Source organism: Chrysemys picta, chromosome 2, assembly GCF_011386835.1.
Source record: "Chrysemys picta bellii isolate R12L10 chromosome 2, ASM1138683v2, whole genome shotgun sequence".
Lineage (NCBI taxonomy): Eukaryota > Metazoa > Chordata > Testudines > Emydidae > Chrysemys > Chrysemys picta.
Genome location: NC_088792.1, coordinates 3,254,894 through 3,382,571, shown reverse-complemented (window position 1 = coordinate 3,382,571; position 127,678 = coordinate 3,254,894). Strand labels below are relative to the sequence as shown.

General features: G+C 50.6%; 6 protein-coding genes and 1 long non-coding RNA gene across 33 annotated transcripts in view; 1 reads left to right on the top strand and 6 right to left on the bottom strand.

The window, feature by feature from the left end:
• Positions 1 to 6,601: 6,601 nt before the first annotated feature.
• On the bottom strand, positions 6,602 to 48,050 carry LOC135981879 (zinc finger protein 398-like). 4 transcript variants are annotated; one of them, XM_065586627.1, is made up of 9 exons: positions 47,929 to 48,050; positions 21,342 to 21,465; positions 17,556 to 17,957; positions 15,519 to 15,645; positions 12,727 to 12,840; positions 11,295 to 11,408; positions 10,635 to 10,748; positions 9,951 to 10,064; positions 6,602 to 9,453 (listed from the first exon to the last, which is right to left on the bottom strand). In XM_065586627.1, exons 2-9 carry the CDS (start codon positions 21,363 to 21,365, stop codon positions 8,894 to 8,896), a joined length of 1,569 nt encoding a protein of 522 aa, XP_065442699.1. In that variant the 5' UTR covers positions 21,366 to 21,465; positions 47,929 to 48,050; the 3' UTR covers positions 6,602 to 8,893. The 4 variants fall into 4 exon arrangements, with proteins under 4 accessions (XP_065442699.1, XP_065442701.1, XP_065442700.1 ...); XM_065586629.1 differs by lacking the exons at positions 21,342 to 21,465; positions 47,929 to 48,050 and adding an exon at positions 23,714 to 23,853; XM_065586628.1 differs by lacking the exons at positions 21,342 to 21,465; positions 47,929 to 48,050 and adding an exon at positions 18,900 to 20,146.
• Positions 23,588 to 98,200, bottom strand: LOC101939363 (zinc finger protein 777-like). Of its 9 annotated transcripts, none has more exons than XM_065586539.1 (9): positions 97,792 to 98,200; positions 47,725 to 47,928; positions 41,443 to 41,844; positions 38,683 to 38,809; positions 37,579 to 37,692; positions 37,276 to 37,389; positions 36,877 to 36,990; positions 25,962 to 26,075; positions 23,588 to 25,001 (listed from the first exon to the last, which is right to left on the bottom strand). In XM_065586539.1, exons 2-9 carry the CDS (start codon positions 47,746 to 47,748, stop codon positions 23,890 to 23,892), a joined length of 2,121 nt encoding a protein of 706 aa, XP_065442611.1. In that variant the 5' UTR covers positions 47,749 to 47,928; positions 97,792 to 98,200; the 3' UTR covers positions 23,588 to 23,889. The 9 variants fall into 9 exon arrangements, with proteins under 9 accessions (XP_065442611.1, XP_065442612.1, XP_065442610.1 ...); XM_065586540.1 differs by lacking the exon at positions 97,792 to 98,200 and adding an exon at positions 82,328 to 82,721 and having other exon boundaries at positions 47,725 to 47,923; XM_065586538.1 differs by lacking the exons at positions 47,725 to 47,928; positions 97,792 to 98,200 and adding an exon at positions 48,307 to 48,486.
• Positions 56,251 to 83,427, bottom strand: ZNF777 (zinc finger protein 777). 9 transcript variants are annotated; one of them, XR_010599052.1, is made up of 10 exons: positions 83,027 to 83,427; positions 79,302 to 79,694; positions 74,415 to 74,541; positions 72,389 to 72,505; positions 70,802 to 71,056; positions 66,214 to 67,464; positions 63,650 to 64,147; positions 61,529 to 61,623; positions 60,412 to 60,534; positions 56,251 to 57,832 (listed from the first exon to the last, which is right to left on the bottom strand). XR_010599052.1 is itself a non-coding variant. In XM_065586526.1 (6 exons), the coding sequence occupies exons 1-6, from the start codon at positions 83,387 to 83,389 to the stop codon at positions 66,365 to 66,367; spliced, it is 2,355 nt and encodes a 784-aa protein (XP_065442598.1). In that variant the 5' UTR covers positions 83,390 to 83,427; the 3' UTR covers positions 66,104 to 66,364. The 9 variants fall into 9 exon arrangements, 3 of the variants coding, with proteins under 3 accessions (XP_065442598.1, XP_065442600.1, XP_065442601.1); XR_010599053.1 differs by having other exon boundaries at positions 61,529 to 61,606; XR_010599055.1 differs by having other exon boundaries at positions 61,529 to 61,603.
• On the top strand, positions 85,129 to 89,562 carry LOC135981900 (uncharacterized). Its single transcript, XR_010599076.1, has 2 exons — positions 85,129 to 87,634; positions 87,923 to 89,562. It is a non-coding gene; the product is annotated as an uncharacterized LOC135981900 (long non-coding RNA).
• On the bottom strand, positions 88,128 to 97,801 carry LOC135981877 (zinc finger protein 777-like). Of its 3 annotated transcripts, none has more exons than XM_065586610.1 (6): positions 97,663 to 97,801; positions 96,251 to 96,640; positions 95,208 to 95,334; positions 94,157 to 94,270; positions 93,028 to 93,138; positions 88,128 to 92,530 (listed from the first exon to the last, which is right to left on the bottom strand). In XM_065586610.1, exons 1-6 carry the CDS (start codon positions 97,684 to 97,686, stop codon positions 91,578 to 91,580), a joined length of 1,719 nt encoding a protein of 572 aa, XP_065442682.1. In that variant the 5' UTR covers positions 97,687 to 97,801; the 3' UTR covers positions 88,128 to 91,577. The 3 variants fall into 3 exon arrangements, with proteins under 3 accessions (XP_065442682.1, XP_065442683.1, XP_065442684.1); XM_065586611.1 differs by having other exon boundaries at positions 88,128 to 92,527; XM_065586612.1 differs by having other exon boundaries at positions 95,208 to 95,289.
• An 11,216-nt stretch (positions 98,201 to 109,416) lies between the features above and the next one.
• The window catches only part of LOC101932790 (zinc finger protein 777-like), a 38,270-nt gene continuing 20,008 nt past the window's right edge, over positions 109,417 to 127,678 (bottom strand). Inside the window, exons 1-5 of one of the 5 annotated variants that reach the window (XM_065586553.1) lie at positions 122,443 to 123,298; positions 120,473 to 120,871; positions 118,770 to 118,896; positions 117,943 to 118,056; positions 109,417 to 116,665 (exon numbers count right to left, since the gene is read on the bottom strand). In XM_065586553.1, the coding sequence (XP_065442625.1) occupies positions 115,773 to 116,665; positions 117,943 to 118,056; positions 118,770 to 118,896; positions 120,473 to 120,871; positions 122,443 to 122,466 (1,557 nt within the window). In that variant the 5' untranslated portion in view covers positions 122,467 to 123,298 and the 3' untranslated portion in view covers positions 109,417 to 115,772. Of the gene's footprint in view, positions 116,666 to 117,942; positions 118,057 to 118,769; positions 118,897 to 120,472; positions 120,872 to 122,009; positions 122,292 to 122,442; positions 123,299 to 127,678 lie in introns of those variants that run through there. The other 4 variants (XM_065586556.1, XM_065586558.1, XM_065586557.1 and 1 more) reach the window with 4 other exon arrangements.
• Positions 123,451 to 127,678, bottom strand: part of LOC101933067 (zinc finger protein 398-like) — a 13,590-nt gene continuing 9,362 nt past the window's right edge. For both annotated transcript variants that reach the window (XM_065586613.1, XM_065586614.1), the window contains exon 6: positions 123,451 to 125,781. In XM_065586613.1, the coding sequence (XP_065442685.1) occupies positions 124,871 to 125,781 (911 nt within the window). In that variant the 3' untranslated portion in view covers positions 123,451 to 124,870. The remainder of the gene's footprint in view (positions 125,782 to 127,678) is intronic.

The window sequence follows — 127,678 nt, the reverse complement described above, 5'->3', positions numbered from 1 at the left end:
CACCTGTCTATCCGGGGAAGTGCCGAGCTCACTTGTGGACACTAAAACAAGGCCTAGTTTGCCCAGCTGCCTGCAAGAGCCTAGATTGTGATGCTGCGTAGCTATGCAGTGACAACACAAAACACACTGCTATGGGCTAGTGTGACGTTATTGATATAATCTGGGACCATATAGATCATTGTTGCAACCAAGGTCCTGTAGTGGCACGCAAATCTTGTATAAAGGGGGTCAAATGGGGTGTCTAAGACAAGGTTATGGTTTACTGGTTATGATTATGCTGTCTATATGTGTGTATCACTTTTGTAGTTGAAGTTATGAATATTGGCTCTATACTGTCTGTATTTCAAACTTATGCTATGCTGCTGGGTGACATCCCAGACAAACTGGTGTTAGCTCTGCCTAGCCTGCTTGATGGCCCATTAAGGACCATCAGCTATACAATGGACCCATTGAGAGAAGGCAGATACGCCTTGTAACTCAGCAAAGTATGCAGGGACTGGCCCATGTGACTCCAGACTCCATGTTGCTGTAATTTTCCACAGTAAGAACAAAGAGGTGTTCTTACACCTGGAAAAGACTATATAAGGCTGATGCCTCATCTCCATCTGGTCTTCAATCCTGCTTCATACCTCTGGAGGAACTTTGCTACAAGCTGAAGCTCTGAACAAAGGACTGAGGACCCATCCCAGCGGGGGATGTATTCCAGAGACTTGATTTGAACCTGCAGTTTATTCCATCGCTGCTGCAAGCCTGAACCAAGAACTTTGCCATTACTGTATGTAATTGATCCCATTTAACCAATTCTAACTCTCATCTCTATCTTTTTCCTTTTATGAATAAACCTTTAGATTTTAGATTCTAAAGGATTGGCAACAGCGTGATTTGTGGGTAAGATCTGATTTGTATATTGACCTGGGTCTGGGGCTTGGTCCTTTGGGATCAGGAGAACCTTTTTCTTTTACTGGGGTATTGGTTTTCATAACCATTTGTCCCCATAACGAGTGGTACTGGTGGTAATACTGGGAAACTGGAGTGTCTAAGGAGATTGCTTGTGAGACTTGCGGTTAGCCAGTGGGGTGAGACTGAAGTCCTCTTAGTCTGGCTGGTTTGGTTTGCCTTAGAGGTGGAAAAAACCCCAGCCTTGGGCTGTAACTGCCCTATTTGAGCAATTTGTCCTGAGTTGGCACTCTCAGTTGGGTTCCGCCAGAACCGCATTGTCACAGTGGCGTAGTCGTGCTTGGATCCACAGAACCAGGTCAATTAAGCTTTGGATCAGAACCCCACGCTATCCAAATTTGAATTTTGGGATTGAGAGTTTGGTTGGTTAAAGAGCAGTTGCAATGGGTGAGCAAAGAGCATATGAGGGACTTGACAAAAAAGCCCTGAAAGATTTGTGTTCAGAAAAGGGGATAAGCTTTAGAAAGAAAGCTACAAATCAAGAACTGAGAGAGCTGTTAATGGCCAGTGATCAGAAGGCAGAAGCAATTGAAAAGCAAAAGGCAGCAAGTAAACTTCAACTTGAACATGAACAAAGACTGGCAGAAATTCGATTGCAGGAACTAGAAGCTGAGGCAAAAGTGCAAAGATTTCAGCTCCAAGTCAGAAAAGCAAGGGAAGAAAAGCAGAAATTGTATCCTCTTGAAAGTCCGGTTTATAACAATGTTGGTATGTTGTATAACTCTGAGCAGTTGTCTGGGTGTAACCAAATGTACCCCAATTCTGCCACCTTTTATGTAAATGCTTTTACTGTGTGTTCAGTAAAGGGTGACTCCATAACTGGTACCAATGCTCTGTATGGGAGTGGTAATGAAAGATTCACAGAGAATGTAAAAGTCAATGGTAAAAGCTGTGTAGGGCAAATGATGGCTTCTAACATCACTCTTGTTAAAGCAGATCTTGTCAAAGAGGAAGATTATTTACCAAATCAGAGTGTGAATGTTGTAGTCCTCTATGAGTTTACTGTCCGTGTGCCTTTAGCCAGAATCCACCTTGAATGGAATGGTGCTAAGCATGAGGTTATAGCTGGGGTAAGGAAGTTATTGCCTAAGGATCTTTTGATTGGGGAAAATGTTAAAGCTTTGTTCAGTCCAGGTGGTCAGTCACAGGACAGGAATGATCTTAAACCTGTGTCTATTGTGGGCAATGATTTGCCTGGGGAGGGTTGCTCCAAAGGTTTGTCTGAGAAGAGCTATTTGTCGGTAAATGAAGTTTCTGAATGTCGGTCTAGTGTCTCAGAAGTGAATCTGGAGTTGAATCAAGAGCAGCAAAATCTTATTGGGCAGGAAAATGTTTCTCTGGAGCAGACTAAAGAGGATGGTCAGGTGGAAGCCCTAACTGAGGAAGGAAAGGGTGGATTTTTGATGGGTGATGCTTTGGTGGCTAGTACAGCTTGTAAAAGTGAATCTGAAAAGGGTAACTGTGATTTGCTGGCAGTGGCTCAGTGTAGTAAAAAGAGCAGTTTATCTGCTGGGAGTGGCAAGGTGCCTGGTAAGGAAGCTGCCCCACTCTCCCAGTCTTTGTCTGTAATCAGCCCTGTGGGCTGGGACAAAGGAGAGGAAGGCAGGAAAAGTTTGGAGGAGCCAAGGCGGCCTTGTGAGCTGATGGCTTTGTCTAGTCAGCAGTTTGGGAAGGCAGGGAGAGGGGAAGATGAATGTCCCTATACCTTACCTGTTTCCTGTGTGGAGAATAGTGACAGTGAAGGAAATGTGCCTGTGTCTGCCAGGGGTATTGACTTGCCTATGGAGGAAGCTACCTCAGTCTCCAAGCAGTTGTCTGTGAACAGCCCTGTGTGCTGGGACAAGGGAAATGAAATCCCGAGCTATGTGTCTGGTAAAAAAGGTGTCTCCAGCTCTTCTTTGTCTGTGGAGCAGACAGAAGGTGCCTTTCAGCCTGTGATGGTTGAGAATAGTGCAGTTGTCTCAAAGTTGGTTCTGAATTCAACTAAAGCCCAGGAAGGGAATGGTCCTAAGTCTGTGTCTGCTGGGGAGAATGACACTGTAACTAAGTTGCATACAGTTAGTGTCTTAGCAAAATCCCAGAGACCAGACAATTCTGGTGCTTGTATTTTGCCTATTGCTAGTGTGTGGTTGGTAAAGGGTGTAGCAACACTGTCTAATCAGGGTAATACCCTAGCCGGGGCACACGGAGAGCATGCAGGTGATTTGGTTGTGTTACCTACTGATGGTGTGGAAACTTGTAGCAAGAAGGAAAGGATTCCTGAACTTGTGTGTGGCAAAGGGAAGGGAAATGTTTCTAACCTTTCATCTAGGAAGTCTATGGGTTTGCCTGAAAGGGGATTGTGTAGAAATCTGCCTGATGGGCCAAAGGAGATCCTGGATGTAAGTAAGACCCAGAAAAAGTCTGTTGTTGCTCAGGAAAGTGTTCCTTTAGAGCAAGCCCTAGGTGAAGAGGGTAAGGGCAGAATTTCTGTGAGGGGTGATTTGCTGCTTAAAAAAGCTCCTGGGGAAAGGAATCCTCATGGTAATTTGTGCAAGCAGTTCCCTGCGAATGAAGGGTGTGAGAGTAATTTAATCAAGGAAGTTTCAGTTCCTAACAGCCAGAAATTGTCTGTTGTGAATGGATCCACTGACTTTCCTTTCGAAAGATCCAGTGTGGGTAGCTTTGAGAAGGTCTCAGATGGAGTAAAAGCTGTTAAGAAAGTTGAGCAGCCCTATAACCGAGTGGCTGTGTGTGGCCAGCTTGTTGGGAAGATAATGGTGTTGGAACAGGAATGTCTCCATTCTAATTCTTTAAGTGAGCAGTCTGTGCTTCAGGGTCTGAGGACAGATTTGGTTACTGGTGTTTCAAAGCAGAACAGTTTTATGGCTAAATGCTTGAGGATGCAGGGGAGAGCAAGCAAACTCTCACCCTCAGACTCTTTGGATTTGTGTGGTATCTCTTTAAGACAGAGTCCAGCCTTGGAAATGATAACAGTTAAGGATATGAAAACTGGTGGACTGGCTTCTGTCTGTGGTAATGCAAATTACTTGTCTGGCTGGGAGGGGAAGGACTTGCTAATAGCTGTTAGCACAGAGAGCCCACCCCATCAGCCAGTAAATTCTGTTAAGCAAGAAAAATCAGGGTGTGATCCTGCAGGACAAGGAGGAAAGAGAAAACTGAATTTTGCAAAGGAAAGCCACAGGTTAACCCTAAAATGCCCAAACTCTAATGGTATTGAGCCAAAGGTGTGGCATGACAACCATGATTGTAGATGGACACTTGCAATGGATTTGTTGTTAATGCTAATGGTAATTTTGTAACTGATGTGTTGCTATTACCAAGAACTGTAAGAATGTACAATGTTCCTAATGTGTTGGAAAATCCCTTGAACATGTTAAAAGGAATACATGAGAACACACTTTATGTTAAAAGGCCTTGCTATACTAATGTTTCACAGTTGATGCCTGTAAACAGTATTGGAACTTTTCACAGGAGAAAAGACATTCCAGACCTAATGTACTGTATGAGAAGGGAAACTAAGGCACACTACCATATTGCCTTCATGGCTAAATGCCAAGATTCCTGTACTATGAACATCATTAATATCTGCATTTATTTGATGTTAATGGGGTTCCAAACATTTGCCCGAGCTTGTATGGATAAAGTAGCTGTTTTCTTTAGCTCTTGGCAAGGTCACATGAGACATACAGGAACCATGCTGCAAGAGCAGATCCAATCCACTATTGTTCTAACCAAGTTTCCCTTGTTTGTAAAGAGGTTCAATCATGTTGTTGAACACAATTTTGATAAACCATTTCGGTTGTTCTTTAGCCAGCTAAGCCATAGTGAGATAAACCCAAGGATGGGGAGCTCTTGGGATGCAGTCAGTGATGTTTGTGTCATCCCTTCCTGCATCAATTTTGCGTTGGGGGTGTGACGTTATTGATATAATCTGGGACCATATAGATCATTGTTGCAACCAAGGTCCTGTAGTGGCACGCAAATCTTGTATAAAGGGGGTCAAAGGGGGTGTCTAAGACAAGGTTATGGTTTACTGGTTATGATTATGCTGTCTATATGTGTGTATCACTTTTGTAGTTGAAGTTATGAATATTGGCTCTGTACTGTCTGTATTTCAAACTTATGCTATGCTGCTGGGTGACATCCCAGACAAACTGGTGTTAGCTCTGCCTAGCCTGCTTGATGGCCCATTAAGGACCATCAGCTATACAATGGACCCATTGAGAGAAGGCAGATACGCCTTGTAACTCAGCAAAGTTATGCAGGGACTGGCCCATGTGACTCCAGACTCCATGTTGCTGTAATTTTCCACAGTAAGAACAAAGAGGTGTTCTTACACCTGGAAAAGACTATATAAGGCTGATGCCTCATCTCCATCTGGTCTTCAATCCTGCTTCTTACCTCTGGAGGAACTTTGCTACAAGCTGAAGCTTTGAACAAAGGACTGAGGACCCATCCCAGCGGGGGATGTTCCAGGGACTTGATTTGAACCTGCAGTTTATTCCATCGCTGCTGCAAGCCTGAACCAAGAACTTTGCCATTACTGTATGTAATTGATTCCATTTAACCAATTCTAACTCTCATCTCTATCTTTTTCCTTTTATGAATAAACCTTTAGATTTTAGATTCTAAAGGATTGGCAACAGCATGATTTGTGGGTAAGGTCTGATTTGTATATTGACCTGGGTCTGGGGCTTGGTCCTTTGGGATCAGGAGAACCTTTTTCTTTTACTGGGGTATTGGTTTTCATAACCATTTGTCCCCATAACGAGTGGCACTGGTGGTAATACTGGGAAACTGGAGTGTCTAAGGAGATTGCTTGTGAGACTTGCGGTTAGCCAGTGGGATGAGACTGAAGTCCTCTTAGTCTGGCTGGTTTGGTTTGCCTTAGAGGTGGAAAAACCCCGGCCTTGGGCTGTAACTGCCCTGTTTGAGCAATTTGTCCTGAGTTGGCGCTCAGTTGGGTTCCGCCAGAACCGCATTGTCACAGCTAGACCTAGTGCTGAGCCGCACTGTGCCCTAGCAGGCTAAAGGTGGTGGCTGTTTCCTGCCCTCTGAAACGCATCTAAAAAAGGCTGGGCTGAGATCCAGCTCCCCACTCCGGAGCGTGTTACTGCACTCGAACAGGAGCAAGTAACCGCAGCAGGGCAGAAAAATAGCTTCTCCTTGAAAGTGCTCCCCTCCTTGGCCGCCTGGTCGCCCAGCACAGGCTCATGCCAATCAAGCTGACCCACAGGCTACCATGATCACCTCCTCTTGGACAGACCATCACAGACTCTGCCCTTTGCTCCTACATTCCCGCTTTTCCTCCTGGGTGCTGCACCCAGGCCCGCGGATGCTTTGGGTGGGCACGGCCCCTTCTCTTGGTTAGGGTTCGAGTTACAAGGCCTCAACCCACCCCACCTCCAGTTTTGTGGGTGCAAAGTGGATCCAGTTCCCACTCCTGTCCTGGCACTAATAGGGGCTATCGGTACCTGTCTGTTTCAGATGGCCACATAATTTGGGGGGTTCCACCTGCATATGGCAGGGCTGGAGTTTGTCTGAATATCTGTAGCAAACTGTACACTCCCCCCTCTGTTATTTAGAGACCAAAACACTCTTCTCCCCTCTGCCGCAGGACAGAAAGGAGCCAAGGCCCATGGAATGAGCTGGTACAATTTTATTTACAGACTTTAGAAAACCCCCATTTCTACCAAGCTGCTCTTGACATGTTTCTGGAGCAGACAGGTTTACAGCAGCTCATTGACCCTGGAGATCATGGGAAGGGGATTCTCTTCCCCTGGCCCCTCCTGAAAAGGAAACCCTGTGTATTGTGGGTGTTGGTGTCAGTTCCCACAGCCTCTCCATTGAAACTAAAGACAAACCTCAGCAGCCCAGCTCTGTGATGCAGAATAAATACTGTACCGCACTGTGTGAGCCCAGGCGGAAAAGGAGAAGCCCACCCAGGGCTGGTAACAGGCTGAGCTGGGGAGGTCAGAGAAGACAGGCACCCAAAAGCAGCATTTTGAAAGTCATTTAACCCCCCCCCTCCAGCTTATTTTGACATTTCACTGTGTATGTTTCCACTTCCCGTAAGCAGGAACGTGGACTAGAACCAGCGGCATCAAAGATTTCTCTCACTCCAACCCTAACTGTCTAGAAACGAGTTAAGCTCCAAGGCTCCGGCTGGGATTTTTTGAAGTCACCTAAGGGACCTCGGTGTCCAGCTCCCATTGACTCGGAATGGAATTTAGGCACCTAATTCCCAAAGGCGGTTCTGAAAATCCCAACCTAGCTGTCCTCGCTGGAGAACCGGCCAGGACTGCAACTCTGGGCCTGTGTCCCCACGGCCTGGCACCCTCTGCTCTCAGTGACACTGGCCCCGAGGGGGAGGCTGCAGCCGGCGGATACAGAAGCGTTCTGCACCCACTTTGCACGGGGAAAAGACTGCACAGGGTGCAGGACAGCGGAGAACTACACCCTCTGAGTTCTCCCAGCGCCGAGAGTTACATTCCTGGGCTGTTTCGATATTTCTACCATCAAACCAGAACAGTCCTGTTCTGCTTTGGAACAGAGGAGCCCAGGTTTGATTCCCTGCTGCAGGCCCAGGGGCCCGTCCCTGAGGAGGAGCAGGTCCTGCTGTGACTCTCGGCAGCTAACCGGGAGATGCTCATAGCGGGAGCTTTTCCCCACACTCGGTGCACGCCACGCGGTTGCTCTCCACGGTCTGTGATCTCGTGTCTCAATGACATCGGAGCAGCCAATTGGCTGGGAGCAGGGAGGACTGGTCACAAAGGACAGAGCTTTATACCTGTGACCTGGCCCCAGGTCAGTACCGGCCAAGCGTCGTTATCATCAGACGTGGTTGGAGCCCATTGGTCAGACCGTCCAGTTACCAACAGGCAGAGCGTGCGACCCAGACCCCCACTGGAGTCTCTGGGGTTAGGAGCGGCCCAGCCACCCCAGAACGGAAGAGCCTGGTGGGGACACTGGCATGGTCACTACACATGCCGGGCCTGCTCTGGGGACGGACACTGTCACTGTCCAGCCCTGCTTAACCTGGCATCTTCCACACGCGCCAAACCCCCAGCCCGGGGGATAGGCAGAGGTGTGGAGGGCTCACGGCGCTCAGGCAAAGTGGGGAGAGCTGGAGCACCAGGCACTTTGGCCGAGGCCCCTGTACAGGTTTGGGTGGCCAGGGTGGCACGGGAGACAGGTGCACAAGGCGAGAGCTCCCCCGTGCCCGGGGATCTCAGCTGGCCCTACCTGGCTGCTTTCTGCCCCCTTCATGCTGCCCGAACACAGGGGTGCGCAAAGGGACCCAAATGCACCAGCCCAGCTGGCTTGTGGGGTGTGACTGAGGCTGTTCCCACAGTGAGCGACGCCTCCTGCCCGGATTCTCAGTGTCGTTTATCCTTCCCCGTGCTTAGGAGCGGCAGCTGCTCCTCCCAGCAGGTGCTGGCCCCGGTAGTGCTCCAACCCGACACATTCCCCACCACGGAGCTGGGGGAAGCCCTGTCCCCACACTCTGCACCAATGGTTTCTCTGCAGGGCTCGGGTGGGCAGCAAACCCCTCCCCAGGGACTCTATTCCTGGAAGGTCTCTGCCTCGCCTGGCCCAGGGCCGGCTGGCACCCGGGAGGGATGGAACACGTGTCACGTGGGTACAGTAGGGGGCTGGCTCGCCAAGCCCAGCTCGGACCGGTGCAGCCTGAGAGGCCCTGGCTCCCCGCTGCCAGCCCCGCGGTGCCCTCGGCAGGAGACGAGTCCTCTGGTGCTCTGCCAGGCTGTCCTGGCGGGCAAAGCCCCCACACTGAGTGCCCTTGGAGGGACCCACTGGTTCATGGCCAGGTGGCACCGGCGGGGCAGCCCCCCATGGCGTGCGCCCACTGGTGCTGCGTTTACTCCTCGGGGACAAAGCCCTGGCCGCAGGCAGCTCGCAGGTACTTGTGCTCTCAGAGGTGGGTCTTCTGGTGAGCCAGGAGCGTGTCCCGCTGGCTGAAGGCCTTGCCGCAGGCGGGGCAGGAGAAGGGCTGCTCGGCCATGTGGGGCTCGGGGGGGAAGAGCAGGGGCCGCTTCTTGCGGAAGCGCTTCCGGCACTCGGCGCAGGTGAAGGGCAGCTTACCCGGGGGCATGTGCTGGTGCTGGAGGCAACACTGAATCCGGCCGACGCTCTTGCCGCATTCCCTGCACTTGGCGGGCTTCTCCGCCAACAGGCTCTTCTTGGGGCTTAGCAGCGACTGCTTCTGCCCCAAGCACTTCCCACGCTCGGGACAGGGGCCGGGCCGCTCGCCCCCCACGGCTCTCTGCTGGCCCCCGGCCGCTCGGAGCTCCCCAATGCCCCTCTTGCCCTGAGCCAACCGTCCCAGGATGCTTCTCTGCCGAGCTGCAGGGCCCTCGCCGGGGCTCTGGACCACGGTCCCTTTGGACGTTGCACAAACCGCCCTGGGGGGGCCTGGGCCCTCGCCCCCCTCCTCGGCACGATGCTCCTCTGCAAGTTGGAGCGGGATCTCACCTGCCGGGGCAGAAGAAAGCAGCCGTTATTCATGTCACCTGCCGGGAGGGAGGGAGTTCTGCGATTCAGGGGCTCCTGCTTTGGAGTCAAGGCCCATGAAGTTGGCCGTGGGGAGCGAGCTGGGACGCTCATCGAGGTGCTGGTTTACCAGCCGGGCTCTGCAAATCCTTTGTTCCCCTAGAGGAGAGCGGAGGGGAAGTTTTCCCCATCTCACTGTCTGAGGTGCTGGGGTCAGACCTGGGCCTTGATATCACCAGCGATGAGGCTGCTTTGAGCTCCTCTGGGCTTGCAGAGCAGCCTAACGTGGCCTGCTGGGAATTCCCCAGGGGAAGAAACGCTGGAAGGGCCAGGCCTACGCCACCCCCCCTCCCCCGGCAGAGGGGCCGTGCTGGGGGGGATGGGAGGGGCCCGTTTGCAGTCGCAATGCGCTGGAAGTTGGCTCTGACCAGCTCCTCTAGCCACTCACTGGTTCCGAGCTGTTGCTCTCCAGTACTCACCTGCGCTGGGCTCTCCAGGGAGCCCCCTTTCCTCCAAAGCCGGCTGAGTCCTAGCACACGCCTCCGGCTCCGGTTTAACCCAGGGGGAACGGGCAGGCGCAGGAGCAGGAGATTCTGTTCCCAGGGAAGAGCAGGTGGGAATTAGCAGACGGTTTCTAACGTCCTGGAAGGGGGGAAGGGGCTCCCGACAGAGGTGGAGGCAAGAGAAAGGGGTTTGAAGGTGGAGCTTGATAAGTTTATGAACGGGGTTCCATGCTGGGGTGGCCTGCGATAGCGGGGACTGGACTCCGGGTCCCAGAGTCCCTTCCACTCCTGGGGGATTACGTTCCAGTTTGGGTTCTACTCCCACTTCCCCCCGAGTTGGGGGTTTAAAGCCGGCAGTGGCTCTTGCTGGAGGAGAGAAGACACCTCTTTCTAACGGATACAAAGGGGCTGGTCAGGCTCGAGAGGAAGCAGAAAACGAGGGGCTAAGACCAGTGGTCAGACTATCCAAAGAGGGACAGGAGGAGGGGCTCTGGGGGGTGGCAGGGCCAGGAGGGGGAGCGACCGGCTGGCTTGCGGCCTGTAAACTAACACCACGTTAGAGAAGTTGAGACCAGATGAGCAGAAATGGTAAAATGGTCCGGCTGGATTCCCCGCTCGTCCCCTCACGCCCTGTGCCCAGAGCTCTCGGCTGCTACTCACCAGGGCTGGGGCCTGCAGGGGTTCTGCCCTCTCCACAGACCGGCCGATCCTGCCCACACGGCTCTTCCTCTCGTTTAACCCAGGACACGGCCTCGGGGGGGACAATCGGAAACTCTGTTCAGGGCAAAGAGGATTACACCACGTTCCCCGCTCTCGGCCGGAGCCGAACACCGAGTTCAGGCCCCACCACCTTCACTGTGGACCCCTCCTCCGCCCTAAGACAAGTTCGGCGGCTCCAAAGGGGGGGGGGGGAATTTGCTGAACAGCCAGAACACTAAGGGACACCCCCGCCCTGCTGGGCTTCATGAACGCAGAGCACGTGCACTAACGGCCAGACGGGCCAGGCTCCCACGCAGCAGGCAAGGGAGCGAGACAACATCCTCTCTGCACGCAGGGCAGGTCCTGTCCCAGCTCCTGAGCAGAGGGGCTGCTCCCTGCCAGCCCCCCCGGGGCACTGCCAGCCCCACACGGGGCGAGGCGACTGCAGGGCGTTGCTGTTGAAAGGCCGGGGGACAAGCCGGTAGGAGTCGGGTACAGCAATGCAGACGTGGGTGCCAGGCTGCCCAGAGGGTAAGAAAACTGCTGCCGGTCCCTGGAGACGGCTGGGCGCAGACGATTACTGCAGTCGCCAGCTCCGAGATGGCGAAATCCATTACTCACCCGAGCAGGGGCTTCCACTGATTTCGTTTTCCCCAGAGTCCCCTCGGGCCCCACAGCCCCGATCCTCCTCTTGGTTAATCCACAATGAAATGTCTGGTGCAGAGACGGGGGATTCTGTTCACAGGAAAGAGAAGGGCTCAGATTTTCAGAAGGGCCTAGGGGAGTTGGGCACCCAGTTCCCATGGACTGTCAGTGGGAGGTGGGGGCCGAAGTCGCTAGGCTGCTTAGCCAATCCCAGCCAAAGGCTATTAAGGGTACGTCGACTTTCGAGCTGGACGTGTAGCGGTGGGAGGGGCTGGCTGCCCCAGGTACGTCTGTAATGGCTCAGATGATATCGTACATGGGGCAGCTTGTCCCTCCCGCCGTGCGCCCCCACGGCTACACTTCTCGTTAGCTGCTCGTTAGATCAGAACTCCCGCGGGTACAGCTCCTTGGCTGGCACTTCCCCCTTCCAGCCTGAACGCAGACACACCCTGCCTGGTTCTCCTCCCCGCTGAGAGCTGGGCCCAGGAGCGTCACACCCATCTCCGCCCAGCACCGTGTTTCAGAGGGGGCCCGCTCGGAACAGACGCTAGCGCGGCTCTGGGGGGAGGGGAAATGGAGTGCTGCAGATGGGTTTGATTCCAGAACGGTCAGGAAGGGGGAGGGGAGTTGAGGTGGGATGGGATGGGGGGAGAGCTGCAGATGGCACTTGCCGGGGACAAGGACAGAAATCCACGTCTGGGGAGGAGCTGCACGTTCTGAGAGCTTGCTAGAACTTCAGCTTCCCTTTGCGCTAGTGGTTCCCCGGGGGCTGGGCGAGCCTGTCCAGTCTCAGAGCCCGTTCAGCACACGGGACGTTCTGCAGCACGCAGGCTGCCAGGGTTAAACTGTGTAACTGCCCCTGGGTTGTTCCAGGCTTTGGGATCTCAATGGAGCTTTTCCCACTTGCTCCTTCCAGAGAGGTCTTCTCTCTCATCCCTGCCCTGCCAAACCTGGGGGGCAGCCAGGGGAAATCCCGTGTCACAGGGTGTCTGCTCACCGTTGGTCAAACCAAACTAGGGGGAGGGGGGAGGAAGTGGTTTCAAGATCCTGATCCGGATTTGTGGCTTCATCCCATCACTGCTCTTACCCGCTGGCCGGGATTAGATTAAAAAAGCAAAGAACAGGAATAAAACACACACAGGACGCTCAACCCCCTGGTGCAATCTCAGGGATTCGGGGGAAGCAACGTCCATTTCGCCCGAATTCCCCCAAACGTTCTCCTGTCCCTGGCACAAGTGTCAGAAAAGTGCCCACTGAAACAGAGGGAATGAAAGAGCGCGTGAAGCTTTCATTGGATAGAGCCATTTAACTTCACACCTTGTGCCAGGCAGTCACACCTCCAGCACCGGGAATGCCCCGGCAGCAAGTGAGAGACCTCAGGGCTCATTTCGGAGCGGTTTCAATGTACCTGGGCCGGGGTCTGCAGGGATCTCGCTCTCCTCTGAACGACCCCGATCTCCGACACACGGCTCCTCCCCTCGTTCAATCCGGGACAGGAGGTCAGGTTTGGAGATGGCGTAGTCTGCAGATGGAGAGAGACGCTCCAGTGTTTGAGTCACACAGTAGGATGCTCATTACAGATCATGATCAGTGGTTTTAAATACCCAACCCCCGACTGCTGGGGGTGACAGGCGATGTGAAGAGACGCTGCACAGTTACAGGGATACCTGCCCCGGGGGGGCGTGTTCCTCTGATGGGTGGGGCTCTCTGATTCTTCCCAAGGGAAGGGGCTGCCATGGGCACAGGAAGTATTAATCCACGTGCCTATTTATTAAGCACCAAGAAGCCGAGCAGGGAGCCACCCACAGAGGGGCAGAAGGGTTCATTTGGACACTATTTATACTACAATAGAGCCTGGGGGCGCTGGGGCTGTTCTCGGACACACAACGCACGGTTATGTCCTGAAACTCCAGGTGTAGGATCTTAGCCAAGGAAAACTTGGGGCGAACTGGGCAGTGCATTTGGGGTATCGAATGTGCGGTCCATGGTCAACCCTCGGGATTATTCTTTTCCTTCCTCCTAATTACATGATGTGTATTAGGGATGGAAATATTGGTTAAAAAAGTGAACCGATTAAATAATTACAATTATTTTGTTTAATTGGTTAACCAAGGTAGCGGGCCTGGGGCCAATCCGGCCAGGGCCAGGGAGCCCACCAGCCGGCTAGGTGCATCCCGGCCTGCACCAGTCTGCCCGATGCAGGGCCGCCAGGGTTACTGGATAACCTTTTACATCCATCCCTAATATGTATCAGGCTTTCCCCGCTGCTTTTCGGCTCTCCAGCTCTCTGTCCGCTAGGAAACGGTACGACTTGCGATTCCGCACTGGTGGTGCTGACTGTGGCCGCGTGGCCTCCCCTTGTGGAAGGGTGGGACCTCCTGGGGGTCTGGCACACTGAACGGGTCCTTCCAGGGGCCAGTTAAAGGCCGACGCATAGCACAGATCCTGTGAGTCTGACACCATTTGCATCTGTCTCAATGCAGCTGGCCTCTCAGAACCCGCTGGGGCAAAGGCGAGTGGCACTGTAATGGGGTGGCACCCTCGGCTCGGGAATACCCACTGGTTGAGTGCGCGTACGGCTGCAGTTTTTCCTCAATTTCCTCAGCTCACGGTGTCCCCCGTCGGCTGCTGCGCTTGTCAGATGGGTCTTCAGGACTCAGCCCAGATGCAAACGGACCCTTTCTAGGGTATTAGTCCAAGATGTCCTGCAGCCCTCCCCAGCTTCAGTCCTTTAACAGTCCACCCGGGCCCATCACAGGACCCCTCCGTTGACAATGCCTCTTTAGCTCTCCTCAGTCTGACCAAGAGGGCTGGGCTCAGTACCCTAGCCTGGCAGCTGATGCATGAAGGTTCCTGTTCTGGGATGGAGCAGCACCCCTAGGCCTTCCTCCCTGGAGACTCTTCACCTGACCTTTGGTCCTCTGACCCTGGCTCTCCAGCTGGGTCAGTCTCAGTTCAGCTCCGTTCTGGGGGGGCGGGGGGTGGGAATAACAGGCCCATGTACAGTTCCTTCCCTGGGCCTGTCTACACTCCCTTCTCTCAGGGCACAGCCACTTCCCCCAATGGCTGTTGGGGGACGGGGGAGATCTGGACCTGCCCTCTACTCCAGGTCCTAGCCCAGGGACCCTCTCAGTATCAGCCACATCCCTTTAACTACCTGCGTTTCCCTGGGCCACCTCTCCGTAGCCCGTCTTAATTGAGTTGTGGTAGCCAGCCAACAGCGATTCCCTCACTTCCCTGGTCCCTGCCAGCAACTGCCTGCCTTAGCCCTTACAGCCCCTCCAGCCAGCCAGGAGCACCTCTTGTTCCCCCAGTCCCTGCAAGCAGACTTCCCTGAGCTCAGTCCTGCCTGCAGTGAACTGTCCATGGTCCTGCTGCTCTTCCAGCCAGCGAGGAACCCAGGCTTCCCTCTTCCAGCTCCAGGCAGCAATTGACTGCTCCTCCTCTACTGCTCCCTTTTATATGGCCCTTCTGGCCCCTGATTGGCTGCTCCAACAGTCCCTCTGGTTGGCTGCTTCCCTTGCAGCCACTCTAGGCTGCAGGGGGCCTCCGGATCTAGTCCACCCTGTTACAGGTACCCCCACACACCAGCACTGAATTTGATCCACTATCTAGAGTTGGAACTGGATGGTCCGTGCAATTAGTGATAGGACATGGAATCTCTGGCAGCTGGCTGGGAAGTACCTGCGTAATGCGACTTGGGGTCTCCAGGCAGCCCAACTGCAGAAACCATCTTCTCAGTTAGAACTAGTAACTGGCCGTTCTAGCTGACAGGCCAAGGAGTGAGTGGGAATGAAGCTCCTAGATGAAATGGCGAGAACTCCAGTGCTACCAGCTACACCATGTCACTATGTTCACTTGGGACTGCAAAGGTTTCCATTAGCTCAAACACAACTTCTGTCTTCAGTCAGGAGATCTGACATTAACGCAACAGAGCTAGAGTTGGATGTGTAGAATATGCACAACTCAATACACCCACTATCTGGGCCATCAGTAGAAAGCACTGGAGGTGGAGCAATAAGGAATGTGTATTTTAATCTCTTTTTAAAATGCACCATCAGTCAAAGACATGCACGACAAGGATTTTACCTACTGATCAACCAGGAATCAAAAGAATTGGAGAATAAACTTGAGCTGGAGCCAACTCTACCTTCAGCAATTTCACAGCTTCTCGTAAGCGAGCGAAGAAAAAAGAATTACCCAGGGAGATCAGGGCCTCATAATTCCCCTTCATCATGTTCTTGTAAAGCTCCTTCTGCCATTCCTCTAAGCTCCCCCACTCCGGCTCGTTGAAATAGACGGAGACGTCATCGAACGTCACCGGCACCTGGAATCACAAGCGTTGCACACTCAGTACCTCCTGGGTCAACCCGACCTGTCGTGTGAATCAGGAGAGATGGGGAGGATCAATGTCGTCTGGCTATTATTGGAAAAATGATTAGAAATCAGACATCATAGCTAGACCTGCATGAGACTATGCTGCCCCCACCCCCGCACAGCTGGAAAGGAAAATCTGAATTTGGTCAGGTGGAGGGTAGAGCAGAGACTGCGTCCCCCTCTCCATCAATGCACGATGCGGCTCACCCCCAGGATCAGTGCTGGAGCTTCCAGCCCGCCCTCCAGGTACCAGGCAGCAGAGCTCAAATGCTGTTAGGGACTCCATGTCTGCAGCTGCACCCAGATCCCCCTTTCACAGGGGTGGCCCTTCCCGGGTCCTCAGCAGGTTTCAGGAACTGGGAAGATGCAATTGCGGAAGCAGTACTCTGAGTACTGATCCAAAGGGGACCATCTGGCCCCAGCGATTAACTGAGCTAGGAGGTCCCTGTGGAGCGACTCTTTGTTCAGGTTTTGCCTACAGAATTTGTTCTCAGAAGCTGCAAATACTGAGCAACATTCAAATTTAACCAAGGTCCCCGTTACACCATATGTGAGTGTCCCACACCTGATGTATGTAGCCTCAGAATAGGCCTGTGAGGCAGGGCAGTGCTGTTATGCCCATTGTACAGATGGGGAACTGAGGCACACACAGGCTAAGTGACTTGTCCCAGGACACGTAAGAAGCCTGGGACTGAGCGCAGGTCTCCTGAGTTCCAGCTCAGTGCCTTATCCCCTAGGCCGGCCTTCCTCCCCTGCAGAAATTTGAACACTGTACTCGGATATGAAGCCTGAGCGCTGATAGCTGTGCGCTGACGCCATGGAGTAACAGCGGGGAGGGAATGGGCCCAGTGCAGCCATGGTGTTCCTAACCAGTGGGATTTTAGGCACCATCACAAGGTTGGCATCACTCCCTTCGTCCAAACCATTTTAGGCCGGTGAATAAGGAACAGCCAACGCAGCGTCAGAGCAGCACGTCACAACACAATTCGCCTGTGCGCTATTGTAGCACGTTTCTGTAACATGGTTAGAACATACTCTGGTCCTTCCAGAAGAGATACGAGCAAACGCGCTCCAGCGTGCAGCCCTGACTGGGGAAATCTTGCTGCGGAGATGGAATGGCAACGGGAAAAGAAATCTTTCAATAGACTGACGAGAGAAAGAGGCCACGATTTTCAAAAGTGGAGGTCAAAGCATGGCCTGGTCTACACCTAAAACTTAGGTCGATCTAATTTCGTTGTTCAGGGGAAATTAATCCCAAAATCTCCACCTAAGACAAGAGGGGTTGCGAACCTGTGGGAGGAGGGGCACCTGCGAGCGTGTAACACACAGAAATGATGACACTGGGGAGAGAGAAAACCAGCAAGTAGCAGCCTGGGGGTCGGGAACATGGGTTGGTGTTGGACCCTAGAAACGCCTAGAGCGATTTTGGCTCTGGTGCTGGCTACAGAGGCTTGGGGCTATAAGCTAAGACGACACTCTTTTAGCCTTTGGTTCCTCTCCTGTGTTGGGAGAAGCTGGACTTTTACCTTCCTTGTAAATAAGCAGAATTCCATCAAAGAAAATACCATCAATACTGAATTCCAGCGGGAACACCCCCAGGGCCCGGCACTTTGACTGGCCGCGCAGGTCACAAAGGGCAATAGTTAGGCAATGAATAAATCCCCCGATTTTCCAGAGCGCCGAGCACCCGGCAACACCCGCGGACTCCAATGGGAGCGGCTGGCGCGCAGCACTTGGAGAATCGGGCCACTTATTCGTTGCCTAAATACGAAGGTAGGAACCCAGGTTTAGGCACCGACTCTGGAAAATCTCCGCACGTGATTCAGTTCTGCCCCTCGGCGCCAGCTGGGATATCGTTACCTGGGGGACCTCCCCCCTAGCGCCTGGGGGGAGTCTCAGGATCCAGAAGTTCCTGTTCTTCAGCAGGTTCTCCATGTTCTCCAGCCTCCTCTGCAGCCGTCCGTACCCCTGGATCAGAGTTCCCAGCGCGGCCCATTTACTCTCCAGCTGGCTTTCAAATTGCATCACTGTTTTCTCACAATCGACTAATTTCTTCTCTGCTGTCCCCACTCTCCTCTCCAGAGTCAGCAACCGCGTGGCATGGGAATCCACCGTCCTGTCCACAGCTTGGATTGCAGCTACTGCGGGCCACATGGAAAGCTTTGCTGGTTGCAGCTGGCTCTCTCTCTCAGAAGTCTGTGTGGGGTCGGAGCGGGATTGGAAAGGCATCGGGCGCTTTGACTCCGGGTCCCACTCTGGAGCCTGTTTGCAAGGACAGGAACGTAAGTGGAGCTGGGGGACTCGTTATTCCACAAACAAAACTCCACTTAAAAGGGACTGAGGCTGAGCAAGTGCGAGAAGCCCCAGAGAACCAGCCCTGAAAAGCCAGGAAAGGCCAGGGAGAGATGGCCAGAGCGGCACTTCCCAACCCCTTTGCTTCAGGGCCCATTGGTAAAAGTTGATGGCCTGGCGCAGCCCAGTAAATAGGCCCGGGGGGGGGGGGGGTGTTGAGAACTGCCTCAGGAAGGGGGCTCAGAGCCTGTGGGTGGGTGTGCAGAGCCCACCCCACACTCACCCTGCAGCAGCAGCTCCTGTCCTGCTCAGCTCCCTGCTCCAGGTGTCCTGACCTCCGGGGTCGCAGCGCCACTCAGGTTTGGCCCTGCCCCACTACAGGGGGCCAACTGGTCCAAATCTGTGGGAGTGGCCTTGTGACCTGGCTGGGCCAAACCCGAGCGGCACTGTGACCCCGAAGATCACAGTGCCCAGAGTGGGGAGTCGAGCCCAACCTGCGTCACGAGACTGGAGCTGCAGGAGCCACCGCATGGCCCTTTGAAACGTTCTGACCCTCCAACTTTGGGAAACCCTGGACTAGAGCATTGTCCGCTAACGCTCCTGCTCTGGCTGGTTTGGGGGGCTGTGCGCTAGGTCACATCTCCCTGCCGGTCTCCGCTGTAGAGGACTTTCCGCCCCAAGCTCTGCTTCCACTCACCAGTGCTGACGGGGATCTGGGTCCCCTGGAGATGCAGATATAGTAACACTATGAATCGGGTGTAAAGCCGTGACAGTTCCTGCTGCGTCTCCTGACTGAAACGGGCACTGTCAAGGTTTTTATACTAAATATTCCACCGGAGATCTTCCTGCTGCTGCCTGAAACCCATCCCCACCCACACAGGGCCGTGCAGCCAAGATGGAGGTAACGCTTACACTCTGAAGGCCGCATCCTGGGAAGAGCCGAGCACCTCCGGAAAGGTGAAGCTTTGTCAGTACTTCTCAGGAGATGTGCAGCACCTTGTCGCAGGATCAGGTCTTGCCGTAAGATACAGCATAATGAAAGGTGGCAACGAGTATTTGGAATTGTGTGTGTCTTGTGGTAAGAGACCCAGACATGGCCCAGACACCTCTGTGCCCGGTGCTGTTCAAACACAATATGATCAAACTGTTCTGTGTTTGCAGGGCACCTGGCACAGAGGGGTCCTGGGCCCTGACGGGGGCTCTTAGCCATTACCACAATACACACAAATAATGTTTTCAATTGATGTTATCTGCTTTGTCTTCCCTTCCTTCCCTGCCTGCCCCTCCCTGCTCACTCCCACTTCAAATACTTGTTACTCTGTGGGACGAGGGAGGGGTTGCTATAGGACTGGGGCCCTAAGAAGTAGAACAGGGGTTCTCAAACTGGGGGTTACGACCCCTCAGGGGGTCACGAGGTTATTATGCGGGGGGGAGGGGTCACCAGCTGTCAGCCTCCACCCCAAACCCTGCTTTGCCTCCAGCATTTATAATGGTATTAAATATATAAAAAGTGTTTTTAATTTATAAGGGGGGTGGGGGTCGCACTCAGAGGCTTGCTCTGTGAAAGGGGTCACCAGTACAAAAGTTTGAGAACCACTGAAGTAGAGTATACACCTTGCTCCCTAGCTCAGGGATGAGCAGTTTCACACCCCATCCATTGCTCTCGGCCCTGCTGCCATTAAATACACCCCATTGCTGACAGGCTCCGGCAGCCTGGACTGACTTCCCAGGCCTCCGTGTGTGGGGGCCCTGAATGGAGAGACCTTGCCCCGCTTCCCAGAGGTTCCTGACACTGGGCCCCACACACTGAGGCGCAGGAAGTCAGCGAAAGCCTCTGGCAATGCTGGGCCAGGGAACAGGGCGCTTCTCTCCAGCTCCAACTGACAATCAGACCCCAAACCGCCAGGCTGGAGGGGCTGGAGAGACAGTTTCCAAGCCCTGCCCCGGACAGCAGGACCCAGCCCCCAGGGAACTCAGAACTACGCGCCTCAAAGCACGAGAGGGCACCAAAGCCAGGACCAGTTTAACTCCTCTCCCCGTTCACACACCCTGGAGCTAGAGACCATGCTGATAAAATTTGCAGATGACACCAGGCTAGGAGAGGTTGCAAGCACCTTGGAGGGCAGATTTAAAACTCAAACTGACCATGACAAATCAGAGAATAGTATCAGAGGGGTAGCCGTGTTAGTCTGGATCTGTGAAAAGCAACAGAGAGCCCTGTGGCACCTTTAAGACTAACAGATGTATTGGGAGCATAAGCTTTGGTGGGTGAACGTCCACTTCGTCAGACGCATGGGTCTGAATTCAACAAGCTGAAATTCAATAGAGACAAGTGCAAAGCACTCCACTTAGGAAAGAAAAATCAAATGCACAGCTACAAATTGAGGACGGACTGGCTGGGGGGCCGGGCTGCTGAAAAAGCTCTGGGGGTTCCAGTTGACCACAAACTGAAGAGGAGGTAACAGAGGGTCCTGTGGCACAAACTGAAGAGGAGGTAACAGAGGGTCCTGTGGCACAAACTGAAGAGGAGGTGTCAGTGTGATGCAGCTGCAAAAAGGGCTCATCTGATTCCGGGGTGTGATAACAGGCGTGTTGTAAGTAAAACTGCTCGACACTGGGGAGCCCCAGCCAGGGGGAGCTCCCAGTTCAATTCTGGGCGCCAGGACTAAGGAAAGAGGTGGACACATTGGAAAGAGTCCAGAGGAAAGCGACAAAACCGATAAAAAAGTGTAGCCAACCTGGCCTGGGAAGAAGGGCTGCAAACACTGGGCACGTTTAGTGTCAAGAAGAGCGCGGAGGGGAGCCCGGCTCCGGCTCCCAGCGCTCCCGCTTAGGGTTGTTCGAGGAGCAGTTGTTCCCCCCTAGGGTGACCAGATGTCCCGATTTTATAGGGACAGTCCTGATTTTGGGGTTTTTTCTTATATAGGCTCCTATTACCCCCCACTCCCTGTCCTGATTTTTCACATTTGCTGTCTGGTCGCCCTATTCCCCCCCGTGGAGGCGGACAGGAGAGAACGGGCTCAGGGGCTCGTTGAGAGCCGCTTTGCACCCGGGGCTCTGGGCCAGGCCCCCGAGGGGGCTGTCGAGTCCCCCTCCCTGGAAACGTTTCAAAACGAGCTGGACAAAGTCCGGCCAGGGCTGGGCCAGGGTCACTGGGCCCGGCCTCCGCGCAGGGCGCTGCACCGACCCCCCATCGCCCCCGTATGTCTGTGACTCCATGAAAACCGGCGGGGATCACACTGCCCCCCGCCCGGCCGGGCAGCCCCGCGCTCCCCGCGGCCCGGCTCCCGGGGCCCAGGCCGGGCGGGGAGAAGCTCCCGGGGCCCGAGGCTCCCCCGCCCGCCGGGCCCTTACCTGGGCAGCGGCCCGCTCGGCCATGGCCCCCCCGGGCGGGGCTTCTCCAGCGGGCCCGGCCCGGCCCGGCCGAGCTCCGCTCCCGCTCCGGGCTGGGCAGAGTCCCGGCGCCGCCTCGCCTCGCCTCGCCACGGGCCGGCCCCGCTGCCGGGCGGAGCAGAGCGAGCGCCGCCGGGAGGGAGGGAGCCGCGGCCTGGCTGCCGGGGCCCGGGAGCGGCGGGGGGGAGCCGCGGCCTGGCTGCCGGGGAGTCGGGTTTCCGCGCGGCCCAGGACGCGGCTTCCAGGCTCTGCCCCCGGCCTGAGCTGGGCCCGCCCCGGCCGCGCGTGCCCGGAGCCCCGATCCAGCAGCCGGGGGCGCTGCGGCAGCACCCAGGGCCGGGCCGGGTTTTCTTCCCCTTGAGAAACAGGAGGGAAGCCGGGCTCTGCATTGGCCTGGTTTGCTTTTAACCGCCACCGCCCTCCCCCGGGTTCCTGTTCCCCTGAACCCCGGGCCGCTCCCCGCACTGGGGCCAGCGGGACCAGCTGCCCGGTTTTATAGGGACAGTCCCACTGTTTGGGTCTTATATAGGCTCCTATTACCCCCCACCCCGTCCCCATTGTTCACATGTGCTGGGTGGTCACCCTAAGCGGGCCTGAGGCCAGATCTGCCAGGCAATGCCCTGGGGCCCGGGCTGCAGCTGGGAGCCGGCTAGAAACCCAACTCCCACCCCGCCATCAGCCACTTGCCCCGGATCCGAACCATTGCTCCAGGAGGGGAAAATCTCCCCCTCCATTGCCAGGCCCCTGAGCCATGGGGCTGGCCTGGAAAAGCAGCTTCTGGGAAGAGCCTGGCCCAATGCGAGGAGCGGAAGCTGGCCCTGCCCGTGAGAGGAAAGGCACAGAGAGGAGAACACCTCAGGAAGGATAAGGCTCTTTGGCCCCAACATGGCAGTAAAATAAAGGAAACGAATATCTGAATGTTCCTGCCCCACCTGCTAAATGCTAACCCCAGTGCAGGCCTGTGTGGGGAGGGCCGTCCCTAAGCCCCGTCCGTCACAGCCCTGCCCTAGGGCCCAATAATCATTCCCACCAGCCCCACTCCCCAAGCGGCATGAGACTCAGGGCCCCCAGCTTCTGCAGAGACACAAATTCCCACTTGGTGAGGCTGGCAGCCTTGGCCGGTCACAGCCACGGCAGGACACACACAGGCTGGGATGCTGCACAAGGAAGCCAGCTCCCGGCTCTACCTCAGTTAACAAGGAGCCAGAGGAAGGGCTGAGAGGGCTTCACATCACCAACAGGCTATTTTCCAGCCTTCCCTAGCCCCTCCCAGCATTCGTTTGACAGTCCCCCACCTGTGACACTCCTGCTCTCACACGGATTTTATCCATCAACATGCGGCACACAAACATGCCTCCTTTTGGGCTGGGACTGTTACCAGCTCAGTAAAATGGCACCTGGTCAGTACTGGATGGAAGACCAGACCTCCAAGGAAAGGCAGGAGGCTGCAGGCATGACAGCAATAGCGTGTGTAGTTTTACTTGGGGGGCTGTATTCTGTTCTATACAGGTTCTCGCCCCACACTCCTCCCCAGAGCATTGGAGCACCTCCCGGCCGTGCATTAAACACTGTGACTAAGAGCTGGGCCATTTGTTCTCTCCCCAGGGGGAGCAGTGTTTGCAGGAGCGTCCAGGCTGGATACACACCCAGCTCTGTGGTTATCTCAGAGAAGGCAAGGTCTAAAAACTGCCCCAAGCACATCTACATGGCCCCGCAGGTCAGACGACCGGGGTAGATGCTGCAGTGTGCCCCACAAACGTTGCACTGCACCCGCCCTGTGTAGACCCTGCAAGTGCAAACTAAGAAGGTCTTTAGTTCACATGACCAGAGGTGGACTACATTAATGTGAACTAGGTCACTTTCCGTCCGCACTCGTAGGATAATCACAGTGCGGCACTACAGTTTACACCCCTGTAGTCCAAACTGCAGGGCCGTGTAGACGAGCCTTTAGAGCAGAGGCTGGTGAGGTTTGTGATAGGCCTCAGCTCTGATGGGAGTTTATTCCATAGTCTGGGACTTTGTCTTTAGTTTATGTAATGATGGTGAGGCAAGATGGCCACCGTGCTCCACGCCAGAGATGGCAGCATTTACATAGAGTATTAAATGTCTACTATCCATGCACTATAAAACATCGAGGGAGCCTTAAAAATCACTCTGAAATCACTAAGTGAACACCAAATACAGGGAATTCCTTTGTCCTAACAATATCAAGTGTTTCAAAAGGAATGCTTTATAAACGTTACAGCACACTAGCGAACATTTCACTGCCGGTTCAGGGTCCAATACCGCTAGCCCTGGCCTACAGTTCACTGAAGGCAAGGTGAACGCAGTACCTGCAGGATCAGGCTTTCATTTCTTCTTCATTGGTTCCTTTTTCTGTGTTCGCAACGCTTTCATTGTAAAGAGATACCAGCCTGTAAGTCTCCCCCCACTGCCAACCCGTTCTCCACGGACTAGCCTGCTGGTTATACTCGGGCGCTCAGCGGATCCTGTTCTCCCAGGTGACATGTCAGAGTCCGCTGATGTCTAAAGTGTTCGGAGCACTCGGGGGCTCTCTCAAGTGGACCCGCCAATGCTCACGGAGGTGCTGCTTCCGTGTGAAGTTTTTGACGCACTCCGTGCACTGGTAGGGGCGCTCCCCAGTGTGAACACGCTGGTGCCCCAGGAGATGGTGCTTCTGTGAGAAGCGTTTGGGGCACTGGGTGCAGTGATACGGCTTCTCGCCCGTGTGGATCTGCTGGTGCTTCAGGAGATGGTGCGTGCGGCTGAAGCTCTTGCCACACTCCTTGCAGTGGTAGGGCCGCTCCCCGGTGTGGATCCTGTAGTGGTTGGTGAGCTTGGATTTATCCGTGAAGCTCTTCTCGCATGCTGGGCATTTATAGGGTCTCTCCCCCGTGTGGCTCATCTGGTGTCGGATGAGGTGGGAAGAGCGACTGAAGCATTTCTCACAGTATGGACAGATAAGGGGCCCGTGGCACTTCTCGGCGTGGGTTCTCTGGTGTATGAGGAGGTTGATGTGCAGCTGAAAGCTTTTCCTGCACTCTGTGCACACGTACAGCCGCTCTCCTGCCTGCAGGAGATGAGGATTGCTTAGGCTGGAGTTCAGACTGAAGCTGCTATCGCACTCCGTGCTTGGACAGCATCTGCCTCTTGCCGGGTCAGACTGGAGACTGAGCATCTGTGGCACGCTTTGCTGATGGTCTGGCAAGCTGCCGGCTCCCTCGCCTGCCTGGACTCTCTGGTGCAGCAGGTACTGCTGCTTGTGACTGAGGCCCTTGGCACATTTCGGATAGTCATAGGGTCCTGCTCTGGTGTGACTCCTCTGGTGAATGATAAGGCTTTTCTTTAGCCTAAAGCCTTTCCCGCACTCGGCACACTTATTAGGCCTGTCTTTGGCAGACTTTCTCTGGTGAATGGCGACTGGCTTGTTGTTGCTGAAACATCTTTCAAGCTGAGCTGGTCCTCTCCTTCCGGGGTGGTTCTTCAGTTGTGATACTGCACCGCACCAACCCTCCTCAGGACCCTGCCCAACGTCCTCCTGGGACGTTCCTGTTAACGTTCCAAGTGCTTCCAGGATGGCAGGGCGTTCCTCTTGCTCAGTTTTGATCAGGATCCCATAATCTAATGGATAGGAGAGAGAGAGCTCTTATTTCAGCCTTGTTATTCATGGCTATTATTTGTTAGCTGCCTTCCCTGCGTGCACCAAAGTTTTCAAAACTGGGGGCCTAAGCTCACAGCCCCTAAATCCAGTTACACCTCTACCGAAAAGAGGCCCGATTTTCAGAGCCATGGAGCACACGCAGGCCCAGCTCCTGGTGCTCTGCTCATGGGAAAGCCCAGCCAGAGAAGAGGTTGCAGCAGCCAAAGCAGGAGGTGATCAAGGTGGGGAGAAAGGTTACAGCTGCAGGGGGAGCGAAGGAGGGAGGGATTTCTGAGGTGATGTAGAGACAAAAGGAGGAGAGAAGCTGGAATTCTCAGAAGACAATGGGGAAGGGAACAAGGGGAGCACCTCTTGGCTTCCAAACTTCCCTCCCTACTGCCCTCATTTCGGAGCCATCTGCGCCCCTAGCCGTGGCCGCCTCTCCTTCCCACAGCCAGGCCTCTCTCTTGCTTTGGAGGAGGGGTGGCGGGAGGTCCGTCATTTGCTTGTGCTGCCTCATCTACCTGTAACACTTTTCTCTCCCTCTTCTTTTTCTTCTAACCTCACCTGAGGATGTCAGCCTATTACCTTGGGTCTACAGTCAGCTGTAACCCCAATTCCCCGCCCCACACACACACACGTTACTGGACTCGATGCAGGAGTCGCTGGGTGGGATTCAATGGCCTGTGTTATGAGGAGGTCAAACTGGTCCCTTCTGGCTTTAAACTCTGCAGACTACAGCCTCCTTCCATCCTGTCCTCTGGGCACCGCGTCTGCAAGAGGACTCGCTTGCCTATCTGCCCCTCCAATACATGAGCCTGCCCCCCGTGCCCCCATGCTCCCACAATTTCCTGGGCTGTAAATTCTCTGCTTGGGCAAGAGTCTGCCCCCACTCTGTAGGGCGCTGCCTTTCCATTCACTCACTGGCAAGCAGAACTCACCTGGCCCGGGGTCCGTAGGCATTTCTCGCTCCTCCAAGGCTCCTGGATTCCTGACGCTTGGCTTTTCCTCTTGTACAATCCAGGATAAAATGTCAGGTTGGGAAATTGCATAATCTATGGAAAGAGACATTGGGGGCTGTTATGTTTTATTGACACTGACGGAGCCGACGTCTCAAACCAAATGTTTTTGGCCAAAGGAGAATAAAACAGCTGGGAGAAGATGGATTTGTCCCATGCAAGCCTGTCAGGGGTCCCAGGACACCAGGGGACTGGACGGCTCATATACAAAACAAGCATTAAGGCCTTGTCTCCGCTACAAATTCCTAGCCAGAACAGCTGAGGCCTCCCAGCGTAGAGGCAGCTTATCCCAACAGAAGGAGTTTTTCCTGTCAGTACGGTAACATCACCTCCCCAAATGACATTACTGTGCCGATCACCTACACTGGAGTCTTTGCCAGCACAGCTGTGTCAGCTGCCGGGGGGGGCAGCGGGGGAGCGGGGAATCACATCCATGACCAACCCAGCTATACGTACCGACAAAGCTTTGTAAGGCAGACCTTCCCTAGGCAGCTTCCCTGTTTACAAACCTCCTGAGAGCCCAGGGAGCTGTTTCGAGAACGGGTCGGCTCCAGGAAGAAATCAAGGCTCGCTGCTTTAAGAAAGTCCACGTGCCCCGGATGCCGGGCTCCAGAGTCAATGTGCCACCTTCTTCATCCCACCCCTCTATGCAATGGCAGCTGGGGGCCATAGGAAGATGGGCAGCATGGCAGGACCAATAGAGACACTTGGAGGGAATGGGAGATTTAGCATCTGACAGTTTCCTGTCAAACGGGAGGATGTCAGGAACCCAGGAGAGGCCCCAGACAGCACTACGAAAGAGAGGGCAGCATCCCAGTTCCCCCAGGCACTGTCACTGCAGCCGTCAGGGCCAGGCAGCTCCCTGAACTGGAACACAGCCATTTCAGCTTGTTCCCCGCCAGGTGGGCACCCAGGAGCCGCTGACTGCAGGGTTGGCAGCAGCATCTGAGCCAGCCCTGTTACAACGCTTAGTCGTCTTCAGATGAAAGACATTTCTGGTTTGTCATTTCCTGATACAGAGAAGGGGTGGGGCCTGCACCTGACACCACGGACAACCAGCCACCGGCTGAAGGAAATCATTTTCAGATGGGTTTCTAGGGTATTTAATAATGTTGAAAGAACAGTTCTTCTGACCCACATCCTACTGTTGCTCCTGTCTCCCCTCTTTTCCCATCTGCATCCATCTGTCTGAGAACACACGGAAGGAAGAGAAATTGGCCCTTTTTAAACTGGCGTCTAAACAGGAAGCCTGGAATCACCCTATGGGAACTGGCCACTAATCCCATTTTACCTGGTGTCTGCCTCGGCCAAGAGGCTTTGAATCTAGTCAGCTGGGCAATACTGTGATATTTCTTCCCGGCTCCTGGCTCAGATCCGTTCTGAGGCATGAAGCTCAAGAGTGCCCAGAACATTTAACATCTAGATTTCTTAGCTTCTAAACTTTGTAGAGTAACAGGACTTAGGGAAGTGAAGCATGTCTCACCTGGTATCAAACAGCAGTCCACCTTTAATATCTAAGGCAGTATTAGGGAATGGAGACTTTACATCCAATGTAATCTACTGACTTTTTTAATGCTTAGAAGGCTTAAACAGAAATCATTTTAATTAAAAAACTCCTAATCAAAAGTTAGTCACTGTCCATCTGCTTTCTTCTACCCACCCATTTCTAAGGTCCCTAGTGTCTGCCTGTATCTGCAAAATATTTAGGAGTAGAAAGACACAGAAAGTAGACACCATATCAATCAACCAATTCACTTCTCTCTCACACTAATGCTCTGAAATACGTTTTATAACCAGGGCCGGCTTTAGGCCAATTCCACCAATTCCCCCGAATCGGGCCCCGCGCCTAAGAGGGCCCCGCGCCCAGTGGCAGAGCCGCTGGTGTGGGGGCAAGTGGCCGAGAATCCCTTCCCTGGCTAGAGGCTCCTTTTTAATTTTTACTCACCCGGCAGCGCTCCGGATCTTCAGCGGCACTTCGGCGGCGGGTCCTTCACTCGCTCCGGGTCTTCGGCAGCACTTCAGCGGCAGGTCCTTCAGTGCCACCGAAGACCCGGAGCGAGTGAAGGACCCACCGCCGAAGACTAGGAGCGCCGCCCGGTGAGTACAAGCCCCACGTGTTTGTTTACGTGGGGTTTTTTTTTTTAGTCATCCCTGCTGGGGCCCCGTCAAAACTGTTCGAATCGGGCCCCGCACTTCCTAAAGCCGGCCCTGTTTATAACAATGAAGAATTAAAAGATCAACACTAGACAATACACTAGAAAGAACAATTCTGCACTGGCCTCGATGGGTAGGCTAATAAAGGCTCAACAGAGTAGAGATAAAGACGTTCTAGGACTTTACTGCTGTGCCTGTTATCTTTTTGTAGGAGATACCGTAACAGCCTAGAAGTCACCTGTGGCGATTACCATGTGTGTAAACGAAATGATAATTTGTGCAGGCTACAGAAATAATCTCAAACTAGAGAGACGATTACTGCAGGAGGGCATGTTCCGGTTACGGGGAAATCAAACATCTGAACTGATGGGGCTGCAGTTTCTGAGCGGTAACCAAGAGTCTCTGCATCCTTTGTCTTACCCAGTTAATTTTGCATCTTTATCTTGGAAGGTCTGTGAATTCCTTGCCATCAAGTCATGGGCCATGCTGGAGTCAGTAATGAAGTGTGCATGCTCTAGGCTTATTTTACTGCCAGGAGGATGTTTGCTTGGACTGCCTGCTCAGCACTAGATCCCTAGTTATTGAGTGGCTCCTTGTTTATACGCCAAGTTTAGAAGGTTATCTCTGCTGTCTGGCATTTGCATGGGCACTGTCCTGGCTATGCGCACACACACTCAAATTCCACTGCTGTATTTTTTTAAATCAAGTCTTCCTGGTGTGAGGTGGAGATTCACTCACCTCTGACCCCTTCTCCATTGAGAGAATGAAGCATCACAAGAATGACCCCTGGCTTTAGGTTTTGCTCTTAGCAGCAGAATTCCATCTTTTAGAGGAGGCACAGGGGGGCCTCCCATTTGAGAAAAAAGTCCAAAGACACATCATATATTCCGTAGGAGCTCAGTGGGGATGCACTGTGCAGCTCCTCCTTAGCCCGCACCCCAGGGCCACGCAGAGCTGCTTTCACAGCTAGGACTTTGTCCAGAACTCACAAGATGGACATCACAGAAAAGAAACATTCAGAACTTCGCAGCTTCAGTCGTTTGTTCAAGCTTAATTTTATTATTATTAATAATCAAGCATCTACTGCCGTCAATTTACCCGGCACTTAGAGACAGAGACAGGTTCCCTGCCCAGGAGGGCTCACAGTCTAAACAGCACAAGTTTAAAAGGGAAATAAGGGGGTTAAGTGAAGTAATTAAAAAAACAGACACCGAAGAACGGGCTAGTATACGCGTACTGGACAAAATCAGGAGTGTTCCTCCACCTACCACAGGCCCTATGTTGCTAAATGCGAAGAGAGATTCTCCTTTTGCACATGTGGCAGGGCCCTGTGTTTCTGGAAGATCTGCGCTCTAGCCCTGCTGTGCTCGGGTGGGTCAGGATGGCCATGGTGTGCAGCAATTTGGCACAGGTGAAGCCTGAGGTGCTCCTGGATTAGTACACTTGGAAAAATGAATACACACACAGAGACCAACAAGAGACCTGATCACAACCCTCAGAGCCACTGGGAAATCAAAGAACTCACCAATGCTGGGAAAAATAAACTTCTCAACTAAAAATCCAACACAGTATATTAAATACGAACTCCCAGCTGTACAAGGACTAAAACAGTCATGAACTGGTTTTAAAAAAAACTCTACTCAGGTTCATTGGGTTTAAACCCAGCTTGGCTTGGGAGTGCGGATGGGCCCAAATCGGGTTAGGTAGGGAGTGGGGAAAAGGCCCTGTAAATTATGCTCCCATAATGGTTACTGTCCAAATTCAGCGCCCTTCTGGAGTTTGCCTTTATTTAAATGACCGAACAAGACCTTACGGCAGGATTGTACTGAAACAAAGACCTTAGCCCAGCCCTCAAAGTCAATCACCAGCCAATCTCTCTCCTGCGAAACTGTATTAAGGCTTCTCCCTGCAGGTCCCCCTTTAGCTCTCTCTTCCTTAAAGGCCCACAGCCTTTGATGTTCCCAAATGGAGCTAATGAGACCCACCCGGGTCTGACTGCCAGACTGAGTCAGTGGAACAGCTCTGCCCCTCCATGAGGGGCCACAGTCCTAACAACCAGACACCAGTTACAGGCCCAAACTGGAACCCAGGAGAGGACAATATAGTTTCTAACCCTGGATTAATATGATGTGACCAACTAAAACAGGTTTCAAACCACTTCAGGTAGCAGTTTTCGCCCCAGTGTAGCTGAGATCTAAACATTTAGACAATGTACCAAATAAATAAGTGTTACCAAGCTGTGTGAGTTTAACAGTCCCGGAGTATGGCAAGCCCTGATTCCCAAAAATGAGAGTAAAAGAACTGAGAGGAGAATAAGAGAAGCAGATACACCATGAGCTGCACAGAAAGGAAACAAACAAAATACTGTGCAGACAGGAAAAATACTGACCAGATAATAAATAAACAGAAATATTATGATACAGCTACCAGGAAAAAGAGGGCAATCAAGACAGTAATTCACTGCAATATGAAATTCAGCAAGCGTTTGAGTGTAGTGAAAGTACTGTCTCCGGCTAACAATTTGTTTTTCTATTCAATTGCATTGTTTGTGTCTTAAACAGAGGTATAAAAGGAAACCTTGCGAATGCGCTCTCGCCTGCAGATGTACTCATGTGCGATGAGTCTTGGACCAAATTCTGATCACAACTACTGCAGCATAAGTCTGGAATTACTCCAGAGTCTTCAGTGGGTTCCCCCAGATTTACAGTGTCATTTAGAAAGAATTTGGCCCAACTGACAGCACAGAGAAGTCAGTTTCAGTGCTAGAGAAGGAGTTGGATGGATAGTTCTAGGGAACTTGGCAGCTGCAGAGCAAACTTCCTCGGTCTGCCCTGTTCATATGCCTCATCACTGCCCTACCCCTAGCAACCAACTCCCATTCCCTGGCATCTGCCCAGAGACGGTCAGCAAGGGTATCACTCAGTGCCCCGTGTGCGTGTGTATACTTTTAGTAACCTGTAGACCGTTTGGGGCATGTACAACATGTGACTAACTTATGGAACTGACTGCTGCAGGATATCATCGAGGGGAGTAGCTTGCATATTGCCAATTCCAGACAAATAGCAGACATTCCCGAGAAACATATTTAGTTATCACTTCAATTAAGTGATTCAAGTCACTTGTTTTAAAACGTGGAGCATTTCACATTAAAAGTGAGCTACGAGATACCGCAACACACCACCACTCCAGCAAGAAGTCTGTGTGGCCCCTACCCTACAGTGTGCATCCTTTGGCGATAAATTGTCTGCACCAATGAGCACACGGCGACAGTACAGGGCCAAAGCACTGAGTGGGCCCTGGGTGAGCTAGAAGAAGATGTTGTCTAGCAAAGCGTCTCTCATGTTCTGCACGTTTAGACGGTTCCTCTCGCGGGTGTGGATTTTTTGGTGTTGCAGCAGATGCTGCTTTTGCGTAAAGCTTTTTGTGCACTCAGTGCATTGGTAGGGTCTCTCCCCCGTGTGGATCCTCTGGTGTCGAATCAGATCCGAGGGGTGACTGAAGTTCTTCCCGCAGTACGTGCACATTAACGACCCTCCACTCCTTCCCGTGTGCATTCTCTGATGCGTGATGAGGCTTTTCTTCTGAGAGAAGCACTCCTGGCACTTATTACACTTATAGGGTCTCTCTCGCACGTGGCTTTTCTGGTGCTGCCTGTAAGGTGATTTGACGTTGAAGCTTTTCGTGCATTTAGTGGCACTGTACGGCTTGTCCGCTGTCTGGATTCTGGGGTGGGATTTCAGGTGGTGATTCTGTTTGAAGCTTTCCTCACACTCCACAGAGCTGTAAGTGGCCCCTCCAGGGTGGATTCTCTGGTGCATCGTCAAGTGCTGCTTGTACACAAAGCTTTTCTCACACGCTGCAGGTTCGTAGCATCCCAGCTTCGTGTGACTTCTCTGGTGCATCGTGAGGCTCTTCTTCAGCCGAAAGCCTTTCCCACACTCAGCACACACGTGAGGTCTCTCACCTGGGCAGCTTCGCCGGTAAAAAGTCACAGCATTGCTTTCCCTGAAGCTTTCTTCCCCGGGCACTGACTCTACCGGCCTGTCCTTGACATGGTACCTTGGCTGCATTATTGAGCTGTCTGGACTATCCAAAGGCCTTCCCTCCCTGGGAATCCGGAACACAGTTTCTTCAGACAGTCCAGAGAACGTCCTTCGCAGCTGCAAGTGTTTGAGATGTTCCCCATGCTCCAGCACCTCAGTTTGGAACATGATTCCATTATCTGCTGGGATAAAACAAAAATAAAATACAGAAAATTTTATTTTGTCTGCTTGGGAATAAAGGAAACCTGTTAATCATTCCCCCGTCATTACAAACGCCCGTTACGGTCGGTTCTCCCAAGCAAACGAGCTAGAACAGTCCTGTGCAATAGTTTGTGTTTGCAGGAGGACAGGGTGAAAAGACAGATTCCAGCAGCGCTGAGCATCCGGCTCCCCTTGGAGACAATGAGCTCAACAGCAGTTTGTTTTCCTGTTTCAGACCTGGGAACACCAGACTGTTCCCAAGGCCACTGGAGAATCGGGGCGAAGCAGCTACATGTCCCCTCACAATCTAAGCTTTCATGTCTAAAGAGACAATGCATTTTACTGGCTGGAATTCCCCCCCAGTGCAGAAGACTCGCCCAACGCCCTTAAAGCCTTCACACAGCACTCTCGGCAGCTCCGCATCAGCTGTGCTTAGTATACAAATCAAACAGTGCATCCTCTGGCTACCAGCTCTGCAAACTCAGCCTGGGATCTGAGAGGCAAGCCGGGTTCTTCCTTATAGCACATCACCCCGAATCCCAAAGATTCTGCAGGCCGGCTCAGGTCTTTAGGGACGCCTTTACAACCTCCCTCGCCTTCAGTGGGCGTGCACAGGCGTAACGGACTATCCCTGTCACTGGAACCTAACGAACAATTCTGTTGATGATGCACGAGGAATCCAGCTCACTCCCTTTTAGGCTTTGAGTTGTAACCTGAACTTATTTTAGTCTCTCATGCCAGCAGACGTGAATGAGTAAACCTAAGAGCCGGCTGAGTACGACGGGGTCATGTTCACACACAGCTACAGAGTAGGTCTGGGCTTTAAGAGATGCTGGGAGCCCTGGGGAGCCCTTCTGCACCGGGTGAATTTCACCCTTTGGGAAGTGGTGTCAAGGGTTTTGCTGGCCACACTGGATATAGATTTAAACCAGTTTTTTAAAATATCCTCCTAACATTGTCCCGGCTGTTGCTGAACTCCTCACTCTGGCCTGCAGCCCAGGGTCACCGTTCCCTGGCTCCTATATATGGCAGAGGACTCTGTCTGTGGTGCCTTTTCACGGCAACGCAGACCACAGTTCTGCCAAAAGCTCTTCCTACGACCTTGGGGCCAGAGAATCCAACCTCTCTTCCTCCGCCTCGGGGACAGCGGCTGTCGCCCGCATCAACCGAGTTACAGTAGCATCTAAACAAGAGACTTTATACAAACGGGAGAGAAGTAGAAACAGAGAACAGCACTTAAACTTCACCTCGTCTAGCGGCGACTGTGGCTAGCCGCACTAGAGCAGGCTCGGAGACTTCGATAGTAAAGGGGGGAAATCGGTAGCTGTGGCTTTCCATGATAAAGCTCTCTCATAGCCTTGTCAGTCAGCACTGCTCATCCTTACAGCCACTGTCTGTCCAGCGGGCTCTCAAAACCATGCCCCTTGCCTCTGTTCTCTCCCTCAGGTTCGGTGCTCCCTGGAGGAGGCCCTCCGTCCATCCTCACAACCCCCGGCAGGGAGCCAGTCACACGCTCTTTAGAAGCCTCGGTTTGGGTTATTGTAGGTGTTGAGACCTCAGGAACATGAGACGTTCTCCACGTCACCACCACCGTCCCACAGCCATCGCCACATTACAGCATCTTTCACTAAGCTTCCTTTGCTCAAACTGTCTACGCTGCTGCTTCCTTCCCTATACAAATGGGTCAGCATCTTTCAGTCTTCAAAGGGAGTGGGCTCATTTCCAATGGCTCTTTGGATCCTGGGCACGCACCTTCCCCTTTGCTCCCTTGGGAGTATCTGCGCAGATGTCCTTCTCAGAAGAAGAAACATGAGCAGGCTAATCGTTTCCCATGCCTGGGCAGGACGACCACGGTCTGTGCACAAGGATCCCGTCACAATGGGTCAGACCACACAGAAGGTTTCATCGTCAGGACATTTGCCACAGTTCTCCAGTCACCTCTCATCTCCAAGCTGGCTTCACAATCTTCCCAGAACCCTGACAGGCTAATCCTCCAGGGAGACCAGGCCACGCCATCTGGCCATTCCAATCTGAGCATTTCATTCCGACGGGCTTGGCTATGAACCTGTGATACGGACCACAACCCAGCCAAAGGGCAGTGCACGAAGAGCAGTGCACGAAGAGCATCGATAAACAACAGCTATCGAGTCAGGGGGAGGAGTCCGACAGGGCAAAGCAGGGATCAGGCTTATTTTAGGTCTTTACTAATGACTGGGAGGAGGAGTAAATAGCGTATTAATGGGATTGACACAGGTTACTAAACTGGGCAGGTTACAACATCAAGAGGAACGACCAGGAGAAGATAACAAGGTGGGTAAGAGAACAAAAGGAAATTCAACCTGGAAAACACAATTAGCACATTGAGGGGGAAACAACCTGGGAAAACACGTACTCAGAAAGTGGGAGGAACCTCAAAAACAGGAAGTGACCCATGGGGTGGGAACAGACTGTTCATTAGTTAAGAGCTTTTACGACAACGTTGGTGACAAAAAGAGCCAATGCAGTTCGGGGCAGCACAGAGACATCTCCCCACTGGGCAGAGGGCATCGTCCCTCTCTATACCGCTGTTGTGAGACTGTACTAGGGTTGCCAACTTTCTAATCAACAAAACCGAACACCCCTGACCTGCCCCTTCTCCGAGGTCCTGCCCCTTCCCTACCCCTTTTAAGAGGCCCTGCCCACCACTCACTCCATTCCCCCTCCCACCGTCGCTCGTTCTCCCTCACCCTCATTCACTTTCACTGGGCTGAGGGTTGGGGTGCAGGATGGGGTGAGGCCAGAAATGAGTGGTTCAGGGTGCAGGAGGGGGATCTGGGCTGGGTCAGTGGGTTGGGGTGCAGGAGGGGGTCAATAAAAGATATTACCTCACCCGCCTTGTCTCTCTAATACCCTGGGACCAACATGACTACAACACCACTGCATTCAGGGTTACTTCCTTAGTGTCTCTCCACACAGCTACTAGAAAAACTGGTGCAGGAGGGGGTGTGGGGTGCACGCTCCGGGAGGGGGCTCAGGGCTGGGGCAGGGGTGTGGGTTCTGAAAGGGAGTCAGGGTGCAGGAGGGGGATCGGGGCCTGGGCTCCAGCTGGGCGGTGCTTACCTCAGGCAGCTCCCAGTCTGCAGCGCAGCAGGGCTAAGGCAGGCTCCCGGCCTGCCCTGGCTCTGCTCAGTTCCCGGAAGCGACCAGCATGTCCGGCCCCCTAGGTGGAGGAACCAGGGGGACTCTGCACACCTCCCGCGCCCGCAAGCACTGTCCCCACAGCTCCCATTGGCCGTGGTTCACGGCCAATGAGAGCTGTGCTGCTGGGGGCGGGGACAGCGCACAGAGCTTCCCTGATTGCCCCCTCCGCCTAAGGGCCGCAGGGACATGGCGGCCGCTTCCGGGAGCTGTGCGGAGCCAGGCACAGGGGGCCTGCCTTAGCCCTGCTGCGCTGCCAACTGGACTTTTAACGGCCCGATCAGCGGTGCTGCCTGGAGCTGCCAGGAACCCTTTTCAACCGGGTGTTCCGGTCGAAAACCGGACGCCTGACAACCCTAGACTGTACCTGGAATCCAGCTTTCATTTCTAAATGCATCGGTGCCAGCATTAGTGAGCAGGGGGGAGGAATTATGGGAAGAGTAACCAAAGCTATCCGGTCTGTCGGGGCTGATTTATGAGCAAAGACCGAAAGCTTTAATGGCCCAGTCCTCAGGCCTGGCCTCTGGAGTTCGGAGCCTTCTGGAGCTGTCCAGAGCACCTGAGCCCCAACCACACCTTTGTGATTCCCCAACCCCTCCTCAGGGCTGGAGTCAGCAACTCCGCTCCATCTGGGTGCCTGGGGATGATAGCAGGGAGCCAGTGAGCATGGGCAGGGCTTATGAGACCCCATGCAGGGGGCAGGCTCCTCACTGGTGGCCCGACAGACTGAATGGGCCATACTCCTGGTTGGCAGCCCCAGGACGGAACCGTCAGCTAGGAGCTGACCATGGGGCCCGGCATCCCCACAAAGTGATCAGGGAGCTGTCCCTCCCAGCCAAGGTACTCGCCTTGTCTTATTTCATCTTCGGGACCCTCCCTGGTCGTCTTCTGTCTCCCCCACAAGGTGGTCACTGCCATAGCATCAGGAGGGAGAGAGGGAGACCAGGAGCCATGTGTCTGTTTTATTTTGGGGGTGGGTTACTCCATTGCTTAAGCTGCCACATGTTTCTGGTACTTTCCCTCCGTTAGGGGGAAATTCTGTACTCAACTCTGGCCTTAAGCCCTTCCTTCCCACTCCCCTTGTCCTCAGACTGGCTCTGGACCCTTGTCCCCCTCACGAGCCTGCAAGAACACTCCCAGCTCCACCCCGCTTCCTCCCCCTCCACATATACCTCCCCCCACCCCGGGAAGTCCCTGTATGGTGCCAGCTCTCCGCTCTACCTCCAACTGCATAGCATTTTGGGAGACCGCTGATAACTCACCAGTGCTGGGCTCTGAGAATATTTCCACTTCCTCAGAGGGCCCCTGCTCCTCGACACACAGCTCCTCCTCTCGCTTTACCCGGGACACACAGCTTGGCTCGGAAAACGCGCACTCTATTCATGGAAAGAGAAAACAGGCGGCAAGTTGACTCTCTTCTGTGAATCCCTTTTGCCCCCATCGCAGCATCCTTCTGTCCTCCCCTTGCAACCGCCAGCAGGTTCACTTCAAGCTGGATGGCTTTTACACAGGACTTCTCTTCCCGTGTCTTCTGCTCCCTTTGCCCCTTTTCATAAGAGCTTTCCCCAGCTCTCTAAAGCAGGGGCCTCTCTCCTACCTCACTCCACGCATTCTGTGACAAGATAGCTACAAAGACACTGCTGTTTCAGCACAGCACTCACCGACTGGGGGTTCAGCCGGGATCTCTCTTTCCTCCGAGTTCTCCTGTCCCTTGATGCACGGCTCTTCCTCGCCTTCACTCTGGCAGGTCGCGTCCGGTGTATACACCAGTGATTCTGTGCATGGGAAAGAGAAATCCCATTATGTTGTTCTAACATCTCTACACTGTAGCTGCTAACGAGTCACTCAGCCAGAGCTGAAAAACTGCATCTATAGCAGTTCACAAACACCTTTGTTTCCTGCTTAGATACGATGGAGAGGACGCCACGGAAAGCACTAAAATAAGGAAAAGATGACGAGTTTACCTGTGCTGGGCTCTGCAGGGATTTCGCTCTCCTCTACGTCTCCCTCCTCCCCCTCGCAGGGCGCTTCCCCTCGTTCAATCCGCGCCAGAAGGTCAGGTTTGGAGAGTGCATAGTCTATTGATGGAAAAACACATCAGCGTTCCCTGGCTCCATGCTGCATTGAGCAGTACGAGATTTTAGGCACCCCGTCACTGCTCGAAGTGGTGCGTAATGGGAACGAAGCTCCTAGAGAAACAAATGCCTGGTGAGGGAGGAGCAGGGCTGCCTGCTGGAGGTTCAGGGCTCTCCATGCAGAGAGAGAGCGTTATCTTTCAGGCACTAAGTATTAAGCTACTTCCCTAGTTATTAACCTGCCGTCAGGCCAGAGACCCATCCAGGCCAGAGCCTGTCTAGGGGGTAAGCGATGGTTATTTTGTGTCCACAGTTCCTGAGACCAGAATGAGAACCTGCTTGGTTTATTAGTCTCCTACATTAGACCTAAAGGGTGGATTACAAGCACCAGATCCCACCACAAGCTGATTGTCCATCGATCCCTCCCCTTTGTTGAGTTTTTCCCCATCTGGCCCCTTGTCTCTCCTGCCCACTGCCTTTAATCCAACCTGTTCCCATCAAAGCTTGTGAGGTTTCCAGCAGCCCAGGTGTCTCCAACACACAGTTCAGCCACAGGCCATCAAGTCAATGCCTCCATAATCCACGGTGCTTGTGTACTACACCAACAGCACATGCGGTCATGCCTCCCTCTAACTACAATGTTGCCTCTGTGCATTTCCCACCGAACAATTCTCTGCCCCTGGTGTTCTTCCTCTGTTACCCTGTTCAGTAGGAGATTTTCATCAGCACCACACATGGAACATAGCAGGTTTCTGGATGCGTACTTCCAAGTAATGCAACCATTATCCACAACCAGAAGGCTCTGGAGATGGAGGGACCAGGTCATCCCTGCATACCTTTCATTCTAAACTGGCATCAATAACAGTGAAAAATGTGTTGACCCATCACAAAGATTCTATGTCAAGTGCAAATCCATTAGCCCAGTGCTGGAGCTGGCCCATGAATATCTGAGATTGCAGAACATCTACTAAACGAGTGAGAACCAATATTTACCCAGCGAGATCAGAGACTCATAGTTCCCCTTCATCACGTTCTTGTAAAGCTCTTTCTGCCATTCGTCTAAGTTCTGCCATTCTTGCTCAGAGAAGTAAACAGAGTCGTTTTCAAATGCCACCGGGACCTGTAATCACAGAGGTTACAGATTCATTCAGCACCTTGTATGGCACCCCAGTGCCATAAAGTCAACTGCCTCTTTCATCTTCTGTAGCCTTTAAGAGTCGGGGGTGGGGACGACGACACACAAGAACATTTCTCATTATTATAATTTATTTTTACAGCTTCCATAAGAGTTCCAGGTACTGTACAGAAACCCACAATGCTTCCCCTCCGAATGCCCAGAATTCAGACACAAACATGAGGAGAGGAACAAAAGGGAGAGGAATGACCACACTCTCTAGAAGAACATCATTTGTGTTACTTACTGGGAAGCCCACTGTGAATGCCAAAGCACTGGTACCCTCATTCCCACAGAGCAGTATCTTAGAGCGTGTCTACATGGGGAAGAATTTCAGAAGAGCTAGTGCAGAACAGCTATTCCACACTAAGAGTGCCTTTGTGTAGTGTAGGTTAATCCATTTTGGAAGTGGATTAACCTAAACAGAAGAAGGCAGTCTTAGTGCCGAGTAAGAGCGTCCACATGGGGGTACTCTGCTTTTTAGACACACCATATGGCCGAATATTGTCGTCGGAGACGCCTGATACCAAGTAGAAGTAAGACTGTGGCGAGCGCCTTCCACTTCCGTCATGCACAAACGGGCAGAGAGCTGAACGTAGTTCTCAATGGTCCGCGAATAAAGCACGATTCACACCCGGTCCTTCTAGGTGTCACGTTGGAGAGAACTCTCACATTTTGTGACCATCTGACAAAGACAGCAAGTAAGGTCAAAACACACAACAACCTGCTCAGAAAACTGGCCGGGACGCCATGGGGCACCAAGGCCCAACTGTTACACACTTCAGCCTTGGCACTCTGTGACTCAGCAGTGGAGTGCTGCACTCCAGCCTGGGCTCGCTCATCTCACACAAAGGTGATCGACGTACAACGTAATTCTGCCATGCGTATTATTTCAAGCACGCTTAAATCTACTCCTCTACCATGGTTACTGGATCTCTGCAATATTGCTCCACCCAATGTTCGCAGAGAGGAAAGGGTAGCAAAGCTCATGATGAAACTACGTGATATGCCACATCTACCATTAATTAAAGCCTTGTTTAATCCACCACATGGTCGTCTGCCCTCACGGCGCCCTTTGTGGATAAGTTTACCAGGTGAGGGATTTATGGTAGAGGATGTGTGGCGAGCTTCATGATCCGCAGAGAAAGTGACAAATAATTATCTTGTCTCAGACCCCACTCAACATCAATCCGGGCTTGATTTACTCTGAAGGCAATGGAGCCTTCTGAACCGGTTTCACACTGGACATGAAATTTGTGCTGCAGCGGAATTTCGGTGGCATTTTAGAGACAGTCCATTAGGTTGGTGTGGGCAGCCACAAACCATGACACACATTGTTGAGGACAGCAAAATGACTCAACTTCCTGGCGGTTTTCATGCCTTGAACATCATTGATAAGAACGCTGTAGCTTGGCTTGACCAGATTGCATGCGCCAAATAAATACACACCACAACTATTTTGCAGTAACTTCCCCATGCCGACAAGCCCTTACTTCAAGAGTAGTTCCAGTGACTTCCGTGGGACTAGTGGTGGATGAAGATACTGCTCAGAGCGAGTAACGGTTTGTGCATCTGCTCCTTTGTGATCAGATACAATACAACGTTCATTTAGCTGATGGATTTCATTTTATTTATGACACTTCACAGCAGTCAAGATTTTGTAAAGAGTAATGAAAAGGCAATAATCCGAGTTACCCCTGCAGAGCCCTGTTCAATATCTGATGAGAAGGGGAGAGAGGCTGACACCTATGAGTGAAGTATCAGAGGGGTAGCCGTGTTAGTCTAGATCTGTAAAAAGCAACAGAGGGTCCTGTGGCACCTTTAAGACCAACAGATGTATTGGAGCATAAGCTTTCATGGGTGAATACCCACTTCGTCAGACGCATGTGTCCGACGAAGTGGGCATTCACCCATGAAAGCTTATGCTCCAATACATCTGTTAGTCTTAAAGGTGCCACAGGACTCTCTGTTGCTACCTACGAGTGAGTTAAAATAAACAGCACAAACCTCAATAACAATTTATAAATTGAATAAAGCTTCCAAATTCCTTGAAGCAAACTATTTGGCCTATAGACTGCACAGATGGTTCAGGCCATACTTGCAGAGCTCTAACCAACTTACCTCAAATGTATTTGGTTTGTAGAATTTACAAATTCCACTGGCTACTGCTGTAGAGTTTATAAACGTGGCAAGATCAAAAAGCTTATAAAGTCCACAGACACAACATGGTGCTTTCAGATTCACTCAAGTTTCTACCATTATATAACATATTGCACTAGATCTCACAGAGGAAAACGAACAGATATGGAGTTTCTACACCAAGTTGTGTGAGAAGTCAACTTTACAAAAATAAAGACTCTTTGAAGAGTGAAACCCTTTGAAAATGTTCCTCTCTCAAAAATAATGGGCCCATTTAACACGAGACTTTCCCAGAAAATCCCTCCGCTGCCAACAGGCCACGTATACAAAATTTCAGGCATAAAGGCGTTTGGGAATGTTAGAGTCAGGGCGGTAATCATCAGAGATATAATGAAAACTGTTTTACTACAGTTCTTGAATATTATTAGCTACATCATTACCTTGGGGATTTCCCCCTTAGTGCCTGGGGGGAGTCTCAGGATCCAGAAGTTCCTGTTCTTCAGCAGGTTCTCCATGTTCTCCAGCCTCCTCTGCAGCAGCCCATACTCCTGGATCAGAGTTCCCAGCGCCGCCCACTTACTCTCCATTTGGTTCCCAAAATCCACTACCGTTTTCTCACAGTCAAAATATTTCTTTTCTGTTGTCACTGTTCTACGCTCCAGGTTCAGTAACCGCGTGGCATGAGAATCAACCTTCTTCTCCACTGCTTGAATTGCAGCTAGAACAGTCCACAGCGAAATCTCTGCAGAGTTTGGCTTTGTCTCTTTAGCAGAAGGTTGTTGAGGAACAGTAGAGGGCTGGAAAGGTGTCCATTGCTGGGACTCCATGTCCCACTCCTGATCCTATTCACAAGAAGAGAAACTGAGATCAAGTTGGGGTCCCATCACCATCTGTCACACCCAGCTACAAAGAGAAAGTGCAAGAACTGCTCACCACAGGCTACTCAGCACTCTCTATGTCTGGATGTTTATTTTTATAGGGTCACACTCCAGTTGTGACCATAAAAAGCATGTTAACACTATTATACAACTGATTTGCTAGTTTTATAACTGACGGTTTAGACTGCATCGGGCTGACGCTTGATAGCTGCATTGCACAGACAATGACCATGTTTTACTAATATTTGAACCTGATCCTCATTTTCAGTAATGTCCCGTTACACCATTAGAGAAGCATAAAGGGGCCTTAGGTGTTAACGAGGATCAGGTTTTTTTAATCAGCTTTGCACAATTTTCACTTCCAAGATGGCTCTTAAGCAGTTTCAGGCACTTTTTTTCCCCTCCTTTGCCTTGGTAATTGCTTCTTTTCCTAACCCAGTATTTTTCCTGTGCTGGTGACTTGTGCTTTCTATTTCAAGCTATTCCGTTGATGTTGGTTTGTAATGCACCTGACGCACACATCCAGCAACTCTTTCTCTGGCAAGAGTCAATAACATGCAACTGCAAAATGTTACCACTGATGCTGTCGCATAACTCAGGCCTAACGTCACACCAGTGAAAGGGAGAGTTATTTGTGTGTGTATTCACATTGCAAAAAGAAACCCCTGGTATTAAACTCTGACATTTCCACCGCGTCTTTCATCAGAAGAATCAGACCTCAAAGCACTTTTCGGGCTATTCAACCACTGTAGTAATTTGGAGACAAAATGCAGAGCAAGCACTGCAGTTGGCAGATAAATTCTGCTCTCAGTTACACCAGGATGAATGTAGAGTAACTCCACAGAAGTCAATGGAGTTACTCTGGATTGGCACCAGGATAAATGAGAGAAAAAATTATCCTCCTGTTTGTAGGACCATGCTCGGTGTTAGTGACAACACTGAGCACTGGAACTTAGCTCCTTTTCCAGGCAGGCCACGTCTACACCACACAATTAAATCCACCTAAGTTCGGGCTTGTCTCCACTACCGGGAGATCAACGCTCAGAGATGGATTTAGCGGGCCTAGTGAAGACCTGCTAAATCGATGGCAGAGCGCTCTCCGGTCGACTCTGGTACTCCAGCTCTCTGAGAAGAGTAAGGGAAGTTGACCGGAGAACGTCTCCCGTCGACACAGCGCAGTGAAGACATCGGGGTAAGTCGACTCCAGCTACGTTATTCACATAGCAGCTGGAGTAGCGTAACTTAGGTCGACTGACCCCCTTAGTGAAGACAAGCCCTTAGGTGGACTTACAGCAACCACAGTAATCACTGCCATTTTTCACGTCCACGCTACCCTCCTTCTGTCAGTGGTGCATGTCCTCACCAGGAGAACTTGCACTGACTTAAGAGGGGCAGTCTAGGGGGCTGAGAGCCCAGATGCCACCCAGGCTCTCAGCTCCCAGCAGAGGGGGCTCCATGCGGAGTGGGGAGATGAGAACCCAGGCGGCAGCCAGGCTCCAGCTGGGAGCTCTGTGTGTAGTGGGATCAGAGAGCCCGGGTTACAGCTGGCTCCAGTTGGAAGCTCTGTGGGGAGCCCACAGCCCAGTCTCTCAGCGCAGGGCAGTGAGGCTCCAGCTGTCAGCACTTCTGGGGCTCACAGCTGGAAAAAACACTTCCCCCTCCCCTCCACCCCCAAGCTCAATTTCGAAACAGGGACTCTACCAGCAGTGAAACTGCCATTCTTGTCAATTTCACAACTCCAGCGGTCAGCCACCCTGACAGCCAACAGGCGATGCAAGTAAGGCAGTGTCTATACAGACATTGTGTCACCCAAACTAGGCCGACCTAAGCCTTATGCCTCTCGTTCAGGTGGATTTACTAGGTCGGAGTAATAGGTGAGTTACAGTCGCGGGAGGAACACTATAGCATGTACGTTACATAGTTAGGTTGACGTAAGCTGACCTAACCTTGTAGTGTGGCTATGCCCTAACATCACATACCCCCAAATTAATTTTAATAGGTGTCCTAACAAATGGGAGAAATCTATAGCCATACTAGAAAATTACTGTTCTACTCAATTTCTTTTGGTAAGAAAACAAAACTAAAGTAAATTCAGCCTGCTTTTCACAAACATTTGTACGGTATATAGGCATAGCACAGTATTAGCTATGAGCATGTGTTTAATTCTGTGTCTATTGCCCCATAATTCTTTCCCTTGAAAGGAATGTTCACTCATTAAAAAAAAAATTGAGCTTAAGTACATCAGAAGCAGGAAGCCTGCTAAACAATCAGTGGGGCCACACTAGACGATTGAAGAGGAGCACTCAAGGAAAACAAGGCCATTACAGAGAGGTTAAATGAATTCTTTGCATCAGTCTTCACTGCAGAGGATGTGAGGGAGATTCCCACACCTGAACCACTCTTTTTAGGACCAGATGGTATTCATCTGAGAGTTTTGAAGGACATCAAATATGAAATTTCAGAATTATTAACTGTGATATGTAACCTATTGCTTAAATCATCTTCTGTAGCAGATGACTGGAGGATAGCTAATGTGATGCCAATTTTAAAAAAAGGCTCCAGAGGCGATCCCGGCAATTACAGACCAGTAAGCCTAACTTCAGTACCAGGCAGACTGGTTGAAACTATAGCATGAATTGTTGGGGAAGAGTCAAAACAGCTTTTGTAAAAGAAAATCATGCCTCACCAATCTATCAGAATTCTTTGAGTGGGTCAACAGACATGTGGACAAGGGTGATCTACTGGATATAGTGTACTTGGAATTTCAAAAAGCCTTTGACGAGGTCCCTCACCAAAAACTCTTATGCAAAATAGGCAGTCATGGGATTAGAGGGAAGGTCCTCTCATGGATCAGTAACTGGTTAAAAGACAGGAAACAAAGGGTAGAAATACATGGTCAGTTTTCAAAGTGAAGAAATATAAATAGCAGGGTCCAAGGATCTGTACTGGGACCAGTGCTGTTCAACATATTCATTAATGATCTGGCAAAAGGGGTAAACAGTGAGTGGCAAAGTTTGCAGATAATACAAAATTACTCAAGAGAGTTAAGTCCAAAACTGACTGTGAAGAGTTACAAAAGGACCTCACAAAACTGAGTGACTGGGCAACAAAATGGCAAATGAAATTCAAGGTTGATAAATGCAAAGTAATGTACATTGGAAAACATAATCCCAGCTATACATACAAAATGATGGGGTCTAAAATTAGCTGAAATCACTCAAGAAAGAGATCTTGGAGCATTGTGGATAGTTCTCGAAAACATCTGCTCAACATGCAGTGTCAGTCAAAAAAGCGAACAGAATGTTAGGAACCATCAGGAAAGGGATAGATAATAAAACAGAAAATAGCATAATGCCATTATATACATCGATTACACCCACATCTTGAATACAGGGTGCAGTTCTGGTTACCCCATCTCAGAAAAGATGCATTAGAATAGGAAAAGGTATAATGAAGGGAAACAAAAATGACTAGGGGTCTGGAACAGCTTCCATATGAGGAGAGATTAAAAATACTGGGGCTGTTCAGTTTAGAAACAAGACAACTAAGGGGGGATATGATCGAGGTCTATAAAATCATGACTGGTGTGAAGTACATAAGGAAGTGTTATTTACCCCTTCACGTAACACAAAAAACAGACGCCATCCAATTGAATTAACAGGCAGCAGCTTTAAAACAAACAAAAGGAAGCAACAGAGAGTCCTGTGGCACCTTTAAGACTAACAGATGTATTGGAGCATAAGCTTTCGTGGGTGAGTACCCACTTCGTCAGACGCAGTGGATATTCACCCATGAAAGCTTATGCTCCAATACGTCTGTTAGTCTTAAAGGTGCCACAGGACTCTCTGTTGCTTTTTACAGATCCAGACTAGCACGGCTACCTCTCTAATACTAAACAAAAGGAAGTATTTCTTCACACAACGCACAGTCAACCAGTGGAACTCGTTGCCAGGGAATGTTGTGAAGGCCAAAAGTAGAACTGGATTCAAAAAAGAATTAGATAAGTTCATGGAAAATAGGTCCATCAATAGCTATTAGTGAAGATGGTCAGGGAGACAATCCCATGCTCTAAGTGTCCCTACATCTCTGATTGCCGGAAGCTGGGACTAGACAACAGCGGATGGATCACTAGAAGATTACCTGGTCTGTTCTTTCCCTCTGAAGCATCTGGCATCGGTGCCACTGTTGGAAGACAAGCTACTGGGCTAGATTGGTTCATTGGTCTGACCCACTATGACAACGAGAAGTCCGATTTATTTGGGCATAAGCTTTCGTGGGTAAAAAACCCACTTCTTCAGATTGGGTTCTTCAGTTGCATCTGAAGAAGGGGGTTTTTTATCCACAAAAGCTTATGCCCAAATAAATCTGTTAGTCTTTAAGGTGCCACCGGACTCCTGGTTGTTTTCGTGGATACAGACTAACACGGCTACCCCTCTGATACTTGACCCACTACGGCCATTCTTATGTAATAGGTTTCTGTTGAATTTGTGGAACAACATGGAATTATTTTGGGGGTCAAAACGGCACTTGTAAATTCTCACAAATGTTCAGCAAATGTTGCTTGTCTTATACTTCAAAGGAACCAAGAATAAATTTGGGGCCAAATCATGAGCTTCAAGGGGAGCAGCAGGTGCTCAGCAACTCTTAGTACTTGTCCCCTTGCTGGAGATGTGGTTTTACTTTTAAAAACAACCCTGGTGCATTTTCAACTCAATTCTCTTTGCCTGACAAACACAAACCCCTTCCTTCCACATGTGACTGCTCCCACTGACAATGGGATGCAGTGGAAGGATCTCTCATGTGAGTAAGAGATTCACAATCTAGCACGTGTTGAGTTTAATACGATTAACAAAAAGCGTGGTTTAGACAGAGAATCAAAATGTAATCACAGTACTAAATACAATTGACATGACATTAGTTTGTACCTGTCCCCCAGAGGGCTATGCAACCATCTTTGGTACACATGGAAACAACTCTTTAAAATTCTATATAACACCAACAAATGTCGTTCTTAGTATGAGTGGCTTTATCGCATTCACAGAAAACAACAGTCAATATTCCTCTGTGGAATAGTCTCCCAGGAAAAGGGGTGGGAGCACTGTTGCTTGGGAGACTTAAGCCAAGACTGCACAAAGGCCTGGGTATGGGAATGGACAAGATGATTGTCTTGTTCTTTCCCATTTCTCAGTTCCATGATCCAGATTTGTCTGGTGGTTTATTTTTCCTCTACGATTTCCAACCACTTTTGCCAGACTTCTGCTTTTTTCTTTTAAATTGACATTTAATTTCCCAAAAGCAGCTACAGAGGCTTAACGGAAACCAATGGCTGACTCGCTCCTGGCACCGAACACCCAACCGATAATAGGTCAAGGCCCCAATTCTGCATCCGCATGCCCCTGTGTGATGCGCCGCGTGACTCCAATGGGACTCTGTGTCTCAGACCCACGCACGCCCACTTTAGTGGGGCTCTGCACAGGCACCTACAGAGGATCAGGGCCTAGAACAAAAACCATTTCAAATGAACCCCAAGGGGGGACTTTGAGATATGAAAAAACCCCACAGGGAAAACTGTGAAACACGACGATTAAAAGGCCTGCCACAACTCCAGTGCCGATAATAACGTGGGTCCTGACGGAGAGTGATGGGGCAGGGATGAGGACGGTGAAAGCTGAAACAGGGCCGGGCTATGGGGCTGCTGTGGGGAAGGCCCCGGCCCCACACTCCGGCAGGAGGTTTTTATACTTGCTGGGCTGGGCCGGTCCGTGGCACCCCCCGGTACCAATGAAAATCATCCCCCCGCCCGCCCCGGGGCTCAGCCAGGGGGTTCCCGGCCCCGGCCCTTACCTGGGCAGCGGCCCGCTCGGCCATGGCCCTTTGTCCCGGCCCGGAGCTCGCCCCTCACCGCGGCCCGAGGAGCGCTGCTGGCCGGGCTGGGGGCACCGGGCGAGGGAACGAGCCGGGCGGCGGGATCTGGACCGGAACCCGAACCCGAGCTCCGCTCCCGCTCCGGGCTGGGCAGAGTCCCGGCGCCGCCTCGCCTCGCCTCGCCTCGCCTCGCCACGGGCCGGCCCCGCTGCCGGGCGGAGCAGAGCGAGCGCCGCCGGGAGGGAGCCGCGGCCTGGCTGCCGGGGCCCGGGAGCGGCGGGGCGGAGCGGGGCGGCAGCGGCCCCTGCCGGCGGGGGGATCGCAGAACCGGGGGAGGGTCTCCCAGCCTCGCTCCCCTGGGCGCTGCGGCCCCGTGATCCCCCCACTCCGCTCAGCGGGACCCCCCCCCGGCCGCCCGCCCCCCCAGCCGGGCCCAGCGGCTGCCCCCGTGGCTGGGCGGGCTCCTGCCCCTACGCCTCATCCCCCACCCCAGACAGGCCCCCCAGCCCTCCCCAGCAGGCCTTAGCCCCTGCCCCCTGCTCTGCAGGGAAACCCACCCACCTCCACCCCCTTTTGGGAAGGGGGGCAACAGGACTGGGCTTTCTGCTGGTGGCAGAGGAGGGGGCTGCGCAGCTGGGATCCTCCTGTCCCTGCTCTCCCCCTTTCCGGGGGGCTTCCCAGTGAATTAATCCCCCCACCCCGATTGTGTGCCACTGCCAGGCTCATCTCAGAGACGCCGGGGGCAACTGCTGGCCACAGCAGAATTGCAGGGAGCTTCCCCTCATAAGCAAAAGCATCGCATCATAGAAATGTGGGGCTGGAAGGCACCCCAAGCAGTCATCAAGTCCAGCCCCCCGCGCTGTGGCAGGACCAAGTAACCTAGACCAGGGATTCTCAAACTTCATTGCCCTGCAACCCCCTTCTGACAACAATTACTACATGGCCCCTAGAAAGCTTTTCCTGAATACCTGCCCTAAATCTCCCTTGCTGAAGATTAAGCCCATTATGTCTTGTCCTACCTTCAATGGACAGAGAGAACAATTGATCCCCATCCTCTTATCTAACAGCCCTTAACATAGACTGTTCCCAGGTCTGCCCTCAGTCTTCTTTTCTCAAGACTAAACATGCCCTTTCCACATAGGTCAGGTTTTCTAAACCTTTTATCATTTTTGTTGCTCTCCTCTGGAATCTTTCCAATTTGTCCACCTCTTTCCTAAATTGTAGCACCCAGAATTGGACACAGTACTCCAGCTGGGGCCTCCTGTGCCGAGCAGAGCAGGACAATTACCTCCCGTGTCTGATATATGACACTCTTGTTAATACACCCCAGAATCATATTAGCCTTTTTTGCAGCTGCATCACATTGACGAGCCGTATTCAGTTTGTGATCCACCATAACCCCCAGGACTTTTTCAGCAGCACGACCGCCCAGCCAGTTATTCCCCATTCTGTGGTTGTGCATTTTATTTCTTCTTCCTAAGTGTAGAACTTTACACTTGTCTTTATTGAATTTCATCTTGTTGAATTCAGACCAGTTCTCCAATTTGTCAAGGCCATTTTGAATTTTAAACCTGTCCTCCAAGGAGCTTGCATCCTTTCCCAGCTCAGTGTCATCTCAGATTTTATAAGCATACTCTCCACTCTCTTATCCAAGTAATGAAAATATTGAATAGTACTGGACCCAGGCTTGAGTCCTGTGGGACCCCACTAGATAACCCTCCCACTATGACAGAAAACCATTAGTAACTACTCTTTGAGTACAGTATTTCAACCAGTTGTGCACCCCCCTTATAGTCATGTCATCATTCTAGACCACATTTCCCTAGTTTGCTTATGAGAATGTCATGTGGGACTGTGTCAAAAGCCTTCCTGAAATCAAGGTATATCACATCCACTGCTTCTCCCCATCCACTAGATCAGTAACCCTGTCAAAGAAGGAAATTAAGTTGGTTTGGCATGATTTATTCATGCCAGTGGTTAAACACTGGAACAAATTGCCTAGGGAGGTTGTGGAATCTCCGTCTCTGGAGATATTTAAGAGTAGGTTAGATAAATGTCTATCAGGGATGGTCTAGACAGTATTTGGTCCTGCCATGCTGGCAGGGACTGGACTCGATGACCTCTCGAGGTCCCTTCCAGTCCTATAATCTATGAATCTATGAAAGCCATGCTAACTATTCCTTATAACCCTATTGTCCTCTGGATGCTTCTAAATTCATTGTTTAACCATTTGCTCAAGTATCTTTCCAGGTACTGAAGTTCGGCTGACTGGTCTATAATTCCCTGGGTCCTCCTTGTTCCCCTTTGCAAAGAGAGATACTATGTCTGCCCTTCTCCAGTTCTTTGGATCTTTTCCCATCCTCCAGTTCTCACAGATAATTGCTAACAGTTCCAAGATTGCTTCAGCTACTTCCTGAAGTACCCTAGGGTGACTTTCATCAGGCCCTGCTGATTTGAATACATCTAACTTACCTAATATCTTTAACCTTTCTTTCCCTATTTTGGCTTGTATTCCTTCCTCCTAGTTGTTAATATTAATTGTGTTTACTGAGGGACAATCTCCACTCATTGATATATTTTGCTTTCCACAACCAAATCCCTGTACAACTTTTCATGAGTGATGTACCTGAGTATTCAGCTTCTGATATCTAAACTGTACTGCTGAATCTATTCACAGAAATTGGGTTATTGCTGATTGTGTACTCTATGTATCATGTCCTTTAAAAACAAACTTCGTACTTGTGGATGATCTAAGCTCTATACCCAGCTGTACAGACACTCTTTTCCCAACCTATGTATTATATACTTTAACATTAGCTTTAAATTGTTTAAATCTGGTCATCATTAATCGTTTTAGTGAAGACTGAAGCACAGTAGGCATTAAGCGCCTCAGCTTTCTTGCATCTGAAGAAGTGAGGTTCTTACCCACGAAAGCTTATGCTCCCAGTACTTCTGTTAGTCTCAAAGGTGCCACAGGACCCTCTGTTGCTTTCCTCAGCTTTCTTGATTTCATCAGTTATTTATTAGCTCTCCTTTCCCACTAAGTAGAGGACCTACACTTTCCTTCCTCTTTCTCTTGCTCCTAATGTATTCAAAGAACCATTTTTCATTGCCTTTTATGTCCCTTGCCAGGTGTAACTCAGTTTGTGCCTTAGCTTTTCTGATTTTGTCCCTACAGACTTGTGCTGTTTTGTACTCTTCCTTATCAATTTAACCATGTTTCCACGTGGTGTAGGATTCTTTTTTGATTTTTAGGTCCTTAAAGAGCTCCTTACTTTTACTATTCTTCCTGTCTTCCCTTTGCATCAGAATAGTTTGCAGTTGTGCCTTTAATATTGTCTCCTTGAGGATCTGCCTGCTCTCCTGAACTCCTCTTTCCCTTTGATTTTCTTCCCCGGATAACTTACCCACCAGTTCTCGGAGTTTGTTGAAGTCTGTTTTTTTGATGCATATAAATAGCAACCCCGTACCATAGCTCTGCTGCCATTGGTTGCCACACTTGTTGGAAGGGCACCCTCCACTCCATAGTTTGTTATTCGGAGTCAGGGCCGGCTCCAGGCACCAGCCTACCAAACATGTGCTTGGGGCGGCACCTGGAGGGGGTCGGTGCTCAGGCCCGAGAGCGGGGCCGCGACTGGGCTCGCCACCTTCCCCCCCCCCCTCCCCGGCGCTCCGGCTGGCCAGGGAGAGCGGACCCACGGCCGGGCTCGCCGCCCTCCTCCCAGCACTTCGGCCGGCCGGGTAGAGTGGGCCCACGGCCGGGCTCACCGCCCTCTTCCCAGCGCTCCAGCCGGTCGGGGAGAGCGGGTCCGCGGCCGGGCTCGCCGCTCTCCCCCCGGCGCTCCTGCCACCGGGGAGAGCGGCCTGCGGCTGGGCTCTCCGCTCTCCTCCCGGCCCTCCGGCCGGCTGGGGAGAGCTGGGCCGCGGCCAGGCTCAGTGCCCTCCCCTGCCACGCTCCCCAGCGGGGGGCGGCAAAAAAGCCAGAGCCGGCCCTGTTCGGAGTCACTGCATCACATCTAAAATTAGACTGTAAACTCTTCAGGGCAGGAGCCTTCTCTACATTCCTTCTGTGAAGTGTCTAGTACATTTTTGGGCTGTTTAAATAACAACAAAGCTGTACTGTACAGAGTAATTTGCAGAAGGGGAGGAAAAACTGAGGCACAAATAATTAAGTGACTTGGCTACAGTAACTCTCCAAGCCAGTAGCTGAGGCAGGAGTAGAACTCAGGTCCCTGGAATCCCACTGAGACCCTGCCTTCATAGAATCATAGAATTGAATCCGAGAATATCAGGGTTGGAAGGGACCTCAGGAGGTTTTCATAGATTCATAGATTCTAGGACTGGAAGGGACCTCGAGAGGTCATTGAGTCCAGTCCCCTGCCCGCATGGCAGGACCAAATACTGTCTAGACCATCCCTGATAGACATTTATCTAACCTACTCTTAAATATCTCCAGAGATGGAGATTCCACAACCTCCCTAGGCAATTTATTCCAGTGTTTAACCACCCTGGCAGTTAGGAACTTTTTCCTAATGTCCAACCTAGACCTCCCTTGCTGCAGTTTAAACCCATTGCTTCTGGTTCTATCCTTAGAGGCTAAGGTGAACAAGTTTTCTCCCTCCTCCTTATGACACCCTTTTAAATACCTGAAAACTGCTATCATGTCCCCTCTCAGTCTTCTCTTTTCCAAACTAAACAAACCCAATTCTTTCAGCCTTCCTTCATAGGTCATGTTCTCAAGACCTTTAATCATTCTTGTTGCTCTTCTCTGGACCCTTTCCAATTTCTCCACATCTTTTTTAAAATGCGGTGCCCAGAACTGGACACAATACTCCAGCTGAGGCCTAACCAGAGCAGAGTAGAGTGGAAGAATGACTTCTCGTGTCTTGCTCACAATACACCTGTTAATGCATCCCAGAATCATGTTTGCTTTTTTTGCAACAGCATCACACTGTTGACTCATATTTAGCTTGTGGTCCACTATAACCCCTAGATCCCTTTCTGACGTACTCCTTCCTAGACAGTCTCTTCCCATTCTGTATGTGTGAAACTGATTTTTTCTTCCTAAGTGGAGCACTTTGCATTTGTCTTTGTTAAACTTCATCCTGTTTACCTCAGACCATTTCTCCAATTTGTCCAGATCATTTTGAATTATGACCCTGTCCTCCAAAGCAGTTGCAATCCCTCCCAGTTTGGTATCATCCGCAAACTTAATAAGCATACTTTCTATGCCAATATCTAAGTCGTTGATGAAGATATTGAACAGAGCCGGTCCCAAAACAGACCCCTGCGGTACCCCACTCATTATGCCTTTCCAGCAGGATTGGGAACCATTAATAACAACTCTCTGAGTACGGTTATTCAGCCAGTTATGCACCCACCTTATAGTAGCCCCATCTAAATTGTATTTGCCTAGTTTATCGATAAGAATATCATGCGTGACCGTATCAAATGCCTTACTAAAGTCTAGGTATACCACATCCACAGCTTCACCCTTATCCACAAGGCTCGTTATCCTATCAAAGAAAGCTATCAGATTGGTTTGACATGATTTGTTCTTCACAAATCCATGCTGGCTGTTCCCTATCACCTTACCACCTTCCAAGTGTTTGCAGATGATTTCCTTAATTACTTGCTCCATTATCTTCCCTGGCACAGAAGTTAAACTAACTGGTCTGTAGTTTCCTGGGTTGTTTTTATTTCCCTTTTTATAGATGGGCACTATATTTGCCCTCTTCCAGTCTTCTGGAATCTCTCCCGTCTCCCATGATTTTCCAAAGATAATAGCTAGAGGCTCAGATACCTCCTCTATTAGCTCCTTGAGTATTCTAGGATGCATTTCATCAGGCCCTGGTGACTTGCAGGCATCTAACTTTTCTAAGTGATTTTTAAATTGTTCTTTTTTTATTTTATCTGCTAAACTTACCCCCTTCCCATTAGCATTCACTATGTTAGGCATTCCTTCAGACTTCTCGGTGAAGACCGAAACAAAGAAGTCATTAAGCATCTCTGCCATTTCCAAGTTTCCTGATACTGTTTCTCCCTCTTCACTAAGCAGGGGGCCTACCCTGTCTTTGGTCTTCCTCTTGCTTCTAATGTATTGATAAAAAGTTTTCTTGTTTCCCTTTATTCCTGTAGCTAGTTTGAGCTAGGTCATCTAGTCCAACCCCCTGTTCAAAGCAGGACCAATCCCCAACTAAATCATCCCAGCCAGGGCTTTGTCAAGCCTGACCTTAAAAACCTCTAAGGAAGGAGATTTCACCACCTCCCTAGGTAACCCATTCCAGTGCTTCACCACCCTCCTAGTGAAAACGTTTTTCCTGATATCCAACCTAAACCTCCCCCACTGCAACTTGAGACCATTGCTCCTTGTTCTGTCATCTGCCACCACTGAGAACAGTCTAGATCCATCCTCTTTGGAACCCCCCTTCAGGTAGTTGAAAGCAGCTATCAAATCCCCCCTCATTCTTCTCCTCTGCAGACTAAGTAATTCTCGTTCCCTCAGCCTCTCCTCATAAGTTATGTGCTCCAGCCTCCTAATCATTTTTGTTGCCCTCCGCTGGACTCTTTCCAATTTTTCCACATCCTTCTTGTAGTGTGGGGCCCAAAACTAGACACAGTATTCCAGATGAGGCCTCACCAATGCGGAATAGAAGGGAATGGTCACATCCCTCGATCTGTTGGCAATGCTCCTACTTATACAGCCCAAAATGCCATTAGCCTTCTTGGCAACAAGGGCACACTGTTGACTCATATCCAGCTTCTCGTCCACTGTAAGCCCTAGGTCCTTTTCTGCAGAATTGCTGCCTAGCCACTCGGTCCCTAGTCTGTAGCAGTGCATGGGATTCTTCCGTCCTAAGTGCAGGACTCTGCACTTGTCCTTGTTGAACCTCATCAGATTTCTTTTGGCCCAATCCTCTAATTTGTCTAGGTCGATCTGTATCCTATCCCTACCCTCCAGCATATCTACCTCTCCTCCGAGTTTAGTGTCATCAGCAAACTTGCTGATGGTGCAATCCATGCCATCCTCCAGATCATTAATGAAGATATTAAACAAAACTGGCCCCAGAACCGACCCTTGGGGCACTCCGCTTGATACCAGCTGCCAACTAGACATGGAGCCATTGATCACTACCTGTTGAGCCCAACGATCTAGCCAGCTTTCTATCCACCTTATAGTTCATTCATCCAGCCCATACTTCTTTAACTTGCCAGCAAGAATACTGTGGGAGACTGTATCAGAAGCTTCCCTCTTGTTAGTTGGAGGGTTGGACAGCTGCTCCTCAGCCACAAGATCCCTTGTATTATAGGTTTGGGCAAGACATTTGTTTAAAGGTTCACCTTTCTAAGTGCTCTAAAATCAGCATGCTTAGTCAGATTGCTTTGAAATTTGGCGTAACTCAGGAGGGTGCATTCTACAAGCGATGCGCCTATTAAGAGGCCTATAGCCCCATCTTTGTAAACTGCCTGTAGAGAAGTTTTTATTTGGTTGGGGTTTTTTGTATGCTGGGCACTGGATGTGTAGGCAAAACTTTCAAAACAAGCTAACCCTATTTTTTAAAGGTCGGATAGTATATCTTTTAAACATAATGAACTTCTTCCTCTTTGGTTAAGACAAAACCAAAATGTCTTATTTAGGAGTGGTGGGGTAGGAGGAGGAGAGGGAAAAGTAATTGTTTTTCAGCTAGCTCTGTAAAGTATTGCTCCAGAAGTAAAGATATTGATGCATTCTGATTACATTACAGGGCTTTGTATCAGTGAAAAAAAAATGTTTGGGCTTGAAGTTTTGCACCAGTGCAACTGCACAGTGTAGCCAATAGCTTTGTTCACCCATTGTTCCTTTAGGTTTCACGTTGAGTCACTCTGCTCTTCGTTTAGGGTCCAGTGTGTGTCTTGGGGTACTGATGAACAAAAGTTCTTTTTGCTTTTCAGGTAATTCTATCAAATATCACTCAGGCTGCAAAGACAAGGAATGGGTTATTATGGTCCAGGGGGGGTTATTCAGCAGAAATTACCAGTCTTGCCGTTTTGCCCCAGGATGTATACTCATGACTCCTGATGCCTTTGTAAATATTTATTTACTATTTCTGGCCCCCTGTGAAAAGTGATTAGAAAAACTGGAAAAAGCAAAAGGGATAATATGATGTGTCATGAGGCTGGGGAGAATTTTTGTATGACATGTGGTTCCCCCAGGCTAAAGCATGGCAGCTACAAAGAACAGGTATAAAACTGTTTAACAAAATAAAGTTTTTAAACATTTACCAAAATGTTCCTACAACACTCCTAAGAATCCAGCCCAGCTCTCATCCTCCAGCTCTGTTTTTGTGTGTTATCTTTAAAAGTCTAAGTGTTCAATGATTTTTAATTTCTTTTTTGTATTTTGCTAAATGTGTCTAATAAGTAAATAGTTACTGCTAAAGTATTTAAGATAAAAATAAAATGTTCTTAACATTCAGTCTATCTACTGCCTCTGAAATACCAAATATAGGTTTCCCTAATATTCCATTGCTGTTTTTATTTTATTTATTAAATCCATGTTAATAATTTTAATTAAATGTACATTCCATACCTTAAATTCTGAAAGAGTTTCTGGGTTACCATAACAAAAAGGTAATAGTTCGTGGAAAAAAAGAGGTGAAAAGTGTTACAAACTCTTTTTACATTAAACATTTACAGTGTTACTTTATACATTAAGTAGTTTAAATTGGACTTGCATTTTGTCTGATACAGGGATGTATTAACCAATTTTACGGCAGTAGAGTTCCTTGAAGTTAGAAAACCCACACATAACCTATCAAATAATACTGAAAAACAAGTGTGTGTGTGCACGCGCGCGCACGTGAGAGAGAGAGAGAGTTATCTATAAAATAAAACTAATTTGAATTTATGCTTCAGGTAGTTTATAAAATAATATGCAGTTTGGTTTGAATGTATGTTTAATTGCTCAGGGACGGAAGAGGGAGGGGTGGCTGGTGGTGCTGTGTGTATTTATATATATACACACATGTGTTTGTGAATGCAGGGAGGGGACAGTATCATCATCATTGGTAAAAAGTGTAATAAACTTTTACATAAAATAGTTTAAACTAGGTCTGCATTTTGCCTACCTGGCGTGTATTAAACAATTTTACACCACCAGATTTCTTTTAAGTTAGGCTGTGTGTGTATTTTTTATAAAATAATGCAGATAAATAAGTGTGAAGATGTGTTAGAGTGGGTCTTACCTATAATAAAATACTATAAAACTAGTTTGAATATATGCTTACAGTCATTTATCTATAAAATAGTATACAGGTTGGCTTAAATGTATACTTAATTGTTTTTGAAGTATGGCAGAGGAGGGGCATCAGTGGTACTGTGTGTGTGTGTGTGTTTGCATGTTGTATGTTTTGCTAAAAAAGAATAAGAAGTTTATGGGCCTTTCAAAAACTTTACTAAAAATTAAGAATCCTCTAATACAGTCTAAACCAATAGGTGCTAATTCCTAATAAATATAAAAGGTTATTAAAAAATACATTACTTTGAGTAAATGGAATAAGGGAAATTGGAATAAAGTTTAGCCATGTAATTCCATTGTGGTCTCTCTAGCAATTTTTAAAGACATTTGCTAAAGGAAATGTGTAAATAAGAGGAAATTTTATTCCTGGTCCACAATTAAAAAACAAATATGGCTAATTGCTAAGTTTACATAGGTGTTGTACAAAGTTGAATACATGTATATGCATACTTATTTTGCTTGGGATTAATTGCATATTAATATGATACAGAGAATAATTCCATAGAAGGCCATGAGACTAGAATAAACCTACAGACTGGCTCAGGAAAATGTGATGCAATTTAATTTTCGATGAGATGTGATTCTGCAAAAGGTCCCATAGTTCAAGAATACCTTCTGATAGGCTGAGCCTATGAGATGTGTTTTGTCCCAAGGTCCCAGAACAGGGGTTTCTGCCATTTGTCTCATGCCAATCTGGAGAGGCGAGAGGAGGTGGGGGAAGTTTTTCTCTTCTCTCGGCCTTTTTCCTTGTTGTGTTATTTTAAAACTGTCTTGGTCATCTCTGAAGGGAGGCTGGAGAACAACTATATCCTGTACAATATAATTAATTCTCTAGTTATACCAGATATGTGTGTATATTTCTATATAAATAGATAACGACAAAGAGAAAATATAACTATACACACACAAGTTATATTTTCTCGGTCATTAATACTTTGCAACCCTTGTGCAGTTGTTTAATGAACTTTATTTGGAACTGTACTAAGAGCATATGAAATCTTTTCCTTTAAAAATGCATGATTATATGTCAGTATTAATACTTCTTTATTCCTCTGACCTTAAGGCTTTGTTTAGAAATGCACTAAATGCATATCAAGATTTTTTTTTCTAAAAATGAGAAAAATGCATGTATATGTATTAAGGTCTCCTTTCTCGGTCATTAAGCCTTTACAAGATTGTTTAATGATTTTCTTTGGAAATGTACTAACTGCATATAAAATATTTTCCTCTCAAAATGCATTATATATATATGTAGTAAGTAACACTTCTGCTTTATTCTTTTCTAGTAACCTTTTCTACAATTATTTAATAGATTTAGAAAAATACTAATTCCAGAAAAAAATATTTTTCTCTAAGAATGCATCTTAACACTTCTCCTTTATTCTTCTGTCATTAAGACTTTGTACAGCTGTTTACTGTTTATTTAGAATTGTACTAACTGCATAAAAACCATATTTTCCTCTAGAAATGCACAATTTTATATAACACTCCTTTATTCCTCTATCATTAAGGCTTTGTACAATTATTTAATGAGTATTTAGAAACATACTTAATGCATAAAAATATTTGTCTGTATACATTTGGTGTATATATGTATGTATTATACATATATATGTATGTACTATCACTTCTTTATTACCATCTTTAAGACTAGGTACAATTATTTAATTACCTTATTTAAAAATGCACTAAATGCATAAAAAAAATTGCATGTGATTGTACATGTATAGATGTATTAACACTTCTCCTTTCTCTGTCAGAAAGTCATTAAATAATTGTGCGATAGCTTCATTTAGCAAAGTACGAACTCCATACATTTTTTCTAAAAATGAATGTTAACACTTCTTCTTTAGTCTTCTGTCATTCAAGCTTTGCACGCTTGTTTACCAGACTTTATTTATAAATGTACTAACTGCATAAGCAGCATGTTTTCCTCTTAAAATTAGGAAAAGACATAACATCTATGTTTTATTCATTTATTTTTAATGCTTCCAGTAAGGATAAATTAAATAAATGAGATGCATTTACATCCAGGTAAACAAAGCTAACTAATTGGGGGAAGAGACAGCCTGGCTACACCTCAGCCAGGAAGAGAAACTTTATCTGAGCTATAAAGATGGGTGGGTGGGTCTAAACCTCAGATAATGAGCAATTGAATCAACTGATTGAATGCAATAGTCTTGTGTCATGGAAGGTCTTTCATGAATGCCTGTAACACATTGGTGATTTATATTGTGAAATGTATTAACATTATAGGAGGACTTATGAATACTCATTTCTTTTATGTTTTAAAGTGTGTGGTCCAACAAAGGCAGGAATAGTTCCTGTGCAGACAGCAGGGGGAGGGCAGCTATTTACCTGTCTCTTGTGTAAATTAAGCATGGTAGAATCAAAACAACGGAAGCCCTATTTACATACACGGGGATGGGAAGCTCAGAGGAAGGGAAGGACAGCAGGAGCTCAGCGCCTGGTGGACAGGTCAAGCTGAGTACCCAGGAGGGCTTCCTGCCTTCTGAAGCAAGATCATTGAACTTTGGGAGATACAAGCAAGGACAGATGATAAGCCATTTCAGGCATCCATCACTAGACAGACACAAGAGGCCAGAACTCTTGCAAGCTTAGAAAGACAGGTCCTTCAACCAGGGGGAGTTGAAGTCTCTGAAACTGAATTTAGATGAGAAACCTGCTTAGGCAAAGATCTTTCACCTAGGAAGACAAAGGAAACCAGCCCCTTGTGCTTTTCTGAAAAGTCCTGAGAGAAAGTCAGCCCTGGCTGGGAAGAAGAATGACTGGTGAGAGAATATCTTGAACAAAGCCTGTATCTTGCTAAATTATGTGTTAGACTTTTAGATGCGTTTTCACTTTTGCTTATAACCCTTCCTAATTTTTTTCCTTTTACTTAGCATCGCTTAACCTATGTCCTATTATTAATCTATTTGTTTTATTTTACTATAAACCAATTGAGTGCTGTGTTTGAAGGGAAGGGTATATTCACTGCACTTAAGCTAATAAGCTGTGGTGTGTTTTTGTGTCTTTAGAGGGACAAATGAACCGTATTATTTCTCAGAACAGTCCAGGACATTGGAGAGCTCATGGTTTTGGGAAAATTTGGAACTGAGAGCATCTCAGGGTGCAAGTAGTAACCCAGGCTGATGGAAGTCAGAATGAGGCTGTACTACACTGCTGGGATCAGAGCTGCTTAACCAGGACTGTCTACCACACAGACATTCAGGGTGTGCCCTGCATGCTGGTAGGCGGTTGGGAGCGGCACAGGTTGGGAGCAACAGCAGCAAACCATTGTGAGGCGCCCAAAGTTATAGGGCAGGCGGTGACGCAACCTCTCACTGGTCTGGATTTGCATCCCACACTGACTGGATCATGACACTAACCTTTCCTTCTTAAATGAGCTGTGTTACCAACAAGGGTGACTCTGAAATCTAATTGCTGCTCAGATACCTCCTCTTCTGTTGCCATGGTTAAGTTACTTAACCAGCCTGCCTGAGTGTCCCAATCTGTAAAACGAAACAGTTCAGGGAATGCTGTGAGGATTAACATGAACAAAAGGGTTTGAAATTAAAAAGTGTAAACGAGGAGCGTCATAGATCCTGCTATCACAGAGGAGCCAATGCAACGTTACCAAATTCTTTCTTCAGAGTCTGATAAAGTCTTTACTTATCTCCTAGTCAGATCTGGTTTATAATACTGCACTTCCCTGTTCCATGATCTTCCAAAATCCCTCCACTCTGATCTGTGGGAGGTCCTGAATTCTGGAGCTAGCCTGTTCTATTAGCTGGGATTGTGAAACATGACCGTGGGCCAGAGTTTTATAGATTTATCTCTAAATCAAAGTAGTCAGAGGTCTAGCCACCAACAGATCAGATAACGCCATGTGTAATTACTCATATTTGCACCTCAATTCATTGCAGGCAGAACAGTGCAAACACGATTTTCAGGCACAATATTGTTCCCATTAGAATGAAGGCTAGGTTGTGACATGGCTGATATTAGATACCGTATCAGTCTAATCCTTTGTCATGTTCAATGGCTTCCTGCTACAATCTCTGACATTAATTCAAGATTGTCCTCCTCATTGCAGAGCTCTCAGAACACTCATTCCACCACCTCTGCAACTGTACAGCCACCCACACTGTCCTCTACTCATTATGCACCTCCAGCCTGTGCGCCCCCTCCCCATGGTTGTACTGAATGTGATGGTACAGACACTATGGTACCTTATCTCCATGGAACTCTTTGCCTCTCTAAGACCCTGACTCATTTCCTGTTCTCTATTCCCTTTAGATTAAGATCTGCTCTGAACCCTATCACCTTTTCCAAAATCTCTGTCGCTATCTTTCCATCCTCTCCTCTCAGTAACTAATTTGCAAGGGAACTTCTGAGAGCTTTGCTTTTTTCCTTTCCAGCCCTTTACCTTTCTCTCAACGCCCTCTCCATACAAAGTTTCCCTTTCTTCCCCAACCTCTCACTGCAGTATTTTGTGTAACTCACCTGTACAGGGATCTCTCACTCCTCAAAGTCCCCCTGATCATCGACGCATGGCTCCCCAGTCTTGTTCACTGTAGGCTACTAGGAAATAGTAGAATCTGTTTATGGAACAATATACAATTCATTGAAATACTAGCTGGAAGGAATTATAAATGATTATTGAGCAATCTGCTTGTGAAACTGGAGGGGAAGGGTGATCCAAAGCAAAGAAGCTACTAAGGAATCTACAGAAACGTAAAATGTCTGATAGGAGGTCGGTCCTGCTCCCAACAGCACATTCAGAACAATGCTGGTTTCAGAGATCTCTAAGCCTTGACCCTCCAGAACCCTCAGCAACTAGAGGAAAAAAAGCTAGAACTGGGTACAACCCAGGAACGTCACCGATCACCAAGCTTCTAATAAGGGAGTGGAATGTTCTCTTCACCCAAAGGGATGGAAGATTCATAGTTCTCCATCATGTTCTTGTAAAGCTCCTAAATTATCCCACTTCTCCCAGGAGGAATAGAGCAAGATTTCATCAAATGTCACCAGGACCTGAAATCATGAGTATTCAAATGCCACACTTTCTTATTTCTGCAGTTTGCAATGAAGTTCACTCAGAGGCCGCAGGGGGTTGTAAATGCATTGGATGCCATGACTTCACAACCCATCCCAGAACCTGTTTCCGTGAACAGAAAATTAGAGGAATGCAAGGTCATCTTCTCGTTTGGCAGAGTCAACTACAAGAGACACAGCTCAAGAGCTCTCACTTGCCACTAGCCCCTCCGTGCTTCCTGAACTTGGATCTTTGTTCTTACGGGGTCACATTCCAGTTGAGATACTTTATGGTTTACTGAGGTGTTCATTATGAAGCTGATTGAGGAGGGAGTTAAATCTCTTGACAGCTTAAATTGCATGGGGCTGAAACTTGACATGCACATCACACACCAAAGCAGGGCTGTTTCATACCCCGCCCCCCAAATTCTTTACATCAGCTTTCAGATATTATCTGGGACTGCTCTGGAGACAGACAAGTCTCTGATCCTTTTGGACCTTGTGTTTGTAAGACAGACTCTGGCCCCCAACCTGCAATCAGATCCACATGGGTCTGGGGGGAGGGATAGCTCAGTGGTTTGAGCATTGGCCTGCTAAACCCAGGGTTGTGAGTTCAATCCTTGAGGGGGCCACTTAGGGATCTGGGGCAAAATCAGTACTTGGTCCTGCTAGTGAAGGCAGGGGGCTGGACTCGATGACCTTTCAAGGTCCCTTCCAGATCTAGGAGATGGGATATCTCCATTTATTAAAAAAAAAAATAATAATTATTAAGATGTATCACAGCAGCACCAAGAGGCCCCAACTGAGACAGGACTCCATTGACCAAGGCATTATACAGACACATGCTAGGCACACAAACCAGTGCCCCTGCACCCACACTGATCTGATTGGAAGATCAGAGGCTCATTTAAGAAAAAAAAAACTATTTAAGATGCTTGGTGTCTTGTCTGCACTGGTGATTTGTTATTTGGTTCAGTATGTTCGGTTTACATTGGTTTGCAAAGCAGCTTCTGCACAAGCCTACAAACTCCTTCACCCAAGCACCTATAACTTGCGAATAAACCAATTCCACTGAAAAATACTCATCTCAGAGGGACCCACAGCCCATGTGTCAGGACAATAAGAGAAACATTCTTAAATCTTTAACATTTAGGAAGGAACTTTAATTTAAAAACATACTGAGAAAATAGAGCCAAATTCTTCTAACGGCTGCATTCACTGCCTGTACGAAAATGAGAGCAGAACTTGATGCTATGGGTTTAATTTAAACTTAAATACAGAGAGTGAAACAATGACAGCCCCTAAAGTTTGGGTTGGCTGGTCTGATTCAAAGGATTACCAGTCTGGAAAAAGGAAACCTCCTTCCAAGCGTGACATTAAAAATAATACGTATGCAGTCTGGAACGTACATCACAATTGTCTTTCCCCAACTGAGAGTGGAGTTGTGTTGCATGTGCAGCCAATGCTCACAGGCCAGGGCTGGACAACACACAAGTCTGAGTTTGCTACAGTCTTTGAGCCAATAGACCTGGGTCTCTCAGCTGAGGCAATACAGCTTTATGCTTTCAGATCCTAGATTAAATCGCTCACCTGATCAGGAGCCCACGTTCAGCCACGATCCACCTTCCCAAGCCCAGATGCAGATGGAACTCAGTGGGGCAGGAGGACTCCAGATCTCACCCCCTCATCTCTGCACAGGGGTGGACATTAGTGTTTCCCCAACTCTCCCTCTCCCATGCTGGCCTGGGCAGTCCCAGTTTCTCCTCACTAGGTGATGGGCACAGCAGCTATGCTGACGAGACAGAGTGCAGCCTGGGAACCAGCCTGTAGCCATTTAAAGCAAAACCCAGAGAAGATTCTTCCTCAGCTCTGGGCATGAGCAGCACCACCTGCACAGGGGAAGAGCTCACAGAACAGGCCAGTCTCCAAATAGTATGGACACCCAGCAGTGAGTCCATCGTTCAAATGCTGAGACAGTCCCTGACCACCGTATCCCTGACTGGGTTTATATTGGTTCCCAATATCTTTGTAGCGTAGCATATCTTGTTACTTTTTAAATTCTCTTGATCCAGAATGCTTGTATTTTATCTGGAAGAAGAGAATTCCAAGCATTAGAGCCATGCAATTAAAACAGCCAGAGGAAATATGTGGTATTATAATTTGGGGGAGGGAGGTACAACTGCAATTTGCAATGAAATGCTCTATGGCGAAATCAGGTTGTAAGGGCCCACTAAGCAAGGGTAGTCCACTGATTAGGGCTGTTGCTTAGCACGTATAGGACCTGAGTTCAATTCCTTACAGAGTGAGAGAGGATAAACACATTACAGGTTGTAAAGTACTTAGATACAATGATAATTGGGGCCACATAAGTGCTTAAGAGAGAGTCAGTGCATAGCTAGCTAATACATTACACTTTATATAAATAGAACATACATTGATACCTCTAATGAGATGCTTGTTTTTAGGTAGCACACAATTTAGTCTGAAAAACATGTTAACAGCTTAAAAAAAAACGCCATGGTTTATTGGAGATATTGTCCAAACGGGTGCAATTTATCTATGGTCAGGCCAGAATAAGGCACTGGCACCACTAAAATCCTACTTAACTCACCCAATTGCTAGCCATCTGCACAGGGGAGAATTTCATCCAATAGGAGAGGATTCTACATTGGCACCCAGGAGTGGACTGTACGGCCTAATATGACTTTTCAGCTCAAATTTCTCTAGATTTAATCTGTGACAAAAGCCAATAAAATTAAATTTGATGCCACTAATCATGTGAACTGCAAGAATCATGAAATGACAGCCCTGGAATAATCACAGAGCTGTAAGTATTTCAGAAAAAGGCACTGGGAGGAATGAGTAATCCAGTAGCACAAAGCTGGATTATTTATAGCCCAGTATGAAGATCTATTGGTCCCTCACTCTCCACTGACTCCAGTGTGACAATAAAATGAAATTCAACACCTGAATATTCACCATTCGGTGGATCCCTGGGAAACACCTACTGACCTGGACACAACCGGATCTAGCAAGGGATGTTTCCTAAACCCAACCAAAGGCTTTATTCCTATTTCCACCCTGTCCCTGGGCTGCAGGAGATTCAGAGCCCTCTCTTCTACCCCAACACACACACAGAAGAGCACCGGAGACACAGCCACCTCACCCTGTGCTGCTGTTCATTTTTCCCATTCACAGCAGGACACACTAGACAGGGACACTGCACAGGGAAACCAGCACCTGGCTTCACATCAGTCTGAACACTGTGGTGAAACTAGGGCTGGGAGGACTCCTCCAAGGATCCACACACTCATCAAGGTTCTCCCAGCCCTTACTGAATGAACATGCACTGAGCCAATGCCCCAGGGCAGTGCTCTTTCAGATGAAATAGAACACCAAAGCCCTGACCATAAAGCCCATTAGAGAGTTAGCATATATCTGCAAACTTTCCAACGCGGAGATGGAGCAGCTGAGAACAGCTGGCCAAGGGATGCAGTGGAAACTTTACCACTTGGGTCATTTGAAATTAGAATGACCGACACACTTGGGAACATCATGTGTTGGCAGGGAGACATACTGGATAACTGAGTAGATCCTTTTCATTGCAAGAGCAGGGGCGTTTACATCAGTCAGCTAGACAAATTTCCACTTTACACTGTCTACCTTCCCAGAACGATAAAGAGATGGTTGGCTGGCTGGCTTCCAGGTGGCATGACTATTTTAATGTGACTGGGATTCCACTGTATTGTATAATTAATGATTGTGTTAGGGCAAGCCATCCTTTATCATTTTACATCTAATAATCCATACAAAATCTTTTGTAGTTTCTGTGTGGATATACTAACAATCTCGACCGGGATTGGAGCACATACTATTGCTGTGCACGGTTAAAGAGATGCCATGTTCCACCCGGGGGCAGCTGCATCTCAGCAGCATGTGACATGATCCCTGTAGAAGGCATGTAAACCACTTTGGGATTTTCCAGATTAAAAAGGTACGATGTACAGTGTAAAATTATATATTTAAAAAAACGGAAATCTTAAATTTGCTTATCAAATAAAAGTTACTTCACATTTATTATCAAAAGGAATAGATTTAAAAAGCAGTTAGTCCTACTTCAGCAAAATATCCTGTACATTATGATGAATATTTACCCTAAATTAGCTTTTTCTGTTCTTTTAAATTTTGCTGCATGTTATTTGTTTTACATCAAATTATCAGTCCCTACACACTGTCGCACCACTGCTTCCTTCCACAAAGACTCCTGACTCAAATGCCCAGGTGGGGTGCAGCTCCCATTGGCTCCTACTCCCCCGTGTGCGTCCTCAAGTGGTACTTAAGGGACTGTTTATAGCGGAAGCACTTAGTGCACTCTGTGCAGGGGTAGGGCCTCTCGCCGGTGTGAGCCCGCTGGTGTTCCAGCAGGTGGTGCTTCTGAGTGAAGTTCTTGCCGCACTCAGTGCAGTGGTAGGGTCGCTCCCCAGTGTGGATGCGCTGATGCTCCAGCAGGTGGTGCTTGCGGATAAAGCCTTTGCCGCATTCGGTGCAGGCATGCGGCCGCTCCCGCGTGTGGATGCGGTAGTGGTTGGTAAGCTTGGACTTCTCACTGAAGGTTTTCTCGCACTGGGTGCATTTATAGGGCCGCTCCCCCGTGTGAGTCCTCTGGTGCCTGAGGAGATGGGAGGGGCGACTAAAGTTTTTCCCGCACTGAGGGCATATGAAGGACATCTCGCTCTTCCCCGTGTGGATCCTCTGGTGCATGATCAGGCTGATCTGAAGCCGGAAGCTCTTCCTGCACTCGCTGCACGTGTACGGCCGCTCCCCCACGTGCGTGATCTGATGTTTGCTGAGGCTCGACTTGTGGCTGAAGCTGCTCTCACACTCTGTGCATTTATAGGGTTTCCCTGCCGCTGGCGTTCTCTGCTCTGGCTTGAGGCTGTGCTGGTCTCTGAAGTTCTCCACACGCCGGGCTGGGCCGACGCCCCGGCGCGTGTGGCTGCGCTGGTGCAGGATAAACTGCTGCTTGATCCTGAAGCTTAAGTCGCACTCATTACATTCGTAGGGCCCCTCTTTGAGATGGTTCCTCTGGTGGATTATAAAGTTGATCTTCAGCATGAAGCTTTTCCCACACTCAGGGCAGATATAAGGTCTTTCCCTGGTGCGGTTTCTCTGGTGGACGATGACCGTCTTCGTTTCACTGGAGTCTCTTTCACAGGGAGCAGATTGCCCTGGCCTGTTTCCGATTAGGTTTCTCTGTTGCATTTTGGAACTGCACTGAGCCTCACAGGTTGTCCCCGGCTCATGATTCTGGAAAATCTGCTGCTCTGCCCTGCCCGAGAACATGGCATATGGCTCCAGGGTGTCAGGATCATCCTCCTCCTCGGTTTTGATCACAATCCCATCATCTGGGAGAATTTAAAAGAGAACGAAGACATCATTAATTTCATCTGCTTAGGATAAAGGAAGCCTCTTAGGATTAAGACATTCTTGATACACAATGGAAATTGCCTGAAGAGTTTTTCTGAGCAAAGTGACATAAGAACAGCCATACTGGGTCAGACCAAAGGTCTATCTAGGCCAGTAGCCTGTCTTCCAACAGTGACCAGTGCCAGGTGCCCCAGAGGGAATGAACAGAACAGATAATCATCAAGTGATCCATTCCCTGTCGCTCATTCCCAGCTTCTGGCAAACAGAGGCTAGGGACACCATCCCTGCCCATCCTGGCTAATAGCCATTGATGGACCTATTCTCCACGAACTTACCTAGTTCTTTTTTGAACCCTGTTATAATCTTGGCCTTCACAACATCCTCTGGCAAGGAATTCCTGCCAGAGTTCCTGGAGAAACCCTCTGGATTTGCTACTTAGAGAGGCGGTCAAAAGATGTTGCTTGCCTGTCTCAATGTTTGGGAATTCTAGGACATTACCAAGGACACTGGCAAATCAGCTCTGGAAGAACATCACAGATTCCACTGTTTTAGAGCTGCTCAGCAATTTGCTGCCATTTTCTTAGATTTTGTTTTGAGGGTATCAGGCTTTTAGCTGTCCCAGTTGCACAGAGCTATTAGGGGACAACTGACACTGCTACCAGGTTAATGCAGCTTGGCAGGAATCTGTGCAAGGACTTCGGCTCCATCATCACTCTTGGGAACTTTACTCCCAAGGCTAGAAGCCTTGCGTTAATCTGTCCTTGCTCTTCCACGTGTCAGTGATGTGCTGCCAGGGGCTCCCAGGAGCCCTTTTTAAAAATTCTGCTTTCAAATTGAGAGACAGTGTGGGGCAATTTGCCTGTCTCAGGTACAGTCACTTCCCTCTTTGGATCTGGATACACCAGACCCTGCCAGAGAGGACTTAGCCTGGGGCTTTCATTGTAAATATTCTTCTGAAGCACAATTTTTTTTGCATTTGAAATGGATTAGATTTCACTGAACCGCAAGGATTTAAAAAACATCCCCTGGGGATGGACCTGTGCAGATCTCCCTATAAAATCCCATTTCAATGGGCTTTAGATCAACGCCAAATGAACACTGAGCTAAATTGTCTGTATACTCAGGATATTTTTTCAGGAAACCTCTCCAGCAAGTGTGGCTTAATTTAAGCATGGCTCCTCAGCAACGCTGCCTCCCCACTTGGGTATGAGAAGGCATATTTGTTTAAATAGGAAAACAAATTAATCTATTCAGCAGTCCCCTCACCCACTTTTCCCTGAAACAAATGTGGCTTGGCATACACTTCAGGGACACAATTCTGTGGTATCCCCTTGTTAATAAAATATTGGCTGAATATAGATCATTCTCAGCAAGATCAGACACTGTGCAGCCCCCAACCTGAGAAGAGCGCTTGTTTGCCAGCCTTAAGTCCTGCAGCAGGAGTCTGGTTCGGTCTTACCATTTGTATCTACACAAAGCTATTATTAGCGTTTACACGTGAGAGAGTCAGGGTTTGTAAGTGAGAGACAGCTCAGGCCCTATAGGACAGCACTACACCACCACCACCACAGCAGCAAATTATCATCACGTATCAAGGATCACCTAGGATGGAGCTAAACATATCTATGAAATAAGCTAACTAAAAGTCTTGTCAAAAATTGTTCCAATTCATTGTGTGTGGGTAGGGGATAGGTGAGAAAACAGAGGAATGCACATATAACCCAGATAAATAGTTGGCTGCCAGCTACTGAGAGAAACAAGAAAAAGTTTCTTAAAAAACAAAACAAAACAAAAAAAAGGTGTGTGTGTGTGTGTGGGGGGGGTGTTTACTGATCTTCACAAAAGCCAAAGAGATCTTGGCAACACAAAATACCATAAAGCAGCACATAATACTTAGTTACAAGGTGGGGGGGACTTTCATCCGAGTTTCACTTTGGATGGTAAAGTCCTGGATGGGATAGAGCACTCCAGTAATGTTAATTTGGCTAAAACAATTTGATCCATTTTAGGTTTGTTTTAGGATTCTCCCTCTGCATTCCCCAATTGTAGGAAAAGGATGCGTTAGGCAAAACGGGATGAAATCACTATGACCACAAAGAACTAGGACAAGGCTGGCTTCTCCTTTTTGCCCACTTTAGCAAGACAGACTTAGCAGAATGAAAAATATTTGCACTAATCACAGGACCCAGTTAACCATCACTCTGGGTCTCCCTGGAAAACTTGGCATGGTGATCTGGCCCCTCTGGGTTAAGTATGAGGTAGACTCTACTTTCCACTGGCCATGGTATTTGATTAGTTCCCAGTCACGCTACATGGCACAGAATGTCCAAGGTGTACATATAGGCCCGGTAGATAGTCTGGGTGTCTGCTCTCCCCTAGCCGGTTCCACCAATAACTTCATACCCAATTCCTTGCCTTGTAGGAATAAGCCCTTTGACAGGTTACAAGACTGAACTCTAGTTCCTAGGTAACCGTCATCCTAACACACTTCCAATTTGACCTTAATCCTATTTTAGCTCGTAGTATTTACACAGCAGTTTTCTTCTACCCAGAGGGGGTTGCTTTCGACAGCTGACTAGGGTGTGGTAAATCCTCAGGGAAAGCATTGTTTGGGGATATCCGAGCTTGTTTATCTCTGAAGCCCTTAGTTCTTCAGTGTTTTGATCCGGTTTCTGAGCAGACTAGCTGGTGATGGAGAAGGGGATATGGTTGGCTAATGCTTTCCTCCATTCCATGTAGTGAGTGTCTGCAGTGTGGGCTCACTGGCATTTTACAAGATGTTGCACTGTAATAGAGTTCCTCTCATACTCAATGCATTGGCAAGGTGTCTCACTCTCGAGTCTCTGATGTCTAATAGGACATGTAGAGTGGTCGAAGCCTTCACCCCACCAGGAACATGCTAGTGACCTGTTACAGACTAATGAATGAAGTCTCTGCTGTGCAGTAGGACTGGTCTTCAGAGACATGTTTCTGACATTTACTAGATGTGTCTGGTGTGTCTTTCTCTGGAGTCCCTTGACTTGATGTGTGACTTCTGCTGCTCTCATGGTCACTACTTCCACAAGTGTTCCTCCTGCATGGGTTTCTGGTGGGATTTAAGACTGTTCTTTTGCTTAAAAGTTTCCCCCAACCCAGGCAGAATCTGGGCTTCCCTCCCGTATGGATTCTCTGCTGCACTGTATATCACTGCTGTACCCTGGAGCTTCTCCTCACTCTGTACAATTCATACCTGCTTTTGCTCAGCTCCTCTGATGTAATACATGGCTTCTCCTTGGCCTAAAGCTTTTCTCACATTCAGCACATACAGCCACTCACCTGTGCAGTTACCCTGCTGAACAATGACTCTTCTGATTTCGCTGAAATCTGTTTTATAGTCGGTGGACTCATCCAGACAGTTCCCTGAGGGTTTTCTCGGAGGCGTTACTGAGCCATACGGACTACCATGGGTTACTTCCTGGTCTGGATTCTGGAAACTTCCTTCTGATCGTTCCAACATTCTGTCCAGCTCCAGGTTTTCAGGGGAGTCCTCAGGATTAATCTCCTCTGTTTTGATCACAACCCTTATACCTGCTGAAATAAAGAGAGAACCCAGATACGATTCATTCCACTGAGTGGGGATAGAAGACCCCATTAGCACTAATCCTTTTCTGATTCACAGAGCATCCCCATCACGGAAAGAACTGAGGCACTGCGGACACCACAATTTTAGGGCTGATTTGCCATTTTTGCGTTTTCCTGCAGAAGGTGATTTGCCCTGACCTCAAACCACTACTGCCAAAGTCTTTAGTAGTGCCTCAGTCACCTCAAACATTCCCGGGGTTAATGAACTTCCTAAATCCCAACACTGCAATCTTCAGGGGGTCCAGAATGCGATAGCCAGTATAATCTCTTTCTTCAAGACCATCTCACCCCAACCCTCCATCACCTTTCTGTGCAGCTCCGTATCCAGCCTCTTGCCCACGCAGTGAGCTCATTCCACCTTAGCTCTCTGATCCTCCAGCTGCTCATTCTGGTTGCCCTAATCCTCACCTCTCCAAACGGGACAAGGTGAGGAGACAGTGAACAGGGTGTTCACCCCATCTTAGCTTCTCCTCAGCCTGGAAAGGTGCACTCAGGGAGGCGTGCTAGGAAGGATGGGTTAATGGACAGGGCCCTGGACTGGGACTCAGGATACTTGGGTTCAATGTCTGTCTCAGCCAGACTGCCTGTGTTAACCTGGACAAGTCACTTAATCTACCCTGTGCCTCAGTTTCCTGAGCTATAAAACACTTTACCTCAAAGGGATAGTCTGAAGATAAATCCATCAGTGACTGTGAGGTGCTTAGATACTACAGTGAGGAGGGGTAGATAGATAGAAAGAAGGGCTATAAGAGCGGCTGCTTGGGAGGCAGGGGAGAAGGGGGGCCTTTGGAAAGGTTGGGCTGAACCACCAGCAGGGGAGAGGGTCCCTGTCCATTTCCCTGCTTATATTACCTGATTCTCCTTCCTTGTTATAAGCACCATGAGAAGATAACTTGCTGACTGCAGCTGTATTGTCTTCCCTGTTGAGTCATTCCACCACTTACAGCTCTGTTCCCATGACTCTCCACAGTCTGGAGAGTCACTATTTTGCAGGCTGACCTATATCTAGATGCTGAGTAATTACCTGTCCACACCTTGCTCCCTTGAGTCTAAGATTGTCTCTAACCCCAACTGTGCTTTCCCTCTCCCCTTACTGTCTCTGTCCTTCCCTCACTGTAGAAACCCAGCAAAGAATACTCCTGCCCTTGTTCTCTCTCTCTACTCCATCTCTGGTAGAACTCTGCATTCTGCCCAGAATCAGTGCCCCCAGATGTGCAACGCACCGTATCATTATTCTACAATGAATACATTTACCCTGTATTGCGTTAATCTGCTACTCACCTGCACTGGGGTCAGTAAGGATTTCTCTCTCCTCATCTGAGTCCTGCTGCCCTCTGACCCGTGACTCTACTCCTTGTTCGACATGTGACAAAACACCAGGTTTGGAAATTGCAGAGTCTATTCAGTGGGAAAGAGATTATTGTGCCATAAGCTTTATTTACCAACATTTCCTCTCACCTTTCCTCAGTGGGTACAGTGAATGGACACAAGAATGTTTTAATGCAGACTCGGCAAAAGGGAAATGAATCTCATGAGCATCTGGTTGGATTCCCTAGATGAAAATCAGGAATTTCCAGGCCTAATGGAATTTGAGACCCCTCATGTACAAAAAAAGAATTAACGGGGCACCCTCAACTTCAAAACAAACAAAAAAATCACACTGAGAATGTTTCAGCTTCCTGGGTGAAATCCTGGTCCCCCTGAAGTCAACAGTAAAACTCCCATTGACTTCAACAGAGCTCGCAACACACTATTGCTACAACTAACACTGAAGACAAATGTAACTGTCAGAGTAGGCAAAAGTTATTCCTCTGTTTTTTCCAATTTGTTCAGTGTGCAGTTGACAGCACTGCCTGCACAGGTAATTCTACTATTTCTCCTGTGTGTGGGGTTTTTTTTTTTTTTTTTGGGTGGGGGGTGGGGTGGGGCAGTATGTCTACACTGGATTCCCAGCTCAAGGAGACATAGCACACCAAAAATAGAAGTGTAGCCACGGTAGCATAAGCAGCAGGAGGGGTTAACCACCTGAGAAACTACCTAGAGTTTCAGATGGGTTTGTACTCGGGGCGAACAGTCCCTCCCTCTGCTTGTGCCATCGCACCTACACTGCTATTTTTAGCACACCAGCTAGATCAGAGCTAGCACAGGTATCTCTGCTTGAGCTGGAAATTACACACCCACCCTCATGCACAGGGGACTTCAAATAGCAACAGGAGAGTTTATTTTAAAATGCAATGAAGTCACAAAAATCAGCAGGAGGACACAGGAACCAACATAAGACCTGAAATTACATTTCACTCAGAGTCTGAAAGCACCTAGACAGTGTCCCTTTAGGGCACTTGTTCTCGATCATAATGATTTGAAAAGTATCTGCGTACAGGAACCATTCCTTGCCACTTTCCATAAGAGTCACTTCTCCCCCACCCCCAGATTCCAGAAGCGATGACCAACCACCACCCTTTAGCGAAGGAGATTTTAGGGGGACGTTTCAGAGGAGTTCAGCATTGGCCCAACTCCACTCCCACTGAAGTGAGTGGTAAAACTCCCATTGACTTAAATGGGAGCAGCACTAGGTCAATGCTGAAAGTCAGCCTTTCATTGTGTGTCTATACGGCATGTCTACAGCAACTTTTATATCCAAAGCACCATTTTAAAGTGAACTCCGCATTCCTTAAAGGCCCCACTGGATTAAGAGTTTTGGAGACCTGTGTCCTGTGTTTATCCAGCAAATAGGTGCAGCATAAGCAGGCTTTTCCCACGCTGCCCTGCCAGCATGTCTCTGCCCCGATGTGAGGATCGCCTAACAGTGTTTATAAGTAAGACTAAGATTTTGTTATGGATATTTTTAGTAAAAGTCACGGGCAATAAAGAAAAAGTCACGGAAGACCGTGACCTGTCCGTGACTTTTACTAAAAATATCCATGACAAACTGGGAACCTCAGCTGCAGGGTCCCCACACTGTCGGGAAACGGCTAGGCAGCTGTGGGGACCCGCTCAGAGCTCCGGGGGGCAGGGCCACTTGGAGCTCTGCCCCCCCCCCACCAGGGGCTAAAGTCACAGAGGTCGCTGTGACTTCCACGATCTCCGTGAAAAAAAAAACATAGCCTTATTTATAAGGGATGAACACACACATGTCCAGTCACTACCCAAAGCTAGAAAGCAATGGAAGGAGGAATATTTGTAAGTCTACTTTTAAAAGGGAGCTGACCTTCAATCATAAAGGCACTGGGGACACTATGTGCTGACCCACCAGCCTGTAAAATCTCTGAAGTCCGTTTATAACAAACAGGTGAAAACTGATCTTTACCTAAGGAGATCAAAGATTCATAATTGCCCTTCATTACATTCTTGTACAGTTCCTTCTGCCATTCGTCTAGTTTCTCCCACTCCTTGTCATTGAAATAGACTGAGACGTCATCAAATGTCACGGGCACCTGGAATCACAAATGTTACACACTTAGCACCTTCTGCAACACATATATCTTGGCATCTGATTCCTTAACTTCAGTGAAAGGGGAATAAACCTCTCTCCACCCCACTCAGATGTCAAAGCTAATTGAGTGAGGTGAAGAATCCACAACACAAATCTATTCCCATGTGTATCTGGAAACAATTCTCAGATTCCTATTTCCACAACATAATGGATCTCAATTGAAACCCTGGCTCTGAACACTGCCGCCTTCAAATCCAGATCAGAATTTATCCAAACCCCACAGATCCAATTCTGATCTCACATCAATATAAACTGGGACCAAGGCCACTGAAATTATTCAAGTTATAATTTATTATTGTTAATACAAGTTATTATTGTGTCAAATTATTAAATGAGATCGGAATCAGGCATCATGGTTGATCCTCATTTCTGTGAAGGAGCTGACCTCAAACCCCATGTTCAATTGCTCCAGAACTCAGGGGAAATTCTGTTCCAGATCTGAGGTTCACAGCTTTGGACGGTCACTAGTTATAATACAAATCTGATTCAGAAATGTTTACAGTTTTCAGATACACACAGAGGCAGCTCTTTTCTGAAAAGCTGGGCAAATATTTCATAATCATTCATTCATACGGTGAATTCCACCTGATGCAAATCAAACAGATTGCAGTTTTCAAGGTTATTTGCCAACTAATTATTTCTGCAGATAATTTCAAGCTATAGCTAATTTGCAAGGACTTTGTTATGAATATTTGAAAGGAGCAGTTTGGATGGGACACACAGCCTTTGTTTCAGTTCCGATTGGATGTCTAGTGGGGCAGCTGCCCCACTCCCTGAGATTATGGGCTGCAGCAGGCCACTGGGCCTGCACAGATGCATAGCCAATCAGAGAAGGGCTTACTGGGAGCCAATCAGGGCCCAGGTTGCAGACAGCCAATCAGGGCCTGGCTCAGCCCTATAAAAGACTGCACAGGGAGCCAGCAGTCAGTCTGTCCAAGGCCTTCGAGAGGGGAAGATCTATCTCCAAGCTGGGAGACTAGCACCGTGGACAACCCAGTGCTGGCCAGGCTCAGGGAGCAGAGGGGAGCTCTAGCCTGAGGCCTGCCAGGCTGCAGGCCCTGAGTGGAAGGGCCTAGCGGGTGCAAGGGGCCGTAGGGGAAGCGGCCCAGGGAAGCGGACAGACGAGGGGAGAGTAGGAGGACAGCGAGGCTGCCGCCAGAGGGTCCCTGGGTCGGGACCCAGAGTAGAGGGCGGGCCTGGGTCCCCCCCTACCCCCATGCAGTACATCTAGCCATTGGCCGTAGGGAGCGGCCAGTACAGACCACGCCAGATCCCTGACGGGAGGGATTAGACTTTGGGGGTGTGTGGTTGACTATGGTGGCTGGACAAGGAGACTGCTGATTGACACCCCCCCCCCCCCCCGGAAGGGGGTGTGGAAAGACAGATGGGCACTGCCGGAGGGCAGTGGTCCCAAAGAGGACGGCGCGAGTTGGTGAGCGACGAGGGCTCAGACACGCCAACCGAGACGATGGGCGGGACACCACCAGGAGGGGCGCTCCACTGGACTGAGCTAATTCCCGGAACAACCAGTAGGAGGTGCTGCGGTGGTGAGTCCCAAACCCGGTTACAGATGACTATGACACAGAATGAAGTTTCCAGTCAAGTATTCACACTTATAAATTTGATAGTCTCTATGAATATGCAGCAATGGTTTTTTGTTTTTTTAAATACCATTTTCATGACATTTCCACCAGTAAACATGCTTGCTAAAATATTTGTGAAGTGCAAAAGCTGTCAATGCAAATATGAATGAACACTAAAGGAACTTTTAGTTTTTCTTTGGTTGCATTGTTCACCTAGTCCCAATTTTAAGTACATCAAGCCTGTCTCCTGAGTCCCAGCTATGCCCTTTCGCTTGGCACCAGAGAAAACCTATCTGTTGCTTCCTGCCACCCTTCCCTAGCCTCAGACACCCTTTACCTGTTCTTTTCTGCTGCTTGGTTGCCTCACTAATAGCAGCTTGTAATATCAGGGAATCAGTCTGGCTACTGGGGGCATGGATCAGCGTTCACGTCACACTCCCCGGCAGTACCAGGCCTTGGCCGTGGAAGCTAATGATCCAGCCAGAGGACCAAATACAATGATGAATCCTGGTCATGTGCCACCTGAGACATGTTGTGCATACATTAAGAAGAAGTCTGGCTACTGGAAGAAGACTGCCAGCCATGAACCATTAACCCCAAATCCTAATGAACTGGATCTGAGAAATCCCTACTTTAAAAAATCCCTACAGGAAAAAAATTTAGTACATCAGAAGCAGGAAGCTGGCTAAACAATCAGTGGGAAATCAAGGTGCTAACGGAGCAGTCAAAGATAAGGCCATTGCAGACAAATTAAATGAATTCTTTGTATCTGTTTTCAGTGCACAGGATGTGAGAGAGATTCCCATACCTGAGCCATTCTTTTTAAATGACAAATCTGAGGAAGCTTAGGGAACAAATTGATAAATTAAAGAGTAATAAGTCATCAGGACTCGATGGTACTCACCCAAGAGTTCTGAAGGAATTCAAATATGAAATTGCAGAACTATTAACTGTGGTATGTAACCTATCACGTAAATCAGCTTCTGTACCAGATGACTGGACAATAGCTAAGGTGACACCAATTTTCAAAAAAAGGCTCCAGAGGTGATCCCGGCACTTACAGGCCAGCAAACCTAACTTCAGTACCAGGCAAATTGATTGATAATTCTGTTCTGTACTATAGTTTCAAACATAGATGAACACATTTTGTTGGGGAAGAGTCTGGGTTGGGGAAATCATGCCTCACCAATCTATTAGAATTCTTTGAGGGAGTCAAGCAAACATGTGCACAAGAGTGATCCAGTATACTCAGTGGATACAGTATACTCAGACTTTCAGAAAGTCTTTGACAAGGTCCCTCAACAAAGACTCTTAAGCAAAGAAAGCAGTCATGGGATAAGTGGGAAGGTCCTCTCATGGATCAGTAACTGGTTAAAAGACAGGAAACAAAGGGTAGGAATAAATGGTCAGTTTTCAGAATGGAAAGCGGTCAATAGTGGTGTCCCCCAGGGGTCTGTACTGGGACCAGTACTGATCTACGTATTCATAAATGATCTGGGAAAAGGTGAACAGTGAGGTAGCACAATTGGCAGATGATACAAAATTACTCAAGATTGCAGTTTGCTTTGGACTTAACTAAGAGTTACAAGGGATCTCTCAAAACTGAGTGACTGGGCAACAAAATGGCAGATGAAATTCAATGTTGATAAATGCAAAGTAATGCACATTAGAAAACATAATCCCAACTATACATACAAAATGATGGGGGGTGTAGATTAGCTGTGACCGCTCATGAATATATCCTGGAGTCAGTGGATAGTTCTCTGAAAACATCCACTCAATGTGCAGCAGCAGTCAAAAAAGCGAACAGAATGTTGGGAATCATTCGGAAAGGGATAGATAAGACAAAAACAATGAGGAGTCCGGTGGCACCTTAAAGACTAACAGATATATTTGGGCATAAGTTTTTGTGGGTAAAAAAACCCACTTCTTCAGATGCATTATCTGAAGAAGTGGGTTTTTTACCCACGAAAGATTATGCCCAAATATATCTGTTAGTCTTTAAGGTGCCACCGGACTCCTTGTTGTTTTTGTGGATACAGACTAACACGGCTACTCCCCTGATAGATAAGACAGAAAATATCATAATGCATCTATATAAATCCAAGGTGTGTACACATCTTGAATACTGCATGCAGTTCTGGTCACCCCATCTCAAAAAAAATATATTGGAATTGGAAAAGGCACAGAAAAGGGCAAAAAAAAATGATCTGGGTATAGCACAGCTTCCATATGAGGGGAGATTAAAAAGACTGGGACTTTTCACCTTGGAAAACAGACGACTAATAGGGGATATAATAGAGGTCCATAAAAACTTGACCAGTGTGGAAAAAGTGAGTAAGGAAGTGTTGTTTACTCCTTCCCATAACACAAGAACTAGGGGTCATTCAATGAAATTAATAGGCAGCAGGTTTTAAACAAACTAAAGGAAGTACTTCTTCACACAACGCACAGTCAACCTGTGGAACTCTTTGCCAGGGGATGTTGTGAAGGTCAAGACTAGAACAAGGTTAAAAAAAATAGATAAGTTCATGGAGGACAGGTCCATCAATGGCTATTAGCCAGGATGGGTAGGGATGCAACACCATGCTCTGAGTGTCCCTAGCCTCTGTTTGCCAGAAGCTGGGAGTGGATGACAAGGGATGGATCACTTGATGATTGCCTGTTCTGTTCATTCCCTCTGAAGTTCCTGGCATTGGCCACTGTCAGAAGACAGGATACTGGGCTAGATGGACCACTGGTCTGACCCAGTATGGCTGTTCTTATGTTAATATCGTTTTTATTCACAACAGGGACATTCTCCTCTGATCCACTTCCCACAAACAGCTCCCAAGAGGGAAAAGAGGCAAGAAGCTATTAAGGGGCAGTTTTATTTCTGAATTTCTTTGAGCTCCTAGTTTAATTAACTCTCACCAGGGCTCACTTCTTCCCAGCTCCCCCTCCAACCCCTGACTCCAGCCATAGTATATGTGCTACTGTTCTCTAGTCTGCAGTAGGCACTTGTAAAATGTGCCTCTAATTCTGCACCCAAACTGCAGGCTTGAGCTTGCATGCAAAGCTCTTGAGACTGGTTTGAACATTTAGTCTTCCCTGCCAGCACCAGCTGGGATATTGTTACCTTGGGGACTTCTCCATTAGTGCCTGGGGGGAGTCTCAGGATCCAGAAGTTCCTGTTCTTCAGCAGGTTCTCCATGTTCTCCAGCCTCCTTTGCAGCAGCCCGTACTCCTGGATCAGAGTTCCTAGTGCAGCACATTTACTCTCCAACTGGTTGCCAAGCTCCACTGCTGTTTTCTCACAGTCTATTAATTTCTTCTCAGCCATCCCAGTTCTCCCCTCCAGATCCAACAACCGTGTGGCATGAGAATCCACCTTCCTCTCTACGGCTTGAATTGCTGCCACAACAGTCAGGGAAATCTCTGCAGTCTGAGTTTCTCTTTCAAACGTTCGTTCAGGGACAATGGGAGGCGGTAAAGGAGATGGGCACTGTGTCACTGCATCCAGTTCTGGACCCTGTTTGCAAAGACAGACATTAGATATGGAGTTGTGGGTCACATGGTCAGCTAGAGAGAGAAACAAGGCTAGAGTCTCCCGCTCTTAGTAATACCTGGTATTGGATCTTAAGTCTTATGGGGACATTCCCATGGGTTTCAAAAAGCAGTCAGTGCATATGTCCAGCTACTGCTCATATCTAGGGGACCCACAGACTTCAGTTAATGGGAGAGTTATTTTTCAATCTTTTAATTGATTTAGAAAAGGGGAAATTAACATCACTCTTATATATCTGTAGTCCCTTTTCCCTATGTGTGCCAGACTCTTAAGTAGTATTTAGATTGTTGAGAGTCACAGTATGGATTTGAAGCCATTAAGAAGCTCACTCCTATACCATCCATAGGTTACATTCTCACTGGAATACACAAAATAAGGGAGAGACACCTTGTCAGTTCTCAGGAGGAAAACCTGGAAGGGAGACCCTGGCTGCTGCTGGAAATGGTTTTGGCGATTTGGTTCGGCACTGATGTCTAAGCAAAGATTCATCAGAAATTCAAGAGGCACTGTGCTACTGAGGTGCCATCTTTCAAGGTATGTCTACACTGCACTCTCCCTATGGCAGTGTACAGAGTACCTGTAATACATGCCCCCAGCACAGGTAAAAACAGCAGTGCAGACGGTGAGGCACCGCTTAGACAAGTAAAGACATGGCTGGATCTTCGGGTTTGTACCCTACACAGCTCTCTACAAGCCCAAGCTGTGCCTCCCTTGTATATACTGCTAGCAGTGTAGTGTCCCACTGTCTCCCTGCTGCTGGAGCATTTCACCACCGCAAGGAAAGGCTCTGGCAGGGGAGAAGACAGTGGGGAAAGGCTACAGCAGATCTCTGCAGCCAGGAAAGGCTCTGGCAGCAGGGAACTGCCGGAGTCTTTCCCCACCACCGTGAAAGACTCCAGCAGCGGGGAAAGGCTCTGGCAGGGAACAGGCAGCAGGAAAGGTTCCAGGAACTCCTCACAGCAGAAGCCTTTCCCCGTTGCCTCCCCATGCTAAAGCCTTTCATTGCTGGGTGTAGCTACATTCTGCAGGGTGGTTGCAGCCTACCTATCACTGCAGCGTGCAGCTACACATACCCTACAAGCCGTGGCCAGTGGTGTGCAATGTAGACATACCTTCAGATGAGAGAGAAAAAGTGAGAACCTGACTCTTTGTGGTAATTTAACATTCCTTAATACTTTTCACAAGAGTCATGGTATTAACAAGAGAATACTGGACTTTCCTCCTTGGTAGATTTCGCCCACAGAATTAGTTTAATAGGCATTTTTGATATCCTGTCCTTGACTTTGTGTACATGTTTTGCACACATTGGTAAAGAAGGCACATTCCACCTAGAGGTCTCTCTGTTTAGGGATCCCAGTAGATATGTATACCTTTTATGAAAAGCTTTTGAACTCTGGGGGACTAAAGTAGCTATACAAAGAATAATAAACTCCAAGTAATTAAATTAGAGAAACAAAGCCACCATTACTAACACCACAGAGCCCTTAAGGTCTGTTATGATGTGAAATATAAGTCACAGAAATGGGGTTGTGGAGTTATGGGTCAAGTCAACAGACACTTTAGGATTTCACCCCTGCAGTCCAGGCTATGAGAGAAACAAAAGATACAAGCTCAACACCTGAAGTGTGGTGAAATAAAAGAGAATGTATTATTAACCATCATCATTAAGCAGAAACATTAGAGAGAGGGACTCTCCAATAGTCACAAGGTCCCATAAAGCTCATTTCTGCCACCTCTGGAAGGCGGCTGCGATGCTACTCTGTGTGTGCGCAACACAATACCCTGAGTTATGGTTCAACAACAAATGGGTATGAAGTGCTCTCCTCGAGCTCCGCAGCAGAAGCCCGATCCCGCTATCCTAGCCAGGCTGGAGCGTTGGCTGCTGCCAGGGCGGGCCCGGCTGGGAGGTCGGGCCCTGCAGCTGGGGGAACAGCAAAGCCCCGGTCCCTGCTCCCCAAACCAGCAGCAAATGGCCCCGCACAAGCGGAGCTGTCCCCAATGTCTGAGAAACACCAGCCAGACCATTCTTGCTCCCGCCTCCGCCCCAGGAGTCAGGACCCTCCTCCCCATTCAGCTTCCAGCCTGGGCCGGGCCCTGCGCCAGGAGCGAGCGGGCAGCACCGCGCTCCCCGGGTCCAGGCCAGGGAGAAGCTCGCGAGGGCCCACTGTCCAGGCTCCTCCGCCAGGCGGTTTCCTGCCCCGCTCGGGAAGCCCCCGCTGGGCCCTTACCTGGGCAGCGGCCCGCTCGGCCATGGCCCTTTGTTCCCGGCCCAGGCGCAGCCGGAGCTCGGCCGGGCGGGAGGATCTGGAGCTCGCCCCTCACCGCGGCCCAGGGGCGGACATGAGCGTTTCCCCGCGCGCCCGCCCGGGGCAGCGCCCCGGGCCCGAGGAGCTCCGCTGGCGGCGGGAAGGGCCGGGCAGGCACCGGGCGAGGCTGCTCCGCAGGGACCCGGGGAAGTCACGCCGAGACTCGCCCGCCGGCCCGCTCGGGGAACGAGCCGCGCGGCTGGATCCCAACGGGGCCAGGCCCGGCCCGGCCGAGCCCGAGCTCCGCTCCCGCTCCGGGCTGGGCAGAGTCCCGGCGCCGCCTCGCCTCGCCACGGGCCGGCCCCGCTGCCGGGCGGAGCAGAGCGAGCGCCGCCGGGAGGGAGCCGCGGACTCGCTGGCAGGGGCCGGGAGCTGCGTGCGGGGAGGAGCCGGCTTGCCGGGGAGCGGGGCCGGCAGCGGCCCCTGGCGGCGGGTGGGGCGCAGGGCACCGGCCGGGCTGGAGCGGGGCCCCCGCGGGGCAGGTGGCTGCAGAGCCGCGATGGTGCCTGCGCCGCCACCTCCCCTTCCCCTGCAGCCGGGCCGGGGGTTACTGCGAGCGCCGGCTCCCGGAGTCACGGGATCCCAGGCGGAGCTCAGCCTCCAGTAACAGCGCTGCTTCGGCTACGGGGCCGTGACAGCCGCGGGGCCCCTAGGCAGCTGCCCATCAAGCGGGGCCTCCCCGGCTCTCTGGGTCCCAGGGCTGGGCTCTGCGCTACTCACTAGCGGTGCCGCCACCTGGCCGCCTTGGGGAGTCGGGAACCCGGGGCTCACTCCAGGACCAGTCTCCACCCCCCTCCATCCCCTCTCCTGACCCCTCGGGGGCCGGAGCAGCGATCCCGGGCAGGGGGCCTAGGAAGGGACGGGGCGGGCGGGTTTGCAGCAGTGACACCAGCCGACCCCCGGGTACCACAGCGGGGGGTTCCTGCGTTCACCGGCCCAGCGGGCTCCGCACTCGCGGGCTCTGTCACGTGGGGGGGGGGACCCACGTACCTGGCTGAGGCAGCGCAGGCCTGAGGCGGCGGGGAGGGGCCGATCTCCGGGGCGCTCGGCTCTCTGCGGCAGCAGGGGCCTGACTCCCCCGGAGTAGCTCAGCAAACCCCTGTCAGGGCAAAATAGACACGGGGGGGTCCCTCTACTCCCCCCCAGGCAGGGGAGAGGTACGGGGGGGTCACCCACGCTTCTCCGGCGGGCAGAGCGGGAGGCAGTCAGGGCATCGCCTGTGCCCCCCCCCCGGCACACAGCGGGAAGGGCACCCCCCCCTTCGGCAGACGGGAGGGGAAGGCGGTGGGGGGGATCGCCCACGCTCCCCTCGGGCGGGGGGAGGCAATTGCGGGATGGGGGGGCTGCCTGCATCCCGCTCCAGCAAGGCAGGCTGGGGCGGTCACCTGTCTTCTCCAGCCTGGCGGGGAGGCAGTCAGGGGGGAACCGCCCATGCCCATCTCAGGCGGGGAGAGTCTGGGGACGGCCCGTGCTCCCCTCAGGCGGGGGAGAGACAGTGGGGGGGGGGTGATCCCCCTCAGGCGGGGGAGAGACAGTGTGGGGGGGGTGAGCGATCCCCTCAGGCGGGGGAGAGACAGTGTGTGGGGGGGTGAGCGATCCCCTCAGGCGGGGGAGAGACAGTGTGGGGGGGGTGAGCGCACCCCTCAGCAGGGGAGAGACAGTGGGGGGGGTGAGTGATCCCCTCAGGCGGGGGAGAGACAGTGGGGGGTGAGCGCACCCCTCAGGCAGGGGAGAGACAGTGGGGGGGGTGAGCGCACCCCTCAGGCGGGGGGAGGCACGGTGGGGGGTGAGTGATCCCCTCAGGCGGGGGAGAGACAGTGGGGGGGGTGAGCGCACCCCTCAGGCGGGGGGAGGCACGGTGGGGGGTGAGTGATCCCCTCAGGCGGGGGAGAGACAGTGGGGGGGGGTGAGTGATCCCCTCAGGCGGGGGAGAGACAGTGGGGGGGGTGAGTGATCCCCTCAGGCGGGGGAGACACACAGTGGGGGGGGTGAGTGATCCCCTCAGGCGGGGGAGAGACAGTGGGGGGTGGTGAGTGATCCCGTCAGGCAGGGAAGAGACAGTGTGTGGGGGTGAGCGCTCCCCTCAGGCGGGGAAGAGACACAGTGGGGGGGGGGAGCGCTCCCCTCAGGCGGCGGGAGAGACAGTGGGGGGGGGGAGCGCTCCCCTCAGGCGGGGAAGAGACACAGTGGGGGGGGGGGGTGAGCGCTCCCCTCAGGCGGGGAAGAGACACAGTGGGGGGGGGTGAGCGCACCCCTCAGGCGGGGGAGACACACAGTGGGGGGGTGAGTGATCCCGTCAGGCAGGGAAGAGACTGTGTGTGGGGGTGAGCGCACCCCTCAGGCAGGGGAGAGACAGTGGGGGGGGGGTGAGCGCACCCCTCAGGCGGGGGGAGGCACGGGGGGGTGAGTGATCCCCTCAGGCGGGGGAGAGACAGTGGGGGGGGGTGAGCGCACCCCTCAGGCGGGGGAGAGACACAGTGAGGGGGTGAGTGATCCCCTCAGGCGGGGGAGAGACAGTGTGGGGGGAGGGTGAGCGCACCCCTCAGGCGGGGGAGAGACAGTGGGGGGGGGTGAGCGCACCCCTCAGGCGGGGGAGAGACAGTGGGGGGGTGAGTGATCCCCTCAGGCGGGGAAGAGACACAGTGGGGGGGGTGAGTGATCCCCTCAGGCGGGGGAGAGACACAGTGGGGGGGGTGAGCGCACCCCTCAGGCGGGGGGAGGCACGGGGGGGGTGAGTGATCCCCTCAGGCGGGGGAGAGACACAGTGGGGGGGGGTGAGCGATCCCCTCAGGCGGCGGGAGAGAGTGTGGGGGGGGTGAGTGATCCCCTCAGGCGGGGGAGAGACACAGTGGGGGGGTGAGTGATCCCCTCAGGCGGCGGGAGAGACAGTGTGGGGGGGGTGAGCGCACCCCTCAGGCGGGGGAGAAAGTGGGGGGTAAGCGCACCCCTCAGGCGGGGGGAATCACGGGGGGGGGTGAGTGATCCCCTCAGGCGGGGGAGAGACAGTGGGAGTGGGCGTGGCCCCTGCTTCCCTCAGGCGGGAGGGGGGAATTGGCCGCCCCTGCATTCCCCTCATGTGGGGGCAGGGGGCACGCGCTCCCCTCTGGCAGAGCTGACCTCCCCGCCTCCCCACTCCGATTGGCTTAGGCAGCCCTCCATCCTCCAGCGTTCACCCAATCACAAGGCTCCAACTCCCTGGGCCAGGTGAGCACCCTGCAGCCTTCCCCCATCTCCTCTCATCTGCCCGGCAACAAGCCTGGCTCCCTTCTTCCTCACACCCCTTACCCCAGGTTAGGCTGGTAACCCTGAGGGCTGCAACAAAAACCTTGGACACGGGTGCACGCCTGCAGTAAGATCCGCCGCCCCTATCCTCGCTTCTAGGTAACGCTGCAGCCAGGTTAGCTGGGCCGGCGTTGGAAGCCCCTTGCTCCCAGGGCCGGCAGGGCTGCATAGATCGGCCCTAACCCCGTCACCCTGGACTCTCATTCGCTTGTCTGAGAACGAGGATCCCCAGCCCTGCGGAAGGGTGGTGTAGCTTGAAAGAACGGCCAAAGTAGGTCAGGCCAAAGGTCTATCCAGCCCCCTATTCTGTCTTCTGACAGCGACTTGTTTCTTTTACCACCAGAGAAAAGATACAACCTCGCCCACCTTGTCTCTCTCACACCAACGCCCTTGAGGAATTCCGAAAATTCTCACAAGGTACCAGTCTTCCCTTTTATTAGTAGTCAGAGCAGCAGCCCTGGAGACCCCCAGAGAGATTGGGAACCGAACGCTGTACAGTCACATAGTGAGATGGTTGGTCTCTGCCCCAAGGGCTTCACAATCCAAGACAGGGAGAGGAACAGAGGCACAGAAACTGGCCCAGGATTACCCAGCAGCTCAGTGGCTGAGCTAGAAATACCACCCCTCAGTTAACTGCCCTACCCCCCAGTCTCCTCTTTTTAAGCAATGCACCATTTTGCTCAGTGACACTAGGTTTTTCCTATAGTGCCTCTCACTGTAGTATGGGAGTGCCACATGGGCAGTTTAGATCTGCAGAGCACCGTCCACTGCCCAGCCAAGCTAGGAGTACCACCCAGAATGACTGGCTCTGGGCAGCTACACGGTACGTCAGAATCCATAACCCTTTAATCTATAACTTCACTTGGAGTCCCACGGTCATGACAAGCCCCGCCCAGAGATGACCGACAGCCAGTCTCAGTACCCAGTCAGAAGCTCTGCAGCTACAGTCCTCATGCCAGGTTCCCACCAGAGTTGTTTCTGGCACGAGGAGGGGTCCTGATTCCAAAGGGGCATTTATCGCAGTGACAAGCCGTAGCCAGCAGGTCCCTCCAGTGGGAGGGAATGACATCTCGATCAGCAGCCTAAGCCCTCACTTCCCCTTTTCTGGGGCAGGGCCTGCAGTTCCAAGATGGATTCTAGGATATCAGCAATATCCACATCCCCTATGCCTGGACTCTGCTGGAATTCTGCTTGCCAGTCTCCAGTCCTGGCCACCAACTGATTCAGCAAGATTTCAATCAAATTAGACTTTCTGACAGAATGAATCACTTCTCTCCTCCACGTTGAGATGAATATAGGAAACGGCAGCAGTTCCCAGGGAGTTCCAGGATGCTTATTACAAAATCCCAGAATATCCTTCTGGCCACACACAGCATAGCAGGTGTCAAAGGATTTACCTCTAGAGTGCCCCCTTTGGGGCGTGGGTAAGGGCACCTCCTTTTGTTCCCAGTGTCTTCCTTTGGGTGCTGGGGTTGTTACAGAGTTGATCTGCAGAGGAGCTGTGTGTTTCCAGATACAAGTATCAGGGGAGTAGTTCTGCCCTCCCCCAGCAGTCGTTGAACAAAAAGGGAAAGTAGAACAGTCCTGCAACCCCAACGCAGTCTGGATCCACCCGGCTTGTCTTGCAAGGCAAACAAGTCAGTCTCTTAAGTCAAAGGTGGGTTTCTTTAACCCCTTGTCAGTCTGAGCGTCCTGGGCTCCAAGGAACTAAAATAATTCCAAGAAGGTTCCTCTGCTTATCCAGAGGACTTGGGCAGCAGAGGATCTTCAGCAGCCTTCCTAGTCAGCATCCTGGTTCTGTGGATTCAGGGAGCTCCAGGCCCTGGCTCTGTTTCCCCCCGAGTGCCACCCTTACAGGGCTTGGTACCTCTCTTTTAGGGAGCTGCCCTTTGCCTGGTGCAGCAGGTTTCACAGATGTGCCAGTTTGGGAGTTGATTGTGCCTATGGGTGCTTATTAACCCCTTCCTGACTGAGGTGGGCACTTGCTCCACCACATCAAGTGCTTCCCACAACTACCCCTCCTCCCACTCTGGGGAGCTGTGCTAAACATGTATGGGCTAAGCACCACAATGCAGTGGTACAGTAATGGCTGGGGGCAGCACGAATGTCCCGCACACAATGGCCCAGCTAACACTGGTGAGGGATATGGATACGCTGAACTGTTGCAGTAACCATTGATTCTGGCAACACTCAGCTTCACCATTTCAGCTTGAAGCGATGCCTGTCTCTCCAAAGTGTGGACCTAAAGTGGTGCAGACTGCTGCACTGGCTGCATCAGAGACAAGCTAGCTTTGTTGGCACAGGTGTTACACTCAGGTCTGGTCTATACTACCCGCCTGAATCGGCGGGTAGAAATCGACCTCTCGGGGATCGATTTATCGCGTCCCGTCGGGACGCGACAATCGATCCCCGAATCGGCGCTCTAACTCCACCAGCGGAGGTGGTAGTAAGCGCCGCCGACAAAAAGCGGCAGAAGTCGATTTTGCCGCCGTCCTCACAACGGGGTAAGTCGGCTGCAATACGTCGAATTCAGCTACGCTATTCACGTAGCTGAATTTGCGTATCTTAAATCGACTCCCCGCTGTAGTGTAGATGTACCCTCAGACACACGGCTTTGCACAGACATAGCAGGCTTAAACCACAGCAACCCATAGCAGATAGCCCTGGAGGAAAGGAGAACCCTCTAAAGCAGTGGCTCTCAACCTTTCCAAACTACTGTACCCCTTTCAGGCGTCTGATTTGTCTTGTGTACCCCAAGTTTTACCTCACTTAAAAATTACTTGCTTACAAAATCAGATAGAAAAATATAAAAATGTCACAGCATTTATAAAATAAATCAATTGGAATATTGTACTTACATTTCAGTGTATAGTATATAGAGCAGTATAAACAAGTCACTGTCTGTATGAAGTTTTAGTTTGTACTGACTTCACTAGTGCTTTTTATGTAGCCTGTTGTAAAACTAGACAAATATCTAGATGAGTTGATGTACCCCTGGAAGACCTCTGCGTTCCCCCCGGGGTATGCATACCCCTAGTTGAGAACTGCTGCTCTAGAGGGATCCAAGCTGGATTATTACAGCCAGTGGTATGAAAACATACAGGTCTCTCTCACTCCATGGGTGAAACTGGGAATGTCTACATTGCAATTAGACACCCACTGCTGGCCCGCGCCAGCTGACTCGGCTAAGGGGCTGTTTAATTGCAGTGTGTAGACATTCACCTCTCAGGTCCTAGATGCCAGACTCCTGCCCCAAGCTTGAATGTCTACACTGCAATTAGCCTAAGCCAGCTGCCACGGGCGTCTAACTGCAGTGTAGACATACCCGCAGTGGCTTCAACCTGGCAATAAAACGAAGCTGAATATCCGAACCTTCTTGAGCCAATTGATGCCTGGGAAACACCTGCTAAATACCAACTTTGGTGCAGACCTGCCTGGCCAGGGCATTTCCTAAACCCACTCACAGGTTGCAGACCCATGTGATGGATCAGAAAAATTGTTTCCACCCCCTCTCTCTGGGGTGTAGGAAGCTCAGCCTGCCTCCCCCCAAAAGCAACTGCTGAGACATGGATACCCCCACTCTGTTCTGCTGGGGGCCTTTCTTCACTCATGGCCACAACAGGACACAGCCTGTCTTTCTGAAATCTTCTTGTGGAGGTCTAGCGGTCAACTCAGACTTAACATGGCCAAAACAGAGCTCCTGATCTTTCCCCCAAAGCTATCCTCTCGCCCCTTCTATCACTGGATAACATTTTTGACTCATCTCTCTCCTTTAAATCTCCTTTAAGTCCAGGCCATGTCTATATCTTGCCATTTCTTACTGCACCACATCTCCAGTGTCTGACCTTTCATCTTTGCCCATGTGGCCAGAATTCTTGTCCAAGCTTTGATCATCTCACATCTTGACTCTCTCTTCCTCAATGTCAGCAATCTCGCAGCCCTCAGACACATTCAAAATGGTGTGGCTAAAGTCCTGTTCCTGGTTCATCACTGTCATCCTCTCTTTCCCTCCACTGGCCCCTCCTCTTGTATCACATCAAACACAAAGTCCTCCACAATGTAGTCCTACCCGATCGGACCTCTTCCCTCAGCGCAACGTTGACTCAGCCTTTGCTCCACCAATGATGCCAGGTTCCACTGCTGATTCTCCACTTCTCTCAAAACACCACTTACTTGTGGGGAAAGCTCCCAGTCAAAATCCATAAAGCCACCACACCTTGTCCTTCAAATCTCTCCTCAAAACTCACGTCTTCCAAAATGCACATTGGAAACTGATAATGGCTAGGCAGGTGGAGAGCATCCGGCTAAATATTTGTAGTCTCCCCCACTCATTTGTCTCATCTACCTGTTGCATCTTGTCTTGCAAACTGTAGGCTCTTTGGGCCAGGGACTGTCCTGTATTACGTCTATACAGTGAACAACACAATGGGGCCCTGACCTGGTTGCGGCCTTGAGGTGCTACCACAATATCAATGTTGTAATTTAACAATAAAGGACCCTTGGGCCAGTCTCAAAGACTTCTACATGCACAACAAGCTGGTCTCAGCCCCACCGTTCCCTCCTAGCTTGTGTAGGCTGGACCCAAACCCTCTTTCTCTCACTGGTGAGCATTTATCCTATGCTCAGTCCCCCGGAAATCAATGGGGTCAGTAACTGCTCCATTATGGGGGTATGGAATTCACAATCAGGCAGATATGGACGGTACCTCTGAGGATCTTAATCATCTGACAATTTTTTCCATAAGCTTTTTTTTGTAATTATCTCAAACACTTCAAGTAAGAATTCTTTTGAAATCACTCCCCATGTATCATGGCATTTCAGACCAGACGGAGAAGTGCAATGAAACATACTGATGCTGCGCGGCCGGCTGAGCTGCATTTGGCAGATGGTCTGTTTCTGATGGTATCTTTGTTTTGCTGTTGATTGTACATTTTATTATTGTGCATTTTGAAAAGAGGATTTGAGAGAACGCACATGTGAATGACTCTCAGGGTAACAGCTCTACTCACATGGATACTAACAGAGCAGTGGTTCTCAACCTATTTATCATTGTGGGCCGTATACGAGGCCCACAATGTGTTACCTGGGCCACAGGTTGAGAACCAAAGCACGTGCCCATCCCCCCACCCCCGAATTTCCTCCCACAGACCCTCTAATCTCAGCACCTCCCACTCAGAGACCCCTCGACAGAGTGGGGCCAGGAGCAGAGCCCCGGGCGGGGGGCCAGGCAGCAGGGACCCTGGACCCCACTGTGTGTGGTCAGGCAGGAACCCTGACCCTGGACCCGGCCGCATGGGGCCGGGTGGCAGGGCAGCCGGGCGGCAGGCCGGACCCAAACCCCAGACCTTTTGGGGCCAGGCGGTAGCCCTGGACCCCAGGCCCCGTGCTGTGCGGGGCCGGGCAGCAGCCCTGGACCCCCGCCGCACCAGGCAGCCTGGCCCCCACCGTGCAGCCCGGAAGCCTTTAGCTGTGTGCTAATTGGGCCGCATGCAGGCTGCAGGTTTAGAACTATTGGAACAGAGGAATGTAAATATTAACCAGCTACTTCCCTTGGGGGACAGGCCCAGGTGGACAAGTCCCCGTTCGACCCTCTTCTGGAAAGTCAATGGGACTGAGTCACTCAGGCACTGCTGAAAATGTCCCCCAAGCAGTCTGTTACTTCAATGGGCTCCTGGACATTTATCCCGATTTCACGATGCTCACAGGTTAATAGCAGCCCTGTGATGTCTCCAGCACGGAATCCATCATTTGAATGGTGCCCGAGACAGCCCCAAGGGAAAGATGTCCGCTGCCATCAAGAACACTAAACATGAGCCAGTGACAATGATTAAAAATGGTAAAAGTGAACGTGTTCCATTAACTGACAGAGATGGTTTCCCCTTTCCAAAGGGCACCTTACCTGCCTACCCCAAGCTGGGAATCCCGATTGACAGGCCAAACACCTATGAACACTGAAAAGTAGCTCTCGGTGGTTTAAGAAAGATGCAACTACCTTTAGTGTAATGAATTAGCAAGAGAGAAACACAGGAAAAGAACAACAAGCTTCCCATGGAGCACTGAGGCTGCCTAGCTGTTTTTTTGCCATAGTGGGAATGGACTCAACTGTTAACAAAGCAGCAGCCTAGACCTCTCCACAGATCATCCCGCTGATATTTAGTTCTCTGTTCAACACCCAGAGACTTGGTCTCACTCCCTTGCTCAGATGCCATCATGATCATTGTCCCCAGCCAGAGCTCCCTGGTAGCATTTAACACAGCATCTACGGGGGGAACTCCTTGTGCATCGAGTGCAGCGACACAGGCTCTCCCCTGTGCGCTTTGCCTGGCAGGTCGTGCAAGCGTCTCTGTGCTGCCAGCGTCCCCCAGAGTTTCTCCCCCGTGTGGATGCGTTGGTGTCCCACCAGGTGCTGCTTGCGGGTGAAGCTCTTCCGGCACTCGGTGCACTGGTAGGGCCGCTCTCCCGTGTGCAGGCGCCGGTGGGTCAGGAGGTGCTCCTTCCGCATGAAGGTTTTCCCGCACTCGGTGCAGCCATAGGGTCTCTCCCCAGTGTGGATCATCTGGTGCCTAATGAAGTTCGAATGGTGGTTAAAGCCCCTCCCACATTCATTGCAGATATACAAGCCCCTGCTCTTCCCCGCGTGACTCCTCTGGTGTATCATGAGGTTGATCTTCAACCGGAAACTCTTCTTGCACTCAGCACAGGTGTACGGCCGGTCCCCCGTGTGGGAGAGCTGATGTTTGCTGAGGCTCGACTTGTGAGGGAAGCTCCGCTCGCACTCAGGGCAGTTATAGAGTCTCTCACCCAGCTGGCTCTGTGGGCAGGATTTGAGACAGTGGTTTTGCTTGAAGCTCTCCCTGCGCTCAGGAGGCGTGTGGGCTCCGTCATGAATCCTCTGGTGCAGTACGCACTGCTGCTCGTAGAGGAAGCTTTTCCCACATTCAGAACAGATGTACGGTGCCTCTCCTGGGAGGCTCTCCTCTTGGACAATGATTGTGGTGAAGTTACTGAAGTCTCCCTCGCCTGCAGCCGAGTCCCCCAGTCTGTTCCCATCAGGGTATTCTCCCTGGATGCTAACGTTGCCCTGATCATCACAGATAGGTTCCTGCTCAGGGTACTGGAAAACAGTCTCTTCTGGTCGTCCAGGCAACGTGCTGTACAACTCCAGGCTCACCGGGATTCCCTCCTCAGCTTTGACTACATCCTCGTCATCTGCTGGACTCAGAGGAGAAACCAAGAGTTGTTAGTTTTCTGCCCCTTGTCCATCCACCACCTGCCTCTCAGCACCCTGCCATCTTTCTGCTGCCAGGCACCATCTGCCTGAGAAAACTGTCTCCAACTTACTGCCCCACTCTAACACCCCTACACAGGGAGACAGCGAGCAGGGACTTCTGGTGCAACCACAGTACCTCAGTGCCAGCCAAGGAAGAGAGGCGCCAGGCTAAGAGACTTAGAGGAGAACGTCCCTTTGGCATAAAAAGGAGAACCACCAATTCCATTCCAACCCACCTTCCAAAGAGCCCAAAAAGAGATGGCTGAATGGAAATCAGGCCTGGTGAGAAGCTGTGACTGAGTCCTGCGAAAGTGATCCGAGAAATGCAGTTTGAGAGAGAGGATTATCTGACAAGACAGGACACTAAGAGCTGACAAAAGTCTCTCCTGACTGACAGATTCCTGTTGCACTCACTGAGTCATTCCAATCACTCGCTCACCTGTGTTGGGCTCTGTAGAGATCTCTCTCTCCTCTGAGTCCCACTGATCCCTGATGTACAGGTCTTCTTGTTTTACCCACGATACAATGTCATGAGTAAGGCTCAGCGATTCTGTTTGCAAGGGGAGAGAAATCGCATTGTGATTAGCTAACATCCACCCATTCACACGTTTCTATTAGCTAACATTTACACAGCGCACCCAGGTGCTATACAGAGAGAAAGGGACACAGCCCATGCTGAAAGGTGCTACAGTCTAGGCTAGGTACAACATGATGCAAGGAGAGAGGATTGCACAAAATAAGGCAGTGAAGATGCAGCTTTTGTTGGTTCCCGATTTTTAGGCCAGTAGAGAAGTTTGGTGTGTATGGCGGGGAACCAGGCTGGATTTCACGGCTCTTTGCACTTGCACCCGAACGTTATGGCACTCAGAGTCGCTAGTCCCTTTGGAAAATCTTGGCCAGTGGGCAAAGGCTCAGTCCTTACCTTCCTCTATCTCTGCTGAAATATGGGTCCTACCATAATCACGCACCTAGTACAAACCCTTCTGTGTTGCATTTCCTAATTCCTGGCCCTCAGCTCCAGGGAGCTCACCCTATTCTGCACCAGAGAAGGCACGTAAGCTTTCCTGGCTTCTTTTCCATCTCCGAACCCCTCCATGGCTCTCTCCATCCTGGCTGGCTGAAGTTAGAGCAAACTGCTTCCAAACCAGCCAACTCTGTGGCTTCACTCATCGCTCTCTCTGTGTCATCCGGTGTACCCAATGAGTAAAAAACCACCTCACACTCCACAGCCAGAGGGAGCTCCTGTTCTTGCAGAGCCCCTCCTTCTCGATCTGTGCATCCAACTCTGTGCAGCACTATTTTACCTACCTATTGTGCTTACAAAGCCTCCATTATTATAATCTGAGACCCCTCACCCCAAGTATTTATCCTCAGAACACCCTCTGTGAGGTAGGGAAGTGCATTTTGCAGATAGGGCATATAGACAACAAGGTTGCAAAGAAAGTCTGTGGCAGAGAAGGAATTGAACCTGAGTCTCCCAGGTCCCCGGCTAGTGCCCTGACCACTGAGCCATCCTTCCTCTCGTACATCTGCCAGCAAAGCACCTTATGACACTCCACATAACTCACCTGTGCTAGGCTCCATTGGGATCACGCTCTCCTCGGAGTCCTCCTGAGTCCCCTCCCACGGCTCCTCCCCCCGTTCAATCCGGGACAGAAGGTCAGGTTTGGAGATGGCGTAGTCTGTTCATGTGAGAGGACAGGAAGGGGCGGGAGGGTTAGTCATAGGTACGGAGTATTATTTACAGACAACAATGATTTTAAACCAATCTGCCCTCCCAGTTCAGGTGCAGGGAGGAGCCCTCCATTCCTGCAGGCAGACAGCCTGGTGAGAAGCCCAGTTTTCTGCGTGCCTATTTCAAGCTGCAGTGCCCTCATACAAGCCGTGAGAGAGCTGGCTGCTAGGAGCGAGGGACTGGTGGGTTGCTTCCCCCTCTCCACGCTCCCAAATTCAGACATCCAAAGGCACAACCGAATAAAGCTGTAAGATTTGCTGTGTATCAGCTTCCTGACTATTGCTTCCTTCCTTCTCCTGAGTGTTTAGCTCTTGAGGTTCGTGATACCAGAAACTAGGAGACATTTTAAAGGCTGGGACTACAATCCAAACACTAAGGGAGAGAGAGAACACCCAGCACAGCAAAGTAATGACAGCGAGCACCAGAGTCTTCACTCACCACCCTTGGCAAGAGCCCCAGACCCACGAGTCACAGCCCTCCGCCGAGTCCAGCCCATCCAATAGCACATTCACAATGCACAGAGCAGGCCTGGGATAGTCAAACTGTATCAGCACCAGGGTGTGTAGGCTGAACAGGTACGATGATAGGGAACTGTTATTCAGGGCTGGAAAGCTGCAGACAGCAATCACTGCAGATCTCTCATTCTCTGCTGAATGGAAGGAACGAGTGAAGGCTCTAAGCGCTGCTCCACTGAATTATCATTGCTGGTGAAAGGCGCCTGGTGCACCTGTGGACTGAAGGCCTTTATCCACAGAATGGATATAGCACTAGCAACAGCACTGCAAGCTTGCTCTCCTCCCCCAGTCCTAGAAGGACCATCTCTAGGGTTTGCTTCCGAGATCACTGACATTCTAACAGATGAGTGAAAGAAAACTGATCCTTACCCAGTGAGATCAATGATTCATAGTTGCCTTTCATCACGTTCTTGTAAAGGTCTTTCTGCCAATCATCCAATTTCCCCCACTCCTGCTCAGAGAAATAGACAGAAACATCATCGAACGTCACTGGCACCTGAAATCACAAGGGTTAACCATTTGTAATATAGGTAAAGAATTAAAAACAAAACACGATGTTAACATGACAATATCCACTTAACTTAGGGTTTGCCCTTTGTTTCTGGGCCTTCCCTCAGATTTTTATACAGGTAACAATGCCAATACCCACCCAATCTAGATTAATGCTTGTAGTATGACTACAAGACACTAAATTAAATGCTTTATTTGTGTTCAGACAGTGCCTAAGGGGCCCTGTCCTCCAAACCCTCAATCACTCAGGAAGTCTTTACTCATGTGACTTCAGCAGGGCTACACACCCTGAGTTGGTGTGCTAAATCAGATGAGAATCTTGCAATTCAATCCAAAAAAAAAAAAAAAAGCAATTCTATGTGCCAAAATATGTCCTTTATTAACCTTCAGTGCTTATCGCTTCTGTTCCTCTTGGTCCCTAGGATTCATGTTACCGTGACCTGCTCAGATATATAATATAGCCTCCTTACCTGAAATCTGTTTTATATACATCAGCAGCTACACCATCAAGGCCTTCCTTGCCTCTTCACTGCTCAAACACCTTGTTTTATTTTTCTCATTAAAGACAAATTTAAAAGAGCAATTCAGCACATCTGCCTGATCATTTATCAATTTCTTTCTCCTTGGATAAATTTGTAAAAGCCCTTCTTATTCCTCTTAGCTCCACAGAAATCAAACTGCCCAGAGAAGCAGTGATGGAACAGAATCCAAATAACTTGGTAAGCAAGGATGGAAGCAGCTAGAGAGAGTGGAGGAGGAAAACCACCCACTACAAATTATATTAAAATAAAAGAGCACATAAGATACAAGAGAGGATCGTTTCTCTTCAATTCCCCTTTCAATATCTGATCCAGCTTCAAGACATTATAGCTCCCTCTCAGCACCAGCTGGGATATCGTTACCTTGGGGACTTCTCCCTTAGTGCCTGGGGGGAGTCTCAGGATCCAGAAGTTCCTGTTCTTCAGCAGGTTCTCCATGTTCTCCAGCCTCCTCTGCAGCACCCCGTACTCCTGGATCAGAGTTCCCAGCATGGCCAGTTGGTTACTAAACTCCATCATTCCTTTCTCTGTGTCAGATACTTTCTTCTCCGCTGTCCCTGTTCTGCCCTCCAGACTCAGTAACTGCGTGGCATGGGAATCCACCTTCCTCTCCACGGCTTGAATGGCAGCCACTACAGTCCACAGGGAGATCTCTGCCGTTTGCAGCTGGGTTTCTCCCACAGCCCTTCGCTTGGGGACAACGTGGGGTTGCAGAGGAGCCGAGTGCAGGGACTCCATGTCCCATTCCCGAGCCTGGGTGCAAGGATAGAAATTGAGAGAGTTGAGGTCTCAATCCAACCTAGGAGAGTCTCCTCCAGCCCTTGTCTACATGAGATCGTTGTACCAATTTAACTAAATCAGTTAAGAAACTGCAGTCCCCACATGAGGGCACTTTGACTTCAATATAAAAGTGCCCTATATCCGTGTAGCTTAAGTCAGTTCCTTACTGACAGACAAGGGACGGGGGGAGATTTCTTAGACCACAGTGTGAGCCTCTGAGATATCAATGTGGAGCCTGCTGGTTTGCCTGTTGTTTTCTATTTTTAAACCAGTGAAATAATTGTACATCTCCCTGGCATATTTTCACAGCTGTTCGTTTTAATTTTATTAATTTTTGTGTGTGTGGACACTGTCGTAAAACCGCTAAGATAGCATTTCCCCGCTCAACAGGGGGCGGTAAAAGGGAGCATTAGCAGGATGGAAAACGCACGAATCTGTTTCAGGGGGTCTCAGAGGTTTGCATAACGTGGACCGCATCTCCTGCGCTCCCGCACATCGCCCTTCCTACCGGCCCTCACACAAGACGAGCCCTGGAGAAAAAGGCAGCTGCTGCTTCTGGCAAAGTAACCCGGAGAAAGCAGCGCTGTCGTGTTTGCCCGCAATGCAAGAAGACGAAGATTTGCAAACTCGGTGCTTACATTTTGGCTTCTGCACTTGCGTGCCCCGGTTTTAATCCCCCCCCCCCCCTCGCCCCAAAACCCAAACAACCAAACAGAGCAGGCAGGGAAGACTCTGGACAGGTTTGGGGCGAGAGGCGGGCGAGACCCAGGTGACCAGCCGGCTGTTTGCTATTTCTAAGGCACAAAGAGCGGGGTGTTTGCCGCGCCAACCAGCCTGCCCCCCTTCCTGCAAACCCCTGGCTCGCCTGCCCCGCGCGGCTCAGTCCCCAGCCCGGCCGGGCAGCCCCGCGCTCCCCGCGGCCCGGCTCCCGGGGCCCAGGCCGGGCGGGGAGAAGCTCCCGGGGCCCGAGGCTCCCCCGCCCGCCGGGCCCTTACCTGGGCAGCGGCCCGCTCGGCCATGGCCCCCCCGGGCGGGGCTTCTCCAGCGGGCCCGGCCCGGCCCGGCCGAGCTCCGCTCCCGCTCCGGGCTGGGCAGAGTCCCGGCGCCGCCTCGCCTCGCCTCGCCACGGGCCGGCCCCGCTGCCGGGCGGAGCAGAGCGAGCGCCGCCGGGGGGAGCCGCGGCCTGGCTGCCGGGGCCCGGGAGCGGCGGGGAGGAGCGGGGCGGCAGCGGCCCCTGGCGGCGGGGGGATCGCGGCGCCGGGCGCTCTCCGGGGCAGGGCCGCCTCCGGTCGCTGACCACTCGCCTCCCTGGGCCCAGCTCCGAAGGCTCTAGGGCGGGAGCCTGGACTCGAACCGCGGTCCCCAGCTCAGCGGGGTCGGTGTGAGCGTTGAGACCCGCAGCGATGGGGGTCGGGGGATCTGTCAGGTGCTGCTTCCTTCCCCCAGTTATCGAGGTCTCCACGGGCCACCCTCCAGTCATGCCCGTTGCGAGCTGTGTGGCCTGCAAGGCTGGGCTCCCATTTCACAGAAGGGAAACAACAGGACACAGAAGATTGGCCTGACTTGCCTCAGTTGCTGGGTGCTGCCCTGGACCAAGCCCTTCGCTCGCTCAGATACACTCACTAAAGTCAGAACACAAAGGTGCTGGGTTTTGTTTGGCCGGTGGGTGCTTTTGAAGAGGGGGGGGGCACTCTGCCAGTTTGGGGCGGAGGCTATTTTCAGCATCTTGATACAGGTCTTTCAAATTCTAGTTATTGAATGTGTCTATTTTAATAATGATTCAATTGTTATGAACGACATAATTACATTATCCTGAATTACAGTATATTCAAACCATTGAAATCACAAGCTGTCTTCACTAGCGTCCCAGGGTAAAGGCATTCTAGCTCCCTGTCCCTTCTGGATGAAACTGTCAGCAATCTTCTTTACATCTAGTTCCCTGGGATTGTTTTGATGCACGTTAAGGACAGTGACATTATTGAGTTGAGTCTGTTCGATTGATGACTGGAATGATTTTTAAATCTTCTGAAGCTGGAGAATGTGTTCAGGATGATACAGGCCTAGTGAGAAGTATTCTTATGAATTTGCAGAGTACGTAAGTGACTCCAAGATCTCTTTCTTGATGGGGAACAGCTATTTTAAGCACCATCGTTTTGTATGGCTAGTTGGGATTATATTTTGCCATGTGCAATACTTTGCATTTGACATTGAATTTCATCTGCTATTTTATTGCCCAGTCACCTAACTCTTTGCAGTCTGTTTTGGACTGAACTCTCTTGAGTAGTTTTGTATCATCTGCAAACTTTGCCACCTCACTGTTTTCCCCCTTTTTGCAGATCTTTTATGAATATGTTGAACAGCCCTGGTCCCAGACCAGTACAAGCCCTTCAGGGGACACCACTATTTACTTCTCTCCATGCTGAAAATGGACCATTTATTTCTACCCTTTGTTTCCTATCTTTTAACTGGAGTGCCTGGCAATGTTTTCAGGATCATCTAATGATCCTTAATTTACTGTAATGACAAGCCCTTTGTTATCTTAATCCCCCTGCCTCTGTTTATACACAAACTCCCTGCCCCAAGGGCAGAAGTTGTTAGCAGCAGAGAACTCCTCACAGTTCACACTCAAGCTCTGGCTCCTGGGTGTTGCGCACCCACTACTTTTTTCCCCCGTGGGTGCTTGAGTTGCAGAGCACCCACGCATGGAGTCGGCGCTTATGCACGGGAGCCCAAACGGCACACACTACTCCAGAGGAGGTCTCACCAGTGCCTCGTTTAATGGCACGAACACTTCCAGAGGGGTAGCCAGGGCCGTCCCTAGCCATTTTGGTGCCCTATGCAGCCCCCCCTGCCGGGGGGGTGGCCCCAGGCCTCCGCAGGGGGGTGGCAGGAGCAGGCTTCGAGGGCAAGGGGGAAACCACCCCCCAGCACAAGCCGGCAGAGCGGAGTGGGTTGGGGCCGGGTCGCTCCACTTCCTGCCACCCAGTGAGTGCAGGGCAGGCCCGACCCCGCACTCACTGGGAGGCGGGAAGTGGAGCAACCTGGCCCCAGCCGCTCCGCTCTGCTCCTCTGGCTCCCAACCTTGGGACTTGGGGGGCAAGGGTGAACCCCCCCTCCAGCACTCACTGGCAGAGCGGGTAGGAGCCGGCGGTGCAGAGCGGGCTGGGGTCGGGTTGCTCCACTTCCTGCCACCCGGTGAGTGCAGGGCAGGCCCAGCCCCGATGCTGTCCTCAGGGCAAGGGGTGGAGTGGGGGCGGGGCTGGGCCGGGCCGGATCAGAGGCAGGGGCTTTGGGGAAGGGGTGGAGTGGGGGCAGGGCTGGGGTGCAGCAGGGGCAGGAAGAGGCAGGACTGGTGTGGAGCAGGGGCGGGGCCATGCAGAAGCGGCAGAGCAGGCCCTGGAGCAGCACGCAGCTGCATACTTTGCGTATCAGTAAGGACAGCCCTGGGGGTAGCCGCGTTAGTCTGTATCAGCAAAAACAACGAGGAGTCCTTGTGGCACCTTAGAGACGAACAAATTTATTTGGGCATTTATTTTATTTTAGCCCCCCCAAGCTTATGCCCAAGTAAATTTGTTCGTCTCTAAGGTGTCACAAGGACTCCTCGTTGTTTTTACTAACACTTCCCTGTCTCAACTGGAAATACCTCACATGATGCTGCACCCCAGGACCGTGTTAGCCTTTTTCATGGCCACATCACATTGACAGCTCATCGTTATCCTCCTGTGATCAACAAATACACCCAGGTCTTTCTCCTCCTCTCTGTCACTTTCAACTGACAAGTTCCCAGCTTATAGCAAAAATTCTTCTGGTTAGTCCCTAAATACAGGACCTTGCACTTTGCACTATTAAATATCATCCCATTTCTATTACTCCAGTTTACAAGGCCATTCAGATCTTCTTGTATGATATTCTGGTCCTCCATATTGGCACTACCTCTTAATTTTGTGTCATCCACAAATTTTATTAGCACACTCCCACTTTTTGTGCCAAGCTCAGTTATAAAAATGTTTTATAAGATTGGTCCCAAGACTGACCCTGAGGAACTCCACTAGTAGTAACCGGCTCCCTCTTGCCTGACAGTTCACCTTTCAGTATGAGCCTTTGTAGTCTCCCCTTTAACCAGTTCTTTATCCACCTTTCAGTTCTCACATTAATCCCCATCTTCTCCAATTTAACTAATAATTTCTCATGTGGAACTGTATCAAATGCCTAATTGACAGCGAGATAATATTAGACCTACTGCATTTGCTTTGTCTAAAAAATCAGTTACTTTCTCAAAGACCTGTTTTTGTTACCACCTCTTGAATCCAACAATTGAAACAATTATAGAAAAATCTTCAATTACTTTCTATCATTTATGCCACTCACTTTTTGCAGTTCACAAGCTTGGAACAAATCATTTAACTTTAGAAAACATCCGAACAGCCTTTTCTTATTGTAATCACCCGTTAATCACTGTTTATAAACACAATTCTGACAGCTCAGGGGCCAAAGGAAGGGTTTTTTTAAAGGCTTTTTTCAGTTCCCCCTAGAACTGTTTCAGAGTAGCAGCCGTGTTAGTCTGTATCCGCAAAAAGAACAGGAGTACTTGTGGCACCTTAGAGACTAACAAATTTATTAGAGCATAAGCTTTCGGATGCATCCGAAGAAGTGGGCAGTAGCCCACGAAAGCTTATGCTCAAATAAATGTGTTAGTCTCTAAGGTGCCACAAGTACTCCTGTTCTTTTTCCCTAGAACTGTGTGCATGCGCACAGCTAGGCTGGCCAGACAGCAAGTGTGAAAAATTGGGACGGGCGCTGGGGGATAATAGAAGCCTATATAAGAAAAAGACCCCCAAATTGGGACTGTCCCTATAAAATCGGGACATCTGGTCACCCTACGCACAGCAGAGACTGAGTGAGAATGAAAAACAAAAAGCAGAAGAAACCCTCTCCCAAAAAAACCCCAAACCCACAACCCACTACTTATAACTAAGGCTCCATGTTTGTCACAGAGGTCACGGAAGTCCCAGATTCTGTGACTTTCCACGACCTCCGTGACTTCTGTAGCAGCCCATGCAAATAGCCCGGAAGCCACCTGAGCAGCTCAGGAGGCCCCTGGGCCAGTCTCGGGCGCCCCCAGCCGCAGGAGTTTGGGCGTGGGGGGGGGCTCAGGGCTGGGGTGCGAGGTGGTGCTTACCGGGGGGGGCCTCCACGGAAGGGTGACAGGAACTTCCCTCCCTCAGCTTCTAGCTCCACCTGCTGCCTCCGCCCGCAGGCACCGCCTCTGTAGCTCCCATTGGCCGTGGTTCCCAGCCAATGGGAGCTGCAGAACCGGGGCTTGGGGAGGAGCAGAGGCAGCACATGGAGCTAGGAGCTAGAGGTCGCCACGTCCCAGGAGCTGGGTAGGGAACCTGCCCCACCCCCGCCAACCCCCACTCCAAGCACCCGCGGCGCTCCCCCCAGACTGCACCACCCCGAGCACCCACAGCACCCCCCCCGGGTCACAACACACACCCCCGGGCACCTGTGGCACCCCCTCCAGCCTGGCTTCCCCAGTACCTGTGGCACCCCCCCCAGGCTGCAATCCCCCCTGAATTGCAACCCCCCTGAGCAACCATGGCATCCCCCAGTCCACACCCCCTGAGCACCTGTGCCCTCCCCAGGGCCGTGCCCCCCCTGCACCCATGGTGTCCCCCGATCTGTGCCCCCTGGGCCATGCTCCCCACACAAGTGCCCACGGCACCCCAGGGCTGCCCCCATACAAGTTTTAGTCAGGGGTATATAGTAAAAATCATGGACAGGGCACAGGCCATGAATTTTTGTTTACTGCCCGTGACTTGCCCATGACTTTTATTAAAAATACCTGTGACCAAAACGTAGCCTAATTTATAAGTATCTTGATTATACCATGCCTCTTGTTTCATTAAATCCCTCGGCTGGCCAGGTGTGTCCTCTCTGCTAACGGCTATGGGCAAATATTCCCCCTCCCTCGTCAGCCAGGTAATTTGCATCAGTCCAGACCCTAGCTTTCAAATTGTCATCTGCTACTACTTCCACGGCTGGACGCTGTTCCCATCAGCAGCATTGGGTCCTCCCCGACTTCCCTTCTCCTAGAAGGCTGAAATCTGAACCTTCCCGCTTACAGGTCTGTCCACCAACCACAGCCCCTCTGCGCTATGAGCCTCTACCCCAGAGGTGAGGAACTTTTTCTATCACATGCCATTGACCCACATTAAAAATCAATTGGGGGCCACACACAAATACAAAGCAAGGCTAGGAAAACAAGGTGGGCCCTGGCTTTCGGGTGCATGGGCAACGACAGTCTCCCCCCACAGCGGGGGAGTACAGTTTTGTGGGGCCCTGTCATAAAGAGACAGTTAAGGGTTAATGCCGCTTTTACCTGTAAAGGGTTAAGTTTCAGAGTAGCAGCCGTGTTAGTCTGTATCCGCAAAAAGAAGAACAGGAGGACTTGTGGCACCTTAGAGACTAACAAATTTATTAGAGCATAAGCTTTCGTGGACTACAGCCCACTTGCATCCGAAGAAGTGGGCTGTAGTCCACGAAAGCTTATGCTCTAATAAATTTGTTAGTCTCTAAGGTGCCACAAGTCCTCCTGTTCTTCTTTTTGTAAAGGGTTAAGAAGTTCACATAGCCTAGCTGACACCTGACCAGAGGAACCAATGGGAGGGACAAGATTTTTCAAGAGGAAGGAGGGAAGTTTTTCCTTTGTTCTCTTCATTAAGTTCTGTGTCAGAGTGAAAAGATCCAGGAATCAACCAGGGTAGTGAGTATTAGAGAAGGAATAAATTAGCTTATGTTTATTTCCTTTTCTGACTTTGTTTTGCATTAAAGGGGGAATTAAATTGGGTTTTTCTTTCGTGTAACTAAGGTTTTTGCCCAGAGGAAAATCCTCTGTGTTTTGAATCTGTTGTCTGTGAGAATAGCTTGCATGCTAATCTCATAGAGGTATTCCTTTCACCCTTTTTCTTTAATTAAAAGTCTTTTCTTTAAAACCTGATTGATTTTTCCTTGTTTTAAGATCCAAGGGGTTTGGATTGGTGTTCACCAGGAAATTGGTGGAGAAGTCTCTCAAGGCTACCCAGGGAAGGGTTATAGTATTTGGGAGGGAGATATTTTGGGGGGGGAAGACAAGAGTTCCCAAATGACTCAAACGGTTGTTTAAACGATTTGGTGGTGGCAGCATACTGATCTAAGCTGGTAATTAAGCTTAGGGGTTCTCATGCGGGTCCCCACATCTGTACCCTAAAGTTCAGAATGGGGGTGAAAGCTATAACAGGCCCCTTCCCCACCTCTTCTGCCTGCAGTTCCCCCCCTCCTGCCAGGGAGCAGGGTCGGGGCCCAGGCCGGATGCATTTAAGCAAGGGGCCAGATCCAGTCCGCGGGCCATAAGTTCCCACCCCTGCTCTACACAGACACTCTCATGCATGCTTTTGGATATACCACCACCAACAGCAGCAGCTTAGAGACTGAACTCTGTTTTAAAGAACTAACAAACATATCCAAAGTGTCTAGAGAGGAGAGTCTGCCTGCTCTTCCCTGCATCCTTGAGGGTTCAGTCATAAGGCTGTTCTGCTCTGAAAAAACAGTAACCAAATCTTTCCTCAGAACCTGAGTCACAGACTGCTTACTTAAAGGATCAGCCCGGAGACACTGATGTTCCAACAACATTGTCTCCCCAAGAGGCTGTTCAACTTCCGTAGCCATTTTCACCTTCTCTAGGCCATCCAGAGTGGATCTTTCTAAAGCAAGGTCAGTGGATCCGTACATCTCTGAAAGACCAGCAGTTAGGAACTGAAACAAGTCTCCCAAAATGAACTGTTGCTTTCTCCATACAGTGATTCACCCTAAGTTAACTCAATCAAATCACACCCATCGTTTGCAGCAAACTGCTTGCAAAATTACCATGAAGATTTTTCTCTTCAGGAAACTTTCTAAACAACAACCCATCTTTTTTTCTGCTCTACAGAAGCATTGCTCTGTGGAGCCACAACAAACTTCTTCTGACTTTCACTTACATCCAGAATCACCTCTGGAACATCAAGAGGATTTTCACATAACCTCCTTTCAGGCAAGCTGCTAAACTCCGTGGTTAAAGGGTTAGAGGCACTCTCTTTCCCTCTGCAGCTTTCCTCACTGGAAATATACAGGTTACCCACACACAAGCTTAGGAACAATTCCTTCTTGGGGTCCAGAACCACCTCTGGGACAAGTGAAATATGCTCACCCATCGTAGGCTGAAAGGCACCTTCTGTCTGCTCTACAGACAAAGGACTGGAAGTACACTCTCCTTCTCCAGCAGGCACACTGCTATTTGCAACAGGCAAACAATTGGAAACAGTTTCTCCCTCAACATATAAACTGCTGTTTCCCACAAACAGTGGTTCATCATACTGAGCTACTTTAAGCGAAACATTTCTATTTGGTTCAGGCTCACTTTTACAAACGTCACTTGCCAACAATCCATCACTCACCACAACTCTGCCCATAGTTAGGGCTTTAACTTGGTTAAACACAGAAAACTGCTCGCTGCCAGACACCCCTCCTTCACAGATCTCCCTGGTCGTTACAGATAATACAGAGCATTGACAGTCATACGTTTCCTGGGACTGGGTATGACATTACCCTGATTAAGCATATTTGTCATGTCATTATTAAACAACATACCAACATTGTTATAACCCGGACAGTTTATCTCCCAAACTTTGCTGTTGAGAGGATCTGCACTTTCAGGAAGATCCAGTTTTTGCTGTTCTTTTATTACTTTGATTTGGGGTTTAAGTCTGGCAACTCTTTCCTCAGCAGCCAGTTCCAGCCTTCTGCTTCCTTGGCAGCTTTCTCCATAGCAGCCAGCCGCCCCATCTGCCTTTGAGCTTCGTTGTCCCTATCAGGTATGGACGAAGCTTTTCTTGCCCTCAAAGAGCTGCCCTTTCTTTCTCATGCTGGAGATGCTGTTTCTCAGGGCTTGCCTGTGGATCACTCATTGTGCCTAATGTTAACCTTTAACACTCTCAGTATCAACATTTTAAATTTGGCAGAGTGTGGGGGGTTCTGAGCCAAAACCCAAACGATCAGGGTCTGTGGATCCTGCCGACTACGCCAATGTGACCTGGCGTGCCTAGGGCTGCCCTCACTGGAAATGCCAAGGTCAGGGCAGGCTGCAAAAGGGAGAGCAGACACTCCCCAAACTGGTGGTTAACACTGAAGTTAAACTCTCCAACCAGTCACAAACTGTGCTTCTGATTCCCACACTGTTTATCATGAAGCACAAAAAAGGGAATTACACACCCCCCTTATTGCATTCCAGTCTCTGGCTCCCAATCAGCACCTAGGGCCAGTACAGTCAAAAGTTATTTTAAAACTCTGCTCACATATACAAAACGTTCTTCTGAACCAGACACATTGCCAGGTCAGTATTAGGTTGGATCTTACCCAAAATATCACGCTGCAGCCAATCCTTTAGTGTCTGAAACTAAAGGTTTATTATAAAGAAAAAAGAAAGAACAAGAAGAGAGTTGTTAAATGGTAAAACAGTCACATACATACAAATACTTCAAAGTCCATATATATATATAGGTTCCTAGCAGTATTGGTGAGTTTACTGGCTTGAACGTCCCTCTGGAACATCCCCAGCTGGGCTGGGTCATTCAGTCCTTTGTTCAGAGCTTCAGTTTGTAGCAAAGTTCCTCCAGAGGTAAGAGGCAGGAATGAAGACAAAATGGAAAGGATGCAGCTGCCTTTTATAGTCTTTTGCCACACAGCCTGTGCTTCCTTTGTTTCAAACACAAGCTGCCCAGCACATGGCAAGGAAACCTTAGAGTTCTGTTCATAGGCCTGCCCCTGCATGCCTTGCTGAGTCACAAGATGTAGCCTCTGACCCTTTCAATGGGTTCACTGTACAGCTGATGTCCCTTGATGAGCCATCAAGCAGGCTGGGCGTGCTAATGCCAATCTGTCTGGGGGTGTCACCCAGATGCAGAGCACAAGTTTGGAAATACAGATATACCGTGCATATCTATAACTTACAATACAAAGGTGATACAAGTGTATATATAAAAAAGATGATCATACTTGGCAAATTACAGTATAACATTTTCACAGATACCGTACATGGCATATCTGGCACAACTCATGGCAATTTTACAATATTGGTAGTCAGAATATCCTAAAGTGTCCCCCAGATTCCATACAGTGTCACACAAGGGTCACCCAATTAAACTAACAGGCAGCAGGTTTAAAGCAAACGTCAGGAAGTACTTCTTTACCCAATGCACAGTCAACCTTTGAAAATGATTGTGAAGGCCAAAAGTATAACAGGGTTCAAAAAAGAATTAGATCAGTTCCTGGAGGACAGGTCCATCAATGGCTATTAGCCAGGATCGTCAGGGATGCAACCCCATGCTCTGGGTGTCCCTAAACCTCCAACTGCCAGAAGCTGGGAATGGGCGACAGGGGATGGATCACTTGATAGTTGCCCTGTTCTCTTCATTCCCTCTGGGCACCTGGCGTTGGCCATTGTCAGAAGACAGGATACTGGGTTAGATGGAGCATTGGTATGGCCCAGTGTGGCCGTTCTTATGCTCTTACATTGTGTTCTTATGAGATTGGCACAGGCTGAATGTTTCAAAAGCAACTAGTGATATGAGTGTGACGGGATCCCCAGGGTGCAGCCTGGGACTGTGGGATCGCTGTGCCCCCCGGAACGCTCTCCAGCCTGGGCTGTCTCTCACAATGCCTTGCTAGTGATCAGCAGCAAACCCCTCCAGGTGCTGTTATCACTCAGCACAACCGCATGTGGAGCCCCACACCCAGCTAGATTGCATGAATGCTCCCAGAGCCACTCATGAATCACACAGGGAAAGGCACCAACCGAATCCCCCCAGCTCCCAGCACTGTACCCCAGGAATATACCGTCTTGCACCGCTCAAGAGGAGCCGTGCAGATTTATTAGCTGGTTCACCACTTCATCAATGGAAAGTGAATATACACCAACCTTTGTAAACCTGAGCAGATTTACTACACTTCATGCAAGCTCACTGGTAAAGATAAACAGTTAAATCTATTGACTACAAAAGATAGATTTTAAGTGACTATAAGTGACAGGCAAAAAGTCAGAATTAGTTACCAAAATAAAATAAAATATAAGCACGCAGTCTAAACTCTCAACCCTATTAGACTGGGCAACATCAAGATTAAGCAGTTCTTCTCACCCCACTGGATATTGCAGTTCATAGTACACAGATTTCACCCTTGAAACCTGAGCCAGTCTTCTCTGTTGGAGTCTTAAGTCTTCTCAGTGTTGTTGTTGCTTGCAGCATCGGTGGGGGCAGGAGAAAAGCGATGCATACACCTGCTGTGTTCTGTTTTATACCCTGAGTCCCAGGTGCTTGGGGAACACACAAGTCCAGGCATGTCTGGGGGGCATTGCTGAGTCTCCAGGCAAGGTTGAGCAGTTCCCCTGGTGTGGCCTCATGCAGATGAGTCATTGAATTGTAACTCCCTTGCCGGACAATGGCTGTGGATGGGTTGTTTGACACCTCGCTCAGGCATTGGTTACTTTCCTTGTTGTTGCTAATATCTGGCTGATTTCCCCATTTACCACGTTTTAGTGACAGCCATACAACACAATTCTCATAACTTCATGTGCATTAATGATATACATATATGGATAGAGAAATGACTTTCAGCAGGTCATAGCTTTTCCCCTGATACCTCACATGGTCTGCTTTATATGCAAGATCACAATTATAGACAGATGAGGAATGGGGGTTACAGTCCGCTCCCCCCAAGGTATAGTATGTCACAATGAGGTGACATGTTTGGGTGTCCAAATTTAAATAGGTGGACGGGGCCCACGTTTTTTTAAGTGCTGAGTAACCTGCCTCTGAAAATCAGAACCCTTTCAGATGGCTCACATTGGGCACATGGAAATCAGGGCACACAAAATCCCCCATTACTGATAAAAATTGAGGCCACCGATTTATTATTAGTTTTAGCTACAGTGGTTTATTTTGCGAGCTTGGTATTTTTCAGTCTTTCTGCATCCCTAGAATGCAACACAGGATTTACATAAACCTGGCCTCACCCAGCCCTAGCCTTCCCCCCTCATAGCCTTCCACCTTTGCCTGTGTGGGTCTGGTGCAGAGACCCTGAGTGAAGCTGGACAGGGCTTGCCCTTGTGCAGTTTAGGGGTGGGGAGTAATTGTTTTTATTTTAAATCTAGGAAATTAAATATCAAAAATGGCATTAAAAATGTGAAGGATGCAACGTGAAACACTTGAAGATCAGGAAATGACCAAGTTGCAGTTGTGTGAAATTGAAGTTTAACGCCAAGGAAAAAATTTACATTTAAAGGACTGGACATTGGTGTGATGGGTTGGATCACAGAAACCCCCTTGAGGACTGCCAACTGATGTGCTGAGACTACCTCTGAGCCCGTTTTCCCTGGCAGCTTGGGACTTCAGTGCACTGCCTGGTTGGAGCCAGACACGCTAGCCTGCTACAAACCCAGACCCAGGTCTGAACAATGTCCCCCCAAAAGCTGCAGGCTTAACTGAAAACAGCTTACAGAAGTGTTCCTGTCTCCAACACTCAGATGCCCAGCTCCCAATGGGGTCCAAACCCCAAATAAATCCGTTTTATACAGGGTAAACTCATAAATTGTTTGCCCTCTATAACACTGATAGAGAGATATGCACAGCTGTTTGCCCCCCCCCCCCCCCCCGGTATTAATACATACTCCATGTTAATTAATAAGTAAAAAGTGATTTTATTAAATATAAAAAGTAGGATTTAAGTGGTTCCAAGTAATAGCAGACAGAACAAAGTGAATTACCAAGCAAAATAAAATAAAACACGCAAGTCTAAACCTAATACAGTAAGAAAGTGATTACAGATGAAATCTCACCCTCAGAGATGTTCCAGTAAGCTTCTTTTACAGGCTAGCCTCCTTCTAGTCTGGGTCCAGCAATCACTCACACCCCCTGTAGTTACTGTTCTTTGTGCCAGTTTCTTTCAGGTATCCTATGGGGGTGGAGAGGCTGTCTCTTGAGCCCGCTGAAGACAAAATGGAAGGGTCTCCCAGGGCTGTATATAGACTTTCTCTTGTGAGTGGAGACCTCTTCCTCTCTCCTATGCAGAATCCAGCTGCAAAATGGAATTTTGGAGTCACATGGGCAAGTCACATGTCCATGCATGACTCAGAAATTTACAGGTGGCAGCCATTGCTCACATGCTACCTTGAACATCCCCAGGTAGACTTCTTATGTGGATTGGAGTCTTCCAAGGTCCCGTTGTCTGTTAAGTGTTTCTTGATTGGGCACTTAACTTGCAAATTCCTTTCTAAAGAAGCTGACCAAATGCCTTACTGAGGCTACTTCAAATCAAACCAGTACGCAGCCAATATTCATAACTTCGAATACAACAATGATACGTGCCTACGAATAGGATGAATAGATTCAGTAGATCATAACCTTTGCAGAGAGATGTTACATGGCATATGTAGCATAAAACATATTCTAGTTATGTCATCTATACATTCATAAGCAGATTTCCATAAAGCATGATGGGGTGCACCATCACAGTTGGATTTAACCCTTGCTATTAACAGAAAAGGAAAAGACATTCACACACACAGATCTCACTGATGATGAAGTAGCTAGGAGTACACACCAATATGTATTTAACCAGGATTTAAAGGGTGAGAGTATGTCACGTAAGATCCTGCGCTTTGGGGACAGCAAGATGTTCTGGAGTAAGAAGTTATCAGTAATAAGCAGTTGGCTTCATCCACTTGCAGGTTCATATCCAGCACTGGCAAACCGGATGGGACTGATTCTGTCAATGATTTTCATTCTTATAAGAGCTGGTCAAAAAGTAGAAAAAAATTTCAAAGTTGTTGCCGTTTGTCAGGATTCAAAATGGAACAATTTTTATTTTTTCTAAAAATCTTCACATACTATTTTTAAAAAAGGAGATTTGCTGTTTTCTCTCCCTTTTTTCCTTCTTGCTATTGTGTGTAATAATGGCTAGGCTTTGGGTTTTCTCCACTTTTCGTTTTGCTCATCCGTGACTTTTCAAAACTTTCCAACTCTGGAAAAGCTACAGCACAGCAGAGACACGTGGTCTCCTTTTTCCTCTGGCTAGAGTTGGGGATGTGAGTATGTGGCAAAAGAAAGAATAAAAAAATGCAGGGGGGGGAGTCCCAACCTGAGAACTTATTTGATTTCTGGCATTTCATGGCAAAAAAAGGAGAAAAGCAAAACATGAAATTTTCAGTTTGGACAAAAAAAAAAAAAAAACCCCTGAACAAGTTCAGGAAAAAAGGAAGCCTTTTGTGTACATTTTCAGGTTAAAAACCAGGCAATTTTTCATCAGAGAAAGGTTTGAATGGAAAAGTAGCAGCAGTTAATCCATGATCTAACAACCCAACAGCAACAGCTAGTAGAACAGGTGGTCACCATGCTATGGATGTCCCTTACAGCAGGACCAATGAGCCTCGATCTGGAAGCGACCCCCCTTCCCATCAGGCTTACAAAGATAGGGCCTGATGGCCTTCCCTGAAACCTCAGCAGGGTGTCACCGCAGCCTGGTGGCCCGTCGAACCAATGGGCAGGTTTGCTGGCCCCGTACCTAACCGGGATGGTGCAAATGGCTTATCACGCTTTAGACCATGTTACTGCTCAAGATTATGTGCAAGTCAAAGCAGCCGTTAACGCTCTGGACATCGGGGAAGAGACGTTCTGGCTATGTTTCCAGAAGGATGGGATCCTCCAGGAAGACAGCCATGTCTGATCACCCTCAGACCTGAGATGAAAACAGGAGGTCCAGTTGGCAGAGATGATTTTACTTGAACAATTCTCCCAGATATTCCCCCCTGGGGAAAAGGACGAGGTCCTATGGCATCGACCGGAGACGACGGCTGATGCTGTTTGCTTCAGGGAGAATTATCTGGCAGCTAAGACCCCTGTGATGATGATGCCTCGCAAGGGGCCTCCTAGGGCCAGCACAGACCAGTGAGAAATCTGGCCACGCCCACAACAAGGGCACAAGGTTGGTTGGTCTGAAAACTGACCATGCTCCATCCTTGCTCCGACTGGCTGGTGGTGGGTTTCACCAGCTCTTCTGCCAGGGATGGAGAAAGCTTCTCTGTTATGTTTTGTATTGAATTAAAACCAAGGCCTTGCTCTTGCAGGGGGATCCACACAGGCATAAGGGTCCATCTAAACGCACCCCACTGCAGGATGTGTTATTGCTGTGGGTGGCCAAAATTCTGGGCCACATGTCAGTTTTTCCCCACCAAGCTTCAGAGAACATCATTCCAGGGCTCCCCCGAGCCGCATGGTCTGTTCTCCCCTCTCCCGCCATATGCCTCCCCCTTTTCTCCTTCCCCTGCATGTTCTTCTGTTCTCACCTTCTCCATCTCCCCCCGACCCTGCATGGGCTTACGGGTTTCCAAAGTCGAGATCCCCCTCCCTGTTCTCCAAAGTTTGCCCCCTCCTTTCTCTTCTCTCCTGCAGTTCTCCAGCCCTCCCATCTAGCCCCCACTCCATTCCCCATCCCCGGGAAGCAGCGCAGGGGAGCTGCTCAGCCTAGCTAGGGTTTAGGTGTGCTCTCGTTACACTGTCCAAACAGACACGGGAGGCACACCGTAAGGGGAATCATCATTTATTAAGTGCCAGGACACAGAAGACGCGGCTCCTGCCCCCGAAGAAGTTACAGTCTAAACAGCCAACACAAACACAGCTAGTCACCTCCACAGCTCACACTGGTCCTGGGGGAGGAGTAAGTGTGGGGGGAAACTACAGAAAGGAAGGGGGTATCCGATCAGCAGTGGGGGAGGGGTATGAGGTGGGCGCTCTCAAGGAAACCAGGGGGTCAGCGTGGAGAAAACTGCAGAAAGGTAAAAGATACAGACTAGCACCTGACAGGACCCAGAGGGGAACCTACCCAGTCACAGCCGGTTCACAGCTTCCCTCCATCTCCTTGCACGCTTGGTTAGCGGGGTCACTTCAAAGCCGTCTTCGCTTTCGTTTCGGGCAGACGCTAACTAGCAGCGTGCAAACGGGCTGCCCCCAGCACAGAAATCCTTCGGTGACCAACCAGCCCTTGGTGGCCGTCCATGGAGACTGCGAGCCGGACTACTGCAGCAGGCCGGGGGCAAGTTGCACTGGATTCAGTCATGAGGCTGGGTGGATTGTTTTTACCAGCCCGTGTGGCCAAAAACAAATCGAGCCCAGACCAGACTCTTACTGCTACCAACCTGCCCTCCTCTCCCTGTCTCCAAATGGCAACGAGAGGCAGGATGGCCCAGTGGCTACGGCACCAGCCTTGGATTTCAGTGACCTCAGTTCAGTTCCCTGCTATGCCACTGACTTCCTGAGTGACCTTGGGTGAGTCACTTAGCCCGTGCCTCAGTTTACCCAGCTGTAGAGTGGGGGTAATAGCCCTGCCCTACCTCCCGGGCTGTTGTGAGAACTTCATCCCATGGACCTGCCAACCCACCAAGGTCCTCCCTCCTGGCTTTCTGCCCTTGTTTCCAGTCACTGACGGCAGGGGAACGCCCTGCACCATGAAGTTCCCTCCAGTTGAGGTAACTTCCACAGCCAGGACAACTCCATTCTATTTTCCTAAATTCTAGATAGTGTTAACTATACTCTCTCTGCTTCATCCCACCCACCTTGGTCCTTCTCAGGCTCTGCTCTCGTGTGCTTCAGGCAGCGTGGAAGCCATGCCCAGCTCAGTGACACGGAAGCACATGGGGTCGGATCTGTGCCCGAGTTGCAACAGGCGACGCACTCTGCCCCATCTCACTGAAATGGCCTTACAGATGGGGTGGAGGAAGGTTACAACGTACAGGGGCTTGTGACCCGCAGACTCCTTGGTGCCACCGGGCAGAGGGCCCAGGGTTTGCAAGGATCCCCTAGGTCGGATGTACGCCTCAGAGTGCACCGAAGGTCTCTACTCAGAGCCAGTAACCTACCGGTCATCAGAATCACTGCACGACGTATGTACGGAGAATAGTTAAGGAGAGCTGGATCTGGACTTCCCAGGGTCTTGGAGGGAACAAGGCAGGTAGGTCACCAGGAGGCGAGACACCTTGGAAATGCTCTTTTCAGGCAGGAGGTAGCAGACCCCGCTCTCCCTCCAGAGCCGTGTGTGACGGGACAGCTCACACCACGGGCCCGGCTGCACACTGAGCCACTGTCCTCTCGCGCAGACTGCACACACGGACACAAACAGCAGCTGCCGTCCTGTTTATGACTAAAGACAAAGGATGGGACTGGTCGAGGTTGGGGGGCAAAGAACCTCCCGGAACCCCTCACCTCGGAGGCAAGCAGCTAGTGGGGGGTGAGCAATATTCTCCCAGCCGCGGGGGCGCTCGGGAAAGAAAAGGCCAGGTCCTACAACACTGCTTATGATTTTATTTTAGCTGGAACCCTCTGCTGTCGCTTGACGCTCTGGGCTTCGTTAAATAACCTTATCCTCGATTTCACCATGTGCCGGGTGGGAAGCGGAGCGGCGAACTGAGGGGCGGCTGGGGGCGGGCTGGTTCCTGGGAAGCAGCAAATCTGTGACTCCTGCGAGTGTCCGGCAGGCCAGGGGCTGGACACTCCAGGGAGACGCTGCAGGCTCGAGGGGGCCTATCGGTAACCAGCAGAGAGGAAGCGGGTCCTGTCAGGCCTAGCAGGGAGGGCTTGTGTTGCCCGCTGGCGTTGGGAAGCTGAGCCCTGGAGGGCACAGACCAAGCTTCCCCACGCTAAGGGCAGGTGGTAACAAGGTGCCCCAGGGACCGTCACTGGGCCCCCCAGCCAAACAGCAGGCAGGTGGGGAAATTACCTGCAAGGAGGAACAAACTGTGGAGAGCCCAGGGAAGGAAGGAATCCCGAGCATGATTCCTAGAGGATCACGGTTGGGTCGTCCACGGCCCCGGCTATGAGAACACACGGATCCCGCACAGATTCCCAGGCTCCAACGGGGCAGCAAACTGAGGGAGCCGAATCTCTGAATATTCATGAGTCGGGGGATCCCCAGGCAACACCCGCTAAAACCGAGCTGGGTGCGGCCCTGCCTGGTGCGGGCGTTCCCCAACCCAGGCCGTGGCTGCAGGAGACCCAGGGCCTGAGGCGTGGACGCCCCCTTCCCGTGCTGCCGGGGCCCTTTGACACTCAGGCACAGCGGGACACGAGCTGGGACACTGCAGAGAAATCAGTGCCCAGCCCCGCATGAACAACTCAAAAAGAACAGGAGTACTTGCGGCACCTTAGAGACTAACACATTTATTTGAGCATAAGCTTTCGTGGGCTACAGCCCACTTCATCGGATGCATAGACAGGAACACACAGCAAGAAGATATTTATACACACAGAGAACAGGAAAAGGTGGAAGTAGCCAGACCAACTGTAAGAGGCCAATCAACTGAGATGAGCTATCATCAGCAGGAGAAGAAAACCCTTTGAAATGATAATCGAGATGACCCATAGAAGGTGCGAGGAGAACTTAACATGGGGAAATAACACTAATTGAATCTATTTCCCCATGTTAAAATATCCTCACACCTTCTATGGGTCATCTCGATTAGCACTTCTAACGTTTTCCTGTCCTCTGTATGTATAAATATCTTCTTGCTGTGTGTTCCAGTCTATGCATCCGAAGAAGTGGGCTGTAGCCCACGAAAGCTTATGCTCAAATAAATGTGTTAGTCTCTAAGGTGCCACAAGTACTCCTGTTCTTTTTACGGATACAGACTAACACGGCTGCTACTCTGAAACATGAACAACTCAATGGAGGTGGGGCTAGGAGGGCCCCATGTCCCCTTCGAACTACCCCCCATCTCCTCACCCTTCCCTCCCAGCTAGGCTCTGCCGGCCCTGAGTCCAGAACAGGGCCCCTCCGCCGCCTCCTCCGTTTTAAAACCAGTCTGACGCCTACTTCTCTTAACAAAAGGCTGCACTCAAAATATAGCTTCGTTCCTGTAAAAATCTCCCGGCGATAAAGTCGCTGCAGTGCATGCTGTGGTGCCAGCCGGCTGGAGCTCCCGGGCGTTGCTTTCGGAGGGAGGCAGCCCCCTGTAAGACCCCCTGGAGCGTGGCTTCTGGCCCTGCTGTTACCCCACATGGCCCGGCCCTGGCCCCAGCCCAGGGAAGCCCTTCCCGGGGTGGATATTCTGGTGGTAGTAGAGCGAGCGCTTGTAACGGAAGCTCTTGCCGCACTCGGCGCAGTGATAGGGGCGCTCGCCCGCGTGCATGCGCTGGTGCTCCACCAGGTACTGGTTGCGCGTGAAGCTCTTCTCGCACTCGGTGCACTTGTAGGGCCGCTCCCCCGTGTGGATGCGCAGGTGCCGCGTCAGGTTGGAGTGGTGGCTGAAGTACTTGCCGCACTGCGTGCAGATGAAGGAGCCTTCGCTCCTCCCCGAGTGGATCCGCTGGTGCAGCACCAGGCTCACCCTCTGCTTGAAGCTCTTCCGGCACTCGGCGCAGGTGTAGGGCCGCTCCCCGGTGTGCGCCAGGTGGTGCTTCCGCAGGCTGGACTTGTGGCAGAAGCTGCGCTCGCACTCGGAGCACTTGTAGGGTTTGCCTCCCGCCTGGGCCCCGGGGTGGGGTCTGGGGCTGGGTTTCAGGGCAAAGCTCTCCCTGGGCTGCGGCAGGCAGGCCCCTGCTCCCGCGTGGTCCCTCTGATGCAGGGTGAGATGCTGCCGGCTGCGGAAGGTCTTCCCACACTCGGCGCAGACGAACAACCTGGCTGCCGCGGGGCTCTGCAGGTGAACAAGCAACGGCTTGAGCTCCTGGGGGTCTGTCCCGCACCGAGTCGGCTCCTCCAGGCCGTTTCCGGGCAGGTCCGTGGGCTCCCTCTCGGGGCTGCACAGACTCTCCTCATGGGTCGTTCCCTGCTCCAGACACTGGAAAACCTCCATTTCCGGCAACGTCCTTTGTAGCTCCAGGTGCTCCGGCTCCTCCTCAGGGCTCTCCTCCTCCACTTTGACCACCACCCTGCTATCTGCTGCAATACAAAGAGAATCCAGGCTGTATTCACTGCCTAGGCGGGGGATGCAGGCAACCTCCTGAAACTACGGCATCCTGGATTCCCAATGCAAGCCCATGGACGGGCTGGGGCTGACCAGGGCCAGGGAGCTGAACAATCCCCTCACAATACCCCTGGGAAAGAGGGGGCAGTTATAGTGTTTTACTGATCTAAGGCCTCGTCTGCACAGAGCTCCAGGCAAGTCTCCCACTGCCCGGTTCAGTGCCATCGGTGCCGGCCGCCTTTTGGCGCCAGCAGCATCTCAACCACCACGGCACTCTTCCGGAGGGCAGGTGGCGAGAGCGTGAGTGGGCAGTTTGTACCAGCGCTCTCGGGAGGGGAGATCTCCCTCCATTGTCAGCGTACGCCAGCCTCAGTGCTTAGCAGACTGTGTGTGTGTGTGAGTGTGGGGGGAACACCTGACTGCATATCTCAGGGGAGGGGTCTGCGATCAGCTGCGCTCTGCAGAACTTTGCTGGGAACGAGTGGCTTTCTCCCCCTGCCCTTAGGATGTAGCCAGCGCGCTGCAGAGCCCAGCCTTGCAGACCACCCAGCCGCAAAGATCCCAAGGCCAGACGGGACCATTGAATCACCCCGTCGGACCGTGCGTATCGCACAGGCCAGAGAATGGCCCCTCCAGCAGGTCTTTTAGAAAATCCCCCAGCCTTGGTTTAAAAATGGTCAGTGATGGAGACCCCGCCCTGTCTGCTGGTAACGCCTTCCAGGATCATTACGCTCGTTGGCAAAAATGGCACCTTCTTTCCAGTCTAGCTTCAACTTCCAGCCCTGGGATCCAGCCAGCTTCTTAACTCCCCTCCAGTGGCCTGTCCACTGGATCCCAGGAGGTGAACTGCCCTCCCTCCCAGCCAGAGGTCAACATCGGGGGTTGAGCAAAGCCATTAACACCCTCCCGTGTGGGCCAGGGGTTTGAAATATTGCCTGCCTGGCCCACTGTGATGGGCTCTTTACCCACATGCTAACTCTGCTCCGCTTTCAATCGCCTCCTTCAGCTCTGCACCGTGGCTCCCGTGCCAGTCTGCCCGGCTGTCACTCCTGCGGCCTGTGCGAGCGAGTTCCCTATTCCCTGCGAGTCCCTCTCCTCCTCCAGTCTCCCCTCTCTGCAACATTCACTCACGGCTTTCCCGGCCCATCTGCTCTGCACACAGTCCCCCCTCCCCACCCCCAGCTCAGCCCAGCGCCTTCGCTCTCTCCTGCCTCTGGCCAGAAAGCACTTTGTGAGGCTGTCTAGAACTCACCCGAGCAGGGCTCTGGAGGGATCTCTCTGCTCTCGGAGTCCTCCCGATCTCTGACACACGGCTCCTCCCCCTGCTCGATCTGGGACACGATGTCGGGTTTGGAGACGGCGTAGTCTGTTCGTGGGAAGAGATAGCGACACTCACCGGCTACCCGGCACACGGAGCGGGACCGGCTTTCAAACCAGCCCCCTCTGGTCGCGGAAGGCGATGGGATGGAGGCAAACACGACACCAGCAAAGCTGCTCTCCCCACCCCGGTGGGTCAGTGAGGAACCACAGGGAGTGGAGCCCTGCTTGCTCCATGTGGGCTCCGATCACATGACTGCTCCCCAGCCGGGCACGAAGCAGAACAGGTGCCGCTAGCTGATGGGACAGCCGCCAGGACTCACCTCCATGCAGCGAGGGAATGGCAAGCGGGTCCCCTAGCCCAGCCGCAGGGAAGGCACAGAGAGAGGAAAGCACCACGAGCATGCACAGGGCCCTCTGGATCAGCAGCTGGGCCAGGCCCCTGCCCCACATGCGCGTGTGTGCTCTGGATGGGGCCCGTTCTCCCCCAAGCGCCTCTGATGAAGTGGCCAAGCAGCATGTCAGTTGTGATGGCTGCGGTCTAAGGGGCGGGAACCTCCTGGACTGACACCAGCATTTAATTCAATAGCTGGCAACAGCTGCCTGACTCTCCAGCCCTGTAGCACATGAAACCTGCCGGTGAAGGGCACCGGTAAATTCACGTGAGTCTTACAGTCCCTCAACAGCCACCGGAAGGCAGAGACCTGAAAGTATCCCTCCCCCAGAGCAAGGCGGGTACAGGTTTTATGAGAGGATCCTTACCCAGCGAGATCAGGGTCTCGTAATTCCCCTTCATCACGTTCTTGTACAGCTCCTTCTGCCCTCCGTCTAAGTTCTCCCACTCCTGCTCGGAGAAATAGACGGAGACGTCATCGAACGGCACTGGGACCTGCAACCACAAGCATTGCACGCTCAGAAGCAGCTGTCAAATCGTAATGACAGCAGCAGGCGCTGTCACGCGACGCTACAGACGAGACCAGGGGAGAATATTTCACACACATGCCATGGAAACACTTCACAACTTCTTTTCTTCTTCTTCTAAGCACGTTACTGGGCAAACTGTTCAGATCAACTCGCACAGGGAGGAGGAAATAAACATCATCACGTTTCATCCCCCTCTGTCACCCAGGGCTAGATGCTGATACCCTTATTCCTGGTGAATAGGGCGTGACAATCTGAGCCTGTTTCCGCTCCAGAATTCCCTGTCCCCTGCCAGATCTGTCAAAGCTCCTCCTCCCACATGGCCCTACCCGAAGAGGTGAAGTCACCCTAGGAAGCAGCCCCGGGCAGGAGGATCCTTGTCGCATGGGAAGTGACAGGCGCGCTCCAGTGAAGAACACACAGCAGTACAGCCCTTTCTCGCTTCATCCCTCTCCTTTCATTGGCCGGGGGGTAGGAAGGAGCAGAAGGGGGTTAATCAGCTCTGTCCAGGGCTTTGCAGTGCCCTCATAGGCTGGTTTAGATCAGATTTATAGATCACCTGGGTCCGACTCCCCTTCCATTGCTTCTGTTACTGGAAGGGCCAGCTGCGCTCAGGGCCCCATTGTGCTGCGTGCTGTATACACACACAGGAAGACAGCCCCCTCCCCGCAGAGCTCACAAGACAGACATAGGGCAGGAGGGGAAAAGGCTCCAAGAAGGGAAGGGATTTGCTCAAGGTCACAGACCAGGTTGGTGGCAGACCTAAGAACAGACCCCCACTCTCCGGATTCCCAGTCCAGTGCATGCTCTGATCCGGTTCAAGATCACTCTCTATTTTTAAAGGGGTGCCCTCAATTTAACCCCCCCACCACACACTTCCCTGTTAATATGTAACTCTTACAGAGCCCAGAACTGAAAGAGATTGGGGAGGGGAGGGATATGCCTCTCTCTTTTTTCAGCCTGTTTGCTATGTGCATGACAGCACCTTTGCGTGAGTCACATTTCCGTCGTCTCCCTTACAAAGCCAGCCAGTTTCCCTGTTGTTTGCGTGGGTCTCCCACACCGCCACGGCTTAACATGAAAGAGCGATTTTCCGACCCTCACGAATTGGCTGGGGGACCCAGGGGTGAAGGATGACCTGAAGCCACTTTCAAGTCATTTCTAGCCATTGATTCTATCCTAGTTCTTTGTATCGTGATCGCCCCTCGTAGTCCCAGTCAGGAGTGCAGTCACTACAACATCGCACAGAAGCGATTCCCTGCTCCAGACACCTCACTGCCCCTCCAGAGCAGAGCTGTGACTGGTGTGTGCACAACACAATGGGAGGAGGAGAGGCAGGTGATGGATGGAATCACAAGGTAACAAGAAGCAGATGCTGCTTCTTAGCCAAAAAACAATTGATCAGCTTAATACCTGTACATCCTGCGTGGGGCTGGGTGGGGTGTTACATCGGCCCTTGCGTGGGTGGAGGAGAAATTGACTCAATGACTTTATAATTTCCCTCCATCGTTAATCAGTCTGATCTAACTAGCGGGGATAGTTACCTTGGGGACGTCCCCCTTAGTGCCTGGGGGGAGCCTCAGGACCCAGAAGTTGCTGTTCTTCAGCAGGTTCTCCATGTTCTCCAGCCTCCTCTGCAGTACCCCATACTCCTGGATCAGAGTCTCCAGCACGGCCCACTTACTCTCCAGCTGGTTCCCGAACTCCACCACGGTTTTCTCACAACCTATCAATTTCTTCTCCGCCGTCCCTGTTCTCCCTTCCAGATTCAGCAACCGGATGGCGTGAGCATCAACTTTTCTCTCCACAGCTTGAATGGCAGCCACTAGACTCAGGGAGATCTCCGCAGCATGCAGCGGGGTTTCTCTCTCAGACGTCCGGCGGGGGAAAGCGTGGGGATGTGAAAGAGGCCAGTGCTGGGGCTCCATGTCCCATTCTGGAGCCTGCGTGTACGGAAAGACATGGAAAATGGAGCTGGGAGCACGTTCCCTTTGTCAACATCAGCTCCTAAGAGCAACAGCCGCTCCCAGGCTGCTCAATGCTCTGTCGGACCCAATTTTTCTTCTTACTGAATGCACACACAAAACCTCCTAGAGTACAAGCATGATGTTCTGCAAAGGGCAGGTGGAGAAATTAAGCACTCAAAAGTAACGAGATTCCAGAAGCTAAAGTTGAAAGATCAACTACCAGGCACATTTCTGCTTTGAAATCTGATTCTGCAGCAAACAGGGCCTTCGGACTCCATGTTTGTGTCTGTGATTTTCAGCACAATTTTGCCCAGTGTGGAAAGAAAAAAATGGTACAAAGACACCACACTAGCCCTGCAAACACAACCCAGATGCTACGTCAGCAGGTTCTCAAACTACGGCTGATCTGTGGAGAGCTGACAGGTCACACAGCGTGAGCTCCACCTTCTCCCTTCTACAGGTACGTAGGCTCTTCACTGGAAGGAAGAACTTGATGACTTGTAGAAAGAGCAGGGAACAAGGTGGAGCCCAGCCCAACTGCCTTTAATAGTAGTTGCTGGAAAGGAACCAGGAGCCACCCGCAGGGACCGCTGCCACCAGCAGAACAATTACAAACAGCGAAACCCTTTCCGGAGATCATTTCTGCATGCAAGGAATTGCTGGTGTTGCCACAGGGAAGTCGTGCAAACCAGCAGGAGATGGGCTGGGTGACAGCCCGTGGGAGGAAGGGGGGGGGGGGGTGTCCGCAAGACACACACCTTATTAAAGATGTGGGCTACACCATGAAAAAGTTTCAGTCCCCCTGTCTAAAGCGCCCCCACCCACTTGACAGACCAGCTGAGTATTTGTAACCACCCTGCAGACCCAGCAAAGTAAGAACAGGAACATTTCCACCTTCCCAGGCCCAGCAGATCCAGCATTGTGGAGGGCTCTAGTCAGAGCGAACCTAGTGTATCCAGGGCGGAGCTGGGACGTTTTTAGCTAGCGGGTCAATACAATTGACTAAGGTGCTCAGAGGAGCAAAGCAGACTCTCTGCTCCGGCTGCCTTTATAAAAGCATTAGGGGGAAGGGGGAGCAAAGGCGCCCGGCGGCGCCGTCTGGACGCAGCATTACCCGACGCCTCCTCGGGCAGCATCCGGTCCGGTCCCCAAACACGTGTTCGGGCCGAAGGGAAGGGTGAGAAAATCCCCGCTCTGTCCCCAGGGTGCAGGGGAAGGAAGCGGTGCCCTTGGTCCTGTGCCGTTAGCGACCCCCGGGCCCCGCGGTCTGGGCGCCCCGGACCGGGACTCCCCCCTGGCCCCGGGGGGGTCCCAGCGATGACAAAGGGCGAAGCTCCGGGGCTGGCAGGCGCAGCAGATGCCCCAGTTTAACCTGCCCCCCGGACCCGGTCTCGGTGTCATTGGCCGCCACTTGCTCCCCGCCCCCGGCAGGGCCAAGCCCCGTCCCGGGCCACTCCCCAGCGCCTGCGGCCCGGCGGCAGGAACCGGGGGCGGGCCACGCTGCCCACCGCGCTGCCGAGCAGCAAAGCCCCGGCCCCGGCCCTTACCTGGGCAGCGGCCCGCTCGGCCATGGCCCTTTGTCCCGGCCCGGAGCTCGCCCCTCACCGCGGCCCGGGGGCGGCCCGAGGAGCGCTGCTGGCCGGGCGGCGGGATCGGGACCCGGACCCGGACCCGAGCTCCGCTCCCGCTCCGGGCTGGGCAGAGTCCCAGCGCCGCCTCGCCTCGCCTCGCCACGGGCCGGCCCCGCTGCCGGGCGGAGCAGAGCGAGCGCCGCCGGGGGGAGCCGCGGCCTGGCTGCCGGGGCCCGGGAGCGGCGGGGCGGAGCGGGGCGGCAGCGGCCCCTGGCGGCGGGGGGATCGCGGCGCCGGGCATCCCGATCTCGGGGCCTTGTCGGAGGCTCTGCGGGTCCGGATCTGTCCCGGCCCCGCGCGTTGGTCGCTCGGGCCGGACTGAGCGAACCCGCTTCAGCCGCCTGGAGCTCGGGCCGGGGCAGGTCCCCGCAGCTCCCCGGGCCGGCTGCAAGGCCGCTCCCGCCGTCAGCTCCCTACCGTGCCAGGCCGGGCGCGGGGGGCGGACAGCAGGTGCGGGGCCCCCAGCAGACGGAGTTCGCTCGGATGCCAATCCCCTGCTGCAGTCTGACACCCAGCGACGCTCAAGCTCCCACTCAAACGTCTCCGAGGTACCAACATCCCCTGAGCCAGGAGCGGCTGGAGCCCCCCATACAGCACTGGCCCCACAGCCGCCCCTTAGCGCCATACAGAACCAGATGGCTGCAGTGCTGTATGCAGGGGGGAGCCCAGAACCCCCACAGCACCCTTGCCATGGGAACCCTGGGGGTGGGGGGGTCCCTTTCTGACTGACATGGGATTGGCTCTGCTTCACCTTCGGGGACACGGACTAGCAGCAGTGGAGGATTCTTGTTGCTGTCATCTCGCAGGCCCTGGTGTTTTTCTTAACACCCACTTTCTGAGCCCTGGGCTGACCTGCCCCTCACCGCTGTCACTTAGGAATACAAGGAAGGTTCTAATGGTCATGAAGAGCTTTGAAAACACACACACATCTCCATCGTTTATTACGTTTAACACCTCAGGATGTTGAAACCAATCTCATGATTTGGGGGGGGGGGGGGGGTGTGACATGATTTTTCAATGCTTGGCCTTGACAATATTGTTCTCATTGACTACAAGCGGGAGCTAGTTCAGACCATGCAATTGACAAACTAATTCGGTTGCTAGGAAAGTGCTACGAAAACTTGCAACTTTTAACAGGTACAGCCAAGCGAGCGTCAGACATGGGAGTGGGGCAAAGGGAGAACAAACTATACAGCGGGGAGAGGATGAGACTGGCAAGGAAGGAGGACAGAGCTCCAGCCACTGATTTGCCGGACAAGGGCTTCAGAATGGAAACACTGTATTGACCGATTTTGCAAAAAAGGTATTACAAAAACACAACCACAAACCAGCAGCTGACATTACACAGAGAAAGAGACATCTAGTTACAGTCACTCCTTAACAACACTTATCTTATATAATTCAACCAATATTTACAAAAGTCTGAAAAACTTGGGTCAGTTATTTCATACATTTAAATAGCTTAGATCAACTGTGAAGTATAGTGCCACATGTTTTATTGTATCTTAGAATAATATTCTAGTTCTGATATATCATTAACTAAAACAACCCCTTCCAGGGTTTAGCAGAAGTTGCTCTCTCTTGTGTCACTTCCCTTGTGACCAGTAAAATTACCTTCAGTGGAAGTTCATATGAATGAATCACAGGCAGCTTTCCATTGGGCCAAGTCCAAAAGAGAGTCTAGAGCCTGCTTGGTACGGAATTTCACCCCCTTGGGGGTGGAATGAGAATAGAGTATCTCCGCAGTCACATCCTCCTCTGGAGTTACTCTCCCACCCAACAGCCATGTCCATCTGCCTCCCACCAGTCCCCTCTAGCTTCCCATTCCAGGACCGGTTCTGCATCCACTTCTTCCTGCTTGGGGTTTTTTTGTGTGTCCCTTTCCCCACCCCTGCATCACCTTCCCAGCCAACTTCTTCTCTTCTACTAGATCCACTGGCCTGCTGGCTGGGAATGGTGGGGGGAAACTATGACCTTGAAAATTCATATCACTCCTATAAATATGCACCAGAAAGCGGGTAGGTGAGGAAACACCTGCTAAATGCTGACCCCTGCTGGCAACCCAGGGAATAGCTCATTTATTCTCTAAGGGTGAAGTCCACAAGGCCTATTAAGTCCCATGCAACCCCCACAGGGTTAAAGTGGTGCATTGGCCCCCTGCATGGGGTGGATTTCACCCCACTAGTTATTAAGAGGAACTCCATTTAAACGTCAGTGAAGCAAAGCTTTGTAGCACGGCCACAAGAACCGGCCGTGGCTTCCATTCATTCGCCCTTGTGCCGCACCTCACATGCTTTCTTCCATTTTAAATGCAACAGCCCCTCAGTCCCCACCCAGGGGGGAGCTACTGTTTATTTTCTTTTTTCACACCGAGGAGGGTGGTCTGGGTTCCTGTCTCCAGCTGCTGTGAGCCCTCCAGGGGCTGGGGGTTCCGCGTGTGAATTTTCTGGTGGCAGTTCAGCGACTCCTTGTAGCGGAAGTTCTTCCCACAGACGGGGCACTGGTACGGCGTCTCCCCCGTGTGGACCCGCCAGTGCTTCAGGAGATGATCCCTGCGGATGAAGCTTTTCCCGCACTCCGTACACTGATATGGGCGCTCTCCCGTGTGGATCCGCTGATGTCGGATCGCCTTGGAGAGGTCCCGGAAGTCCTTGCCGCAATACGTACACGTCAGGGGCCCATCGCCCTTCCCCGTGTGAAGTTTCTGGTGTAAGATAAGACTCACCTCCAGACTGAAGCTCTCCCTGCACTGAGTGCACGTATAGGGCCTCTCCACCATATGGTTTGCCTGGTGTTTTACGAAGCCGTATTTGAGATTGGAGCTCTTCTCTGGCTCAGGACGCTTAGGGGGTTTTGAACGGACGGGCACCTGGGTTCTTGGAGGAGTTGTGATTTTGGGTTTCTGTTTAACGTTTTCTCCGTGCTCCAGAGAAGTGCAGGCTCCCCCTGATGCATGGATTCTCTGATGTGTGGCAAAAAGCTGTTTGTCTAGGAAGCTTTCCCCACACTCGCAGCATATGTACGGCCCCTCTGCTGCGTGTGCTTCCTCAGAGACATTTTTCATTAAATCTCTTCCACGGCGAGCAGATCGCCTCAGCCCACTCCCGGGAGGGTTTCTCTGCAGCATCGCTGAGCTGGTCTGGCTCTCCTTCGTCAATTCCTCCTCAGGACTGGAGAAAAGCTCTTCCCAGTCTCCTGGTAACAGGCTAGGAAGATCGAGGTTTGCAGGACCTTCCTCACCACACTGCTGCTCGTCTGCCGGAACAGAGAGAACAGAGACATTCACTTCATCCAGTGGCATAACAACAGCCTCATTATGTACACTGTAAACTCTCTGGGGCAGACTGTCCTGTTCGGTGTGTGTACGTGCCTAACACAATGGGGCCATGACCCCCAGCCGGGGCCTACAGACCTTACTGGCATGCAAACAGACCAAAACATTTCTCATTCACAACTGAAGCCTGAAGCTATGGCGACGAGGCCCAGCGCGATGGAGATGGCCGGTTTCTCAAGAGATGAAGCACAATAGATCTTGGAGAATATGGCATTTACACTGGAAAAGATAGAAAGTATTTTTGGGGCAGGGCCCCATCTTTGTACTATGTTAGTACAGCGCCTAGCACAACGGGGTCCTGCTCCGCTTCCGTGTTTGGCAGTTATCAAAGACACTGGAAGGAAATACAGAGACAGGACTATTGCAGACTCAGCAATTTTAGGTGAGAGCTGAAAACATCCCTGATTGCTGCAGAATTTAAGCGTTGATGGGCTAATTTAACTACAACGAATCAGGAAAGAGATCTTGGAGGCATCGTGGATAGTTCTCTGAAGTCGTCCATGCAGTGTGAAGCAGCAGTCAAAAAAGCAAACAAGATCATTAAAAAGGGGATAGAGAATAAGACGGAGAATATCTTATTGCCCTTATACAAATCCATGGTATGCCCACATCTTGAATACTGCGTACAGATGTGATCTCATCTCAAAAAAGATATACTGGCACTAGAAAAAGTTCAGAGAAGGGCAATTAAAATGATTAGGGGTTTGGAACAGGTCCCATATGAGGAGAGATTAAAGAGGCTAGGACTTTTCATCTTGGAAAAGAGGAGACTAAGGGGGGATATGACAGAGGTCTATAAAATCATGAGTGATGTGGAGAAAGTGAATAAGGAAAAGTTATTTACTTGTTCCCATAATAGAAGAACTAGGGGCCACCAAATGAAATTAATGGGCAGCAGGTTTAAAACAAATAAAAGGAAGTTCTTCTTCAAACAGCGCACAGTCAACCTGTGGAACTCCTTGCCTGAGGAGGTTGTGAAGGCTAGGACTATAACAGGGTTTAAAAGAGAACTAGATAAATTCATGGAGGTTAAATCGTTAATGGCTATTAGCCAGGATGGGTAAAGGAAGGGTGTCCCTAGCCTCTGTTTGTCAGAGGGTGGAGATGGATGGCAGGAGAGAGATCACTTGATCATTACCTGTTAGGTTCACTCCCTCTGGGGCACCTGGCATTGGCCACTGTCGGCAGACAGGATACTGGGCTAGATGGTCTGACCCAGTACGGCTGTTCTTATGATTTTAAAACTAGTCACAGGTGAGGCTGGGCTGGTGGCATCACTTATTATTAAAGTTGCCCAACACTTTCCAGTAGAACACCCTGTTTTCAGCTGTTTAGACCTGTGCCAAATGCTAATGGTTCAAGCTGGAATGTTCCATGCTGCGTATCTGCCTCAGGCTGAATTTTGTGTGTGGGTCAATTTTCAGCCAAAACAGTTCAGCCATTTCTGAGAACAAGGCTGGGGGAAATATTTTGTTTTTCAGGGTTACAATCCGAGCAACCTTTCTTTTTGAGAAGCTCTGGCACTCCCGTGCTTTGGGGCAGGGACTGGAAATTTGGCAGTAAGAGGTGGGCCCTTTGAGCCAGGGATGTGCTTTTTATTGTTCCTGTGAAAATCCGCCCAAATCTGGCCAAGTGAGAACCCTCTGACAGTTCTAAATGTGCACATGCTCACTAGATTCTCGCAGCTTCGCCGATCAGGTATTCAAGGAATCTGTCTGTGCCACGCATGCTCCAGACCCTCCTAGGTTGTGTGTGCTGGACTGCGCGTGCGCCATCCCCACAGAGCGACTGAGCATTGCACAAGCAACCTTACCCCAG

Bases quoted from the DNA above. Each gene is read 5' to 3' on its own strand.
- LOC135981877 (XM_065586610.1), bottom strand. From the start codon at position 97,686: ATGGCCGAGCGGGCCGCTGCCCAG. The intron at 96,641-97,662 runs GTAAGGGCCCGG...CCTTGCACCCAG, and splicing joins CCGAGCGGGCCGCTGCCCAG to GCTCGGGAATGGGACATGGA. The intron at 95,335-96,250 runs GTAACGATATCC...TTGTGATTTCAG, and splicing joins CTAAGGGAGAAGTCCCCAAG to GTGCCAGTGACGTTCGATGA.
- LOC135981879 (XM_065586627.1), bottom strand. From the start codon at position 21,365: ATGGCCGAGCGGGCCGCTGCCCAG. The intron at 17,958-21,341 runs GTAAGGGCCCGG...CCTTGCAAACAG, and splicing joins CCGAGCGGGCCGCTGCCCAG to GCTCCAGAGTGGGACCCGGA. The intron at 12,841-15,518 runs GTAATTCTTTTT...CTCCATCTGCAG, and splicing joins TGAGGCCCTGATCTCCCTGG to ACTACGCCATCTCCAAACCT.
- LOC101939363 (XM_065586538.1), bottom strand. From the start codon at position 48,471: ATGAGCCTGGCAGTGGCACACAATCGGGGTGGGGGGATTAATTCACTG. The intron at 41,845-48,306 runs GTGGGTGGGTTT...TCTTGTGAATAG, and splicing joins CTTCCCAAAAGGGGGTGGAG to GATCAGGAGTGGGACATGGA. The intron at 36,991-37,275 runs GTGAGTGCTGTG...TTCCATGAATAG, and splicing joins CCCGGCTGAACCCCCAGTCG to AGTGCGCGTTTTCCGAGCCA.
- ZNF777 (XM_065586526.1), bottom strand. From the start codon at position 83,389: ATGCAGGCAGCCCCCCCATCCCGCAATTGCCTCCCCCCGCCCGAGGGG. The intron at 74,542-79,301 runs GTAACAATATCC...TTGTGATTCCAG, and splicing joins CTAATGGAGAAGTCCCCAAG to GTGCCCGTGACATTTGATGA. The intron at 71,057-72,388 runs GTGAGTAGCAGA...TCTTTATTTCAG, and splicing joins CCTTACTGACCCCAGTGCAG to CAGGTATAAGGGTTGTGATC.